We start from the raw sequence: 143,593 nt of genomic DNA, 5'->3' as shown, positions 1-143,593 counted from the left end.
ATCACTCCCACTAGGTGGGTGTTAGATAAATAGCAGTGGTTTAGAGGCCAACAACTGCTGCCTTTTCTGCATCTAGCCCAGGTCTAGCAATGTGGGCTGCTGTTAGTGAAAGACAGAGAACAGGAGTAGTGGGACCCAATCATGGAAGCTCCATCTCACAACCCACCACTCCTGCTTAACTCTTGGAGGGGTGGGGGCATTCAAGGGCAGACCTTGCACAGCTGTCATCTCCAGGGCAGAACTGCTCAAAAATAAAGTCATTGCCTGGCACTGGGATTATCTAAAGTAAGGCCCAGCTCACAGCTCACTAGAACTGAAGGGAAAATGAGAGCCTAAGCTTCCAGAGACTTCCAGATAAGATAGACAAGGGTAACATCACAATGCATGGTAGCTTTGCTAGGATTTGGAAAACTTGCTGGTTAGTTTTTATGTTTTATTTTTTTCTTTGAGATAGGGTCTTACTATGTCCAGGGTGACCTCCAACTTACAGTCCTTCTTCCTCAGTCTCCATAGTGTTGGGATTACAGGTATGACCCACCATACCTTGCCCCTAATGAGTAATTCAAGGAATGGGGAATGCTTAAAAGGGAGAGAGGCTTGGGAAGAGAGGAATTTACACATGCAAGGGTGCATTTTTGGAAGAAGAATCTGCCATAATTTAGCCAGTGGGTCTCAGGTACAGAAAGAGTTTCCATCATTCAGAGCAATGGTCTTCCTGCAATACTGTATGGATGCTTTCAGGATGATCTATTTGCAAAGAGGGAGGCCCAAGGGAGAGATGCCAATAGGCATTATATTAACAAGGGTCCCCATGAGCCCTCTTCAGTGAAGTGAGGGAGCCACTCATGCATGTGGATAGATGAATATGAATGTGTGGGCTTCCCAATCACAATGAGCATCACCAATGTTGAACTTTCAGAGCTGTCAGGAGTGGCTGTGGCTCTCAGATTGAAGTGACCTGTTTGTGGTCAATGGCTGACCATCTGAGGCCCTTCATAGGATCTCGTTGAGGAGGAAATAGGCTACTGAATCACAAGGAAAATTATGTCCCAGTGATTTGAGCCCAAGCTGAATCTTCTAGAAGGAAGGAATGGTGGGCCCTTACATCTTGGGAGACATTCTGATGGGGCACCCATTTTTGTGTCAGGTCCTGGATCCAGCTGTTCGTCTACCCCATACCTATCCTGTCTGGATGTACATTATTTATGATGTCTCTTCAAGGAAGGTTTACAGTGGATAAGAAGTAGGAATCTACCACTGCAAATGGCTACTTCTGTCTCTTCCCTATGGCCATCAGTGCCTTTCTTTAGGAGATTATCTTATTCCTTAGAAAACTGAGTCTGATCTCAATCCTCTAGAATTTATATATCTTTCCATTATCATAAACAACAACATCAGAAGCCATGTACAGGTGGTTCATGCCTGTAATCCTAGCTACTCAGGAGGTTGAGATCTGAGGATAGTGGTTCAAAGCCAGTCTCTGAGACTCTTATCTCCAATTAACTCCAAGTGGCCAAGCACTCGCCCTAGGCATAAAAGCTTAGGGACAGCACCCAGTCTCTGAATTAAAGGCCCAGTACACAGACACACAGACACACAGACACACACACACACACACAGAGACACACACAGACACACACACACACACACACACACACACCAGAATGTGTCTTAAGCCAGGTATAGAGACTAGTTCTGTATTAGAAACATAATAACTTCATAAGAAGAACTGAACATTTCTTGCACTAGAAGCTCTACATCCCCATCTTTTGTGTCTTACTACACTGCTTTTCTGAACTACATGGCTGTAACACTTTGGATAAATTTATGACTTGCCTCAATTTGTCACAATTTTTTCCTAGTTGCATTGGATGTTATCATTTAGCTTTCTTCAGGATGAGATAGAACAGCTGATTCCACAAAGAGTAAAGATAGGATAACTGTATTCTCTGAACATAAATTCTCAGTGTCTTCAAAGAAATAGAATTACCTGAGCCTCAGCTTTTAATGGACAGCATTTTGTTTTTATGTTCCCTTTGACTAGCCAGCCTTTTTTTCCTATCTGTAGACACCCATCTCCACTAGGGGTCCACTTGTTCCCAAATGTGTGCAGACCTATATGTAAGCAGCTAGGTATATCTTGACCCCAGCTATAGAAGCCAAAGAGTTCCTGGCACATCCCTTCACCAGATTCTGCCTTTCTTACCCTAGTAGAACCAGGAAGGAGGGCAAGGGACCTCAACCAATCAGAATCTTTCTTGGTATTTTGAATGCTGAGCAGAAAGGCATGAAAAAATAAACACCAAAATGGGAGAAGCAACACTCTGTTAAGTACCTCCTGCCCTGGTTTCTTTCTTATTACTAAACTCTCTTCTACACTTCCCATCATTTTCATGAGCTCCCTGATAACTTCCCAACAAATTACCTATTTTATATTAGGTCATGTTTTAGCATTTGGCTACAACTTAAAATTACTCCTTTTTGTTGCATTATTTTGATTCTTCATGAATAAGCAACAAAATGGGAACATCAAGGCATCAAGGGTCCTAGAAATCAAGAATATTTTCTGCAGTCTCCTTTATTCCCCCCTCAAGAAGTTACTGTTTGGGCTGGAAATATGGCCTAGTGGTAGAATGCTTGCCTCACATACATGAAGCCCTGGGTTCCATTCCTTAGCACCACATATATAGAAAAAGCCAGAAGTAGTGCTGTGGCTCAAGAGGTAGAGTGCTAGCTTTGAGCAAAAAGAAGCCAGGGACAGTGTTCAGGCCCTGAATTCAAGCCCCAGGACTGGCAAAAAAAAAAAAGTTACTGCTTAGTGATGGGCTGAGAGAATAACTGAACTGATGTACCACAGTCAAGTAAGAGCTGAGAACAAGATCAGATAGCTTACACTCCATCCTAATTATTCCCACGAGTGGTGCCATCATATCACCTGCATAAGCCTTAGCCCATCTCCTGTGCAGCCTTGAGAGAAGGGAGATCTTCGTTCCAGTTACCAATAAACCACAGCCTTAGGTTTTGCTGCGACTCATTGCTATGCTCTCATTCAGTCTTCTCTATGGAGGAACTCTCACATAGCACCGAAGACAATGGGAAGATCAGAAAGTGCATGAACCTACATCCAGGCTCAGGCTCATCTGAACCACTGGAGAAGGGCTAAGCCAGTGGGATCATCTGTCCCTGAATCATAGCTTAGTCTACAAATATGGGGAGGGGGAGAGCCTATGGGCCTCATCATATTCAACTGAGAATGATCTGAGATTTTAAATGCCCCAAGAGCCTACGAGGTGATGAGTTCATCCATTCTAAAGGTTTATGCCAATGATGCTTGGAATATTGGAGCCCCATGGTTAGAAGTTTTAGGGCAGCAGATTTGAATCAGAATAAGGAAAAATCTAAATGCAGTATTAAAGCTGGAAAGCTGTGGGGACCTGCCTTAGCAAGAAGCCACCAGAGTCCAGTTCTATTACCTATCACCTGGCTAGTAACTTCAGCAAGTCACTTTATCTCTCTCTCCATTTGAAAGGAAAAAGAAATAATAGACCAACTTCCCTGGGATTGGTATTGGTTAATGAGTTGGTATTTGTAAAGTGTAGTGAAGAAGGCCTGATATATACAGGCTCCTACCATGTAAGTGCTGGATGATAGGTAGGACTGTGCTTAGAAATTAGTGAGCATCTCATTGCTGGAAGGGATGGAAATGGTCTAGGTGACAAGTGTCATCCACTGCCTAGGAGACAGCACTGGACCATGGGACAGACTGAGCATGAGCTTTGGTGGCAGATGCATGGTTCCATACCACAGAATCCTTGGACAGGGCACACAGTCCCCAGAAATGAAGCTAATAATATTTTTTACTTCACAGACCTATCATTTGTGCTTGTTTTTGTGTTTTTTAAATCTCCAAAGATAATCATCAAAAGCATTCATAGTCTGATCATCTATAGATGGTCCCTGGCTCATGCAGGCAGGATGGATGGGTAGGAAGATCATTTCCGGTCCTCCTCCCCAATCCCCACAGCTCCCTGGATACCAGAGCTGGTCCTCGACAGCCTTCTGGCTGGTCTTTGTGTCCTTTCACAGCGGGTGCCAGCTCCTTTTGGGCTGCTTTGTGTGACTCACCCTCCTTTGCAATTAACTGTGATGTTCTGCTGGACACTTCCATTATAAATGATGAGAACAACCTCTTCGGCCTGCCGGGGATCTGGCGAACTGGACTGTTTGACTTTGAGATTCATTGCCAAAGAGACAGAAGATGAGCTCCTGGGAAGGTCATGGATGGCCTACCTCCCTCTGCCTTCTCAGTGTTCCCCCTAGTCTCCATGGCACAGTCAGCCACAAGGTCGAGACCTGGATCTGTGCATTCACACCCACTCACTGGCACCTGGCTGATTGACAGGAGCCAGAACTCTAGCTGGCGAGGAAGGCTGGCAGGGAGACATGCTGTTTCTTCTCTTGGAGTCCATCCTCCATTAATTCAGGATGCTTTAATTGAACACCTACTCTATGCCAGATGCACTAGGGGATCAGCTGTGGGTTTGAAGCAGTTCTTGTTCCTTAGAAGTGACAAATTCAACAGGAAATGAAGGCAAATTTGTGAAGGCTCCTGAGCTCCAATATTGTATCCAACAACTGCCACAGAAGCATAGGGAAGAAAGGGACTTTGCAATCAGACAGGGCCTTAGAAAGGCCTAGAAGAGTAGCTAGATTTGAGTACCCACTATGTTTCCCTGAAACATCCCAGGGATGTTTCCCTGAACTCAATTTACACAACTTTGTGACTATAGGGTGATTTTTCACCCTCTATTTTACAGATGAAGAAATGGAAGTTCTGATCTGGTGCTCATGGTTCACACTCATAATCCTAGCTACTCAGGAGGCTAAGATATGAGGATCAGAGTTTGAAGCCAGCTCATGTAAAAAGTCTATAAGACTCCCATTTCCAGTTAACTAGCAAAAAGCTGTAAGTGTAGATGTGGCTCAAAAGTGCTACTAGCCTTCAGTGAAAAATCTAGGGGCAGAATTCAAGACTCAGTACCTCCATCCCATAAAAAAGAAAAAGAAAAGGAAATGAAGGTTCTGAAAGGTTAATTAAATTGCTAAATGTATATCACCAGAAAGAGGTAGAAACAGGAAAATCTTCCCAGTGTAAAACATGAACATTTTCCAGGTTGCTGATCTACTTACTTCTTACAGAAGATTGAATTTGGCCTGGATTGAAATAAGGCTAATATTTTATCAGGTGCCTCTGGGGTGAAGGGCCTTACTTCTGTTCAGACTTCTGGACAGGTGCAAGCTGCCAACAGCAAGACATAGCTAATCGCCCTCTTCTCGCCCTCATGGGCTAATGAAGCCAGGGAGCAAGCAGGGTGAGAAGAGACCATTCATTCTAGTTCCTCTATCAGCTTACATGGGTGATTCAACCTTACCAAAGGACATCACTGGCAATCCAAATAGTACTGCCTGCCTATAGAAATAAAAAACAAAACGAATTCACTTAGCACCTGTGAAAGACTTTGCTCAGTTCTGCACCATTAATAATCCATTGAGCTCTAACTAGCTGAGCACCAGTGCATCCCATATGTTACTCAAAGCAAGCTTGTCCTCAGTCATAGAGTTTTAGATGATCACTGTGAAAGATGACGAAGAGCTTTGAGATAACGGAGTTTAAGAATCTCCTTTTGCTAGGTGCCAGTGTCTCATGCCTGTAATCCTAGCTACTCAGGAGGCTGAAACAGAGGCTCACAGTTTGAAAGCCAGCCTGGGCAGACATGTCTGAGAGTCTTATTTTCAATGAGCCACTAGAACACCAGAAGTGGAGGTATTGCTCAAGTGATGGAGTGCCAGACTTCAGTGAATAAGCCAAAAGAACAAGAAAAGAAAGAGCAAGAGGCCCTGAGTTTAAGTCACAGCACTGCTGCATATATACAAAAAGAACCTTTTCTTACAGATCCCACACAGGTTCAGCAAAGGGAAGAGGCTGAGTGGGGACCTCCAGAGAAGGAGAGCCGAGGAGACATTGTCTTCTCCATGTTCCTGTGCCTACCTGTGAGGAAAAGCAGAACTGAGATCTGCTGGACACCTCTGCTGCAAGCATTTGTCCTGGAAGACACACTATCTCATTTCATTCTCACCCTGGCTCCAAACCCCCTTTTCAGAGAAGAATACTGATGAGGGCAGGAGTCATGTGATCAAGGTCACATGAGAAAAGCATAGACAAGCGGGAGCACATGCTCACTTGTCTCCAAAATCCCACCATAGCACCGGAGGAGGAAGCTGCTGGTTTCTTCCTGCACCCCCCCCCTTTTCTTTTTTGCTTGGCCAGTCCTGGGGCTTGGACTCAGGGCCTGAGCACTGTCCCGAGCTTCTTTTTGCTCAAAGCTAGCACTCTGCCACTTGAGCCACAGCGCCACTTCTGGCCATTTTCTATGTATGTGGTGCTGGGGAATTGAACCCAGGGCCTCATGTATACGAGACAAGCACTCTTGCCACTAGGCCATATCCCCAGCTTGCTGCCCCTTTTTTGACTCACAAAATGTAGTCAGATTGGGTCCAGATGTAGGAGGTCATGGGGACCCTTCCATTTAGAGGGGCCTAGCATGGGACCTTTCCACGGAGAGCAATTGAGCTGCTTGAAGCAGGCACCAGCCCTAGGCAAGCATAAACTGACATGTAGGGAGCTGGGGAAATTGTACTTCCATCTCCAGCTTTGTTCCTGGATGACTCATGCAGCCCACAGAACAAAATTAATGCCTTCTCCAGGACCTGCGAGTTGTATTTCATCCTTTTTTTAAAAATTCAGTCAGCTTGGAGGGCCTTGGTCTATTCTGGGGGCATGGAGCCATCCTGTGGCCACTTCACTGGAGGAGGTGGAAGCTGTCATGGGTCCCTAAGAACAGACAGCCTCCCAAGTCTCTCTAAGGTGCTCTGCTCTGGCTGCACCTTCTACTCCTGCCAATAACACTTAGTCCCCCTTGTCTCTGTCTCTCTACACTTACAGATGATCAAGAGCTCTGGAAGTGCCATTCCTGCTAGTCTCACAGGCTCATCCTCCCCAAAGATGGTCAAGTTACTCCTCTCTCAGACTTAATATCCAGGGACTGTGTTCCATGTGCTGTCTTTGCCTCCCTCCCACACCCCATGTAACAGTGTCCCTCCTCCATGTGTGCTCCCACTACCTCCATCTATGTCCTCCTCATAGTAATAAACAGCAGCCAGCCTTTATGTAATACTACATACCAAACATTGGTCTAAGAAACACACATGCACATGCACACTTACATACATATCTTCACAATCCTATGAGACAGGCACTGTGATTTGCTCCATTTTCCAGAAAGGGAAAAGAAGACATAGGGAAGGGAAGCAGTCTGACTGAGGCCTCTCAGTTTAGTGGCAGAAGCAGAATGTAAGCTTCTTCATCTGTCATCCCAACCTCTACACTACTCCAACACCAGTCATGTATCATTTTATTTGTCTCTCAGTTTCTTCCACTATTCTACAGGCTACTTGAGAGAATGTATGTCTTACTCTTCTAGATATGGTAGTCTGTGTTTAGACTACCATTGGGGCTCAGGACATACATGCAGAATGAATGACCCCATCCATGTCTGCTTACTCTGTGTGCCTCAGCTGCCTCACACTGCTCCTATGCAGCTTCATGACTCTTGTGCTTACAGTTCACCCCTCACAGGTCCCCAGCTCTTGTCTCAATGATGTTTCCAGTCCTGGCCTCGTCTCTGTTTGGGACTTAGTGCTTCATCCTATGAAGCTCAAGGGATACAGACAAGCATGAATTCCACTTACAGGGCAATTTTCTTTGCCTTCCAAATGTACTATAGGTGTATTCATATAATAGCAAGTAACATGAGCAGCTTCTTCAAATTGGGCACTGTTCTGGGTGTTGAAAACACAAAAGGAGACAAGCATGAGCTCCCAGAAGCATGGCGATTATGTCCAGGAAAGGGAGCAGATGGTAAACAAACAGCAACTGAGTATGAGATGCAGAACCAAGTAATGACTTATAAGTGCCATTTTGAGGAGGAGAGCGAGGAGGAGGTGAGCAGGGAAAGGGTGGTGAGTGAGGGGGTGCTCAGAAAGGGATTCTCTGAGCATATCTTACTGAGGCAGAGACCTGATGAAGAGAGAAAAATGGGCTGGCTTGTAGGAACTGATCTTCAGGCAGAGGGGCTAGCAACACTTAGGCTCTGCAGTGGGCTTGCGTGCAGAGACTAAGAACACACAAGTAGCCTTTGATACAGGAGCAGAATAAGCGAGGACATTGGTTGTAGCAGAATGTGTAGATCCTTGTAAAGCATGATGAGAGTTTGGGGAATTTTCCAAAGTGTTAGGAACCTCCAAAGGGACTTGGATCTAGCATTTAAATTTTTGTATGTGTGAGGCTGAGATCTGAGGACTGTGGTTCGAAGCTAGATGGAGCAGGAAAAGTTTGAGAGATTTTTAACTCCAATTAACCAGCAAAATGCCAGAAGTGGAGCTTTGGCTCAAGTGGTAGAGTGCTAGCCCTGAGCAAAAATTGCTCAGGGACAGTGCCTAGGTCCTGAGTTCAAGCCCAAGTACTGGCACACAAAATATTTTTGAAGGCATGAATTTATAGGTGTGATGTCTCTCTCAGCTTCTAAGATCAGTAAGGATGTTTTTGGTGATGTTTTACTGTAGTTCTTATTGTTATTATTGTTTTTATGTAGTTGTACAAAGGCATTTAACTTCAACATATTAGTTTATAAGTACAATGCATCTTGATCAATGTCACCTCTTCCATCATTTTCCATCTCCCCCAACCCCACCTATCCCCTCAAGTTGCTTGGTTCCATTTTCACATATGTACGTTGGCTATTATGACTGTATTCATCCATCCTCCCTCCCTCTATTCATCTTCTCTCCCTCCCTTAGAGACCTCCACTTCTCACTTACATATGTTTCAGTTTCCTGGTATTCATTTTGTTAAACTATAAGTGATTTGTTCAAAGGAGTTACACCATTAGAATCATTTCTCCCCTGACTACACTACACTTGAGTCAATTTGTTTGTGTATATATGCAAATGACCCTGTGTATGTTTTCATATAAATTTACAATTTAGGTCTAATTTCTACATATGCCTTTTGTCTCCCTGAACCTGACTGGCTTTACTTAACATAATTTTCCCAGGTTTATCCACCTCGCTGCCATATCTTAGTAACCACCATCTTCAAAGTCCACATTCTGTCTCCCAAGAACTTGAACTGGCTTCAGTCTGAACCTGTAGTCTAATAAATGACACAACTAAATACTGCTCTGATGACAGGAGCTTGTGGTGGGATAGGAGCTTGTAGGGGGCTCTGCGTACACAGGAGGTGCTCATCTAGGTGTGAAGAGTCAGGGGACTCCTAGAGGACATGGCACCTGATGTGAGATGTGATTGGGGCTGGAAATAAGAGTGTTGTAGGCAGAGAAGTCAGGTATCTTCTCAGCACCCATGGTCTTGCCTGTATCTTTGAGCTCCATATCCGCTTGTCCTTCAAGCCTCACATGGCTAGCCCCAATGCCAGCCAGTCTGGGTAAATCCTCTTCTGCTGTTGAACATTGCTGTAGAAATTTGCCACCCTTCGCTCTAAGACAGAGTCACACTTTAATCCCAGCTAGACCTTTAACCAATCAGCACTCCTTTCCTTAATCATAAACTGCTTGCCACATTTCCTAAAGCACATTCTCCAGACTTTTATTTGCTTCCTGCCTACCTTACTAAGGGTGACCTGACCACATATTAAAATGGGAGCTCCCATTCCCTCCTTCCTTCCACTTCACTCTAGTGTTTCTAACCATCTCCACAGTGATCTCAGAAAAAGATGTGACCATTCTTCTTAAGATAATCCCTTACCTACAATCCTAGCTACTCAGGTGAGAGTTGAGGACTGTGTTTTGAAGGCAGCCTGAGCACGAAATTCCATGAGATTCTTAACTCCAATTAACTACCAAAAAGCTAGAAGTAGAGCTGGACTCTAGTGTTAGAGCTCAAGGCCCTGAGTTCAAGTCCCAGCAACACACACACACACACACACACACACACACACACACACACACACACGGTGCTCTTCATATTCTGACCACCTACTTTCTAGTCTTATTTCCCATTTAGATCTGAAAGCTTAAAATGAAAACTGCTTTTTATTCTGTACATATACCTATGCTTTGCCCATGAAGTCTCTCCATAGCCTTTTATCTTGGATGTGAAAATCCTATTTATTCACCTGTAGCAGCTTGGCCCCAAAGAGCTGACCCAGGGGCCAGTGTTTCCTGATCATCACATCCTCAAATAAACCCCTCCTCTTTGAGTCTGAATTGAACAATAGAATACAAAGGAAGGGATATTAAATAACTCATCAGGACAAGTCAGAAAAATGTTCATAGCTTCACCCTTGGCCTTCAAAACTCATGCTTTGAGAGAAGTCAGCTATCACACAAAAGGGCATTTGACTATCCTGAATATTCAATACCATAAGGAAGCCCAGCTCTTCCTGGAGTTCTAAGTAGAGAGGAGAGGAAGAGAGGAGAGAGGAGAGAGGAGAGAAGAGAGAGGAAGAGAGGAGGAGAGAGAGAGAGAGAGAAAGCAAGAAAGAGAGAGAGAGATCAAACTGTCACAGCCATACCAGATGAGGTGCCACCCCAGGAAGTGGCCTTCAAATGCATCCAGCCCCACCAGTAACCTGGGTGGTTGTGGGAAACCCCAAGTGAGAGCTATCAGTCCACCCAGAGAACTTTGAGAGAGTTTAATAAGTAGTTATGTTAAGGCACTAAGTTTTGGAAATACCAATCATGGATTTCTGGAGCACTTTTTTTTTCTCAGTACAGGTCAAAACTACTTCTACAGGGAAGTCATTGTCCCTGAGCACTGGGTGGATGGAATGTATTTGCTCTCTCCTAGTGCTCCATAGCCCAGCTACAGAACTCCATCACTGTTCATGGCACAGAGCACATGTTCAGACAATATTTGCTAAGCTGAACTGATTTCCTTTCCCCTCTTTAGTCCCTCACAGCACATATACAATCACAAAAGGGTCAGAGAACCAAGAAACACCATAGGACACAATACTTACAGGGAAGATGAGTAGCTAATTCTGTGTTAAGAAAACTTTCCCAAACAGGGTGAAGGAGAACTTGAGACAATGTGAAAAAGTGAACTGGTAAACTTGAGAATGATGCTTAGTATATTGGACAATGCCAGTCCTGGTCTCTTCCTCGTTGTTGTTGTTATCATTATTTTGTGACAGTACTGGGGTTTGAACTCAGAGCCCAGGTGCTCTCTCTTCGATTCTTTCCTTAAGGCTAGCACTCTGCCACTTGAGCCACATCTCCACTTCAGGATTTTTACTGGTTAATTGGAGATAAGAGTCTCACTTTTCTGTCCTGGCTGGCTTTGAACCTTGATTCTCAGATCTCAGCCTCTTGAGTAGCTAGGTTATAGATGAGAGCCACCCGTGCCCATCCCTTTATTATTATTAAGACTCAGAATTAGCCAGCCACCACAATGCCTTCTTGTAGGCCAGGAATACATTTCTGATATTACTTCTTTCAACACATTCTCCTCCTCCAGCCCTCCCTCTGATCACCTCAATTCTCTTCCTATTAAATAACTCTCCCATTATTCTGCTACGCATTTTTATATTTTATATAAATTGAAGTTGTCATACTACACAAATGACCAAAGTTTCCATTCTGATATAGGACAAGATTCTAATTAATTTGCATATATTTTCTGTATAATGTGTGGTGAGAATCTTTCCAGGAAGATGGCCTGTGTGACCAGTAGTTCTCCATTCTGAATGTATATTAGTATTCTGAATAGCTTTGAAAAAAAGGAAAAACAAAACAAAACACAGCCTTACTGGAGTCTGCTTCCAGCACGTTTCAGCCCAAATCTCTGCAGGGAGGATGTGAACACAAGTGCTGTTTTAAATCCCCTCCCACAATTCTAGGGAGCTCTGCTGAAAGTCATGTCCTGTGGCATCTGGGCAAACCCAGTTTCTAATTTAGTGTTTTGCCTACAAATTATCCTTCGTAAACTGTGGTCTGCCTGATAGAAGGAGGACGCCAGACAGACATGATGCTGTTGCCTAGGAAGCCTTGACTAAATTCAGACTTGGGTGGATTTCATGCATTCAGTTGTTGCATTACACATTGATTTACTGTCTAACAACGGCTGGACCTGTGACAACTTGTAACAACCATGAAGCCAGAGGCATGAGAAACTATTTCACTATTAAACAAGAAGGCAGAAGTTTCTCTCTATTATTCCACATATTCACATATACATATATTCATGCATATTCGCACACACATATATGTATTTATGTCTGAAAATGGAAGTAGTGACATGGCTTGGGTGGTAGAGCACCATCCTTGAGTGGAGAAAACCAAGTGGCAGCAAGCAGCCCTGAGTTAAAGCCCCAGTACCAGAACACACACACACACACACACACACACACATGTGGCACTAGTTCGTAATCTCAGCACTTGGAAAGAAGGGTCAGGAGTTGAAGGCTAATTTAGGCTGTATAGCAAGACTGGGAGTTGGGGGGTCAGGGGGAGACCTGAATCCTCAGTGCTTGGGAGTGCATTGCACTAGCAGGAGACAGACAGGTAATTACCTGGGTCTTCCTTGCCCCACTCTGGGCCTGCGTTTGCAGCCTAAAGGGGGACACCGAAGGGCCCCACGGTCTGCCCATTCCTATCTCCACTTTGGGTTTCCCGGTTCCTGAGACGCAGTTTCCAGGACCCAAGTTCAACCCACCCGGTGCGCGGCTGGAGCCCCGTTGGCCCAGCCTCACAGCTCCGCCCTCGCCTCGCCTTCCTCGCGCTTCCCCGCGTGCCAGCTTCCCTCGGGGTCCCCTTCGCCCACTCACGACTGAGGCCCTCCTTCCCACCGCCCTACGGGACGAGCAGGGTGCCAGTGCGTGGGCATCAAGCCGGAAAGCCCCATCTGTTCCCACGAGCACCGCCGGCTCGCCCTGCCCCGCTCAGCTCGCGACCCTGCTGGGGAGCGCGAGTCCGGGCGCGCTCCCAGGGCCGCGTCCGCGGGCACCCGGGTTTCACAGTCGGAGTACTTGTGGGTACAGGCCCATTGTGAGCCAGCATGCCCCGGAGAGATCCCAGTGCTGCGAGCACAGAGCCCTGCACCCCAGCCCAGGGTTCCAAAAACCTCCATTGCGTGTGGGTCTCTTGCAAAATATCGCATAATGGCTCCCTCCCTTGGGCACTTGGTTCTGCGAGCAGTTACATCTCACTTTTTGTTCCCAACCATCCAGAATGGTAGGTAGTGTTATTACGATAAGATAATACTGTTATTCCAGATATGAGAATTGACTCGTGGGCAAGTGCGGTTATTTCTTTGAAATATTCTGAATTCGAACCACTTCAATTCCAATTTTGGCTCTGCCACATACAAAATGTGTCTTTGGATTAATCTCAATGTTACTATCATTCTTCTAAACGAGGAGGATAATTCCCATTTATCAGGATGGATGTGTCAGGATTTATTTATTTATTTAGCCAGTCCTGGGCCTTGGACTCAGGGCCTGAGCACTGTCCCTGGTTTCTTTTTGCTCAAGGCTAGCACTCTGCCACTTGAGCCACAGCGCCACTTCTGGCCGTTTTCTATATATGTGGTGCTGGGGAATCGAACCCAGGGCTTCATGTATATAAGGCAGGCGCTCTTGCCACTAGGCCATATTCCCAGCCCATGTGTCAGGATTAAAATGACAAAGTCCATGCAAAATGCAAAGCCCAATATTTGGTACGGAATGTATGCTCTTGTAAATGCAAAGCATCTTTTTATTGTTTATTTTGTTTTTGGTCAGTTGCAGGGCTTACACTCTTAGTGTAGGTGCTCTCCTGACCTCTTTGTGCTCAAGGCTAATATGTGTTTTACCACTTTGAGCCACAGTGCCACTTCCAGGTTTTCAGTGGTTAATTGAAGATAAGGGACTTTTCTGTTCAGACTGGTTTCGAGCCCCAATCCTCAGATCTCAGCCTCCTGAGTAGCTAGGACTACAGATGTGAGCCACGGGCACCCAGCGCTAAGTATCATTTTAACTATATCTGAAGTCAGGTCCTTCTGCCAGCTGCTCCAAACAGCTCTTGTGGGATTACAGGCTCCAGACACCACCTTGGGTCTTCACCAGGCAAGTTAAAGAAAGAGATTAACCAGGATTGGGGGTGTGGCACAAGTGATAGAATGTCAAGAGGCCTGCCTTCCAAGTACTACCACACACAAGACAAAAGGCAAAAAGGTGTGGGGTGGGGGTGGAGGGAGGACTAATAAACACAGGCCACTGCAGATACGGAAAGCATCTTATTTTCCAGTCTACCAGCTTCCAGAGTCATTGTCTCCTTTTATATAATCAGAAACCTGGCTGCCCCATATCAAAGGGATAAAATGACATGTGGAAAATTAATGGAATATTGAAGAGAAATGAGCTCACCTAACCAAAAGCACAAAGGAAAGTGGGATTATATGAGAGCTTTTAAAACAATATCCCGCCTCCTGCCCCATGTCACCCCTCTTTCACTCCAGTGCAGTAGGGATGAAAGTGTGTTTGCACAGCAAATACAAAGCCACTTGACAACAAATAAAATCCGTTCTGACTACCCTGTTGACCCCTCTGCTTTTAAGATTGCAATCATATAGTGGTTTTTCTCTATACCACCATTCGATTCCTATTGAATGGAACTGGGGGCAGCAATAGACACTAGGAGCACTCCTAACTTTGTGGTCACTAAATTTGCTTAGCCTACTCACCCAGGAAGGGCAGTTGTGTGTGTGTGTGTGTGTGTGTGTGTGTGTGTGTGTGTGTGTGTGTTGATGTAATTGAGATGGATGTCACCCTCGTGGAAGGCCCCCTAGAGGTTATGTTCTGTCATTTCACCCTTCTCCAGGTCACAGATGGTTGATTCAGAAAAAATAGTGTCACACAGCATGGATATGCCCTCCCCCACCCCTTTACAGTCCTCCAGGAGAATGGGACAATGACCATAGTGTGTCCCTCTGGTTTGTGCTCTTAAGGGCCACTGAAGTGACCAGTATGAGAGACAGTTGCTGTTCTGAGACTTAGCATGGACCCACTCCCTTATCCCCAAGGACTGAGACCCATCCTTCCCTTTATGTAGCACCCTACAGGCTAGTCTGCTCTGCTGCTGGTTTTAAAGATGGCAAACCTGGAAAATTTCCCTTACATAACTAAATAAGGCTTCCTTAAACAATGCAACCCATTTGCTTTGATCCTGGAGCCATAAGCCTTTCATTTTGACAGCCCTTGACATCATGTCAGCCTCCTGGGAAGCCATTTCTGCCTGTTCAATATGCTGCCCCCTTTGGAAATGATAAGCCATCTTAGAAAAGGAAAGACCTATTGAATTCAACTTGAGTGAATTCCTATTACAAAAACATTCTATTTCTAGCACTATTCTCAAATGTCTAATTTCCGGGCTCCCTTCAAAACATGGGGAGCCAGGAATTTTTATAGTGAAATGTCTCATTCAAGTCCCATAACAATTTTATTCAGGGGACAAACCATACTGTTTTAAAGAACTAGTCCAAGACAGCTGCGGTGGTATAGACCCATAATCCCAGCACTAGGGAGGCAGAAACAAGAGGATATTGAGCTTGAGGCCTTGCATAATAAGAACATAAGGAGTTCTTGCCTCAAAAAAGAAAGAAAGAAACAGGCTCAAATAAGCAGATGGGAAGCAAGGACTCCAGTCAGAGTTGTCTACAAAATATGTTTTTTCTATGTTACTATTCTACCTTCTTTTTTTTTTTTTTTTTTTTTTTGGCCAGTCTTGGGGCTTGGACTCAGGGCCTGAGCACTGTCCCTGGCTTCTTCCGGCTCAAGGCTAGCACTCTGCCACTTGAGCCACAGTGCCACTTCCGGCCGTTTTCTGTATATGTGGTGCTGGGGAATTGAACCCAGGGCCTCATGTATATGAGGCAAGCACTCTTGCCACTAGGCCATATATTTGTATTTAGCAAGCAAATCTTACAAAACATCTCAAGAACACTGGTTTAGGAGTAGAGAGTCATGGGTCCTACTCCTAGTTTTTCCTGGATGAACTTGCAACCAGTCTTATAGTCTCATTAGCCTTGTTTCCTCATCTGCAAGGTAAAGTGATAAAACTAGATCATCTCTCAAATCATCTATATTCCTAGCGAACCGCCCTGCTCCCCACGAGGAGATTAGAATTTTAGTCACAGGGGGAAAGCCAATTGAAACTGTGTCCACAGCAGGCTCTGATGGAAGATTTGCATTTGTTCCTGTGTGGAATTTCACACTTCTCCGTTTCCACAGTTACAATTTCTTAATCATAACCACAGTGATTCTGGAGTACCACTAACATTCCCACTGGGAATAGAAATGCCAAATTGCTAATAGCACCCCTAGGGGGGTCACACCTTACGGGTATTATCTGCCTCTGATGATATGAGTTTTTTTAATCATATTTAAGTTCATTAAAATATCAATATTTTTGTTGTTGTTGTTAAAATAACAACAGTGAGAGCCAGATCATGCCTGTAATGCTAGCTACTTAGCCCAGATAGGAAAGTCTGCAAGATTCTTATCTCTAAACAACAGTGAAGCTGTGGCTTTTGGGTAGGGTGCCATCCTTAGGCAGAAAAAGCTAAGAGAAAGCACCTAAGCCCTGAGTTCAAGCCCCAATACCGTACCCACACATGCATGTGTGCACAAACATACACAGACCACACACACACACACACACACACACACACACACACACACACGGGAACTCTAGGCTAATGTCTATGCAAAGGTAGAAAATTGACTGTACACTAGAAATAAGCCTGCCCACTGGAGTACCAACTTCAGAGAGCTAGTGGGTATGTATGACGAATTTAGATCTTCCTTCTGTCTCTGGAGGGCTTCCCTTTACTCTTGGGAGCCACAATCAAGATTAATCACCTAAGCTGGTAAATTATAATTATGCTAGGAACTGGGGACCTTGAGATTTTAGAAACAGCTATGGCCATGCTATTTAGAAGCAGATGGACCTAAAAAAGAAGAAAAGAAAAGAAATAACTGAGCCTTGGGGTTGGAGGCATGACTTAGTTGTTAGAGTACCAGCCAATAAGCAAAGCAGCAGTTACTAAGTTCCAGTTCTAGTTTGGCAACAAAGAAAGAAAAAAGCAAAGCAAAGTAACAGAGGCAGGAGCAGAAAAGCATGGACTCAGAAAAGGGGTTAGAAGAGTCATGCCTCTTGGGGGTGCTTACTCCTGAAACCCAAAGAAGCCAAGGCTTCTCCCAGTGCAGGGAGATGGGACTTTATTCTACGAACTCTAAGAATAAGCACTGAAGCCAAGAAGGTAGCACAATCACGGCGTGTACAAGAAGGTAGCACAATCACGGCGTGTTTTAGGAAAAGTACTCTGCTATGGTGAGACTGGTGATTGGTGGTGAGGAGGGAGGGAAGACGCTGCGTGGCTTCATGAAGATATAGTCAAGACTCAGTCAGAGGCACAAGGCAGGGAGGCAGGCGGAGGACAGAGGATGCCTGTGAGAAATCCTCAGAGGGTGGAAGGACAGAGGTTTTTAACTGACTGGGTATAGGAGAGGCAAGGATGAGCACAGGATGATAGAGAGTGCTCTGAGGATAGAGATCTGGGAGTAATATATATGGGGGGGGGGGGGAGGAAGGGCAAGAGATGGGGAAGATTGAATCCAGGGAGGGTGAAATGTGAAGAAACTAAGACCCCTGCTACCTCAGAGTAGGGAAGAAAGGGGTGAGGAGGAATCAGGTCAAACACTGGCCCTACTGCCCCCGCCCCCCCCCCCGCGTCTTTTTTTCTGCTAAGTAGGAGGTGATGGTATTTGGGGAGACCAAGCCATGTGGTGGGGATTGGAGGGGGAGTTGAGGAGAAAACAGCTGCTTGGGGGAGTGGGTGAGGGAGTTGACTCGGGACACAGAGAAGGACTGCCAAGCTCAGTTTATGTTCTCCTGCCTTGATGGCTGCCATCAGTTGAGGACCAGATGGAAAAATGAGGTAAGATTCTCCCAGCACAGAAACTATACTCTGGGAGCAAAGCAGGTACTTTTAGATATAGAATTTGTTCCTCGGCCCCAGCACTAGGACGGGATGGAGTGATTTGCCCATGGATAATGAGAAGACCTTCTAATGCCATTCCTATTACACACAGCGAAAGCCCCTTTGATCTGCAGACTTGAGGAAAGACTACAGGTGGAGACCCCTAACTTGAGACCCTAAATATTTAAATTATTTTTATTGCCAGCCTGTATTCCCGGTCTTACATCCCTTCTTGGGCTCCCCTTAGCTGACCATCGGTTGCTTAGAACACAATGTGGGGAGGGAAGAGAAGATGAGTCCTTCACAACTGCTCAGACCCCTGGCCTTTAGAGGCATCCCCGAAAGCTTGCCAATGGCTTTGGTTTATCATCGACCAGCAGGCAGCTAGCTCTCTACTCCATACTTTTCTTCCTTCCCTTATTTCCTGGTCACAGAAAAGCAGTGTGGAGGTTTATCTCTCTGTCCTGTGACATGGGTTGTGAAGCACTACCCTGGCCAGGGTCACCAGGCTTACTGTGAGCTGGGACAATCCATCTGAGAAACTGTGAAGGTCAGCACCACAGCCAGAACCCAGCATTTGTTCTGGCCCATGGTTCAGTGCACAGGCTAATGCGGCCCATCCAGGGACTGGGGTGGGAACAATAGAAACAGATCTTTGTTTTTTCTGTGCACTTTGCTCCCTAGAGACAAAGTGCTGGCAGGCCTTCTCCTGAAAGCTAATCAATTCCAGAACCACTCAGCCGGGATGCTGAGTCCTTACAGTTGCTGACTCGCAAAGGGGGCACATTGAGGCTGGGGGAAAAATGGGATCAAAGTAGAAAAGAACTGAAATTGTGTAGCTGAGATCAGAGATCAAGGGAGCCACACAGGGCCTGGCAGAATAGAGGGAGATGAATTTTGCTCTCTATGCAAGCAGCTACAGCCCTCAATGCCTGGAGCTTTCCAGCCTCTCTCCCTTTCTTGAACTTTGTCTCTCTCATCTGTTCTCCAGAAAGTAATTCATAAAGTCATTCGCAGATATCTAAGTCATTGATGATGAAAGCAGAGAGGGGGCTGGGGAGGAAGCCTGTCCACAGCTGCCTAACATTTTACCACCAAGGAGTCCCTTTAGGCCTTTTCCTGTAGGAATCCCTATTCTGAAGATTTTTAAATAGCTGCCTTTATTTGATACCCATTCCTTTGAGTCATTCAGTTGGCTAAAATGTTTTCCCATTGTTTGATCTGTTATCAACAACACTGCTTGAAAGTAGATACAGTTATCTCAACTTCGCACAGAAAACTAAGACTAAACAGGTGTGTTTGCCTCAGACCCTACCATCAGAAAGAGAGCTACAATTGGACCTAGACCTGTGCTGCTGAAGTGCCACTTGCTGCCAGGATTAAAAAGTAATAGCTAGCTGGGTGCTGGTGGCTCAAGCCTGTAACCCTAGCTAATCAGGAAGCTGAGATCAGAGGGTCACAGTTCAAAGCCAGCCTGGGCAGAAAAGTCCCTGTAAGACTCTTATTTCCAATTAACCACTCAAAAACTGGAAGAGACGTTGTGGCTCAAAGAGGTAGTCTCAAAGTGATAGTGAAAGAGCTCAGGGACAGTGCTCAGGCCCTGAGTTCAAGTCCCATGACTGACCAAAAAAAAAAAAAAAAAAAGAAAGTAATAGCTCACATGTTAGAAATTGGTCTTAGCAAAATCGAGAGACACAGGGTAAAAAAGACAAACAATTACAAAAGCAATACTTGCAAAACTGTTTAGTGTAAATCTACTGAACAGTTCATGGGGGGAAAGGGAAAGGGAGAGTGGGGAGGGGGGAATGAGGGAGGAGGTAACAAACAGTACAAGAAATGTATCCAATGCCTAAAGTATGAAACTGTAACTGCTCTGTATATCAGTTTAACAATAAAAAAAAAGAAATTGGTCTTAGGTATATACCTAAGAGAAAAGAAAATGTATGTCTATATAAAAACTTATGCATGAATATTTATGACTGCACAAGTAACTAATAAGCCCAAATGTTCATCAAATGACCGGAAGGATATATCCTGGCCATCCCAGAGGACCATTCGGAGATAATCACAGAAAGGAGAAGGAGGTTCATAAGGAGGTTTATTAGTGGGGCCATAGTTCCCACTGGAGAGGGAGCTACATGGCGTCCGCACCTTATTCAGGTAGCAGCTTCTCTCTCTGGGGATAAAGGGGAAGTAGGTAGGTCTTAATAGTGAGTAGGAGTGGCTTATTAGGTATGGGTGGATCTGGGGGCTAGTGGGAGGAGCTGAGGACCTGAGGCTAGGGAAATGCTAACAATGATGAATGGAAATTTCCTTCCACTGGAATATTATTTGGCCCTACAAAGGAATAAAGTAATGCTACAACATGGATCTTGAAAACATTTTGAAGAGAAACTTGTTAGTAACAAAAGACTGCATTTTATATGTTCTTATTTACATGGAATGCTCAGAGCAGGCAAATACAGACATACAGGAAATCAAATTTGTACTTGTTTAGGGTTGGGGGAAGGGAAATGAGGAGATAGATAAGAGTGTGATCTTTGGAGGGTGCACAGTTGCTATTAGAGGTGATGAAAATGTTCTAAAATTGCTTGTGGTGATTGCTGCACATAAGTGTGAATGTACTAAAAATAACCCACTGAATGGAACACTTTAAACAAGTACACTGTGTGACATGTGAATTAGAGGCCTATGAAGCTATTAAAAAGAAATATTTGACACAGTGACTGACAGGGCACTGTGGTTCTGTCTCTTGAAGACTGAAAAGCAAGAACTACATGGTACAATGTAAAGAACCAGAGTTTTGAAACCAGCCACCTTGGACAAGTTATTCAGCTTTTTTAAACTTCACTTCTTCATCTGTAAAACTGAGGTAAAGTCCTATCTCCCCAAGTTATTGTTCTATATGGGGGAGACCCCAGCCCCTCCCATTCTGGAGCTACCTGATTTGGTTTTGAGGCTAAAATGAAGAGGTAGTGGACAGATTCTTTCACGCTGAAGTTGTACCCAAGAGCAGCTCTCTTCTGTGGGTGCCAGATGCTACTCAGCCACAAAGAGAACTTGGGAGTTAGCTGTGAGACCCCAAAGAAGAAGGGCTTAGAATACAAGGCTGATGGGCTGGGAATATGGCCTAGTGGCAAGAGTGCTTGCCTCCTACACATGAAGCTCTTGGTTCGATTCCCCAGCACCACATATATGCAAAACAGGGTGCTGTGGCTCAAGTGGCAGAGTGAGCAAAAAGAAGCCAGGGACAGTGCTCAGGCCCTGAGTCCAAGGCCCAGGACTGGCCAAAAAAAAAAAAAAAAAAGAATACAAGGCTGATTTGTTACTTCTAGAGACAACCTGGCTGGATTTGGGAATGGGTGGGAGCTTGGACCAGAGGGGAGACTCAGCAGAGAGTGAAGGGAAGGCCAGAATCCTGTGATAATTAAGAACATGGCCTTTTTGGAAGGGAGTGGGGTGGTTATATAATTCTGATGTATTTTTTCCCAAATACCTACCATTTGCCAAAAAAATGAAGATGCATTTCTGAAAACAACTGGCAGACAGAAAGAGATAGAAGAAAAGCTAACTAAGTTTTAAAAAAATGCAACAAGAATAAACTTGAACTCTTCTATTTTTTTTGCCAGTCCTGGGGCTTGAACTCATAGCCTGGGCACTGTCCCTGAGTTTCTTTTGCTCAAGGCTAGCACTCTACCATTTGAACCACAGCACTACTTCCAGCCTTTTCTGTTTATGTGATAGTGAGGAATCGAACCCAGGGCTTCATGCATGCTAGGCATGCACTTTATCACCAAGCCACATTACCAACCCACAAACTTGAACTCTTGGTACTGAGAAATAATTTAACATAGGAACCGTGGCAGTAAAGCCGGGTTGATTTGTGTTGTGCTGGGCCCTGCATTGGTGAATTCCACCACTCATTAAGGTTGATTTGTAGTCCTGAAGTCACTACTACCACACTGTACACAATCATGTTGTGTTCTTGCTCTCTGACACTATAGAAATAAATGTCAGGAGAAAAAGAGTTTAACAAAGAGAAAATAAAGGCCACTCAGAAGAATGAGCAGCAGGACCCAGAAGCTAGTTGCCCTGCCTAGTGGTCCTGAGCTTTCGTTTTGTGTTGCCACTCTCCACCCCCACACTCTTGTTGCCTCCCTTCAGGCAATCTGTCAGATCGTGATTGGTGTGTTTGAAACTGGGTGGTGGCCTGAGAATGGTGGGTTTGGACTGAGCCAGCAGGACCCAAGGCCCTCCCCTGCATGGTGGCCACCAGGCAGGAAAGGGACAGAGCTGGCCTAACCGGTTCCCTGACAGTTACCTTCAGTGCTCCCATGGCCATTCATATCATCCAAAAAGCATGTTCCCAGCAGGGATGGAACCAATCTCTGCCTTCCTTTCAACTCTCCCACTAAATTACTTTTGGTTTTTTTCTTTGTATTGAATGGCCCTGAAGCATAATGTTGACAGGCTGTGTAATGTTCCTAAGCATAAGGATGCTGCACTGTGCCTTAACATAGAAAGTATGTGTGCTAACCTTCCCTCAGGCATGAGTTACAGTGCTGTTGGCTGAGTTCCGTGTTAATAAACCAACAATATACTGTAAGTGTCTTTAAACAGAAGCATGCAGCAATGACTACAACAACAAAGGCCGTATGTATTGCCTAGTTGATGAAAATGCTTGACCAGTTCAGTGCTGGTGGTTATCTTTGTAGCTCCTGAAAATAAAGAGGAACTGAGAAGCGGCCACTGTATGCTATGTCCTTTGACACGTCATCTCACTTTAATGCCCACAGCATAGGCACTATCTTTTACAGACAAGGAAATGGAGGTTATTTGTGTTAGATGATGTGACTCAGAACTGACATGTAGAAGTAGCAGGACTCAACTGATGGGGAAGGTGTCGTAGTGGGGTTGGTAGAAGTGAATGGGGAGAAATAGATTAACTTAAGAACAGTGTATGTCTGAGAAAGAAGGGAGAAAGAACTGAATACTGCTCTCCAGATGACATGGCCATTGGTCAGGTGACAGCTAACACACAGGGACAGGGATAAATTACAGTGGGAACAGGAGCCAGTCATCAGGATGAAGAGGAGACTGGAAGTTAGTACATCAAGAGAACTATGAACTAGGAATTGTTTAACCTGGAGGAAAAAAGAAGGAATTTTTTTTTTCAGTCCTGGGCTTGAACTTAGGGCCTTGAACTGTCACTGGGCTTTTTTGCTCAAGGTTAGTGCTCTACACTTGAGCCACAGTTTTACTTCTGGCTCTTTTTTCCCCCCTGTGCCTGGGCTTTCCTGCTGGGGCTGGCTTTGAACCTCCATCCTCAGATTTCAGCTTCCTGAGTAGCTAGGATTACAAAAAATATTTAAGTCTTTAAAATCTTTAAGAACTTTCTTGTGGATGAAAAGCTCAGGTAGAAAGTAGATCTCAAGCCGTAGATTTAAAATTACAGAGGCATATGCTCATTCGATATAAGGCATAGTTCTTCTACAGGCAAAGACTAGAAACTGTGATTCACAGGCCATATTCAGCTTCAGACACATTTCAATGGCTGTGTTGCTTTTGTTTTTAAATACATTTAAATGTCCTTCTGTGGGGCATGTGGTCATTTCCATGGCCTGCACTGCTCCCTGCATGTGCTGATGGCCCATGTAAGTCATGTATAACTTGCCTTGTTTTGTGGTAGGTTGGGCAGATTTAGCAAATACAAATGCAGGTTATAATTACATTTGAGTCCCAGGCAAGCAATAATTCCTAAGTATGTGCCATGCAAATTTTAGGAGAAGCTTAAATAAAATTTAGATGTATGCCCTGGATATTGCATTTTGAGAAAGTGGGCTCCATTTTAGGGAACTATTGAGAGGAGTGCTTAGTGAGAACAGGCTAAAATGGTTTAAAGATGCCTTGACCTTCTTTTCTTGAGATCCTACATTTCAGAGCAGCAAAACTGTAACAGTAGAGAAATTTAACTCAGAACACTAACCTAGGTGCTGAGTGGGGTTGATGGATGGACACCAGCTTTTTGCTCTAACAGGAAAGCTGAGAGGAATGGACAAGGGCATACATGTGTTTTGTGATATTATTTGCTCGTAAAATGTCCTGCAAGTGAAAGCTCATTGGTATGTCAATAGCTGGAGCAGGAAATGAACTAAGAGGCACATAACACCCTAAAATGAGCACTGTTTTTTGTCAAAAGCTAGCTTCTGTTTCTTGGTGAGTGTAGTTTGTCATGCTGACGCTTGGTTTCCGGTCCTGCTGTTTTTTTTCCCCCCCTGGTTGTTTTGAGCAGACTGTGACAGACTTCCAAGGAACATGGCAATGTAGAGAACAGAGGAGATGCTAATTCCTCCCTTCCTCTCTGATGAAACACACTTCTAAAAACATGTTAGTATGTTGCAGCTAGTCCTTCAGGGTCATTTCCAGTCCTGGAGTATTAGAAGGTGTTCAATGGGCTTTTGTTTTGAAGAGAGGAATGGTAGCCTCACAATAAGGGGTGTCTAGAGAGGACAGCTGCAGGTTAGCTCACTAGCAGATGAGCCAGGGTTCTTTGCAGCTCAGCAAACAGCTCCTCATGCTTTCTCCTCAGCTCATCCAAAATCCCCACCTTACTTTTCTCAGCACCCCTTACTGGAAGCCGAAAAAGAGCAGGGGAAGCTGAAACAAAGAACAGAAGGGTTTGGGGGAGGTATGAAGTTTGTCTTGGGGTTTCTATGTAGGGAGTTTAGCAATTCTCCTTTGTCTTGCTGGAGAAAAGATCCTACAAGACATGGGATTCACCAACTCTTTTAAAGACAAATGCAATCAGCAAATTCCTCGGTTTATCCAAAATGCTAGTGATGCTGATTTCTTTCCATTCACCTCTTTATTGGGAGTAAATAGATATGGCTTCAGGGCTTACTTAAAAGAAGCAAAGTCCATCTCAGCGATTACAGAGCAGGAACAAATTGTTGAATATGCCCTTTCTTCTCACAGAAAACCTGAAATTACAGTTGGGAAGTGACTGGCACAGGACTCAGAATCTCACATGAGGGCTTTCAGGCGACTGTGGCCATTATTTTTGGTTATAACCCCGTGTCCCGGATTGCTCTCACTAGACAGTTTCTTCTGTGGGACCTTGGGGAAGATCTGTTCTTTTGACCTTTTAAACATTCATGCTTATACTTACACTTTCCACACAGATACCCAGCTAGGAGGTGTTGAAAGAATGCACTGGGACTCCAAACAAAAGAACAGTGGTCCTGGAAGCATAACTCTCCAGAAAAAAGTACCCTAGCATGTCCATCCCTAGCTGGTGAATTGGGGCAAGTGTTTGACTTCTGTAAGTTTCAGTCTCATGTTAAAAGTCAGTTAGCCACCTGTCTTACAGGGTGGGTTTTAAAGGGAGAGGGGATAATGACCCCTATTATTTTGTGCTCTTCTTTGCGGGGGGTGGGGGTTGGGGGTGGGGGTGGAGAGTAATACATAATAAAAACAAGCAGTACCACTGGATAGCAGAATGGATTCCTAATCTTTTAATGCAGTCATATTTCGCTTGACACAAAGCTCTAGATGGGTAATCTGATGGGTGCATTGGTGTGATGGGCCCTACATTGCTAGTTTCTAAAAAGCATTCAAGGCGACACATGATAAGTCAGCAGTGGGATGCATGCCAATTGCTTTATTTATGATGCCTACTTGAACCACAAGGCCAGCCAGCATGGAGCCCTCAGGAGGAAATCTACAGCTCCGTTCATGTCATTACTCAATGAGGCGCCGGAAGGACTGGACAGCGGGGGAGGTTGCACCCCAATCCATGGGCTTCCGGTACTCCTTCTTGTCCAGGAGGTACTGTCGGCCGCGGTAATTGGGTAGCTCGTAGAAAATCCAGACACCCTCCAGCACTTTAGAGGAGTGGATCTCACGCATGTGAAACTGCTCCATGATAGATGGACAGTCTTCCGTGGTTTCAAACATTTGACCATTAAAATCCCCTTTCTCAAAGATCTGAATCTTATACTGGCCTCCACTAGACTGAAAAAAAAAACACAAAACAACAAAACACAACACAGCCACCATTATGGAAGTCACTGACTGGTTTTGCTGCAGAAACTAGCAGCGAAAAGCAACTTACTGGAACTCCCATCCCCAGTAAGACATGACTGATGGAACAGCTGCCTTTTAAAAAGAAAAACAAAAGTTTTCTCTGACTCATGTCTCTACCTCAAGAAAGCAACATGGACCTCGTGTTTTCAGCCTTATGATGAATTGACCTAAGCTTTTATTCCAACTTCATCATTCAACACAAGACAGCTGTCTATGATGAGACAGGAAAGCTTAAAAGAAAAGGGAGACCAGTGTGTCCCAGGACTCACCAGGTGAATAGCTCTACAGGAGCCCAGGCGGTCGTTGAGGCCCATCCAGCGCTGATATTCAGGGTACTCTCCCTGCGGTAAGATGTACAAGTGCCCAGCAAAGTTGGGCCTTTCGTACACAGCCCAGGTGCCTCCTTCTACTCTAATGGAGTTGCAGCGACTCAGGTACGAGTGGAAATCTGAACAGTCGCAATCACAGTCATAGCGGCGGCCTTGAAAATTTTTATCTTCATAAAAAGTAATCTGAGGCACAGAGAAAAATAGAAGAACTTAGGCATTGCGTGGCTTTATTTAGAGATACAAGAGCTCATGTCCACGTTAGAAATTCATTTTCTCTTCAGTTTTGAAGACAAAGTAAATAGTTCTCCCTCACCTCACAGCACTTGGTTCCTGGCAGGCAACTTCAGTTGCTAACAATAGAAAGGGTACTTTGAGAAGGTTTAAAATGAAGCAAAACAAGAGTGCTTGAACATATGCCAGTGGTTTCAGGCTCAAGCTCATAGCTTTCTCCTTTAATTCCCACAGCTCTCTATGCTTACATTAAATTATAATTTACGTCTGTTCCTCCCACTAGACTCCTATCCAGATTTCTTCCAAGGTTAAGCCGGTTTAAGCTATTGGATCATCTGTGCCTGTTTGATGTACATGAGTAAGTTCCATATGCAAGATTCCGTGGAATATGTTCAAAGAAAAATAAAACTAGCTTCAGAGATTTAGTTTTACACAGATATAGAACATACACACAGAAAAACACATTATGGTCAGGTGCCCGTGGCTCATGGCTGTAATCATAACTACTCAGGAAGTTAAGATCTGAGGACTGGGGTTCAAACCCAGCACTGGCAGAAAATTCTGAGGATTCTTACCTCCAATTAAACAGCAAAAAGCCGAGTAAAGGTGTTACTCAAGTGGTAGAGCACTAGCCCTGAGTGAAAAAGCTAAGTATGAGTACAATGCCCTGAGTTTGAACCCAAGTAGTGGCACATGCATAAATGCATGTGTGTGTGTGCACAGGCACACACACACGTTCCCCATTAGTTTATTATAAAGAGGGTCGCTGTAAAACAAAATGACAAGGCAGGTTATTTGCTTAAAATTCCTATGCATCTACTATAATACCCGAGGTAAGCCTCTGGTAGCACTGAAAAGCTCAGAGCCTGAGCTGCAGTTTCCTGTTTACCAAACAAAATGACTCCAGTAAACTGGAAGCTCTGCCTACAAAAGTTTTTCAGGTTGAGATAGCAAAGAGTTCCTAGCAACTCCTAGGGAGCCATGCAATAGTTTCTGAAAACTACTATTAAAAAAAAAATGGACTATAGTTGTTTTCCTTTGGGCTCAACAACTCCACCATCTATGATAACTGCTAGGTGAACCAACTGAAACCACAGGTGTGGTGCTTGGTGTGGCTAATTCCCTGGTGATATGCTGCCACTTGGTGGCTAGTTTCTGTACTGACTTAAAAGGGGAAAGCCCAAGAGTCAGGGAAGAACTGGGGCAGGTAGTCTTTCTTGTCTTAAACTAAGGACTAGTAAAGGGTAGGCAAATGTTTTCCAGAGACAAAGGAAAAGGGACAAGCCCAAAAGAATAAAGGAGGAAAAAAACACAGCCCAATCCTGCAAATGATTATAACTTAGACTATTGATATAAAATAAATAATATATGCATTAAAAAACAGCCCATTTTATTAACAAGAGGTAGTTCATTAAGTTTACTGCATACTGAGTATGTGTCAAGGGGAAAAGTCACAGAAATGGGATTCAAAACCCCTAGTGGGAGCTGAGTTCGTGAGTTGTTTATGCCTGGTAAGAGATGGTTGTTATGAACCAGATGAGAGATTCAACCAGAAACAACTTCAGTGAGAAAACAGGCAAAAGAATTGGGAATGTGGCTTAGTGATAAAGTGCTTGCCTAGCATGCATGAAGCCCTGGGTTTGATTCCTCAGTACCACATACACAGAAAAGGCTGGAAGTGGTGCTATGGTTCAGATGGTAGAGTGCTATTCCTGAGCAAAAGAATCTGAGACAGTGCCCAGGCCCTGAGTTCAAGCCCCAGGACCAGCAAAAAAAAAGTCAAAAGAAATTTAGGATGCAATAACTAATTAGGTGAAGAGAATTGTTTGTTAAAGGGAAGTAAAAAGTGACTCACAAATGGCACATCTGACATTTTTTTTCTTTTTCTTTCTTTCTTTTTTTTTTTTTTTTTTTTTTGCCAGTCCAGGGGCTTGGACTCAAGCCTGAGCACTGTCCCTGGCTTCTCAAGGCTAGCACTCTGCCACTTGAGCCACAGCACCACCTGTGGCCGTTTTCTGTATATGTGGTGCTGGGGAATTGAACCCACGGCTTCATGTATAAGAGGCAAGCAATGTTGCCACTAGGCCATATTCCCAGTCCACTATCTGACATTTTCTTTTATCCTGGGTATCCCTTCCCAGTTAACATACTAATAACTATTTCCTTTGTCTTAATCTCCCACTCCCTCCCCAGTTCTTACAATTCTATTTCCTGTACCCTAAAACCTTTCCTTTTACATTCTCATCTACTAAGAAAATTTATCTATTTCATCTCATTTTCCTCCTCCTTGAAATTTTTTTTGCTTCTTTTTCCATTTTAGAATTGCTGATTTAGATATACAGTACCTGCTAAACTAAACAAAAATTCCAGCTTCACTTACCAGCTTTGTGATAATTTTCAGGACAAGTTAGCCGTGTTTTGAAGTTTTGAGGGTTGGACCCTTAAGTGAGCTTAATCCTCTTTGAAGTTTGCTTCTTAGCTTTTTTTTTCCCCCTCTAGAGCTGAGGTCTGAACTCATGGCTTTGCACTCCTTCCACTGAGATAAATGCAGGCCCAACATTTGGGTTTTTCTTAGTGGTACTGGGGTTTGAAGTCAGGGCCCCCTGCTTACATGCTTGACCACTTGAGCCACATTCCCAGCCCTCTAATGTTTTTCTCAAGAGTCTTGTGCTTTGCTAAGGCTACAGCCTCCTCCTTTTGCCTCAGGAGGCTTAGATAACAAGCATGCATGACCATGCTTGGCTAGTTTTACATTTGATCCAACTTGTAAGGAGCTTTGGCTACAGCTGTTAACAGATGAAGTGACTTGCCTAGAATCGCTAGGATTACAAGTTGGTTGCAGCGAGCTAATGGACACACAAAACTCCTACTTAGTAATATGGCTTACTTTATTTTTGTTTATAGTCTTCCTACCTGCAAAGCTAATTCTATTTCATATGGCAGCATTTACTCTTTTAGATTCTGAACAAGACTGTTCCTGGGCCTGTGAAGCTTTCCTGTGACCTGTAAAGAGATCTTTAGGAAAATCAAGTAAATTTCTAAGAATAGAAATGTTCTAAATTCCATGATTTGTCCACTCAATTTGCCTCTGGCTTTTTGACAAGGAGGAGGGGAGGGAAGGAAGGGGAAGGCAAGGGGAGGATAAGGAGGGGAGGAGAGAAGGGGGGAGGAAAGAAAGGGAAGGGAAGGGAAGGTGCTGGTGGCTCACACCTGTGATCCTAGCAACTCATGGTTCAAAGTCCCTGAGACTCTCATCTCCAATTAACCACCAGAAAACGGAAAGTGGAGCTGTAGTTCAAAGTGGTAGAGCACTAGAGCAAAAGAGCTCAGGGACAGAACCCACACCCTGAGTTTAAGCTTCATAAGCCACAAGGATTTACAAGGAAATGAAGTTTTACAAGGAAATGAAGATTTACAAGGAAATGAAGTTAATATGTATTTTTCCTTTACTGTTTCTCACACTTATTGCCTTCTACACATTTGCCTGACTTCTACCAGTACCTGAGAAGAAATACACACAGTTACCATGCTGTTTATCTTCCCAGCAGACCAGCCAAGGTCAATTATTTGTTGTTTTGCTATGGAGTCATTACTGAGCTCCAGGTCCAAGCTCCTCTTTCAGTCTCAGTCATAGAATGCTACTTGGGTACTCAACTTCTATGTGTAAAAGAAACATGAAATCTACCTACTCTATTGCAACTTGGGGAGATTTTGACCTTTGTTCAAAAAGAAAATTTACTTTAAAAAGGGGGAGGGTTAAAATGTGTAGGTTTTTCTTTAAGTTACTACACAGTTCCTATTATTTTTCAGGTTTAGTTTTTGAAAAATAGCTCTACAATCCAATATAGCAGGAGAAAAATGTCTTGTGTATCTCAGAGGGAAGAATGACATGCTTAATAAAATCCATTTCTTCTGCCAAGCCCATAAATTCCTGATTGCATTGCTTCCAGACAGTAGGAAAGGAAGAAGCAATGTTAAAGTGTACAAAATAATTTATTATCTCCTTTGGTCTAGCAAACAAGTTATTTAATAAATGAACCCAGCTATGAGCTAGAGCACAGCATAACTGCTCTGGAAATCTGTGATGCCGAGGTGTGTGTGTGTGTGTGTGTGTGTGTGTGTGTGTGTGTGTGTGTGTATGTGTTTCATCTACATGAGGCTATTATGGGACAGCCTCTCCTCAGGGAACATGGAAATGGAAATCCCTCTAAGGACTTTAAATTGTTAGTGGGGTTAGCAGGAACTTTAGGACATTAAAAGACATTGCCTTCCCCACACCCTAAACTTCCGGACTAATTCCGTAAGTGGCAGTTAACAGGCACCCCCTGACATAATGCACTTACAAGTACACAATGTGGCCTACATAGTTCTCTTGCCAAAGATGTTTAATAGGAATCTAAACATGAGGAAATAATCAAATCTAGATGCTGGGCTTTCTATAAGACATCTGGCCTGATCTTCGGAGAAAAAACATACCATAAATTGCTCAAAATAGAGAAGCCCTTCCTTCCTACAGCCTGCGTGAACACACTAATGTCCAGCCCAGGAAATAGAAGTCAAATGTCTTACAGGTGATTTTTGAGAAAGGCTAGTGAGAAATCACTGGCAGAGTGAAGGAGGCGGATGATTCCATTCCACCCCTGCTGGAAGGCAGAAATCATCCTATTTATGTATTTTATTTACCTGTATGATATTCAACATGGCACACAGTAGGAAATAATATTTCATAACCTTTTCTCATCCTCATCCTCTTGCCCCTTTCATACTCACCTCTAGACAAGAAGCAAAAGCTTTTCTCCATGCTCCTTTCAATGTCTCACTCATTAGGTAAAAAGTGGGCAGGCTAAAATTCAGTATGACCACTGACTTACCTTGGTTCCAGTTTTAGACATTTTTAGTGCATGGGTTGATATCCCCAGTGCTGAAAGAAATCCAGGAATAGCTACAGAGTTAGAAGCACACAGACATTTATACTGGGCTGGTTTCAAATCAAACATTTGCTTGGTCATGAGAATAGGATCCAAAAATTGAGTCAGTCATTTAGAATCTATTGATGGTTTCTAGAAAAACAATTGGGATTATAAAATAAAGGAGAGCTTCAGTACCCCCTTTAATGCTTACCAAGCTCTGCTGTATTATAAACTTTGCTGAGTCAAGACACCAAAACCCAGCCAAAGTTTTAAAAATTAAAAACGAAAATTCTCTTTTCCTTGTGCCATTTTTTGTGTTTTGCTTTCAGCAAGCAACTTCTTTGAAATCCCAAGTCTTTTTATTTTTTTTTTAGTTTCTCTCTTTAACAAAGATGGAGAAAATCAAAAGACGAATTTCTAGACAAAAATGACATTTCTGGTAACAAATTACAGACAACTAAAGGTAATGAATGGTCTTGTGTTTGGGTGGAAAATGTCACTACAAAAATCATTCATGGGATAATTAAAATTTTTAATATGGACAGTGTTATAGATACGATTGTACAAACATTTAACTTTTTGGGTTTTTTTGTCAGTCCTGGGACCTAAACTCTGGGCCTAACCACTGTCCCTGAGCTCCTTTTGCTCAAGGCCAGCACTCTCCCACTTGAGCCACACAGTTCTACTTTTTTCCCCTTGTAATTTATGAGAGATAAGAGTCTCATAGACTTTTCTGACCATGCTGGCTTTGAATCATGATCCTCAGATCTCAGCTTCCCGAGTAGCTAGGATTAAAGGTGTTAGCCACTGGCGCCCGGCTGTTTTCACTTTGATCATCATGGCATAACTATGTAAATGAATGTCTTTTAGTGGGCAAACACATTTATGTATTTAGAATAACCAAGATGTTTGCAACCTATTCTCCAACTGTTCAGTAAAAAATAAAACAGTACTATATAGAAAGTAATAAAGTAGGTGGAGCAAAATGTTTCCAACTGGTGATAGACACAAAGGGCATGTGTGGATTCTCCTTAAGTTTGAACTACTTTCAAAACCTAAGTTAGAAAGAGTTGTAACCCACAAGAAGCATGCCACTGTACACAGAGACCAACAGCTACCACGATACCCCAAAAGTTGCCCCATTTTTCTCTGTCCAGGAGATCATATTGGGACCTGTTTAGAGAACAATTTTTGGCCCTTAATATACCTCTTATTGTAAACTCAGACACAATAAATCAACTCTTCTTTTAATTTCCAATGTACATTTCCAAAGTACATTCTTCTTCAACGTCCAACTTCCTCATCTGTCTGCTAAGAAAGCTACCCAACAAATATTTCTATAAATGAGACTCCAAAGGGTCAGTTTAGAATGGCCACCATGCCTCAATATGAAGATTACTGAGAAGTAAATGTTAAATGCTTATTTTCTTTTCCTTTCTTTTTTTTTTGCCAGTCCTGGGCCTTGGACTCAGGGCCTGAGCACTGTCCCTGGCTTTTTGCTCAAGGCTAGCACTCTGCCACTTGAGCCACAGCGCCACTTCCGGCCATTTTCTATATATGTGGTGCTGGGGAATCGAACCAGGGCCTCATGTATATGAGGCAAGCACTCTTGCCACTAGGCCATACTCCCAGCCCCTAAATGCTTATTTTCTGAGTTTTAAAGGAGGTATTTGATTAATACCATGAATTCCATTAACACTATCTAATACTCATTTCTCTTATTCCAGTGGTTTTGGTTGTTCTTTTTGCCAGTCCTGGGACTTGAACTCATGGCCTGAGTGCTGTCCCTGAGCTTCATTTGCTTGAGGCTAGCACTCTACCACTTGAGCCATAGCACCACTTCCGGCCTTTTCTGTTTATGTGGTACTAAGGAATTCAATCCAGAGCTTCTTGCATGCTAGGCAAGCACTCTACCACTAAGCCACTTTCCCAGCTCCAATTCCAGTGTTTGTATTTTTTTTTTTTTTGCCAGTCTTGGGGCTTGGACTCAGGGCCTGAGCACTGTCCCTGGCTTCTTTTTGCTAAAGGCTAGCACTATACCACTTGAGCCACACTGCTACTTCTGGCTTTTTCTATATATGTGGTGCTGAGGAATCAAACCCAGGGCTTCATGTATATAAGGAAAGCACTCTACCACTAGGCCATATTCCCAGCCCCTCCAGTGTTTTTTTATTGGGTAATTTTCTGCTTGCTTGAATTTCATCTTAAAGTAAAAACTATGAAACTTCAAATAGAATTAGCAAATATTCAGATTTTTCCCTTAGAAATATATAAATAGCCCCCTTTCAAATGGTCAGATTCATTAAAAAAATTTTGAAATTATTTTCTTTTATCTTGAAGAATGTTTCTCCCAACCATATGTCAACTTTACTTTGATATGTCACAGAATGACATTGGAAATCTTTTATTTTATTAATTAAAAGTAGTAAAACTTTATCTTTTTAATAAAAGGAGAAAATACTTTTTAGAGTTTGTTTATTGGAAATCTGAGGCAAAAAAAAAGAAAAATAAAGATTTTTACATAATTTCATTAAGTTTCATACTTTACAGTCTAAAATATCTTTGTATAAAAACTATCTGTTTCATTTATACATCAACAAACTATACTTTCCTTCCAATTACTTTTAAAAAGGAGTAGTAATTTCCTTTTAAATAGTTACAAAGAATTACAGAACTCTTTTTAACTCTGAAAGGATAAAATCCTTTCATCATAAAAATTAAAATATGAAATAAACTTAAAATCTATATTTAATCACTTAAATATTAACATAGACATAGCAGGAATGCCTTCATCAACTTTTCCTTTTGACATCACAATCAGGAGTCTTCTAATGTTCTATAAAAGTCAGAAGCTTCAGTAAAATTTAACCTCAACAGTGACAAATGAGCATTGGATAGAAATGAAGTCAAGGTCTTAAATAGAAAGAAGGGCCTAAGTCTCTTAGCAGCAAGTGTACAGGACAGTTTTCAGAGGGGCAGCTCTGTCCTCCACTCAGTGTCATGTTCAGAGCCCTGAAGAAAACAAAAGAAAACAAATATTAATAACTTAATTTTCTATTGGTTTCATGAAAGTAAAAAACAAATCCATTTACAAAATCACATAAATTATGGTCAGCTGACAGTTTAGGAGAACAAATGTGAATAATATTTCTTTTTGTATCACACTAATTTATAACTGAGAAGTTCCCATATGGAAACAAAAACTGGCACACTGAAGAGATCAGTTTAAACTAAAATTTTTACCTTTAGAGTTCTTGTTTCTTTTGTGTAATCGCCATCAAATTTTCCTTTATTTCAGATCTATTTGCTATTATAAAATTCACTAAAAATTATATACACTTCAAAAATACACAAAACATCTTTTTGTTACTTTGAAAAACTGTAATTCCTTCAAAAGTTAAGCAGTTCCACTCTTTGAAAAACATACATCTACATGAAAACTTGTGCACAAATGCTGAAAACAGTCAGGATGTGATGATGGTTCATGCCGTGATCCTAGCTAGCTACTCAGCAGGTGGAAATCTGAGGGTTGAGGTTTGAAGCCAGCCTTGACAGGAATGTCTGTGAGACTTTAGAAAGTCAGAGGCGGTGCTCATGTGCTAGAGTGCCAGACATGAGCCGAAATGCATGAGGCTGAGTTTAAGCTCCAGTATTGGCACAAAACAAAATCAAATGCTAAAAACTTATACATAGTAGCTGAAATGTAGAAACAACCTTTATCCTGCCATAAAAAGGAACAAAGTATTGATTCATGTGACATGGATATAGCTTGAAAACATGTCACAAGAAACTGGATTGATGCTGTTTATATGCAGCGTCCAGAACAGACCACAATAAACTAACAGTAGTGAGTGTCTGGGATAAGAGGAGACACAGGATGGTGGAGACAGGTATCTGTGTGACCACCAGATACATGGGCTAAATTTTACTAGTTTTTTCTAAATTTACTAGTGAGGACAATATTCTAGATTTGAAAATTATAATGGCTGCACAAACGTGGGAATGTGTATTAAAAGCCGCTGAATTCTTCACTGTAGCAAGATGAATTTTATGTTGTGTTAACTGTATCTCACTAAAAATAAACAGTAAGTTTTCCTGGATGCCCATCTTGTCTATTTCTCAAAGACATACACTGTTTATAATTTTTTATATCTTTTCAGAAATTTTCTATGCAATTAATTAGCTTGTGTGCAAAAATCCCACCCCTCACCTTTTTTTCCCCCAAAATACAACATTTAAGTTTCTCCCAAGTTCAAGAGCAATCCATTTCTGTATGTTTAGACTAACTTCATTCTTTTAAAGATAAATTCCATGCACCAGTCCTTTTCTAAGCAGCATTTGAGATGTTTCCAGCTCACAGTTATTTCAAACATGCTGCAGCAAACAGCTTTTTAATGGAGCTTTTTACAGGCTACAAAATTTCAATGAGGGATAAGTTCAGAGCAGTAGATGAGGGCCATGATTAACAACTTTTTTTTTTTTTGGCCAGTCCTGGGGCTTGAACTCAGGGCCTGAGCACTGTCCCTGACTTTCTTTTGCTCAGGATAGCACTCTACCTCTTGAGCCACAGTGCCACTTCCAGCCTTTTCTGTTTATGTGGGGCTGAGGAATCAAACCGAGGGCTTTGTGCATGCTAGGCAAGCACTGTACCACTAAGCCACATTCCCAGCCTTATTGACAACTTTTTGTTTTGTTTTTGTTTTTTTGGTCGTGGTGGTACTGGGATCTGAATTCAAGGTTGTGTGCTTGCTAGGCAAGTAAGTGCTCTACCACTTGGGCCACTCCACCAGCCCACACATTACATTCTTGAAAAATGCTAGGGATTTTAAGTGTTCTCACCATAAAAATGACAACTCTGTGAGATAATAATTATATTAATTATAATATATAATGTGTATAATATATATTACATAAACTATATTAGTTAGCTTTAGTCATTCCACAATGTGTATGTGTTTTTTAAAATCATGTACAACCTGATAAACCAATTAACAGGACAAACATTTAAATAAATTTTAATATAGGTGAGGTTAGCTCTAAGAAATTTCAAGCAGTAAAACTGCTAAACAGGCAATGTTTATATTTTTAATTTTGATGTTGTCAAACTGCCTCCAAAAATGCCAAAAATTAAAAGTTCTGGACTTGGGAGCATGTGGGGTTCAGATTTTCAGATTAGGACAGTCAACTGGTAAAATTTATGCAAAATCTAAAACACTTCTTGTTTCAAGTATTTTAGTCAAGAGTTACTCCTCCTATAAGTTATATTTATTTATTTTTAAGTGAAAATCCTTTCTCTATAATACTTTTCTGCAAACTACCTAATTGTGTCCTTCATTTTTCCATTGCTAGCCTTTTAAAATGCTTTACTGAGTTTCACAAACAGTAACACTATAGACTTATTTATGTTTTTAAAATGCTACAGATTTAGATTAAATAACTTCCTGTAAATTTGTCTAAATTCATGTTCTTATAGGACATATGTTTGTTATAAATCTGTGGCTGTATTCTAGGGTTCAGTTGTCACATCTTCATTTGGATTCATTTGACATACCTCTCACATGTGTGACCAACAAAGATAGGCTAGTTTTATTAATTCGGTTGGAGGAGGTTGGGAGAAAGGAAAGGTATCTTGAAGAGAGAATAAAACTCAAAACTATGAGAAAAGTAGTAGCTGTATATAGCTGTGCCAAGCAAAAAATAAAAAAGTTAAAATTTGATTGTTACATTTGCTCAAAATTCTGTAGATACCATCTGAATATTTTGGTTGGTTTTTCCACTATAAAATGTGGTAAACATGGATAAGTATGTTGATATGAGTGGTGGAAAAAATTTGGAAAAGGTTTACCATAATGCACTGTGCTTTTGGGGGGTATGCTTGGAAGATTTTATTCCAAAGAGTTCCTTTTAAAAGCTTAAGTACTGTATTGTAAATGCCTACCAAAGACATGGTGTCTGAGTTCTATCCTGTTGATTGTTTGGAGCCTGCTGCAGGGGGTACAAGGCTGTCCAGCTGTTGGCGATGTCCTGTATTAACCAACCATTCATAAAACTTGTTTTCCACAAGTATCTGGAACTGCTTCCTTTGATCCCTAAAGTTACAATTAAGAGCAAAAAGAATGTTAGAATACTAATAAAGATTTTTTTAAAGGGAGGTTCAGGTACTATCTCCCTTTGTAATCAAGTGCTGTCAATTATTTATTGAGGATGAAATGCATGTTGGGTAATGTGCTGACAGAGGGCATCCATATGAAGGAAAGAGACAGGGCACTGTCTGGCCAAGTCAAGCTACCTGACTCTAGAGGGCGCCATTCACATATTTAGTCTATGTCCCTGTGGGTTGCAGGCAAAATATGTAAAAAGGAAAATAAATAAGTAGTCTTAAGTAGTTACAAAGAAACTACTTGTGGGGGTGGGGGGGGACAGAGCATGGACAGAGAATGGACTGTACTAGGGATGCTCTCTAAGAAAAAGAATGGACAGAAAAGGCCTACAATGACACCTGTATACAGGTCTGTCTGGAGCGATTGAAGAAACATCAGGCAGAAGAAACAGAAATGATAAAGGCCCTAATATAGTAATATGCTTATTATATTCAAGACAATAAAGAGAAAAGTAGCTCCTGATAGCCAGCAGCCAGCTTCGCACTATCAGCTAGGCCTTGGTATAACTTAGGTTCTTCCCTGCTGTGATGTTGAACACAAACATGTCCAAAGAGCATCAACATTAGACAGGCCACCTTGCAATCAGACCTTAGTCTAGAAGAAAAATAAATATGGCTTAAGCCACAAGAATGACCAAACATCACCTTTTCCTGACTGACTGCTGCTTCTTTACAATTATAATTTTAGTTCCACTTCATCTCCCCATACCTGCCTTACAAACAAAAAAATATTAAGCTACCAATCATAAAATTATTCTGTCTCAAATAGCATCTAATCCACAATAAAGCATGCTTATTAGAATTCTTCCCCAAATCATATAACGCGAGCAGAATTGAATTGCAAGTTCTTCTAAACCCCTTTTCCGAGACAAAGCGCAGTTCTCTTTCTCCTTTTCCTTTTATCACATGGTATCTCTGATATAGTCCCAGGATGGCTTTGAATTCTTCTCCTGCACTCACCTCCCAAGTGCTGGGATTCCAGGTGAGTCACCTCACTGGGCCCTCACTCTTTATACAACCAGAGAGGTAACGTGACACCTCCAGTGACATGGTAATCCAAAGAATAACACCTTAAAATCTAATCAAACTAAGAGATCTAATAAAAATGAGCATTTCATTCATTATGAAATATCTGCTCAGAAAACGGAGTACTTTTGAAATGGCTGCTACATTCTAAGCAAATGACAACCAGAAAGAAAAAAAATACAGAAAAGGAGCCTAATTGTTAAGTTTTCTCAAAGCTATGTTAGAAACTGAATAAAGAAATCATAAGGACATTTATGTATATTTCTAAAACAAACTTCAACTCTTAAACTAGGTCACTTTCAAATGGACAAGACTTAAAAGAAGCTACCACACTGTCATCTTTTAGCAATTAAATGTTTATTTCCTCTTGGAATAACACTAATGAATAAAAATCTGTATACCTACATATTTGTACAAACATCATCCTATTTATTTTATACAGCACTGGTATATGAGCTGAGTCTGTCACACTTGCTAGGCATGGACTGTATCACATGAGCCACAGTCCAGTCCTCCAACATTATTTATTCTGAGAAGCTTCTAAGTGTAAGCTGTAAACAGTAGTTTGTCTGGATGAAAGGGATTCACAAATATTTTCTGACAGGTATTGTTGCACATGCATGTAACCCCAGCATTCAGGAAGCAGAGAAAATGATCATAGTGTAGGCTGGGCTACACAACAAGATGCTGTCTCAAACATCCAAAAATAACAGCAACATTTCTAAGCTGGACTTCAATTTTTACGATTTTTTTTTGGTCTTCTTCACAAACTTTTGCACTGAGCTCTCTAACTAAAGTAAAAAGCATCTCCATCTCTTCTTTCCACTCTAGCACAGTTCACGGAGACTCCAGACATTAAATTATCACTTAATTTGCCCTTCCAAATCTCTTCATTGTTCATGTGCCAACCACATTGCTTTATACATTTTTACTCTGCCACAGCATCTAAAAGTGGTTTGCATCTTGCAGGCATTCTATAAATATTTTTGAATAAATGAAACAAATATCTGTCTCTACTGTTTTAAACACCTTTCCATGACTTTTCTTGCTGAATTCTATTTAAGTCTAATTTTCACTGCCTGGTGTTCAAGATGTGACACAGCTGGTTCAATGTCCCCATTAAGTTTAAATGACCAGTATTTCATACCTAAAATCCTGCCTGAACTACTGATTTCCAGAAAACACAAGCTTCTGCTCCCACATCTGTTCCTTGACAGCTGCTTGAAGAAGCATTTAATCTAGTCTTCACCTCCTGTGCAAACTTCTCATTCTTCAAGGCCCATTACAAATCCTATTTCATCCACAAGCTTCCTTGGCTACCTACACCTATATCTTCTGAGAAAATCTCTACAAGCCATGATGTGTCCTTGGCCTCTGGAGGTCAAAGACAAATACCCTTAAAATAAAATCTGGATATAATAATGGCCATAGTCATCTACTATCCTAAGCATGTAACTAAAACCAAGGTATTTTAGCACTCCCCATGTAGAATGAGATCAGTAACTAAGTACTCTGAGTAAATTTAGCTTTATTTAAAACCACTGTATGTTTTACATTTTCATCAATGATTATGAAGAATTTTGTCAAAAACTGGCATTACTCCCTGGACTGACTAGGAAGAAAACTTGGGAGAATGCAACTTAGTAAGCTTGTGGTTTGGTAAAACCAGGGAAATCTGTATTTTTAATGAGCCCCCAGGAAGATTCTGATGTATAACCACACTTGAGAACTACTAATATAGCACATAAGAATATTTAAGATTTTATTATGTGGCATATATTTTTTTCTTTTTGATGACACTAGAGTTTGAACTCAGGGCCTTGCATCTACCACGTAAGCTATGCCCCAAATTCTTTCTGCTTTAGTTATATTTGACTAGGTCCTTGCATTTATGCCCAGGCCAGCCTGGATCAGAATCCACCTTTGTTTGTTTCCCATGAAGCTGGGATGACAGGCACACCACCAGCTTTTACAGGTAGATACAAGGTCTCAAGAACTTTCTGCCTAAGCTAGCCTCAAAATGAAGACCCTCCCAATCTGCGTCTCCCAAGTAGTTGGGTATACAGGTATGAGCCACTGCACCTGGGCTTATGTGGCATATTCTATATATGCTTCAATTCGTGTAAGTCTCCTATCTGCCAACTAAACTCAGGCTTTCATTTTTTTGTTTTCGTTTTAATACAGGATCTTGCTATGTAGCCCAAGGTGGCCGCAAATTTTCCATGTAACCCAAAAAGGCCTTGAACTCATGATCCTCCTGCTTAACTTCTCCACTGCTAGAATGATAGGCATATACTACCACGCCCAGACAAACTTAAAATACTTTTCTTAAAAGAATACTCAAATACCTCCCAAATTCTCATTCTCCAAACATAGTACCTAAAATACTGCCTGAAACCAAAGTTAGAACACAAGATATACTGTATTGTATTAGTTACTTTGGCATAGATACAAAAATGTTGGTTAGTCTTCTCATGAAGTTTCACATAAGTACAAGTATCATGTCTAGAAAACACTCACTTTGTCAAACGAGCCTCCTTCACAGTTTTCTGCCAGATCTGTATCATTTGTTCTCTTTGAGCCAGTGCTTTCTGATATGCAGGTGGAAGACCCCCAGGTATCTCTGTTGTATCCCCTTCCATTTCAAAGGGGATAATAAATACATAGAATTCACATGGCGGTAAGAGTCGGAAGATACTGCTGCTGTTCTCTCTGCATACAATCATTGGATTATCCCAATAGTTGGGCACTGTAGCAAGACCAGTCCTGGCCATGTGGTCCTCCAGCATTGGGTAATGAGCATGAAAGGGTGCGAAAGTTACTCTCTGATTCCCAGAGAGAATAAGTGGGCATGAAGGTGTCAGAAGGTGCAAGACACAATCTGTTGTAGAAGAGATGGACAAGCGATGGCAAACCGCAATGACTTTAACGTTGTCACAGCCATGGAGGTGAAGAGAGGTCTCCACAGGGCCCAAGACAAAGGTGCTATTCCTGCACTTCTCAATTGTCACAGATCTAAAAAAATTTTTTTAAATGATGTTAATGTCTCTGAATGAGGAACAATAAAAAAAAATGTCCTGATGAAAAGGATTAATTCTAGTTCAAAGGAAATACCAAAATGTGAAGAGGACTGTGCTTACCGTAAGGGAGAGAGCAGATATATAAAAGATTCATTGCAACGATGAATTCTCACATGTGCCCCAACCAGAGTATCAGAGCTCTTGGCCAATGTCTGCTTGCAAACCTGGCTCATCACCACCATGCGGTGCCATTTAGGGGCTGTGTGAGAATTGCAGGCAATCTTAGCTCTTTTGGTTGTACCTTCAACTATGAAAAACAAACAAACAAACAAACATAAATATGACAGTTTTGAATTGAAGATGTAAACTACCACATGAGGTTACACAAGTCTACATTCAGTTAACATGTGAGAAAAAATATTATAACTGAGTACTGGGTAAAATGGTGTTTACTACTTTCAATTCTTTTATGTGTATTTGTAATTATTCATAATCTGCTATAATTTTTTAAATCTATATTCCATTTACAGAGAGATCTAAGCTTTTATCATGCTCCTTTTAAGTAATATTCCTACAGTCACATGGCTAAGTGGCATGATTAGCCTAACACAAATACTTTCTCCTTTTTATTATTATTTTACCTGTAGGCAACCTCTCTAAGTTTCCATAACAGTTATAATAACATAATGATACTTACGGTGTTATTCTATGAAGTGAAGCTAAGGCTATGTCTTTACTTCCAAGATTATTACTACCAGATAGTGTCATACCTGCTGTGCATAACCATTATACACAATGTCTTACCCAAACTGACACCAAAAGCATGTTTCTGTTGTTCTCCCAATATGGTCCCAATATTAGGAGACTTGCTTCTCAGCCTGTACTTCTCTGTAAGCTATGGGACATCCTTAGTATATAAGTGAAAATGAAATCAGGTAAATTAAGGAGATGGTGAAATTAGAAGACATAGGGAATGATAAAAGGGGTGACATTGATCAAGATGCACTGTAGGCATAAAGTGACATGTCGAATTGAAACTTTTGTACAAACTACCTCAAGATAATTTTTAAAAGTTCAGTTATAATTCACAAAGAATTACTGTTTTTTAAATGATACATGTATCATATAATGGTTACTGTAGAAAAATAATTGTAAAAGAAGAGAAAAATAATTGCAAAAGAAAAATACATTTGCAATCCTTCCATCTCTGCAAACACTTCAGTATAATCACGAGTTTGAATATTCTTTTTGTTCCCCTTCAGTGCCTATTCAAACATATCTAAGCCTATATTCTTTCATGAACACTAAGAATTATATACCTCTAGAGCCCTTATATATCCAAGAGGCTGAGTGTGTATAGAATAGTTTGGCTAGATATAGAATTCTTGGGTTACAATTTGTTTTTAGTACTACAGTTTGAGCTCAGGCCATTGTGTTCCTGGACAGGCCTTCTAGGCCTTCGTGCTCCAGGTATTTTTCCCATAGAATCTTATTCATTCCCCAAGCTGGCCCAGAGGTGATTTGCACAAACAGACCTAGCTTTTCTTGTTGAGATGGGGAGGCGGGGGGAGGTAATCTCGTAATCTTTTCTTTTGGCCCTGAGTTAGCATGGAAATGAAAGCCTTCCAATCAAAGCTTCATCAAAAAGTTGAGACAGCAGGGACATGTCACCAAACACAAGGATTTAAGGTGGTGTTTCATAAACATTTTGCCTAGGTGGGCCTCAAAAAACCATCCTCCTGATCTCAGCCTCAGGAGTAGCTAGGATTACAAGTATGAATCTGGCTGAACTATATCTTTTTGCTCTAGATTCGTTGGTGGTATTCAACTGTTTTCTATTTTAAGTGTTATAAAAATTTTACATTTTTTGGGGGGTGGTATAGTTCAGTAGTACTAAAATGTTAACCACAATAGATTATAAAATGAGATTTTTTTTATCTGTTACAGTTATTTTCTATGATAACCACATATCCATTATAGTCTTGGCATGCCTGAAGTCCTGAATTCAATCCCACATCCTCTTCAAAACAAATTATCACAAAACTCATATTTAAAATATACATGTTTGTATAGAAGCTATTTTTTCTTTGTCTTTGAAATTCAGAGATAGTAATACAGTATAGTGTAAGCTTTTATTCTCCATGGATTTTGTCGGGTACTTGCCTCAGTAGAACAAACACATGTGCCCAGTTCTTCTCTTAAAATGTGTATGTGAGCCCAGGAGTCATACAACACCTGAACCTAGCCACTTAGTCATAGCTAGACTACCAGGAACAGACACCTGATCTAATTAATGTCATATGCTCTGGTTACTAACATACTTTTCAATTTACAGATATCTCCTTGCTGTGTTTGTGGAGCTAAAAAATATTTTTTCTCTACACTAACTCTCTGAGGCTGTTGCTGTTAAGATGGCCAAATTCCATTGTATAGAAAACATCAAAAGGCCTCAAGCAACTGAACATGAGAGAGAGACAGAGAGGCACAGAGACAAACAGATAGAGAAAAGCAAAGAGAGAACTATCTGTAGCTAGAATTGTGTTAACTGTGAAAAAAGGGCCCTAATATATTAGTTCTTTGAGATTACTATTGTTGAAGACACTGAATTTTTCTTTCTTATAGTAACATTAAAAAAAAAAAAAGAATTTTAGCTAGGCACTGGTGGCTCATGCCTTTAATCCAGGCTACTCAGGAGGCTGAGATCTGAAGATGAGTTCAAGGAAAGACTCAGACAGGAAAGTCTGTGAGACTCTTATCTCCAATTAACCACTAAAAAAAACAGAAGAGCTAACCTTGAGAGAAAGAGCTAAAGAACAATGTGTAGGCCCAGTTCAAGCCCCAGGACTGACAAAAATAGAGAAGCATTTTAGATCCTCTACAGAAGATATGTAACATTAATATACTATGAAACACTGGACTATCATTCAATTCAATATTGGATAAAATATAAAAAATACCTTGGTAAGCCCAAGTCAATTTTTTTCCAGACTTGAGGCAAGCAGATGGACCAAATGGATTCCCAGTCAAACAGGCTCTCAACCACGACTGCAGCTTGTAGAAAGAAAAAGTCTTAGAGATCTTTGAGAAGCCACTTTCTGCATGTAGTGGTTGCCACAGGGCAAGTTCATGTAGAGGATAAACCTTCTTGGCTCTACTGACAGTGCCTTCAATAAGAAAGCTAAGGGCTACAACAGCTTCTGGAGAGACTAGACTAGTATGGGTCGAATGAAAAGATGCTGTGAGTTGTTCTGGATCTAAGAGCAGTTCAAGGAGATCTGACAGATGATCGTAGATAAAAGCCTGGTGACTGTAATCATTCCAATTCTGAAAAAAAAATAGAAAGCAAGCATTACTAACAGAACAAAGAGATTCTGTAAGATATAGTTTTTACATTTAATTATCTTGCATTTATATGCTACCTCATTCCCCAAGACTCAAGTAAGTGGCTATACAGAAAACCCTTTGTGTGTGTACAATGAGTACAGATTCTACTTCCATGTTAACTAATTCAAAAGCAATACAGGTTGAATATTCTTTTTCTGAAAGGCCCCGGAATGAGAAGTGTTATAGATTTTGGAATTTCTCGTATTTGAGGAATTTTGCATTCATACCAGAGGCATCTTGAAGATAGGACCAAACCCACACATGAAATTTATTTATGTTTCATACACATAACCTGATGGGAATCTTACTTTTAAAAAATTACTTATTTATTGTCAAAGTGATGTACAGAGGAGTTAAGTTTCATACGTAAGGCAGTGGGTACATTTCTTGTACAATTTGTTACCTCCTCCCTCATTTCTCCCCCTTCACCCTCCCCCTTTCCTTCTCCCCCGATGAGTTGTTCAGTTGGTTTACACCAAATGGTTTTGTAAGTATTACTTTTGGAGTCATTTGTCTTTTTAGCCTTTATCTCTTGATTTTGATATTCTCTTTCCCTTCCCTAGTTCTAATACAAGTATATACAGTATACAGGGTACTCAGATGAGATACAGTGATAGTGCAGGGCCAACCACAGAAGGGAATACAAGAGGATTATCAACAACAACAACAACAACAAAGCTACCATTTCACATGGCATGTTGAGAGTAATTACAACAGTGATATAACACTCGTTTCCATAACATGAAGTTCATTTCACTTAGCATCATGTTATGTATTCATAAGGGCATAGCTATTGGGCACTTGTGATCCTCTGCTGTGACTAGCCTAAACCTGTGCTAATTATTCCCTATGAGGGAAACCATAGAGTCCATGTTTCTTTGGCTGGCTCACTTCACTTAGTATAATTTTTTCCAAGTCCTTCCATTTCCTTATGAATGAGGCAATGTCATTCTTTCTGATAGAGGAATAAAGTTCCATTGTGTATATGTACCACATTTTCCTGATCCATTCGTCTACTGAGGGGCATCTAGGTTGATTATATATTTTGCGATGACAAATTGTGCTGCGATGAACACTGCTGTACTGGTAGCTTTAGTGTGTTCTTGTTTGTAATCTTTTGGGTAGATGCCCAAGAGTGGGACTGCTAGGTCACAGGGGAGCTCTATGTTTAGCCTTCTGAGGAATCTCCATACCACTTTCCAGAGTGGTTGAACAAGTTTACATTCCTACCAACAATAAAGTAGGGTTCCCTTTTGGCCACATCCCCTCCAGCATTTGTTACTGCTAGTTTTCCTGATAATGGACATTCTTACTGGGGTGAGGTAGAAGGAATCTTACTTTTAACACTCTTATATTCTAACTACTGTTATCCGAAGTTAGCTATGATATTTTCTATTTATGACATCTTATTAGTAGTATTCAAAAAGTTTCCAATTATGGAGCATTTCAGTTTCTAATGTTTGGATTAGGGATATGAAATTTTATGATTAATTAACTACTACTGTGTGCTAAGCATTGTTATACAAACTTTTAAATTCCAACAACCCTAAAGAAGATGCCACTATCACATCCATCTTAGAAATGAAGACACAGATAGGTTAAGATATTTGTTCAAGGTCACATAGTTGGTAAGTTTCGGAATAACCACAAAATAGGCAAAATCGGCATTCAATGAAGCACTGTGTTTCCATCTCAAATTACAGAAAGAATTTCAAATTCTATTGCATGAAATGGTGCTACTAAAGTGACTAGATTTAAGAGAAACTATAACCCTAGGAATAGCCTTCAAGTTGGCAGATGTCCAAGTGATCTGGGCTCATTTATTTGCAAGATACTTTGTGAACGTCTCTTAACATGCATAATATTAAAAGATGAAAACTAAGTAAGACATAGCTCCAGGCTTCAAGGATCTCAAGAGTCTATACTTGTGAGGATAATATAGATACATAGCACAGCACACTGAGATAGGACCTACCTGCTGAGAGATCTGTAAATACATTCTTTGAGCATGAGAGAAACAACTCCCCCTGGGAGAAAGAATTCATGACAATGTTGTTTGAATATTTTTGACTGACGGTGACAGTTAACAGCAAACAGATAAGGAGGAGAAAGTCATTCAAGACACAGGGAAAAGCACATGCCAAGGTCTACCGAAGTAAAAGTACTGCTTTGTTCAAAGAACCAGAAGTTCTGGGTGGGGTAGGTGGCAGGCTTGCAGATGTCAGATGAAATGATAGGCAGAGACCAATCAGAAAAGGCCTGCATAAATACGCAATACCTGGGCTCTGTTTGGTGTGCCAGGTACTTCCAAATTATTTTCTATATAGTTATATTTTCTCTTCTTTTATTCTCTTTTTGTAGTATTGCATCATATACTTGTTAGGCAGGTGCTCTAGGGCTTGAGGCACCTTTCTAGCCCTATACTATTTTTTAAATAATAAATTCTCATTTGAATACCAAAGAAAATAGATAAAAGCTATCTTCTGTTTAATCTGCTCCTCTTCCTCTTTACTGGATTGCCTCTGGGCCCCTCAAAGCATTCTTTCATGTGGCTCCATGACAGCAACAATGGTAATGATGATTCATTCATCTACAGAGTTGAGGCAGAAGATGAATATAATGTGTCTGCACTTTAAAGTCCAGTGTGGTTGGAACCAATTATGACCTCATGAAATCAAAGGCAGAGTGTGTGTGTGTGTGTGTGTGTGTGTGTGTGTGTGTGTGTGCATAGAAGTCTGATTTTTAAAAAAGCCTAGATATAAGAAAAGGGACAGATTAGAGAGTTTGTCTAAAGCAGAAATGGAAAGATTTGACAATTACAGAGAGATAGTAGTAACTTTCTCTGGTATAGGCAGTACATGATGTTAACTCAATAAAGGAAGAGTTTACTGTACGGATATAGTCTTCTGCCAAACTAAAGAGGCAGGCCTCATTAGAATTGGAAGTAGAAAGTCATCTGTAATCTTCTCTTTCAAAATGTCTTTCTGGGGGGCTGGGGATATGGCCTAGTGGCAAGAGAGTTTGCCTCGTATACATGAGGCCCTGGGTTCGATTCCCCAGCACCACATATACAGAAAACGGCCAGAAGTGGCGCTGTGGCTCAAGTGGCAGAGTGCTAGCCTTGAGCAAAAGGAAGCCAGGGACAGTGCTCAGGCCCTGAGTCCAAGGCCCAGGACTGGCCAAAAAAAAAAAAAAAAAAAATGTCTTTCTGGATATGTCTTTCTTTTTTCTGATGAGCAGCATTCTGTACTTCACTAGTTATTTCAGTGTTTCTCATCTCTCATAACTGTAGGTCACTCATTAGGATGGTGGCTATTCTTATAGATCCCAATGCCACCAGAATTTTTAATCTCAAGTACATATTACCAACTGCTAATTTCTTCAGTCCCTAAGAGAACTGATGGTCTCAGGTCATCATTTTAAGCCAGACCAATTTCAAATACACAGCAATAAGACTTAGGTATATTAAATTCTCTGAAACTAGAGGACTGCTTGGAGTTTGAGACAAGCTTAGGCAACACATTGAGACCCCATCTCAAAAGCAAACAGAGGAAGTAGAATATAAAGCAATGGATAAATTCAAATGCCCATCCCCAGCCTAATCAATTACTTGAATAGGTAATGCCATAGCATGAAGCAGAACTACCTTTTGTTGGTGCTTATTATGCAACAGATTCTGTGCCAATGTAACACTGAATTCAGAAAGAATTCAAAAGAGACATTTTTTCCTATATGGAGAAGAGAAACCAAGGCCTAGAAAAGTTAACATACCTAAAATCATGTAATCGTTAAGCAGTAGAGCCAGATGTGAATGCAGTCTACCTTGGCTAAAAACATTATCTCCTAATGTACTCATTTAGCAGGAACTTCATCTGGAGAGAGCATACCATGACTGTATGTCTAATACATTTAGACTGAAGCATCCTAAACTATTAAGCACAGCTTTAAAGTGAAGAGGTAAATATGAAGCAAGAGCTCTAGTGTGGATCCAAACCTCAGACTCATCAAACTATACGAAGTCCTGAGGGCAGAGGCGGATAAGAAGAGAAAACACAGTCTCTAGGAAGACATGTAAGGGACAGGAGGAGAGGAACTCGTTTAAAAAGTGAGAAGAAACTATCAATAGCAGAACCAAGAGGATAAAGCATCCTGGAATATACCAGAAACTTTTAAAATATTACAGAAAGATGAAAATCATGTACATTTTTCTTTATACAAAAAATAGAAAGGAAAAAGCAGCAAGACATTTTCTAAGAAAATTTACATTTGACAGTTAAAATCTAGGTTGTTAGAGCACATACAGTTATTTACGTATGACTAAGCAACATATGAAGATACTTTTATAGAAATCTTTTCAACAGATTTTGTAGCCTGACATCTCATTCACCCTATTCAAATTCATGAGCATTTGCAAAAAGGGAAAACCATGAGAATATAATAAATAATTTGTCCAAATATCATCATGTAAGTGACTTTTATACCATTTAAGGAACTGAATCCCTACTCTATTTTGATTAAGAGTGCACACATTGATTTTTTTTTTTTTTTTTTTGGCCAGTCCTGGGCCTTGGACTCAGGGCCTGAGCACTGTCCCTGGCTTCTTCCCGCTCAAGGCTAGCGCTCTGCCACTTGAGCCACAGCGCCGCTTCTGGCCGTTTTCTGCATATGTGGTGCTGGGGAATCGAACCTAGGGCCTCGTGTATCCGAGGCAGGCACTCTTGCCACTAGGCTATATCCCCAGCCCGATTTTGTTTTATTATAAGGAAAAAGTTAAAAGCAAAAACCATTAATTAACTGGCCTACATAAGAAAAATTTTTTGAAAGAGGGTCTTGCTTTATAGAGTCTAGCTTGATGATGAATTCTCAATCCTTCTCCCTTTGCCTCCCAAGTGCTGAGATGACAGGTATGTACCACCATGTCCAGCTTCATTCTAACATTATTATTTCTTGGATGCCAGTTCTTGGGCTTGAACTCACTCAGAGCTTGGGTGCTGTCTCTGAGCTTTTTTGCTCAAGGCTAGATTTCTACCACTTAAGCCACAGTTCCACTTCCAGCTTTTTGGTGGTAAATTGGAGTTCACAGTCTTATGGACTTTCCTGCCTAGGAAGCTTCAAACCATCATTCTCAGATCTCACCCTACAAGTAGTTAAGATTACAGGTGTGAGCCACTGGTATCTAGCCATTCTAAAATAATTTTTTTTTTTTTTTTTTTTTTTTGGCCAGTCCTGGGCCTTGGACTCAGGGCCTGAGCACTGTCCCTGGCTTCCTTTTGCTCAAGGCTAGCACTCTGCCACTTGAGCCACAGCGCCGCTTCTGGCCGTTTTCTGTATATGTGGTGCTGGGGAATTGAACCTAGGGCCTCGTGTATCCGAGGCAGGCACTCTTGCCACTAGGCTATATCCCCAGCCCTCTAAAATAATTTTTAACTAAGGTGAATCACTTTTAAAATGGTCTCTTTCTCAAAAATATAAATAGTACCTTATTATGACAACTGGATTTTTCAGTCAGCTCGGGAGACTGAGATCTGTTTCTGGGACTAGGCCATTCTTCTCCAATCAAAGATGTTCGCAGAGAAACCTTGTTTAATTGTTGTATGTATAAGAAGAGCAGAAACTGTAGGGTGTCCACTGAAAGCTATTCAAGAAGAAAACAAGAAAAATATATCTTCAAACACCATCAATTATGAGTTTACAACTAACGTAGCATACTAAATGGAATTCACAGTTTGCTGAGCCTAAATAAACAAATTCAAAAATAATGCTAATGTCTCTGATGCTCTGAAGTAGGAATTTCTAAAGCTAAATAACTTACTTACCTTCATTGAAAGCCAGAAAATTCTTTCCCAGGGTTAATGAAGAGGGATGGATGAAATATATACTTTTAAAAAGTACACTATTTCAGAAGTGTAGAGGTGTTTTTTTTTTAAAGAAAATAAAAATCTTAGCAATCTCAATAAATGACTAGATGGAAGCAAAAAAGAAGTAAATTTGGTCAACACAATAAAGTTTAGCTTAAGGTTGACATATTAACCAAGAAAATTTAGTAGATTAGTATAGCATATGAAACTGTATGTAATTTCTTGGTGTAGGTGAATAGGCCTCAGGCTTTCATAAAATTCCTAGAAAGTCATTTAAGGAAAGGGAAGAAGTAGCTAGGCATGGGGATGTTTGTAATCCCAGCATTTGGGAGGCTGAAGCAGGAGCATTGTGAGTTCTATGGTTACAAAGTGAGACTCTACCTTTACTACTACAACAACAAAAAAACCCCAAAACACTACTGGTTTGATAGATATGTAAACTCATTTCTTATATGAGGAAGCTTATGATTATCCTCATATGCTCTGTCCCCCAACACACAAAAGAAAAGTAAAACAGTGAAGTGATGTATCTGGTATACAGTTATATTCCCCCTGATTCCAAACTACCACTATCATTTGAAGAACTGAAAAATACAGAGTCAATGGCTCACCCACATCTATTCAGTCAACTGTCAATGTGGAACCTCACAAATACTTGTATATATAATTTTTACTTTCTTAAACTTTTTGAGATAACCATAAATTTAGATGCAGGTGTACAAAGATGCCATGTACTCTTTATCTAGTACAATATCATAAGGAGGATGCAGACATTTAAAGTCAAGATACGAAACATTTACAACAATACAGATATCTCTTACATTGTCCTTCACAGCTATACACTTACTTCCTTGCCAATCTTACCCCATAAGCTCTGGCAATCATTTCTCTTCTCTTACATCTGTAATTTGTCATTTTGAAACCATTATATGCATGGACTCATATAGCCTGCGACCTTTGGAGACTGTTTTGTTTTTTTTTTTCACTCTATGCAACTCCTTGATTTTCTGCATATTCCCATTTTAATAATTATTTGTTAAAGTATTATTTCTTCGGTATCCTCATGAGATTCTATTATTCTATTTTTGTAGATAATCTAATTAGTAAAATATATGGCATACAAGCACTCATTTCCACAGTCCAAGTGATCCCTACTTTACCTAACATATAACAGGTACTCAATAAATATTTGATTAATGAATACCACAGTGACCTTTCCTTCTTGGTTGTATGATAAGTCTCCAATTTCTAAAACCTTGTTTGGATACTATCCTATGTAAGAGAAATTAGGTAGATGTTAACCACCTTTTCTCCTTTTCAGTGTAATTTGATGGCATTTCCAAGCCTCCTTTACAATTAGATATGGTATAACTGAATTATAGTCAACTGAATATAGGTGAATTTATACTTACCACTTTCAAGCTTGACCCATAAAATTCTCTCAAAAGAAATGAAAGTAAAATTAAGATAGAATACACTGAATCAGCAAACTATAGTTTTAAAAAGTGTTTTTAGGTAAATGGTGGAGAGGGGAACAAAAAGACTTTTCCCTTAAAGTACCATGAATAAACCCATAACATCCTGATCTCTTCCTACCCTCAACTGTATGAATAACCTTAAGATCACCTCTTAGAACTGGTTTTAATGTTTAGCTGCAGCAGCTGCACTGATACTTGTATATATACATATATACATATATACATACATACACATATGTGTATATACCCATTGATCCTTGGAGTTTCGTTCCTCTATAGTAATAATAAATAAGTGGGTGATCTACACAAAGCAAGACACAATTTCTTAATCTCTTGACAGACATTACCTCTCTTGCTGTGATACCATATAGTTCTCTGAAAACTCCTTCCGTGACCAATCAATGTATAGTTTATTTTTTTTTGCCAGTCCTGGGGTTTGAACTCAAGGCCTAGGTACTGTCCCTCAGTTTCTTTTGCTCAAGGCTAACACTCTACCACTTGAGCCACAGTGCAACTTCTGGCCTTTTCTGTTTATGTGGTACTGGGGAATCAAACCCAGGGCTTCACATGCTAGGCAAGCACTCTACCACTGAGCCATGTTCCCAGCCCTATTCTTTTCTTTTTTTAGACCAAGAATGTACATTTACTCTCAACACGGTACAAAGATTTCATACTGAATAAGTGATATCCATGAAGCCAAAAAAAAAAAAGAAAAAGGAAGAATTTATATCAACTTTTATATTGTTGAGATACAAAAATATGCAGATTTTATCACTGAAAAAAATCTTCATTGTGTTTCTTCATCAGGAACTTCACCTGAACCTAGAGTGCTTTCACACCTCAATTAAAGAGTGCTTGTCTTGCTACATGAAGCCCTGGCTCATGCCTATGATCCTAGCTACTCAGAAGACTAAGATTGGGACAGCAATTCCAGGCCAGTCAGAGTTGGGAACTTACAAGACCCTATCTTAACTGAAAAAGCTAAGCACGATGGGATATGTCACTCAACACAGTTATAGAAGGAAACATAAACAGTAGAACCACATTCTAGGCTGGCCAGGGGAAAGAAAAAGCAAGACCCTATCTCAAAAAGAACTTGAGCAAAAAAGCCTGAAGCCATGGCTCAAGTGGTAGATTACTTGCCTAGGCAAGTGTGAGGTGCAGAGGTCAAACGTCTGTACAAAAACAAAAATAACCCCACAGTATATTACTTCATATATTAGGATGGCGATCATTAACAAGCGAAAATAATCATTGGCAAAGATGTAGAGAACTGTGGTATACAGTTGGGGGAAATGCAAATTGGTATAGCCAATGACAGAACAGTATGAAGCTTCCTCAAAAATTAAAAATTTGAGTTTATCCTATGATCTAACAATCCCACCTTAGGACCTTAGATAGGACTGTACTCTCATGTTCACTGTAACATTACTGAGAATAGTCAAGATATAGTACAAAACATCCATCAACAGATATATGGATGAAGAAAAGTGATATATACATAGATAATTATTCAGCCATTAAAAAGAAGGAAGCTCTGCCATTTTCAACTACACAGCTGGACCAGAAGGACATTTTACTAAGTGAAATAGACCAGAAGGACAAATATTGTATGACCTCATTTGTAAGTTTGACCAGTCCACTTTTTGTTACTATAGTGAATTATCTGAGGCAGGCTGAGAGTTTATTTTGGCTCACAGTTCTAGAGGTGCAAAGAAGAAAGCCTATATCTGGAGATAGCCTTCTTTTTTTTTTTTTTTTGGCCAGTCCTGGGCCTTGGACTCAGGGCCTGAGCACTGTCCCTGGCTTCTTCCCGCTCAAGGCTAGCACTCCGCCACTTGAGCCACAGCACCGCTTCTGGCCGCTTTCTGTATATGTGGTGCTGGGGAATCGAACCTAGGGCCTCGTGTATCCGAGGCAGGCACTCTTGCCACTAGGCTATATCCCCAGCCCTGGAGATAGCCTTCTTAATGGCAGAGTCCTAAGATGATAAAGAGTATTCGATGGCAAGAGACATATGAGTATTTTCTTTTTCTTTCTCCTCATAAAGCCACTGGTATTCAATTATGGGGTTGGGGGAGAGACTATACTAATAACCTCTTCACTTTCCAAAGGCTCCACTTTTAAACACCATAATCACCCTCTTAATTTTTCATAATGAGGATTAAAATTTCACCACGTGAAGCCTCTGGGACACTGACACCATATCCAAATCACAGCATAACTGAAATCTAAAATAGTCAAGCCCACAGAAGCAATTAGAATGGTCACTATTAAGTGCTGGAAGAAGGGAAGTAGAGAGATAGTAGTCAATGGCTATAGTTAAGCAAGATAATTTAGTCCTGCAGATCTATAATATAGTATAGTGCCTTCAGATAATAAATGGTAATGTATTACATTTTCTAAAAGAATAGACCCATGCTGACTATGCTTACCACATACCAACTAATATATAATGTGGGTTGGAGAGATCTAGGGATGTGATGGATGTCTCTGTGGCCTTGACAGTAGTAATGATTTCACAGTGCATAGTCATGTTTAATGCCATCAAATTATATACATTAGAAATAAGACAAAAAAAATAGACATCATTAATTTCCTCCCACTTGGTTGCTCTTCCCATTTGTTACAAGAATAGGTATGGCCTACAGAGAAGTTCTTTCTTCAGCCTATACTCTCAAGTGAAGATGCATAATGCCAACTACAGCCTGTAAAAGAACCACAGCTTAAGTGCAAACCTACATGTTAAAATGAACAAGAAATAAGCTTTTCTAACCTACGCCACTGAATACTCACTATTTTCCTTTTCCCATAGCAGAGCTTAGTTAACACTAATAGTGATTCAAAAAAAAAAAAATAGAAGCATGGATCCTTGCATCGCTGCTTGGACAAAAAAACCAGAAATTCACCCTACCAGGTTTACCTGTGCAGGACTGCTGGATGAATGAGAACAGTTACTGTCCTAAGCCACTGAGATGCTAATACTATTACACTTGGTCTTGTCATGCTACTGCACTGAACTAGGGCCATACCTGAGAGTTTTATGGAAGGGTGAACTTTAAAGTGATGAACTGGGATGCCAGGCAGAGGAAATATCTGAACAACAAAGCAAGCTGTTGCTAGATTATTTTTTAACTGCAGAACTCAGAAGCAATAGCATAACCTAAAAATGGAATGTATAATTTAAGGGGAACAAGAGTAAAGGATCTGAAAACTTCACAGCTTGGTCAGGGAAAGTACAAAGAAAAATCATGTAGGGGTTGGGGCCAAGCAACCTATAGCTAAAATCATCAGCATGAAAAAATGAGGTCAGATCCATCAGGATAATGAGAAAGAGGCCTGGAGAGTATCTCAGAAATCTAAGGCTGCCTCTACCTACCATTACAGAAGCCTAGAATGATAGAAATGTTTCAAGAAATACACCCAGGATACTTTCCAAAGGCTTACTTGCCTAGGGGTACCTTGGCTTTCTGCTAGACTTTCCAGAGAAGTATTTTGTGGCCACTGCCCATGATGTTAAAGCAGGACCAGATATAGCTCTTAACACAGCTCCAAAGGTGCTAAGCGTTGGAGCTTGGTATACATGTACTAATTCTGTAGACATGCAGAATGCAAGATTTACAGGTTTATGGCAGTTAACACCAAAACTTCAAAGCAAAACCTGGAAGTTGAGGCAGAGAGGCTTCAGAGGCAGAGCTGCTACAGAGAAGGGCCACTGGCACAGTACCTGGTGAAGCTGAAGGAGGAGGCCACCACCAAGATTTCAGATCTATAAAGCTGCCACTGTGCAATGCCAGATGAGAGCCACAGTGATCAGACCCTAAACCGAGAGCTGAAATGGGGGCTGAGCCCAGCAAAGCTGAAAAGGCAGGGCTGCTTGAAGCCTAATTCCATTTGTACAGGACGTAGAATTTAGAGCTTTTAAAATTTCATGTCTGCGCTGCTGGGTTTTGGACTTATTTGGACTTTCTACTTGCCTACTCCTTTTGAAATAAGAATGTATAGCACCCTGTGCCTGCCCAAAATTGTATACGGAAGTAGACAACTTGTTTAGATTTTATAGGCTCACAGCTGAAAAGTTTACTTTGAATCTCAAGTCTTGGGACTTTTGAAGTGATGTTGGATCAAATTAAGACTTTGAGACTATTTGGATGGTATGATCATTCTGTATGTGAGAAATATATGCTGCGCAGAAGAATGAGCAGAGACAGAATCCTATGGTTGGAATATTGTTTGTCTACTCTGAGAACTCATGTTCAAATTTAATTTCCATTGTGAGGCATTGAAAGAAACTTGATCTGACTACGGCATTTAAGGGTGGTGCCCCTAGGACATTCCTTGTGTCTTAGCTTGAGATATCCTGGCTCATAGAGTTTTAGAGCTCTGTAAGCTCTGTGCCTTGAAATTTCAGAATCATTAGCCAAAATGAATCTCTTTAAAATTGAGCCAGTCTGTGGTATAGTCTTATTAGCAACAGAAAATGTATGAATACATACTCCTAATCATCTGTGAATCCCAGCATATAGCAAATATTTGTTTAAAAAGTCAGCTGCTGCCAGATGCCAATGGCTCATGCCTATAATCCTAGCTATATAGGAGGCTGAGATCTGAGGACCATGGTTCAAAGCCAACCCAGGCAGACAAAGTCCATGAGACTTTTAGTCAATAAACTACTCACAAAAAGCCAGAAGTGGTGCTGTAGCTCAAGTGGTAGAGCACGCTAGCCTTGAGCACAAAGAGGTCAGCACCCAGGCCCCAGGATGAGCAAAAAAAAACACCAAAAAAGTCAGCTGCATCTGAACCATATCAGTGATTCACTACCCTAAAATATTTTTAAAGTGAATGAAAGTATTTCATACTCTCACAGTTTGTACAGTATTACCACTCTACAAGTGAGAAAATTATTGGTATTTGATGAAAAGCATCAAATACTGCCAAATTAGAACTGCTAAAACTTACATGGTACTTTGGGATCACAATAGCCATTAAGCTAAACCCTCAGACTATACTGACAGTACAATAGTACAAATACTTAGAATGGCTTATTTCCCAAACAATTATACACACATTAATCCATACCTGACTCCTCTGCTTTTCAACTTCATCTTCAGACGCGCAGTTAGACAAAATCTCAGACCATTCCAGACTCTCCTCAGGTGTCCTCACGGAAAGACTATCGAATATTTCGAAGTAAAGCCATGCTACATCCTTAGCCAATTGCAGCTTCCCGCATGCAATGTGTCTCCACGTAGACCAATATAGGCGTGGGTAAGCTCCCTCTGTAGCCCGTGTTCGCACATAGGTGGATATCTTCTTGAGATAGTGAAGACTGAACTTGGATGGAGGTGGGATTTGCAAGGCACCCACTATAAAGGGCTCTGCTTTTACCCAGAGGAGAACTCCAGACTGATCCATATTATCACTAAGGACATCTGGATGAAAAGGCTTCTTTGCATACCTACGAAACAGAGCTTCTTCAGACTTGAAACAAATCTGTTATGCATATTTTTGGGAAATAGATTCTCCCTTAACTGGTAGATTCTCCCTTAACTGTTTGTTTGTTTTTTCCTTTTTTCCCCTTGTCAGTCCTAGGGCCTGAACTAAGGGTCAGCTGAGCTTTTTTTTTTTTGCTAGTGCACTATCACTTGAACCACAGCTCTCTACTTCTGGCTCTTTGATGGTTAATTCTCCAATTAAAGCGTCTCAAGTACTTTCTTGCCTGGCTAACTTCAAAAAAGATCCTCAGAGCTCAGCTTCTTTTTTTTTTTTTTTTTTTTTGCCAGTCCTGGGTTGTGGACTCAGGGCCTGAGCACTGTCCTTGGCTTCTTTTTGCTCAAGGCTAGCACTCTGCCACTGGGCCACAGTGCCACTTCTGGCCATTTTCTATATATGTGGTGCTGGGGAATTGAACCCAGAGCTTCATGTATACGAGGCAAGCACTCTTGCCACTAGGCCATATTGCCAGCCCCAGATCTCAGCTTCTTAAGTATCCAGGATTACAGGCTTGAACCACTGGTGCCAGGCTGTCCTTAACTGTTCTTTAAATGTACTAGATCCTCAATTTGAAAGCAGCTCTGGTTTAACAACTTAAAATAGATTTTGGACCAGATTCTGTTTGAGGAAAAAAATATCATTTAGAAATGATTGTTTTAGAAGAATGTAAAAACTGCATAAAATCTAGGTTGGATCCTCCCTCAGGGCAGAAAGAAAAGGAATGGTGTGAAGAGAAGGCTTTACCTTTCGGGGAACACTTTGGTAAAAATAAGTGTGATAAAATTTCAGAGTTAAATAACTTACACAAAGAGGGCAGTAGCTAAAAACTTGGTATTGTAGGCTGCCCATACAGGCCCAATATGAAACACTTATAAGTAGTAGAAGACAAAAATGTTAATGTAAACACAGTCTGAAAATATAGATCAAGGAAAATAAAAGCATCTTTGCTCTTTGTAACAGTATGTTCTATTCTTGGTTCAGGTAAAAATATTTTCATGCTTGTTTCCTGTTTCTTTATTATACATAACATATATGACTTATGAAATACTTATAAAACTTATAATACTTATAAAAAGTCCAAGTGGGGGCTGGGAATATGGCCTAGTGGCAAGAGTGCTTGCCTAGCATAGAAACCCTGGGTTCAATTCCTCAGCACCACATCAATAGAAAATGGCCAGAAGTGGGCGCTGTGGCTCAAGTGGTAGAGTGCCATAAGCAAAAAGAAGCCAGGGACAGTGCTCAAGCCCTGAGTCCAAGACCCAAGACTGGAAAAAAAAAAAAAAAAAAAGTCCACGTGTTTTCACTTTTATATGTAGTGGCTTGATTACCATCTTTGCGGATATTTTATTCATCATGGATTGTTTTCCCAGGCATTTTCAGATGTGCATTGGTGAAATGAAGCAACTAACACTTCTGAAGCTCCTAAAACACATTCCCATTGCTTTGCAAAATAAATGTCAAATAGCACCCTCAGTTGATCCAGACACCCACTTCATGAGCACTTAACTTCAGCTTACCATCACTTGTAAAATCTTTCCTTATGACTGATGAAGAAATGCTTTGGGATATTTTACATTTGTTTGAAAAAGCTGTGCTTTTAAAAACTATATAGATAATTGTTCACTATGTGCCAGGCAGCATGCCAAATACTTTGTGCATTTTACCTCCTATCCTCACAACCACCTGCATTATTTCCCCTATTTTCAGATAAGAAAAAAAAAAAAAAGAGGTTTAGAGAAGTTAAGGGACTCACCTAAAGTCAAATACTTAGCTAGCACACCTCTATCTTAAGATTCTGATCTGACCTGTGAACTGTATGGGGAGGATTTCTGAAAAAGGAGCGGGTCCACACCAGGTTGAAAAACTTTGGGCACGTGAGGCCATTCAAGGGCCAGGTGAAGGGCTACAGGAAGGTGAACAGGTGAACAGGACGGATAAATGACAACTGTTTTCCAGTTGGTGGCTGGGCGATCTGAGTACAGCTAAGACAACAAAAGCATGTCGGGAAGACCTTACTTCTTAAAATCAATGAAAACAATCTGTCAGGTCCTGAGCTCTTGCCCTTGAAATGTGAATCAAAGCCAGATCCTGAGGGTGAACCCTGGGTTCGAACCGACACCCAACAGGAACCGAAGGGTAAAATGAAGTGGGCTCTGGCTCCCGAAGGCGCTGGGGTGGTGGGGTTTTCTGGTAATGGGGGGCGTGGACCCGGGGGGCGGTGCCACCCACCCGATGCCATCTCCACAGGGGTCCCGGACTTCTGGAACCCCACGTCCCAGGGTCGATGGCGGGACGACGGTGGACCTGACCGTGACCTAGCCAGCTCCAAGGCAGCCCCCCTCCCCCCAGCCCTCACACGAAGCCTGACCAGCCCACTCCGTCCCCTAGAGTATCCGCCCCGCGCGGTTACCTGAGAAAGCGGACGCCGCCCTACAGCCCTGAAAGCCGCGCGTGCCGCTGGCCCGGCCCGCCCTCTGCCACCGCCGCGCTCACTGCGCAGGCGCAAACCTCACACACCATAGAGGGCTGGCGGACCGTGCTGCTAGAGCGGCAGGTGGCTGCTCCAACGTCTCTGATCAACTTGGGTGAGGACCAGAGTCCTGAATGCTGAGAACCCCAGCCAGACCCGCCGTTCCTGGTGTCCTGCCTTTCTACAGTGGAGTAGGCCTTTTTTTTTTTTTTTTTAGTTGCTCCACAGAACTGTGCAGCCCTTAGCTGCTGGTAAGATTAGCATGCTTCGATCAGCAATAATAATGATGTCAAGTTTTCATTTCTGGAACGCTAACTTCAATCTGGGGACCTTATAAAAACCTTGATTCTTGTATTACCTTGGCCTTCTCAAGAGCTTTTTAAAGTTGAATACATTTAGGGGCTGGGATTATGGCCTAGTGGCAAAAGTGCTTGCCCCGTATACATGAAGCCCTGAGTTCGATTCCCCAGCACCACATATATATAGAAAACGGCCAGAAGGGGCGCTGTGGCTCAAGTGGCAGAGTGCTAGCCTTGAGCAAAAAGAAGACAGGGACAGTGCTCAGGCCCTGAGTCCAAGGCCCACGACTGGCAAAAAAATAATAATAAATAAATAATAAAGTTGAATACATTTAATGTTTTACTAAAAACATTTAACGTTTTTAATGAGGAAACTAAGCATGGAAAAGTGAATTTAACACCATCCCTAAGGTTCATTACCCAGCAAGAAAGGGAAGCAAAATTCAGACAGGGAGGATGGACTGACATCAGGCAGGCCTTGGTCCCCCTCAGCATTAGTTCTTTAACTGTTAGCTTTTTAACCATGGTTACAGTCTTCAGGTAGCTTTTTAAATTTTATTATTCTATCCAAAACACACCAGTCCTGCCTTTAAACTTCCATTTCTTGATCGCAAACATTTCTGCTTGCTTAGTTTCTTTACAACCTCTCTAGGTACAGAAAAGTAAAGTAGATCCTAGGCAACAGTTCCTTTGAGAGAGGTAGCCTCTCTCTACTAACATGTTTCTGACAATGGGAACTTCATGTGTGCACACACAGACCTGCATCTCGTACTAGCTCAGTAACCTATTTGTCTGTCCATGAACTGATAGGAATTGATCCCAGGGGCATATTAAGCAAATGTGAGTCACCACACACACACACACACACACAGAGCCTATGTCTCAGTTTCCAACAACAGCAATTACTACTAGAGTACCATGGCCTGTCTAGTACAGTGCTAGGCATTAAAGTTTGCAGGAGGGAACAAAAGAGATAAGGTCCTTGCTTTCTCAGAGTGTAGAATTTAATAGCAGAAACAGACAATACATATTAAGAAATACTTCAGACAGTAATATTATTGGAGGAGGAGAAGAAGAAGAAGAAGAAGAAGAAGAAGAAGAAGAAGAAGAAGAAGAAGAAGAAGAAGAAGTAGTAAAGGCATTTTAAACATTGAATTTGAGCTGATGCCTGAAGAATGAAGATCACTTTCAAAGCAGCCTCTGCTCAACAATATTTGAGCATGATTCCAGGCACTATCTAAGGTGCTGTTCTATACAGCTACTAAGTAAACAATCCATACACACATTTTCATGAAACTAGCATTTCCTCGAAGTGTGTGAGGAAGGGAAACAATAAAATGAAGCCATGTGAGAATAAGGATTCCAACGGGATTGTTGACTGGTTGGTCAGAAAAGTCTTTTCCCCGGTTAGTGACATTTACACTGATGTCCAAGTTAAAAGAGTCACCCAGGTTCTGGAGCAAAGACTATTTCAGGCAGGAGAAACAAGCAGGAAGAAGCTTGAAGTATACAAAAAAAGGGGGGGGGGAGAAAGAATTTTCTGAAACATGATAAGAGGTATAATAGAAAAGGGCACATAGATCAGTATAAGGCTTTGTAATTATAACAGCATAGTCTTGGCATTTTAGTTTAAGAGCAATGAAAATTTATTTGAGACTTAAAGCAGGAAATTAGATGATTTGACATATTCTTTTTTAAAAAAACATGTAAGGGGGCATATTAAAATGTATTAAGATATTAAAAATGGAGCCGGACACCAGTGGCTCAAACCAGTAATCCTAGCTACTCGAGTAGATGAGATTTGAGTGCCTCGGTTCAAAGCCAGCGGGGCAGGAAAGTCCGTGAGACTCTTATCTCCAACTAACCAGCAAAAGGCCGGCCGAAAGTGATATAGCTAAAGTGGTAGAGTGCTCGCCTTGGGCGAAAAGCTCAGAAGGAAGAAGGGGTTGGGGGGGATAGAGTCAAAGAGATCAGTTATACCTTTGCCAATTAAGAGCTAACATGACTTGGCCTAGAGACCAAGATATAGTGGACAGATTTAAGTTGTAATGCATAGGTAGAGATTTGGATAGGTTGTGAAGGAATGCAATTCAGGAAGAGTAGGGTTTTGGCCTAAGTAACTAGGTGAGCGTAAACTACGGTGAGCAAAACTGGGGAAAGAGGGAGTTCTGTTCGTAGCTGTAGCAACAATTTTTATTCACTATGAGATTACTATGTGCCACTGTGACGGGCAATTTCCAGAACTTCCCCCATTAAAAATCCACGGCACTGTCAGTAGATGCTATACCTACGTTTTGTTAAGAGAAAAGACTCAAGCTTGGGGGTCGGGGTGTCTCACCGCTACGAGCTGGAAGCCGAATCTGAACTTAAGTCGGTCTGTCCCACGATTGCGTGTAAGGCACCAGGCTTCTTGTCTACGAAACCGCGACAATTTTTCGTGTAGGAATATTAAGGTACAAGATCTCCTAAGCAATGCGCCCCAGATTCTATTAGTGCCGAGTTAAGGGCCACTCCCACCCCGTGGAGACCACGAATCCCCACGAAGGCGCATTCCGCGAGCGTATCACCGAATTTCCAAGCTTGTAACTAACCTTTCCCTCCTGTAATTGGTTGGTGCTGGTAGAGGCGTATTTTTATTGGTTAAAAATTCCAAGGGGGCGGGAAAGAGGTGGGGCTTGGTGCGTTTTTCCCGCGCTCGGCGCGCCCCGGCACGTTTTACGTAGTTTTCTGGGATTCGGCTGGAGCCGCGGTTGAGGGGCTTCCAGCGGCGGCGCTATTTTATGACGTCTCCTCTTCTCATTGGCCAGAAGCTGCGGCTGCAGTTCTGCAGCCTAACTGGCTGCCTGCGAGGTGAAGTGTACCGCGCTGATTGGCTCCCAGGTGCCGGCCGCGTGTGATGTCCGGAGCAGCGATTGGCCCTCGCTCGCTCGGGGCTTCTCTCACGGGGACCGGGGACTCCCGGGAAGTGGACCGGCTGAGGAGTGGGCAGTCAAGGTTTCTGTGCGGACCGAGAAGAAGAGCCCCGGCGTGAGGTGGCCTCTTTGGGCCGGGTGGGCTGGCGAGCCGACGCGGCGGCGGAGGAAAGTGTGAGGAGTGTACAGGACCCGGTCCAGCCGAGGAACCATGGCCCCGCAGAATCTGAGCACCTTCTGCCTGTTGCTGCTGTACCTCATCGGGACCGTGATCGCCGGGTGAGGAGGAGGCACCGGCGGGCACGGGGCCTGAGGTTCAGCCTTTTCTAGGAAGGAGGTGGGCGGTCATGGTGGAGGGAGGTGGAGGTTGGGGGAGCGGCTTGGCCGGACTGAGGGGCGTGGAAAGGAAGGGTGTAGTGGGCTGACGGGGTTTGACACTTCCGACCCAGAAGAGTGCTAAACACGACATTTGAGGGTTGGAGGGAGTTTGGAAGCAAGAAGGTAGCTGTGAGCGGAAGGAGTGTCACGTAATTCTGGGGAAGGAACATGGGGGCACCTCATTGCCAGGCCAAGGATGAGGCCACGGTCACATCTTTGATTGTAGAGATGGATCTCTGTCCTGAGGAGCTTGAAGAAGGGGACAGTGCATCACCGAACCCGTAATGAACCATCGTGGGGCTCACATTAAAAGTGGGTGGGTTATATGGTCAAACCAAACGAGGAGAGCCGGTAAGGAAGCCAGGCTGGGACTAAAAGAAATGGAGACTGAGGGAACAACTTGACCCGTTAGAAAACCCATGTGCTTCCCAGTTCCTTGTTTTGTTGATCCTAACTGTAGTCCTGCCTCACTGTCTCTCTCCATGGTACCTTCTGGAAAAAAGCTTAATGGTAGGAGTGAGAAGAGCAGTACACCAACAGGAAGTGAACTAAGATTCCACCTTTCACCTTCCCATTCCCATTTTATGAGCCATGGAACCTTGAAGGACCCATGTAAATTCTCATCTTTAATATGGGCTTAATAACAATATTATTACCCACTTTTATTCGGTGAGTGGAAACTGATCAACCCTTGAGGATTCTACCGGACTATAAATTCATGATCTTATACTCTTCACCTAGGATGTGGTATACCAGGCTTGTGTTTTGGGATACAAAGAAATAGTAGTTCTCAGTTTCTGAGAATTCATGGGTGTAAATAGGCAAGGCACTTCCTGGTACAATTTTAAAATGTTATGTACCTGAAAGTGGTGTGTGTGGGTGGTGTGTGTGTGTGTGAGCTTTTTGCAGATAGCTTAAAGTTGTCCTTTTTTCCTCATAAATTTCTAAATCGTTAACATCTTCTAGATACTTTGTTTTTCCTACTATGTTTTGTATTTACACTTTCAGCCACAAGTACTCTATGGTATTTAATAAAACATCAACATAAATATTTTAATATTGCTGCTTTAGACTGCAGCTATTCATAAAGGAGTATCTTGGGGACAGTAACAGTAATGCTGAGCTATGTCAGCCGTCTTTTTCCTATATTTTTTTCTGAGCTGTTGCTTAGCCATTTTTGTGACTTAAGCCTCACTCTATATAGTTGGCCAGTATTGTTACTACCTAGTTTCTATCTAAAAAATATCCAGACTTCACAGAGTTTTAAAAATAATTTTCAAGCCTTATATATGAAATAATTGAATGATTTTCTTCCTAAAAGCTCATAAAATAAAGTTTCAAATATTCTGTCAGTATAACACTTCAGTGTTGGTACCTCAGTGTTTATTTCCCAATCCATTTTTTAAAAGTATAATTTCATTATGAAGGTGTTGTACAGAAGGGTCACCATTTTATAAGTCAGGTAATGAGTACATTTCTTTTTGGACTATGTCACTTCGTCCTTTGTTTTTCTCCAGTTTCCCATTCCTGTCCCTGCTCACAAGTTACATAGTTTATGTTCCACTGTATATACTGAGCAGTATAACATTTATTTATTCACTCTTTCTCCTTTCTTTCTGCACCTTCCCTTTGCTGCCCCTCAAAAAAAGAACCAAAAACAAACACCACCCAATATATTTTTAAATTACCATTGCTACTAAGTTAGTGCCTCTATTGTGTAACTTTCCATTCCCCTTCCCCAGTACTGAAAGTATACATTTTCAGAATAAATTCAGACAGCTAAAATTACTCTGGAAAAAGGAATAGTTCCCCCTCCCTTGGGTGGGTGGGGGGTGCTAATACTGGAGCTTGAACACAGAACTGGTTTTTGGGTTTTTTGTTTATGTTTAAAAATTATTATAAAGGTAATGTACAAAGGGGTTACAGTAACTCAGGTAAAGATGTCCTCAGTTTTTTTTTTCTAGAGGCTATCACCCTGCTACTTGATCCACAGTTCTACTATGGCTTTTTGTTGGTTAATTGGAGATAAGATTATTACATAGACTTTCCTGCTCAAGCTGGCTTTGAACTGAGATCCTCATATTGTAGCTTTCTGAGTAGCTTACAGGTATGAACCACCACCTCCCAGCAAAGAATTTTTTTAAATGAATGTTCTTACTTGTGAATTTCATTTAGTGCGTATTTGTTCTCTTCAATGACTACATATGGTCTCTGTCCTGAAATTTTATTATAGTCTTATTCTATTTTCTCACTACCACTTCTTGCAGAGACTTTAAGATTAGTTTTATTCCAGCATTGTCTCTGGCAAAGGAGGTCATTGGGCCTCTATTTGTCTCCTGGTTCATTCCTGTGCCTATGCACAGCTACTGAGACATTATCAGTTCCTACAAGTGGGTTTTCCACACTATCTATAGTAAAAACTTGATCTAAATAAACTACTATATTTACTGGAAATGAATGCAAGGTTGATACTTTCCCTTCTTCTTTCAGAAGCAAACAAAACCCACCACAATCCATTCATTCATGTACATATTTCTCTCACTTACTGCTTGAATTTTGCTTCACTATTCATTTTTAACCTCTGAAGTTAACTTCAGTCACTCCATCTTTAATATTCCAAAAGTTCTACTGTTAGGACATTTATGTGATACACTCCTTTTGTATAAAGAAAACTATCATTTGAGATTGTTATTTGACTTTTAGAAACAAAGAGGGAGTGTGAGTGGATTATATGATTATTGCTTGAAAATAACATGTAACCATAAAGTAAGCATTTTTTAAAACAGTACTTGGGATTTAAACCCAAGGTTTTGAGTTTGTTAGGCAAGCACTGTACCTCTTGAGTCATGCTCCTGGTCTAAGAATGATTTTTTTCCTTCCTTTTTTTTTTTTTTTTTTTGTTGTTGTTGTTGTTGGTTGTGGGTCTGAAACTCTGGTCCTGGGTGCTGTCCCTCAGCTCTTCATCTCAAGGCTAGCACTCTACCATTAGAGCCACAGTGCCACTTTCGATTTTCTAAGAATCTCACGGACTTTCCTGCCCAGACTAGTTTTGAACCGAGATCCTTAGACTCAGCCTCCTGAGTAGCTAGGAGTACAGGCGTGAGCCACCTGCACCTGGCAAGAATAGTTTCTTGAGTGGAAGGTATTCTAGAAGGATGCCACACTATTTTGAATAAGCTCTCAATGCAAAGAATATATATTCTCTTATTGTGATTTTTTTCAATGTAAAACAAAATGTGTTTTCCTTTTTTAGTAATTTTTTGATATGTTCATGGATATGTTACATGCACCTTCATTTTTGTATTTCTTTGCTCAGGCATAGACTGAAATATAAAAGGGGAAGAATCCCTTTCACTTTTGAAACTATGAAGTTCAACTCTAATGAAGGCTTTTTCCCATTCTCAGGCGAGATTTCTATAAGATCTTGGGGGTGCCTCGCAGTGCCTCCATTAAGGATATCAAAAAGGCCTACAGAAAACTAGCCCTGCAGCTTCACCCTGACCGAAACCCTGATGACCCACAAGCCCAAGAGAAATTCCAGGATCTGGGTGCTGCTTATGAGGTGAGTCGAGGAAAGTACAGACAAGACGTGGATACAGAACAAAAGCATACAGTGTACACACTCCCTTCAGATCACTTTTATTTAAAGAAGATAATTGATAAAAGTAACAATAATTCTTGTTGCTACATTGTACTAGATACTACATGCATATCATTTTTCATATTTACATTATTTTAATAAAGGAACTAATGTTGAAAGCTGATGAATGGAATTAATATTACTAGATTACTAGTAGGTAAATTAGTGAGTATTACTTCAAGAATTTGGTATAAATAGCCAAAAACATGATGAAAACTTAAATGAGCATTGCAGACTTACATGTCCATATGATCCTGTTGCCCAATTACTTATTTTTTTCAAGAGAGGTTTGAAGTATAGGTAAGAGTGTCATGGATTTTCCGGCCTAGGCTAACTTGGAACCATGATCTTCAGATCTCAGCCTCCTGAGTAGCTAGGATTACTGGCATGAGCCACCAACATCTGGCTACAAGAATAGATTTTTATGTAGATTCTCAGATTGTAAACTAATTAAAATCTCAGGTTGGAAACTAGGAACCATGATCTTCAGATCTCAGCCTCCTGAGTAGCTAGAATTACTGGCATGAGCCACCAACATCTGGCTACAAGAATAGATTTTTATGTAGATTCTCAGATATTGTAAACTAATTCAATTAAATGTCTTCCTTATGCAAATCAAACAACAACTATAATTTGAATTTACAATTTCTATAGGTCAAAGCACTTGCACATGTGATCCCATTTAATTCTTACAATCCTATTTATTTTATTATTTATTTTAATAATAGTAATTCTTCATAATTATACATCATGAAATATGCTAGAGCTAGGCATGTTTTTCTAGAAGACAAAAAGATTAAATTTCATAGAACTAAACTCTTACATTTTAAGCTTAAATCCTTGTATTTTGAGGAGGCTAGAAACAAAGCTGGTAAAATAGTTTAGTAGTACAAAGAACAAAAGGAAAGGATGCCAAGACCTAGGTTAACTACTGGTGTGAAACGGTGTCATACCCAGAATCCTGAAGTTACCATTCTGTCCATACCTTCAGGTATACTATATATTGGACAGAAATTCTGAACCTGGATTCTTAAGTAAACTAGAAAAAAGTGATGACCCCCCCTGCTTTTTTTTCTTTTCATGTTTTTTATTAGCAAATGTCCATATATACATAGTGTATACTGATGAGACTCACCCCCTCCGTCACTCTCCCTCAGCCTCCCTCACAGATGTTCTTTGGGGGGGGGGGCGGGTAAGGGAATGGTACTGGGGTTTGCACTCAGATCCTTTCACTTGATCAGAAGGTGTTCCACCACTTGAGCCACTCGACTAGCCCTATGCCCCTCTTAAATTAGAGGTAACAGTTTCTTTCTTGTTGATTGTATGGGTTTTATATTTTACGCTGTGCTTCCTATGGTTAGTGTCATTGTTTGCTAGGAATCTGTATGTTCTTTCACGTTTGCAGGCTATGTATCTCACTTGTGAAATTGACTTTTCTGGTCACCAGTTCAGATCTTTTTTTTTCCCCTTTATATCAATATAGACTTGATTGCCTTAAGTAAATGAAAGTTCACAAATCAGATCCCACTGCAGTCCAAAGAGGCTTTTTACAAGTACAGATGTGTTTTCTCTACTGAACTGCTAGCTTGTTTTATTAAATAATAAACTTCTCTCTGTCTTTATAGCCAGAACTTGTCAGGATTTGCCTGTCATCCTTATACAGGGGTCATGCTAACCTCTGTATGATTCCAGTTTTAATATATGTACTGCTGAGGCAAGCACTGCTGGCATTTTAATTAGCTAAAAATTTACATGTTAGTTGACCAGTCAACTAAGTATTTTTTTTCTTTTAAAAATGAAACAGGTAAGCCAGGTACTGGTGGCTTATACCTGTAATCCTAGCTAATCAGGAGGCTGAGATCCGAGGATCATGGTTGGAAGCCATCAGGAAAGTCCGTGAGACTCTTATATCTCCAATTAACCACCAGAAAATGGGAAGTGGTGCTGTGGGTTAAAGTGGTAGAGCACTAGCCTTGAGTTTTTGCAAAAGATCAGGAATAGCCCCCAGGTCCTGAGCCTGTTGGTACCATGACCAACTAACTAAGTAAACAGGTGGGTACGGTAGCATGTGTCTGTAGTCCCAGCTACTTGGGAGATTGTATGTGGCAGAAGGGTCACTTGAGGCCAGACTGCGAAAGACCTGTCTCAAAAGCAAAAATAAGGAGTTAAATAAAATAAAATAGCCAGGTGCTAGTGGCTCAGGCCGGTAATCGTAGCTGCTCATGAGGCTGAGATCTGAGGATTGTGGTTCAAAGCCAGCTTGGGCAGGAAAGTCTGAGCTTTTATCTCCAGTTAACCACCAAAAAGCCAGAAGTGGAGCTGTAGCTCAGGTGGTAGAGCGCTAGCCTTGAGCTCTGAGTTCAAGCCCCAGGACCAGCACACATACACACAACAAAAAAGAATACTCATGAATACTCAAAGAATACTCAAAGACTCAGCAAATGATTGCTGTGACCCTTCCCTTACACATCAACAGGCCCTGACACAAAAGTGTGTTCTGTTTAAATATGTCGATGAGGGTCATTTGCCTCTCCCATCCCCACTTTCTTTTCCTAAGTTAATAAGCCTCTTCTGCTTTTAGCCTGAAATGACTTTTTCCTTCCATCTTGCCTAATTAGGAATGTGTATACATCAAAGGAAGACTTTAAAGTCATTTATTTCTCAAAAATATAGGTATGCATATACTTCACATGGCTGTAAATAAAGGGGAAGCTTTTGGCTGGTTGTTTCTGCATGTGGAAGGGAAATTTTAAGAAGCACAGAAGCCAGTTTTGTCTTTATAGTCTTTGGTGTCAGACAGAGTGGCTTTAATAAGCTATGGCATGTGGCCATTATTATGTTTTATAAAACTATTAAAACTAAAAAAAAAACTATTAAAACTTCAAAAAATGTTTTTCATCAATGAAATTGACCTTGAGCAATTGTCATAGTCTTGGTCCCTTGTGCTGGCTTATCTATCTATAATTTGAACTCAGGACATTATACACTTTATAAAAACAAATACTAAGACAGGCAGCAATCTTCCACAAATGAATTTCTCCATATACCAAAATGTGAATAAAAGGAGTAGGAAAAGTATAACAGTACAGATCTTATTGGAGGTCCTGTCATCCTATCCCCTTTACTTGCCAGTCTCCTAATATATGTATGCGGGGCAGGATATGAGATGAACATGTGTGATTGTTTTTAAGCTATCCTAATCTAATTCTTCTATCACTAATGACAGTCGGTCATATTGCTTTTGTTTTTGTTTTTTGCCAGTCCTGGGGCTTGAACTCAGGGCCTGGGTGCTGTTCCTAAGCCTCTTTGTGCTCAAGGCAAGCACTCTATCACTTGAGCCACAGTGCCACTGCCACACAATCGGTCATATTAATAACCTAATTTATAGTGTAGAGACACCAGATGGCCTAATCACTGGATTAAAGGCCCAGAAAGTAAACCTGAGCAATCCATCTCACTTCTTTGTTGGGACTTTCCAAGTATGATACTTGGATACTTAATACTTTTCAAGTATGATTTTTAAATTACTAGGTGAAATTGGATCATTTAAGTTAGAATCAAGTGCTGTGGAATAGGCACTACACCAGAGAATTTTTAAGTCTGTTAACTAAAACCTGATAAACATTCCTTAGCACCACACATAATTGAAACTATATTCTCCTGAAATTTTAGACACAGAATGGGGGAAACAAAACAAAAACCTCTCAATACACGTAAATATAAATAAGCCTTAACTAAATGCTATCAAGAATGATCTTCATCCACTTGCTTATTTCCCCAGGTTCTATCAGATAGTGAAAAACGAAAACAATATGATACCTACGGTGAAGAAGGACTAAAAGATGGTCATCAGAGCTCCCATGGAGACATTTTTTCACAGTAAGTAATTTACATGTCTGTAAAGTAGTATTGTCTGCAGATGGCTGCTTAGTGACTTTAATGAGCAAAATTATTCTTGTAAGCAGAGAAATTCCTACTCCTTCAATACTCTTTCTTTGATAACTACCACTGGGGAAAGGAGTTAGGGTAGATGCTCTCTATCTCCTGTTGCCTGTAGCTTTCCTGGAGTGCTAGCTAGTGGAATAATAAACACTTTTCACCCCTCTTTGTTGACATCTGAATATTATTTTACTAGAAAATCTTATCTGGGACTCAGATCTGAGGCTATGAAAACAAAAAAAGTTTAAACTTGCATTTTTATGGGGACAGAATTTATTTCTTTTCTCAGATCCTAAAAGGATTTTGTGAACTTGCACTTCCAAAAGAAGAATCATTGTTGCGTACACTTGCTTTCCCACTTAGTGCTAGAGGGTCACTTTCAGTGAGTGGACTTTCAGGATTTTTAAAGATGTGAGAGTAACATGTGTAGGCTATTTCCCTTTGTCCCAGGATGGACTTGACTCTTTTCACCTATGGGAGAAGAGTGTTTCTTGACTGTTGGGAGTGATTTGTAGGGATATCAGGAAAGTTCACCATTCTATAGATCCTGTCTTCCTCCTTGCTTCTAAGGGTAAGCAATACATTTGCTAGGGTTGGTTGGTGAAAAGGAAGTATATGGTTGTTATCATTATTGTGCTGTTACCTGCACTTCTCATTTACACCAAAAATTAGGATACCTGTACAATTGAAAGTTACTGTTTTTTATCATTCTCAAAGTGATTCTTTTGTTACTTTGGTAACAAAAGTTCTAAGTAAGCTAGACCTTACTTTTCCATAAGGAATACAGTTTGACTAAGGCTGATGCTTTTTCAGTTTATTAAAATAAAGACTTTTGTGCAGAATGAGCCAAGCATAGTGAGGCACACCTGTAATCCCAGCAATCAGGAGGCTGCATTAGGAAGATCATGAAGTTTAAGGTCAGCCATGGCTGTATCATAAAAACCTAAAAAATTTTTTTTAAATTGTACAGAATAGTAGCTTCCTTCCTAAGGTTAACTTGTTAAGAGTACATTAAATGAACTCACATAGTGTGACCAAAATTAATCCTTAAAATTGCTGTAGCCATTAAGTTCAGTGTTGTACAGGCTTATATACACTGTACTCTTTAACTCTGTCTGATCTGCATTTTGTCAGTATTGAGCAAGTTTTGAGTCCATTATTGACATACTGTGTGTATGTACTGTACAATATACGTGGGCCATATTCTACTAAAAAGGAAATTTTTGTGGTTTATGGCAAAGCAGTTTCAATATACTTGAAATATTGTATATGACAAGGGGATGAATGAATAGTGAGAGAAATGGTAAGCAAACAGTTATAATACTCAATGTTCATATGTGAAAATGGAACCGGGTAACATGGGGGGAGGGAGGTGGATGGGGTTGGAGAGAGAGGTTCAAGAGATAACCCAAGTCCATCATACACATAAATTGACATTTATTTATTTGAAATCCTCCTTTACAATTATTTAAAGGTGGGCTGGGAATGTGGCCTAGCGGTAGAGTGCTTGTCTCGTATACATGAAGCCCTAGGTTCAGCGCCACATATATAGAAAAAGCCAGAAGTAGCACTGTGGCTCAAGTGGCAGAGTGCTAGCCTTGGGCAAAAAGAAGCCAGGGACAGTGCTCAGGCCCTGAATTCAAGCCTCAGGACTGGCAAAACAAACAAACTTGAAAATGGTAAAAATTTAAATTGTATATGATATTTGACTCCAATTTATTAAAAATATCTTTCAAGCTGGGCACTAGTGGCTCACACCTATAATCCTAGCTATTCCACGCTGAGATCTGAGGATTGTGGTTTAAAGCCAGCCAGGGCAGGAAAGTCTCTTATCTCTAAACAATCACAGAAAAAAGCCAGAAGTGGTGCTGTTGCTCAAGTGATAGAGTGCTAGCCCCGGCACAGTGCCCAGGCCCAGAGGTCAGGCTCCAGGACTGGCAAAAATAAATAAATAAATAAATAAATAAGTGTCTTTCAGTTTTGCACAATCTGTTGGTAGGAAGCAATGTTTTATTAATGAAGCAACATTAGAACTAAATAACTATGAGGAATAAACTCAGTTATTTTCCTGATGAATCTACACTTTTCTATAGCTTCTTTGGAGATTTTGGTTTCATGTTTGGAGGAACTCCGCGCCAGCAAGACAGAAATATTCCAAGAGGAAGTGATATTATTGTAGATCTAGAAGTTACTTTGGAAGAAGTGTATGCAGGAAACTTTGTGGAAGTAAGTTCATATTGATTTTCAGAACTTATATTTTTGACTAAATATTAAAGTTTGTAGTATTTCTTCTTTGTCTTTCAGAGGAAGAGCAGGAGTGGCTGCTGTATAGAATTTAATTAATTAATTGATTCATTGATTAATTAATTGCCTCCCTTCAGACATGACTCAATTCTGTCTTCATTATTCTTTTTTGTCATTTTGTTACATATATGTAAATACCTGAATGATATGTTATTTACTTGTAGTGTGAGTTTGTGAAAATGGTCTGTTATTTATTATCTCTTGGGACTTACTTTTGTCATTCACTGTTGGTAATAATTCTGCCAAATAAAATTTAATCATTACTGTTAATCATCAGAGAGCATTCAGGTTTAGCCAAGATTTTTATAAAAAATTCCAGTCTTGTCCATGAACATTCTTGTACCTATTGTCTGTATATGTGAATGTCTCTTGGATGAATATACTTAAGAGTAGAATTGTTTGGAATAAGAACTAGAGTTTGTGTTTTATAAGGGAATACTATATTTTTTTCATATTGAGTGTACTTCCAATCATTTATTAGACTAGATTTGATACTGACAGGGTATTTGGAATACTTCTCAATGTTTGCCCATCAGATAGGTGTAAAATATTATTTTCTTGTAGTCTGTGTTTTTTACCAGTTAGGATAAGCATCTTTTCATTTTTATTGGCCATATTTGAAATATCCATTCATGTCCTTTGTACTTATTGAATTTCTAAGAATGCGTCTAATTCTTCTTGGAAATAATACAAACATATCCACTAGTTTTTATCTTGTCTTTTTACTATATGTAAAATTTATTTCAATGAACAAAAATATTCACTCTTTTTTAATACTGGAGTTTAAACTCAGTGGCTTGTATTTGCTGGGTAGGCATCCCACCACTTGAGCCACACCCCATACCCCTACCCTTTTGCCCTTATTTTTCAGAGACCCTACATCTGTGCTTGGGCTGGCCTGGCCTGGATAACAGTCCTCCTATTTATATGTTTCCTGCTGCAGGGCTGGAATGACAGATGATTGACACCTTTCCCAGCTTTTACTGGAGAAATAGGATCTCACAAACATTTTACTTGGGCTGTAATCTTTCTGAACTAGTAGTTAGGATTATAGGTATGTGTAAGCCACTGTAGCCAGCTAAAAGTATGTTTTAATGTCACCAAATCTATGTATCTAGTTTTTGTGTCTATTTAGTAAATTCTGCTCTAAAATGAGAAAAATAGTTGATATTTTGAAATAAAAATTTGAACTATTTTAAGGTGAGGTTAGTTGTTCTTTAATGGACTTTATAGCTAGACTGCCTACTTTTCAATCTTGGCTCTGCTAGGCCTGTCTGTCATTTTATTATTATCCTCAGCATAAACCACTCCTCATTTTACCTAACCTTTATGTACTGCTGCTACTTCATCTGTAAATAGATACAAGACCTACCTCATAAGGTTAGATGGATTACATGAATATGTAAATATATGTAAATGTATAATAGTGTTCAGAGCACTGCTTGGCAGGTAGTAAGTGGTAGAAAGTATTTGCTGTGATTGTAGTGTTATTATTGCTGCAATTTATTCTGTTGGCCTGGGCTTTCATTTATTGGAAGGCTGTAAGGAGCTTTTCCCCAAAGAGTTTTTCTCCAAGCATTTGTGTCATTGTGATACATGAGCTTGTTTTTCTATAACAAGACAAAAACAGGAATGTATTTCTTCATACATACTGATTTCACTTACTTACAAGGAACAATTATTAGATTGTAATCAGCTACAAAGAGAAGTTCATTGTGTCTCCTGCATATAAAAGTGTTGAATGGCAGTATTCCTGGAAAACATTCCCAGACCAAGTTGCCTAAAACAAGGAGGTATTTTCCTTAGATTAATCACGGGTTTAGATGGCAACCACACAGCAGATTTTGAACACCAATTTTTGAACACACATTTGTTAAGGGATAGTATTTACACAAACTGTTTGAACTCAGTAGCACTTATTTGTAGCTTGGAAATGCTGATATCACACGCTTGATTTTCTCATTTCTCATCCTCTCTTTTCACTTTACCATCCTTGGAATTGGACTCACTGAAGTATGATTGCTTTGTTTCTGATTGGGGAATGATTTGTATTCTTCAGAGTATCATGTCAGCTTCAGGTTTTCCTGAGAAACAGCTTTCCAGAGAAGGGGGAAGTTCCAGACTAGGCACGTATACAAAACCCTAATTGGTGGAGGAAACTAAAGGCTGTGCTATGTGCTTCTTAGGTAGTTAGAAACAAGCCTGTGGCCAGGCAGGCTCCTGGAAAACGGAAATGCAACTGTCGGCAGGAGATGCGGACCACACAGCTGGGCCCAGGACGCTTCCAAATGACCCAGGAAGTGGTCTGCGATGAGTGCCCTAATGTTAAGTAAGTAAACCAGCCCATTGAGGGTCTACCAAGAAACACTGAATGTCTCATTTGTCTAGCAGAATTATAGTCCTTCCCACCACCCACCAAACTCTTCTTTCCCACTATGATCTTGAGAATAGAGCATAAAAGCATGTGCATTTTTATGTTTTTTTCCTAAAGTAGTTCTTATAAAATTCCTCTTTTATGTTTATAAACTGACAACCAGTACCTTTTATCTCTGAATGAAACTGACAAATGTTAATGTTTTTTTCTTCCCCCTTAGACTATTTCAGCAATCTTACATGTTTTTTTCCTAGTCCTGAGGCTTGAACTCTGGGCCTGGGTGTTGTTCCTGAGCTCCTTTTGTTCAAGGCTATCTCTCTACCACTTGAGCCACAGAGCCATTTCCATTTTTTCTGTGATCCAATTGGAGATAAGAGTCTCACAAGCATTCCTGCCTGGGCTGGCTTCGAACAATTATCTTCAGATCTCAGCCTCCTGAGTAGCTAGGATTATAGTCATGAGCCACCAGCCCCTGACTGATGTTACATGTTTTTATAACTCTTTTGATATATAGATGTAAACATCTCAAATTGCTTTGTCAAATGAAAGCGTTCCATAGTCTTCTAAGAAAAAAAGAATTGACAAAATAAAACTGTAGAGTTTAATTTAGTTTTCCGTTTGTTTTCTTAAACTGAGCTTGAACTCAGGGCCTCAAACTCAGTTTTCTTGCTCACAGCTGGTGCTCTACCACTTGGGCCACACTTTTAGCCCAGCTTTTCAGTGGTTAATTGGTGGAGTCTCACAGACTTTTCTGCACAGTCTGGCTTCAAACCTTAATCCTCCAGATCTCAGCCTCTTATGCAACTAAGATTATAGGTGCCTTGCTTCATTTTTATTAATTTTTTTCTTTCATTCTCCTTGTTTTAGACTGGTGAATGAAGAACGAACACTGGAAGTAGAAATAGAACCTGGAGTGCGAGATGGCATGGAGTACCCCTTTATTGGAGAAGGTGAAATACTGATGTTTTTATTATCATAGCTCTGTTTACTGCTTACTTATAAATACTTTTGTATCTCCTCTCATATCTTAAAGACCATATAATAAACCCTTTAGCCAGTTTTAAAGTACAGAAATTGTTTATGATCAATATGGTTGATCACCTAATTCATTAGCATTGCTGTTCATCTTTTTAATATCATGGCCCAAAATATCAAGTAGCATAAGTTTAACCAAAAGTTAGAATTTAGGGGCCTCTCACTAAGCAATGAAGATATTTAACTCTACTTAGGGCACTATAAAAATGTTCTCAGGCCTCATCTTTTGACTTAAATCTAAAACTCTAAAAGAAAATAAACATTAAGACTTGAGATTTGGGAAATCAGTGAAACATTCTTTGTCTAAGAAATAGGTCACATTTTTTATTATTATGCCTGAAGGATAGGTTGTCTTCACTTAACTGATGTGACTTCTCATATTCTTTAACCTGATCCGATCAGGTGAGCCTCATGTGGACGGAGAGCCCGGAGACTTACGGTTTCGAATCAAGGTGGTCAAGTAAGTAAGCAAATTTTAGAGGGAATCTCTTCAGCCCTGGTTTTCAGATGAGTCAGAGTATAGAGATAATGCATCCCACATGGACCCTTTTCCTCTCTTTTCATGTCATAAGCTATTATTTTTAACTTGGCAACGATACTGAGAGTTTGAGTTTCTGGAATTGAGCCTCAGTTATTTATTTACTTAGGACTTGTGAATTCAAAAGATGTTAGACAGGAAGAGTCAGTAAATGAAAGGAGCTGGAAAAGAGGGGCAAACTGGAATAGAAAATCAAGAAGAACAGCAATTTTAGCTAACTGGCAGTATTCAGGTGCATTGTTTCCATTTATAGGCTTCCCATCAGCTGCAAGTACTGCTTAGAGAGTAGCTTTGCCCTGAAATCAGGCTGTCTTGTTATTTCTCTCCTGTTCCCAGTTAGAAACCAGTGACACTTCTGCATTTAAAGAATCACTGAAACAGAGTTCTTACTGGATTATGGAGAAGTAGAGGGTTGGAGGCATGGCTCGGGTGGTAGGGCTTCAGACAGTGAGCAAAAGCATCAGATACCAAGTTTGAGAAGTAGGCTTTGCCTAGGACTTGCCCCTCATTATACTCTTTATGTCCTGTGATCATTTCCCTATCATAGAGATAGATAGATAGATAGATAGATAGATGATAGATAGATAGATAGATAGATAGATAGATAGATAGATATAGCTATCTGTATCCAGATGTATCTATATATATGTATCTATACCAGGGAAAAGGCACGGGCACGTGTGTGTATATATATATGTACACGCACACACACACACACACACACAGAGGAAGATTTTATCATTGCATTTCTGCATATGTTTACAATGTATTCCTGGTAATTTCACCACCTCTTTCATTCCCCCCGCCTCTTTTTTCCCTCCTCAAAACAGTTTCAAAGTTCTGTTTTCATCATTGTAAACAATTTATTTAGACAGTATTCAACTTCCTTTATACTCCTTGTTAACCCACCTTGCTTTCCAGCTTTTTTTATGGACCATATCTTCCTCATCACTTCCCTGAGAAACTGGAACATGTTCTGGTCCCCAAATAAGCCTAGTGTCTTCCTAAGGCCTTGTCTGCCAAGATTTTCTCTCATAGGGCTGGGAATGTGACTTAGTGGTAGAGTGCTTGCTTAGCTTGCATGAAGCCCTGGATTTGATTCCTCAATACCACATAAACAGAAAAGGACAGACGTGGCTCAAGTGGTAGAGTGCCTTGAGCAAAAGAAGCTCAGGGACAGTGCCTAGGCCCTGAGTTCAAGGCCCAGGACTGAAAAACAAAGAAAAAAAATTCTCTCACCTCTGTCCTTTTCCTTTCACTCACTTACCTTTAGTCTCCTGAGCACATCTGGCCTTAGGGACTCAGGAAACCTCCATAGACCTGGTCCTAATGCCCACTTCCCAGCCTCCTGCCAGATGTCTTTCTTTTCATAATTCATTGACGATCACTTTCCTTACATTCATTGTTTCGGCTGGTAGTAAGTTCATTAAGAAAACGATTTAGTAAGACATAAACAAGTTTATAGTACTATACACAAAATTTTGTCTTATAAATGCTTACTGTATAAGCAAATGGTGTGTGTGTGTGTGTGTGTGTGTGTGTGTGTGTGTGTGTGTATGTGTGTGTGTATCTTAGCTTTTTTGTTTAAGGCTTACACTCTACCACTTGAGCCATGCCTCCACTTCCAGCTTTTTGCTGGTTCGTTAGAGATAAAAATTCCACAGGCTTTTCTGCTTGGGCTGGCTTTAAACCTCCGTCCTCAGATCTCAGCCTCCTGAGTTGTTAGGATTACATAGATGAGCCACCAGTGCCTCCAGTTGGTATTTGTAGATTTCCAAGATTTTAACAACTTTTTGAGCCATTCCTGAAGAAAGATGGAAGTTACTAATTTATACTTTGTTCTGTTTTTAGGCACCGAATATTTGAAAGGAGAGGAGATGATTTGTACACAAATGTGACAATCTCACTAGTTGAGTCTCTGGTTGGCTTTGAGATGGATATTACGCATTTGGATGGTCACAAGGTAAATGAACCAATTTTCCTCCTTTGAAAAGCTTTCATATGAGTGGTTTTAGATGATTTCCACCTCTTGAATCACTTAGAACCAGAAGGACGCCTTTCTTCTCTCCTCCTGCCTTCTCTCCTCAGCAGTCGCACCCCACTGTTTCTGTTCTGCAGTTGATCACACTGCCCTTTACAGTCTTGCTCTGTTTCCATTGGCAAAGATCACTTTTGAGAAATTTGGTTGTGTTTGTTTTTATTAGTGTTTTCTAAAATCTCTTTCTTTCTTTGATTCTGGTAGTAAAGCTGCTTCCCTGGCCCTTGATCTTCTCTGCGTTAGTGAGCTCTGGCCTTGGCGCCATGTACTGGTGATCACCAGAGGCGGAGGTGGACTTCGAGCATGTCAGCTCTTCTCTGGCACTTTTCTCTTTTACTTTTCAGGTTCATATTTCCCGGGATAAGATTACCAGGCCAGGGGCCAAGCTATGGAAGAAAGGGGAAGGCCTCCCCAATTTTGACAACAACAATATCAAGGGCTCTTTAATAATCACTTTTGATGTGGATTTTCCAAAAGAACAGTTGACAGAGGAGGCAAGAGAAGGTATGGAGTGTTGTGACAGAGTGTGCATGTGTCTGTATTTGTATTGTGTGCAAGTGCAAAATGGCAATAAAAACATCCGCTTCAGTGACACCGAAACACCAAGCACTAGTGGAACCCAGCCATAGGAACAGATTGGTCTTTCTCTGTAAGGGCAGGAATAAAAAAAAAAAAAAGAAAGAAATCCTGCTGTCCTGTGTTCACAGAAGGCTAGGTGAGTGGGTCTTTGAAACCTAGGGAGTATGGAGTAAAGTAAATGAGCTGGACTATACAATAAAGGGAAAATAAAATATTTAATGGATTAGAGGCTTAGGGGTAGATGACTATGGTGACTGGTTGAGAAGAGTTAACCCTTGGGGATTTTACATAAAAGCAAGAAAGTGGTAAAACTCGTACACAACTGAAAAGAGACCAAAGAAAGAATCAAAAAGATATAGCTGAAAGTTTTTCTTTCCCTTTTGATTTTCTTCTTATTCCCCAGGGCTCTGGGGGTCGGGAATGTGAGGCCTGATAGCAAGAGACAAGAGATCATGTGGATACACTTGTGTGTGTGTGGAGATAGCACGCATGTGATGATGTGGAGAGCTCTACAGTGAAGGTGTTTAAGTTGGACCTGTGGTAGTCAGAAAGCCTTCTGTGAGCCTCCCAGTGAAACATGCTCCTTACCATGTCCAGGGAATTCACCATTTGGTTAATGTAGTCATTTATTCTTTCAGGTATCAGACAGCTACTGAAGCAAGGACCCGTGCAGAAGGTGTACAATGGACTGCAAGGATACTGAGTGAATAAAATTGGACTTTGTTGAAAATAAGTGAATCAGCGATATTTATTATCTGCAGAGGTTTTTGTGTGTTTCTGTTTTTATTTTCAATATGCAAGTTTGGCTTAAATTCTTTTTTCCTGTTGATTGTCATGACATGAGTAAGAAGACTTAAGCGTGTGTCCATTTGCATTCAGACAAGAATGAACAACCGAAGGTTACTTAATACCTCTCCCCTTGGGGATTAATGTCTGGTGCTGCCGCCTGACTTTCAAGGATGAAAGCTGCAAGAAGACTTGAGGAGCAAAAGAAATGATTTAAATGGTTGGAGTTTATTGTTAGCTATTTCATTCAAAATCCCAACTGGAGAAATCTGTTTTAAAATACATCTTGGTTTGTTTTTTCTTATTCTTGACTCCTGTTTCTTTCCTCCTGTTAATTAGTTGGGCTATTCTCATCCCATCCAGCAAGGTAGACAGCATGCAAAATAATGATGCGACCCAGTGTCCAGAGCCCACTATACACAGGTGATGTTTCCTCACAAAGCACTGGAAGACACTGAATAGATTAGAGATCAGGGTACGTGCATGAAACTTGCACAGAGATCTAATTGTCCTTGAGAAAGAAAACCTTTCTCTCATTTTCCTTGGAACAATAAAGTCTGATATGGAAACCTAACTGTTTAGAAAGCACTTTTAGTGTAATCTCAGTTGACCTCATAGTTAGAAAGTCTGGGGTTTATTTTAGGAACTAGGATTACCACTGGGTCTAGGCAATGAATTTTAAAAGAACTGCAAGTTATATTCCTGCCGAGCCAGCCAGCAGTGAACGGGAATCCTAACTGAGGGTGGCGAGGATTAAGGAAAGGAAAAACACAAGACGAGAAAAAAGACAAGAGGCAAAGATGGGGTACGGGAGGTTTGCATCTCGAGATTGAAACTCAGTACTGCAGCCAAGTTTATTCTAACTCCCAGTTTATATGCAGTTTTGGAACCACGGAATAGCATAGGGTTGTTAAAATTCCAGAACACAAAGAGGCTTAGAAGTTTGCAACATTTGATTACAGTAAACACAAGGTAACAAAGCAATTCTGGATAGTGGCTGTGGACAAATATCTTTGCATTTAGCACGTCCTGGTGATAATAGCACAGCCAGAGGTGATAATGAACCTAGCTGCAAGTTTGGCTCCTGACATCTTGGTGACATCGGCACAGCCAAAGGTCAGGATGAGCTTAGCTGCTAGCTCGGCTCCCAACAATATTTGCTGCTTCTAATGGCATCCAATTCAGATGGTATGTGACTAAAATATATTTGCTTTTTGACATTTTCTTTCTATAATATATAGTCACGTCACAGAATTCATGCTTTTCAAGTACATTGGACTTCTTGCCTTGGCTAGTGGGTAATTATTGTTGGGATGTATATGGAGCTGGGGAGGTCCATAGCATCCATTGCTGCCCTTTTCTACACAGCAGCCATAGGAATGAAGTGAAACTGGTTCAATTCATATGCATACTTAGTGGGCCTTCTATACATTTTTCATTACATATCGAATTGCCTGTTGCTGCACATTCTTTAGAAAGGATCACCAACATATCTCTTCCATATCTTAGTCCAGCAGAACGCCTGATCATGATTTATACTTGATTTTTTTTGTGAGGGTCTATGCAATTATCAACACCAAGGGCTAGAGTGACTAGTCTTAGAGAGAAAGATCGCTCTAGTTAATACTTTTCCTGCTAATAACAATGTTGATGGAGCTATGTCTTTCCTTTTAACCCATGGTTTAGAGTGTCATGATTTAAGTAGTTTAGACTACCCTTTCATCATTGAACTCTGGGCTTCCATTTCTTTTAAGTGCTTTTTACTTGAGACACATTGTACTTGGAAAGATTTGTATCATGGTTCCATAGACCTTCTTACAAATAAGAACTTAAAAAGTTCTAAGAAGTTTCTGGCTTTAAGTAGAACTTGCACTATAGATTGCAAGTAAAGACCAGTGAAACCTTGTTCTCTGTTGTGTTAAAAGGCCTTTTTGAGTGGCTTTTATGAGTGAGGTTGGGTTCTGAGTGCTTCATATATATATAAGCTCTTACTTGGATGAGGGATTTTTTTTGTTTTTAATCCCAATGTGTGGGTGAGGGTACCCTTCCAGAGCTGGGCACTAGGCAAGTGCCTTTCCCATATGGCAGCCACATGGGGCCATTTGAGTTCTGAATCAAGAGGTGCTATGAAGTATAAAATATGAAAAGTTTGAAGATTTACTGTAAAAATATCTTAATTTGGGGGCTAGAGGTGGCTCAAGTGGTAGAGTGCCTAGCAAGTGGCAGAGACCCTGAATTCAATCCCCAGTATCAGACATACACACTCAAAATCTTAATTTTTAAAGTAATGTAAATTTTATTGACCTCTTAATTCTTAATATTGGTTACATGTTAAATAATAGTATCTGGGTCATTATTGGTAAAATTAAAATTGCATTGACTATTAAAATTCACTCAATGATTTGTTTTATTTTGCTTTTAATTAATATGCCTACTAAAAACATTAGGTTAGTTCCCATGTTTTTGTTGATAGTGGTGATCTAGAATCCCATGCAGGTTACCCAGGTAAGTCCTCAATGCAGGAAACTGCTGGCACTTGGTGATGAAAGGCTTCATCAACACCCTTCCACACTTGGGATTCTCCAAGTCAGTTTTCCAATGCGTGTCTGTCCTATCCACTTAGAATCTCAGCATTGTATTGGCTGTGACATAGATTTCCAACTCACACTTAATACATTGCTGACAAAGGATTGGAACCACTAAAATTCTCCACACCAGTGTTCACATGAAGTCATATGTTCCTTCATGAAAATAACAAGTAGCCAGGATTATATGTGTGTGCTACCAGTGCCTGGCAGAACCATTATTTATTTGTGTGCAAGGTAATGCCAAGAAATCTTGTTGAAATCCAGTTAGACAACAATCTGTTAGGAAATGAAGCCTGACTGATACTACTTCTTAGGGAACATATGGTTTTATGGACCAGCACATTCACAAGTAGGTGATTAAACGATACTTTCTGGACAAACTGCCCATCTCTTCTATCCTCCAAACCTTAAAAACAGACATTTTTTAAAAATCCATGAACTCTTCCATTTTACATTTCTATTTCCTATTGCTGATATCCATTCTATCTTAGATATTTCAAATGACATTCCTTTTAACAAATTATGGAAGCAAAATAGGAAGGTTTAAATAGTACAGTACCAGAATTCAACTCATTCAACTTTCAGTTCTGTCACGTACTGTGCCTCAATTTCTTCATCTGAAATAGTGATGTTAATAGTGAAGAATCTGTCCCAGCCATCCCAGGGGACCATGAGGGTGGCTGGGACAGATTCTTTCAAATAGTAACTATTTCATCTGGGCTCTAATAGCTAACTCCTATAATCCTAACTACTCAAGAGGCAGAGATCTTATGGCAAAAGGCCAGAAGAGGGGGGTAGCTCAAGTGGTGAAGCGCCAGCCTTGAGCAACAAAGCTAAGGAAGAGTGCCCTGCTCTGGATTACAAGTTCAAGCCCCAGTATCAGCACATGAACAAAAAAAAATTTTTGTAGGATTGTTGAACAAATGTTTACGACTGGACTACCTTCCTTGGGATGGACAGACAAATGTAGCATCTGTATGTTTGCTGTGGCAAATCTGTGGTTCCCCCCTCTTCCCTGCCTCCTGCAATAGTTGTCACCTGATGATGCTAAAACAATGGTGAGACTTGTAAAATCAGTCCTGAGACTCCAGATGTTTAAAAGTCTATATTTTGGTATTGCCACTAACAAAAACAAAGTATTGAATAAAACAAACAAGGAGGGGTTGGGAATGTGGCTTAGTGGTAGAGTGTTTGCCTAGCATGCATGAAGCCCTGGGTTCGATTCCTCAGCACAACATAAACAGAAAAACTAGGAAGTGGTGCTGCTCAAGTGGTAGAGTGCTAGCCTAGAGCAAAAAGAAGCCAGGGACAGTACCCAGGCCTTGAGTTCAAGCCCCAGGACTGACAAAAAACAAAAAGAAAAGATAGCTTTCACTGCAAACTCAAATAACTGCACTTTTGAGGGTTTTTGCCTTCTTCCCTCAGCCTCCTTAAGCTGTACATAGGCACATGGGCTAGACTTTGGTTTGGAACTTAATTCTGCCAAAAATTAAAAAAAAGAAATGTTAAAAAAAAAGAAAACAACTATGTAACGTGGGGAGGGACCGGAGGGTAAAATGGGGACGAACAAAGGAAAGGGTGACATTGTCAAATCATTGAACTCATAACCTGACTTATGAATTATAACCTGTTTATACAACTACTTTACAATAATAAAAAATGAAAACAAGATAGCTCTTGAGAACTAATGGTGAAAACTGCTGTGAGAATTGAGACTAGGTAATTAGAAACATATCATTAATTAAGCTTCTGCCTTATCTGTAAGTTAGATAATTAAACTGGGAGGACAGGAAATAGGGTAGACAGAGTTTTCAGCCAAGTATTTGAAGATTGGTCTTACGATATCCCTAGGAACAAAAAAAAGGCATGTGGTTAGACTCACATTTTTATAATTATGGTTGTACATGATGTTGAGGCACCAGTGTCAACCGGGAAGGAAAATAGCTTCTGCTGGCAGGTGACAAGTTATAGCCTGTTCCATACTTTTACTGGTGGAGGTAACTCAGGAAGAGGCCTGAAATGCAAGGTGTCTTTATGTGTGTAAGTCCTAGAGCTTTTGCAACTTATATGCTTGTTGGTCCAGAGGCAGGACACATTCAAGTGAGCCAGAAAACCTTTTGACTCATTCATATTTCAAGTGGAAGAATTGTGATTCCATAATTTAGCTATGGGAATAGTGCTGTGATAAACATGGCTACACAGGTATCTCTATAGTATGTTGACTTTGATTCTTTTGTGGGGGGGGGAGGGGGAGCTGGATCACATGGAGGTTCTGTTTAATGTGAAACCTCCACGCTGATTTCCATAGCGGCTGATCTGATGATTTACATCCTTCCCTGTGCCTCCATCTCGTCATCAATTGTTGTTTGTTTTCAATGATACCCAGTTCACTGAGTTACCTTGATGGACTTTTGATTTGCATTTCTCTGATGGTTAAGAATGTTGACCTCTTTTTTTCATCTATTTATTGGCCATTTTGTATTTGACCTCTTGGCAAAAGAATCTTCAAGGTTCTGAGAATATGAGGATCTACAAACAATTGTGGAGCAATTTTAGGAAAATGCAATTCACCCCTCAGTCGACCATACAAACATCATCTGAGACTGCAGACTATCAGCAATGGAGGAGTCATGGTGCATACAGAATGAAAAAACACGCAAAGTCAGGAATAACTAAATATCTCCAGGTCCATGAGCACAAACCGTCCACAAGAGGGCACTGTCTGTCACTACAGGGGTGAGGGAGTAATTTACAGTTGGCCAAACCTAATCATATAGTGAAGTTTTCTGACTTAAAAGTGTGTGTGTGTGTGTGTGTGTGTGTGTGTGTGTGTGTGATTTACATCCCCCCCCACACACACATTTTTTTGTGGGGGTACCAGGGCTTGAACTGAGGATCTGGCATTCTCATTAGCTCTATCACTTAAGCCACATCTCCAATCTGGCATTTTCCACTGGTTTATTGGAGATGGTGTCTTGTGGCGATTCCCACCCTGGTGGCTTCAAATCGCCATCCTGAGTTGCTAGAATTGCAGGTATGAGCCTGTAATGGTTCCCAGCTTCAGATCTCCTTTGTGATTGGTACCCTCGACCACACGTGCCTGGCCTTCCTCCTCACCCAGGCAGGGGCTCTTTGCTCTGCCAGCTGCTGAAATGTCCATGATATCAGCTATGTAGGGAAATGGCCAAAATTACACCAAGCAACTGCATAGAGGCTTTCAAACTTTAATTTAGGAGCACCTGTGGATTTTCTCAATGGGAAATATACAATGAAAGCAAAATGCAAATGAAATGCAATGAAAGCAAAATTAAGCACTTTCTGAGCAGCTGCTATGTAAATGAACTTCAGAAGGTGCTGGGGAACCAAGGACGCTCAGCGCCCTGCCAGTGCAGAGAAGGGTGAGAACTTATGCTCTACCTTGTCCTCCACAACTGGTCCCTGAGCTCAGATCCCTTCCCAGCACCCAGCTCTAAAGAGATTCCCAGCCAAGAGGCATCCTGCGCAGGCTTGCTGATGAGGTCCCTGTCCCTAACTGTTGACTGGTATGTCCTGTGTTGATTCATTTTTTTAAAGTCCTGGAGCCTGGTCGCCATTACCTTCTCCTTCCTTCTTCTCCCACAGAGCTTCTTTGACAATGTCATTGTCTCAGCCCCCTGAATATGGCACAAAGCCAGATCTTGGCTATCACCATTGACAACACCTAAAAGCAGGCCTCATGCCAGTAAGCATCAGGCTAATTGCGGTTGAGCTCTCAATAATGATGCTTCCCCTGCTTATGAATTTATCTAAAAGTGTTACAATGGCATGTGCTTCAAATCATATGTAATTAAAGTTTACAAAATGCCTTTTTAAAAACAACATGCCTTTACTTCAGAAAAAAATAAAATCAATGGAAAGGGGGCTGGGGATATAGCCTAGTGGCAAGAGTGCCTGCCTCGGATACACGAGGCCCTAGGATTGATTCCCCAGCACCACATATACAGAAAACGGCCAGAAGTGGCGCTGTGGCTCAAGTGGCAGAGTGCTAGCCTTGAGCGGGAAGAAGCCAGGGACAGTGTTCAGGCCCTGAGTCCAAGGCCCAGGACTGGCCAAAAAAAAAAAAAAAAATCAATGGAAAGAACTAGAAAAAAATCCAAGGCCCAAGGTAACAAACAGTACAAGAAATGTATCCAGTGCCTAATGTATGAAACTGTAACCTCTCTGTAATTCAGTTTGATAATAAAAATATATTTTTAAAAAATCCAAGGCCACAGCCATGGTGGTGATGACCCCATTTTCAGAGTAGCAGGCTTTCTGATGACACTCTTCTTCATCCCAAACCATGTGGCCCAGACTGGAAAGTACATGGAAGAGTGTGCTAAAGCACCAAGGGCCCAGCTACAGAGGATTTCACTAGGGAGGAACAGGAGGGCAGCCGACATCATGAAGCTGTGCTCAGATGCTATTTCATGTTCATGGATCAAGCCTCAATCAGTCATAGTAAAGGAAGGGAGTGCTGACAGAAATCAGGGGGCCACCCTACCCACTCTTGGTCACTTTGTTCCCTCTCACTTTCTACTGAAGTTCTCTGGTCAATCAATATGGCTTTTCTCTGGACTTATCTTTGGATTCCCAGGCTGAAAAAAGAAAACACACCTGAATAACAACTGACTTTGGGTTTACCTTTCATTATATCACAAAGTAAATCAACTCTGACCTGTCAGTTTTAGATTTTCTCCCAAGAGATAATGCTGCCACCTACTCTACAGTTCCTCATTACATGCAGTTTCTGTTGGTTTCAATGTTCCTCAGTATGAGATAGTCCCAAATTTCTTCTGCTTCAGCGCCATCTTATCTGTTCACTTCTCAAAACATCCTGTATAGTAGCTATTTGTATGACTAGACATTGTTTACTAAGATGAAGTAACATAGAGACTCTGAGAGTACACCTTCGTCAGGGCATTGCTGCTTACCCTTGGACATAGCTGTCTGTCCCTGCAAACCGCATCACTCCCTCCTCCAAGCTTAGATATTGCCATGGCCCCTGGTCACCACTGCTTCCTCAGGATACTTCTGAGACCCGCTGGATATCACGACTATTTTCTGGGTACCACTTCCTTGTTTAGAGCACTGCTGCCCACCCCTGGCAAGGCTGCTGTTCCCAGATGCCACGCCTTTCTTCAGGAAACTACTTCCTGCATCTGCACACCTCATGTCTATGCCTGGGCACTGCTGCCTGATGTTGGGACCAGTCCCTGGGACTGGTGCTAAAGCCTGTCCCTGAGTACAACTATCTGATTCTGAACACTCTTGATTATCTCTGAGTAGTGTTGTCTGCCCTGAGCATCCTTGCCTGTTCCAGGGACCCACTTTCTTCTTTAGAAAAAGGTATTACATTGTTGAGCTTTTTTTTTTTTTTGGCCAGTCCTGGGCCTTGGACTCAGGGCCTGAGCACTGTCCCTGGCTTCTTCTCGCTCAAGGCTAGCACTCTGCCACGTGAGCCACAGCACTGCTTCTGGCCGTTTTTTCTGTATATGTGGTGCTGGGGAATCGAACCTAGGGCCTCGTGTATCCGAGGCAGGCACTCTTGCCACTAGGCTATATCCCCAGCCCCGCGAGCTTTTTAATTGTTGTTATAAAGGTGATGTACAGAAGGGTTACAGTTACATAAGTCAGGTAAAGAGTACATTTCTTTTTGGACAGTGTTACTCCTTCCCTCACTCTCTCCCAGTTTAAAAAATTATTTTTAAAATTATCTTTTGTTGGGCTGGGGATATAGCCTAGTGGCAAGAGTGCCTGCCTCGGATACACGAGGCCCTAGGTTCGATTCCCCAACACCACATATACAGAAAACGGCCAGAAGCGGCGCTGTGGCTCAAGTGGCGGAGTGCTAGCCTTGAGCGGGAAGAAGCCAGGGACAGTGCTCAGGCCCTGAGTCCCAGGCCCAGGACTGGCCCAAAAAAAAAAAAAATTATCTTTTGTTGGGCTGGGAATGTGGCTTAGTGGTAGAGTGCTTGCCTAGCATTCATGAAGCCCTGGGGTTGATTCCTCAGTACCACATAAATGGAAAAAGCCAGAAGTGCTGCTATGGCTCAAGAGGCAGAGTGCTAGCCTTGAGCAAAAAAGAACAGAAGCCAGGGACAGTGCTCAGGCCCTGAGTTCAAGCCCCAGGCAGGACTGGCAAAAAAAAAAATCTTTAGTTGTACAAAGGGGGTTTCAATTTCTCTATATTCTTTAAGGTACTGCTACCTGTCTCTGGAAATTGACATTGACCATCTTCAAAGGATTGCCCCTCCTTTCCTTTCCTTTCCTTCCTTCCTTCCTTCCTTCCTTCCTTCCTTCCTTCCTTCCTTCCTTCCTTCCTTCCTTCCTTCCTTCCTTCCTTCTTTCCTTCCTTCCTTCCTTCCTTCCTTCCTTCCTTCCTTCCTTCCTTCCTTCCTTCCTTCCTTCCTTCCTCCCCTCCTCTCCTCCTTGCTTCCTTTCTTTTTCTTTCTATGAGTATCCTGGGTCTTGAACCCAGGGCCTAGGTACTGTCTCTTACCTTTTTCCATTCAAGGCTGGCACTCACCACTCAGGTCACAACTCCACTTCCAGCTTTTTGATGGTTAACTGGAGATAAGAGGCTCACAGATAGCTGCCTAGGCTGGCTTCAAATTGTGATCCTCGGATCTTAGCCTCATGAGTAGCTAGGACCACAGGCATGAGCCTCCAGTGTCCAGTACCCCTTCTTTCTTAGAGGGACACTGCCTGCCTCTGTATGCTGCTGTAGGCCTCTAGACACTCCTTTTGTTTTTCAGGGAGTGGCTTCCTACCCCTGGGCACTACTGCCTGAATGGGGGACTTGTTGATCTTCTCTGGGTACCACTGGATGATGCTGGACACCACGCCCTGCCCCGGAGTATTGCTGCCACCCTGGGCACTGCCCTTATCACTAGATGGTGCTCCTGTCATAGCTGAGGTCATGAGTACTAGGCCCATGCAACATTCGATGCAGAATATAAGAGGCTGCTGCTTCCTTCCTAGATGTTAATTAGCATCAACACACTGGTGCTTGAGCATCCAAGACCCCCTGGGATAGCCCTTCTTTGGTTCTTTTATGTAATAAGACCCAGAGGCAAATCCAAGTGACAGACACCATTTAGTTCTTCCCAATTGGCCATGGAGGCTCTAGTACTACCCCAAGCATGTTGATTTGGGCTCTGTTCCAAGGAGATGGATGCCCCAGAAGGCTGTCCACCCCTGCTGCTGGTAGTCTGTGCAACTAGGCCCCAGATTAATATTCAATCATACAGCCTAGGAGGGGGCCCGAGGCCCTGGTATCACACAAAACATGTACCTGTTTATGTCCCCATGTTGTACTAAATTAGGAGACTGAACTCAAATGTTTACAAGCCATGGGACAATAGTAACCAAAAGCTTGTTAATCAAATGATAAAGTTCAATATCTATAAATGCCAAATCGAATCACAATAAAATGTGTATTACTATGTTACTTATAGCAAGTGAAATAGTGAACAAATGTAGTCATTATAGTCCATATGCATTATACTCAATACACATTAAAACTGTAGAAAATGATATTTCTCGAAATGATGACATTCATATCAAGTTGCTCTAAATGAGAAATTTAGGATAATGGGTTGGAATGGAAATTGTGTGATTCATGTGTGTGTGTATGTGTGTTGGTTCTGAGATTTCTGGGGCTTGAACTCAGGCCCTGGGCCCTATCACTGAGGTTTTTTGCTTAAGGCTAGTGTTCTACTGCTTGAGCCACAGCTCCACTTCCAGCTTTTTGGTGGTTTATTGAAGATACATTTCTCACAGACTTTCTTGCCTAAACTGTCTTTGAACTGTAATCCTTAGATCTCAGCCTCCTGAGTAGCTAGGATTACAGACATGAACCATGGGCACCCGGCTTGAGATTGTGAGGTTATTAAAAGACAAATGTATCCCCCCCTCTTTTTTGTACCAGTATTGGAGCTTGAACTCAGGGCCTTATTATTTCCCTTGGGTTTTTCACTCAAGGCTGGCAATCTACCACTTGAGCCACAGATTTATTTCTGGCTTTTTGCTAGTGAACTGGAGATCAAAGTCTTACCAAGTTTTCTGTCCAGGCTGGGTTAGAATGATGATCCTCAGGTTTCAGCATGCTGAGAAGCTAGGATTATAGGTATGAGCCATTGGCACCCAGCTATATTTTTTTCCTTTTATATCATCTCTCATCTGTGTCATTTGGCATGACTTTAAGTAGTTAGTGCCAACACTTGTATTATTTTCTGAGCCACCCCTCCCTTCTGTTGAAGGAAATCTACCACCTTAGAGGACAGCAGGCATACAGTAGCATGAGACAGAGAATATAAACCTTGGTCATAATTCTACCTCTACCACTTGCACGCTGTGCAAATTCCTAACAGAAGTTGTGATACAGAAGACAAAGGGGGATTATTTTCTCCCAGTCTGTACCTGTTCTACTGTTTGACCTTTGTTCTTATTTTTCTTTAACGACATATTCAATTAAAGATATTAAGTTTTGGTTCTTTTTCAGATTTTTCTCCAACTCAACACTTGCTTTGTAATGTCTGCGAATGCTCAATTTAATTTGTTAGTCAAGCAGATAACTAAGAGATGGCACTTGGCAGAAAGGACTAAGGGATATCTTGAGAAAAGCCCCTCTATCCAGGGACAATGTTCTGGAAGAGGCCAAATATGAGCAGGCCAAAAGAAGAGACTTCAAAGTCCAGGATTTTTTAATCATTCTCTAACCCTAGTCTGCATTTCACCTCTTGATCTTCCCAACATAGTCTTTCCAACTCGATAGCCATACTCTCATTTCTTCCTGCTCAAATCCTGGCCATCCTTCAGTGTCAAGGTCAAAATGCAGCCTTATCCTTCTTTCCTCTCCCCCCTGCTTGCCCTGAAATGACTCTCCCCATCCCCTGTGAATGGTGATAGCACTCGATTGCCCTCATGAGCTACTTAGGATTAACAGGACCAGCTGTGTGAGTTGCATGACCCAAACAAAGTGAAAATTCAGTCCCTTGTTAAAATGAACTGTTAAAAAAATTTCAGGACAGGGCTGGGAATATGGCCTAGTGGTAGAGTGCTTGCCTTGCATACATGAAGCCCTGGGTTCAATTCCTCAGCACCACATAAACAGAAAAGGCCAGAAGTGGCATTGTGGCTCAAGTGGTAGAGTGCTAGCCTTGAGCAAAAAAGAAAAGAAGCCAGGGACAGTGCTCAGGCCCTGAATTCAAGCCCTAAGACTGGCAAAAAAGATTTTTTTTTCAAGACAACTACAATCCACAATTGCACGAGGCACAGAAAGCTTCTAGGTTTGGGGCCCAAGGCCTGGGCACAGGATGCATCCCAGGGAAGCCATCCCAGATTGCACTTGTAGACTCCAAGGGGAAACAGAGTCCAGGAAAAGATAGGCTTCTTAGTGTGCATTGGAATCTCCTCCATGGAGGCTTCTGAGATGCTCTCCTCTCTGAATGAGCCTTGCTTGAGAACTCCTGCATCCATGTACTTGGTTCTCTACCTTAAATGGGAACTTGGCTAAGCACTCCGCATCTTAAGTCCCCCACCAATCACTCTGACCTTCTGCCTATGCCCACTGCTCTCATTTTTGAGGCCCTGGACTTGTGAATTTCCCAGTAATCTATCACTTATTTTCCTATACTGCTACAATCTCCCCTTTTTCTGAGTCCTCTGATTGTCTAAAGTGGCTGACAAGGCCCTGTCTTTGACAGTATATTTATGAAAGAAGTGGTACCTAGCCCTCCACACCTGTCATATTTCTCCTGAATAAAATAACTATAACATCATATTTAATTCTCTCAATAATCCTTTGGAGTAAGCACTGCTATGGTTACTCCTATTACAAATGAATAAAATGAGATCCAGAGAAGTTATATAACTTGTCCTGGTTGATAGTCAAGGTGTCCTTGCTCTTAGCCATTGGGCAATTTCTCTTATGTATAGGCTACTTGAGGCCAAGGCCATGTCTTAGTCTTTAATATTCTCCATGTTACCCCTTAGTGCTCCCAAAATGAATGTAGTTTTAGGGACCCACCACATATTAACAGTTCACATTGTACACAGCCCTACAGCAAGCATTTTGCAAATGATATCTTGTTAAATGTCATCTTTCAGTATGTCTCTACTAGCCAGATTTTATTGCCCATATTTAATAGATGAAAAAATGGAGCTTACCAAAACTTTATCTCTAGTTATGCGACATAGTTGTCAAAGAGTGCACTGGGGTTTGGACTTGCTTCTGTCCTGACTCCAAATGTAAGCTCCTAACCAAGCTAAGATGTTCTTAAACCCCTAGCTAGACCCCCACAGACCCCCTTCTCCATCTCATTCACCCTTACCTTTCTGCTCATAACTCTCCTCCATTGCCTCAGTCTCCACCAGAATCTGAGTGATAGAGACTCAACATATTGCTTAACCTACCAAATGATTTTGGCTTCCTGTTGCACAATCCCTGCACAGACAGACAATTGCCCTGACCCTATGATCTAAATCTCTTGATTTCAAATGACCATCTTTGAATCTCCTATTGCTTTCCAGTTTTCTAACAAGAGCACTTGAAGCAAAGACTTCTCACATGGCTCAGTATATCCAAGAGATCTATTCAACAAATAGTGATGAAATGCTACCAGCTGAGAGCATTGCTTGGTTCAAAGCAAGTATGAGGCTCGCTGTCTCTCCATAGATCTTCCATTTGTGCCTACACATTTCCCTTTATACACTCACGAATATGAGTCAGAGAAACTCTTAGGGAAGAAGGGTTTCTGTTCCTGTTTTATTGTTAACAGTCCATTTTGTTGTTGTTGCTGACAGTCATGGGACTTGAACTCAGGGTCTGGGTGCTGTCCCTGAGCCTTTTCTTCAAGGCTAGTGCTCTACCACTTTGAGCTACAGCTCTACTTCCAGTTTTCAGGTGGTTAATTAGAGATAAGAGCTTCATGGACTTTCCTGCCCAGGATGGCTTCAAACTGTGATCCTCAGATCTCAGCCTCCTGAGTAGGATTACAGGTTTGAGCCACCAGCACACAGCTAATACTCTTTTTGAAGGTCCGCATAAGTCTTGGAAACCAGAAGAAATCCTTCTTGTTATGACAAAAGGCCAACCTTCAGTCTTTAAATGTCATTTAAATCTCTTCCCAGAAGATCATCCACTTGTGCACACATGGATACACAAAAGCCATACTCATTCAGCTATCTGGATAACTAATTGTACCCTTAATCCCCATTTTTATCCGATTTTTAGGCACTGATGTCTCTCTTGCCCATCCAGTAGGATGATAAGGTCATCCCAAAGCAAATTCACTTGAGCAATAACTTGCAAAATAAGAGGTGAGAGAAGGGGATCAGGATATAGTATTGACATCTCTGTAGACCTAGAGGCCAATGTATGGAGCAGGAATTTAGTCTGCATACTTCCTGAGAGCCAAACTGCGCCCACTGGCAAAGCTACTAGGCAAGCAGGAAGGGACTAGACAGATCTAACCATTGAATGGGACTGCTAGAATGCAAGAATTTCCTGTATCTGAACATTCTCAACAGGTATATACCCTGAAAAGAAACTGCACTGCCCTGGCTGGTTTAGAGCCCCTGTTGTTGGAGATTCCCTGTGGTACTTAGTCTGTGCAGGGTCAGAGACAGGTGCTGGGGAAAGGATCTTGACCTAGACACTGCTGCTCTCAGAAAACTCTGCCCACTCATAGTTTGTGTTCCTCTGATTTCATACAGGCTGGAGGCAAGAATCCAGCCTGTTCTTCTCCTGTGTCTCAGAGTACTGTTGAATCAGAATGAGCAGGGAGTGTGTGGAAGACAGCCTGGGTTGTCTTCCACACTGAAAGGCAAGAATTAGGCCTTTCATTCGTGTTTCCTTAGCACTTGCAAATGTCTAAGAAATAGTTCTGAAATCATTGACTATGTATCCAGAAAATACTCTATGCATATCAATAAATAGATGCACAAAAACTTAAATAGTACCTCATTGTCCAAATGACTCATTCCAACCTTCCTAACCCACAAGATGGACAAAGAACATGAAATGTCCCTCACAGGCTCATGTATTGGAAGTGTGACTCCCAGGTGATGGGTTTGGGGGGAGGTGATTAGATATGGATTAATCAAAGGATTCATCTCCTGATGAATTCCTAATACGGTGGAATTCTTGGGAGGTTGTAAAAAATAGTAGAGGAAGTGTGTTCTTGGGGGGCTGTAACTTGACATAGCCTCTTGCTGTATTTTTCTCTTTGCTTCCTTTTTTGTCAGTTGTGGGTTTGAACTCTGGACCTGGGTGTTGTCTCTGAGCTCTTCAGCTTAAGGCTAGTGCTTTTCCACTTTGAGCTACAGCACCCCACTTCCTCTCTCTGCTTCTTGACTGCAATGAAGTGAATAAGCTCCTTTGTCATGTGTCCTGGCCTCCATGATGTTCTGGCCAAGTAACCATGGACTGAAACCTCATAAACTGTGAGCCAGAATAATTATTCCTCCCTTAAGTTGTTTCTATCAGAGAGATGAAAAAATAACTAATACAGTGCCTATACTCAATGAGTTGCCATGAGCTACTTCACTCCAGTGGCTACAGCACAACCACAGATAAAGTATGCCCAGTAAAACTCAAGGTAAGGCCATGGTTCTTTTAGAAATCTTAATGCCCAAGGTCCATCACTGGGGTACTTATTAAAATATCTCTCATTTTCTCTCTGCCTGAAGAGTTACTCGCTTTGCTTTGAAGATATCAAAGGATGATTACCGAAACTACCAGGTAGGGTAGACGTGATTCTCAGCATTGATTAGTATTTCCCAGAAAAACATCTAACTAGAGATAATGTAATCATTTACTTTTTATTTACCTTCTAAACCTGCAGTTGAGATAACTTCAATTTCATATGAATCATCACTGAGGTCAACAACCTTTTCTTCTGAAAAAAATTGACTTCTACAATTTTTTTCTGGCTGAAATCATGTGGGAAAATTTATTTTTTTAATTATTTGTACAGTTAACCAATCTTGATGTATTTTTATTCCTTTGGATTTAATCCCCTTCAACAACTATGTTTTCTACTATGAAGAATAATGATTTGCTGGCATGTCAGAAGCTAACCTCTACAGCTTTCTTTGGGCCCTGTAATCTATTGATTTGGTACTAATAGAGAAATAAAATGTTGAACTAAGTCATCTGAGGCATATTTCCTTGGTATGTGGAGTGGTCAGCTTCCAGAACATTTCTGATCCTCTGCTTCCCATTCTGTAAAAGAAGCAAGATGAAAATGGTGTGGCTGTCATGCTACTTACAACAAGGAGCCAATAACATAAGCTATGATGGTGCTGTTAGCTTTTGGGTGAAATTCTAGCCTTTGAAAGCCCAAATTCTATGAAAGTCCATTTCTATGGCCTTACAGTGCTTCTTTCTTTGGTGAGATAGAACATACAAGTGGGTATCAAAGCTATGCTTAACATAGAAAGAAATCCTTCCTTCCTTCCTTCCTTCCTTCCTTCCTTCCTTCCTTCCTTCCTTCCTTCCTTCCTTCCTTCCTCTCTGTTTCTTTTTTCCTTCCTTCGTCACTTCCTCCCTCCCTCCTTCCCTCCCTTCCTTTCTTTATTTTTTCATTCTTCTTCTTCTTTCTTTTTTCTTTTGGTCACAGGGCCTGAACTCAAGGCCTGGGCTCTGTTTCTGAGCATTTTTGATCAAGGTTAGTGCTGTACCACTTTGAACCACAGCACCACTTTCAGTTTTCTGGTGGTTAATTGGAGCTAAGAGTCTCAAACTTTCTTGCCCATGCTGTCTTTGAACCATGATCCTCAATCTCAGTCTCCTGAGTAGCTAGGATTACAGGCATGAGCCACCAGTGCCTGGCTTTTAAAAAGTCTTCTTCTTCTTCTTCTTCTTCTTCTTCTTCTTCTTCTTCTTCTTCTTCTTCTTCTTCTTCTTCTTCTTCTTCTTCTTCTTCTTCTTCTCTCCTCTCCTCTCCTCTCCTCCTCCTCCTCTTCTTCCTCTTCATCTTCCTCTTCTTCCTCCTCCTCCTCTTCTTCTTCCTCTTCTTCCTCCCCCTTCCCCCTCCCCCTCCCCTCCCCCTCCTCTCCTCCTCCTCCTTCTTCTTCTTCTTCTTCTTCTTCTTCTTCTTCTTCTTCTTCTTCTTCTTCTTCTTCTTCTTCTTCTTCTTCTTCTTCTTCTTCTTCTTCTTCTTCTTCTTCTAATACAAGGTCTTCTTCCAAACAACTGAGCCTGGACAATTTCCTCTCAACTCTAATGGGATAATGTAATGCCATCTACAAAGATCACTATGCTCTTGGGGCCCATTTCATCCCCAAGATCAGAAGCCCAAATGGTAATAACAACAAAAGCAACAGAAACTTTCCTTGAAAGAAGAGAAAGATTTGATGAAGTACAACCTTGCTGTGTTCTGGACTTCCATCCTCCTTCTTCCCCAAGGCTAGAACTAGAGTGTAGCTAGGAGACCCAGGACACAAAACTGAAGGAGGAAAACCCCAAGAGAAAATACCTCCTTTAGTTGGAGGCCCTCCTCCTCCCATGCCTCACCCTTCTCTGGCACTCTTCTTCCATTTGTATGTCCTCAAATGCAGCTTCCTAAATGGGAAGCAATCGCCCCAGCTCATTGTGATAAAACATTTTCGCCTTGCTGTGGCCAGGGCCATGCCATCCAACTGTGGTGCATTGGCACTAAAAACAAAGGGCTCTTCCAAGTGATCTGGGGGATTACTTGTGGAGCAATTGGTGCTACTAACCTTCCTAAAATCCCGATGAGCTCTGGGGCAAAGGGTAATTTTCACTCACTTGATTCATATTTGTTATCAGAGAAATAAACCTTGGTCTGTCTCCACAGTACATTATGATAATTCATGCAATAACCTTATGATAATTTCATACAACAATGTATAACTTCATTGAGCATATATTGATGGGCCCAATAAGTTGTGATGAGCTCTTTGAGGGTACATAGTATCATTTCCTGTGTCCAGGCACTTAGCTTCACAGATAGTAAGTGCTCAATAAATGTTTGTTCCTTGAACATATAAATGGAGAAAGAGCAGGCTTGTCAGAATTTAAATGCCTAGCTTTCTTGGGGCTTAGGCCCTTTAAGAACGAGAAAGGGCAGGGCCAGGAATCTGTCCAATGACTTACACCACCCACTGCGGCTTTCACTCTTCATCAACCCATCATTTTTCAAGCATTAGCTGCCATGCCATATTTAGGTTCTGGTGCGTGAGAGGCTGGGTATGTAGCTGTCAGCTATTGTGCTGCCAGACATGAAATTTTACTTTTTCTAGAGACTCATTGGTTAGAACAGAAGAGGATCGACAGTCTCCAGGAGGCGGTAGCAAGGTGCTAGGTGGTGTTGTTGATGGCAGAAATCTCAAGATGGCAGCTGAAGATGGCACCAGTGCGTCTGAATTTGTCAAAAAGGCTCTCTACCAGTGAGTCTCTAGGGTACGTGACGTATTTGAACTAATCCAAGGTAGAAGTCGGTGACTATAGCTGCCAGTCTGAAGTCAGGACAAGAAGGATGACCATCAGGTCAGAGCTAATGTTTTCAAAGGCTGATTCAGTCAATGATCCTGACAGTGAACTTGGTTCTAGGAAGAACAGGATCAAGTGAGAAGGGGTGAAAGCCTGCAAAGACAACTTCCTAAAGTGAGCACAGTAGCTCAGTTTTTCCAGGTTTAAAAGAAGAAAAGTGGTGGCACTTTGCCGAGAGAAGACCTGTTATCTGGAATAGAGAACTCCTGATCTGGAGGTGCAGGGAGCACTGTTCTACTACAGATTAAAGTAAAATCAAGATGTTTATAGTAGAACTGCCAGGTAGCTGGGCCTGAGGACAGTATGAGATGAGTTTCCTGGCATAAGATACCAGCCTGGGCCCTTGCAGCTCAAGTAAAAGTGGACAGCCCTTTCCACACTCTACTATAGATGCATTTGCACAAGTTTTACTTCAGACTTTTCTTTTTCCTTCCTTCCTTCCTTCCTTCCTTCCTTCCTTCCTTCCTTCCTTCCTTCCTTCCTTCCTTCCTTCTTCCCTCCCTCCATTTCTTTCCTCCCTTCCTTCCTTCTTCCCTCCCTCTTTCTTTCCTCCCTTCCTTCCTTCTTTCCTCTCTCCCTCCCTTCCTCCCTTCCTTTTCTTTTTTCTTTCTCAGTTTTGGGTCTTGGCACATCCCTTAGCTTTTCCATTCAAGTTCTGGCACTCTATCACCTGAGCCACACCTCCACTTCCAGCTTATGTCTGGTTAATTAGAAATAAAGAGTCTCATGGACTTTCCTGCCCAGGCTGGCTTTGAAACATGATCCTATGATCTCAGCCTCATAAGTAGCTAGGACTACATGTGTGAGCCATTAGTGCCTGACACCTCAGGCTTTCCCCCCCTAGTCTCATGGCTTTAACTCAAGCCCTGGTTGCTCTCCCAGAGCTTCTTCTGCTTACGGCTAGCTCTCTGTCATTTGAGCTATAAGTTGTAAGCTTCACTTACAGCTTTTCTTTTTGGTAGTTTATTGGAGATAAGAATCTCACAGACTTTCCTGGCTGGGCTGGCTTTGAACTGTGCTCCTCAGATATCAGCCTCCTGAGTATTTAGGATTACAGGTGTGAGCCAAGGCACCTGGCTCTCAAGCTATTCTTAACCTGAATATTGAACCTGGAGGATGAAGTAGGAAAAGCAGCCCAAATGCATAGGAAATCACACATTTGAAATGACTAGATTCAATTGTCATGAAAGAGGACTCAGTCAGGATTCGATTGAACTAATGAAAATAACCCATGTTAATACACCTGAGCTTATGATTGATAAAAGGTGAGCTCAATAAACATTTATATAGTTTCACAGTATTTAGTAATGCCTTAAAAAAAAAAAGCATGGCTGGAACTGGTGGGTCACAACTGTGATCCTAGCTACTCAAGAGGTTGAGATTTGAGGATTGTGATTCACAGCCAGTATGGGTAGAAAATTCCATGATACTCTTATCTCCAATTAATAGCAAAAAGCTGGAACTGGAGGTATGGCTGAAATAGTGGAAAGCTACTTTGTGTGAACAATAAACCCCGGTACCAGTTCATAGAGATATAGCCCTCCACACACAGAACTGGAGCTTGTTTTCTGTATCCATGTGCCACAGCCCTCTCTTTGAGAGAATTGGGAGACTGACCACATGGGCTTCTGCCATTTGGTTGTGTACAAGTCTATATGTAGCTGGAAGTAGATGAGGAAAAGTCCCTAAGCCAGTGTCTCTACTTAGTCATCATCACTCACCATCCCCAACAGAATCCTAGCCCCTGCAAATCAATATTGTTAAGTTTCTCTTTAAAGGGCCTTTCTTTGTTTTAAAAAAAATGAACATTTTTTTTTCCTCTGAAGCAATAGCAAACCAAACAAATCCACCCCTACAGTGATGACCTCTAAATATTTGAAGTACACGTTAGTCTCCATGTTAGGGCTTCTTTGTTCCAGACTAAAGCAAATCCTAGCATGATATTTCCCAAACATGTCATATTCAAGCCCACCCTCTGTAGAGGTCACTCCTGAGATTGTCAAAGGCCCCTTAAAAGGCGGTGCCCAGAGTAAAAAGCGTCATCCTGTGTCAGGGGCTGGTGGCTCATGCCTGAAATTCTAGCCACTCAGGATGCTGAGGTCTGAGGATCATAGTTTGTAGCCAGCTAAGACAGGAAAACTTGTGAGACTTTTATTTAAAATTAACCATCAAAAACCCAGACATAGAGGAATGGCTCAAGTGGTGGCGCACTAGCTTTGAGAGAAAACATCAACTGAGAGCGCGTGCCCACACTTGCACACACACACACACACACACACACACACACACACACACACACACACACCACACAGGAGGCCTGTGTTCTGACTGCCAAGATACCCTATCATTCTGCTAAGGCTGCATAAAAATATTCATGTATGTCTGCAGTACTGGACTCAAAAATAGAGCTTTGACAAATGAGTAGCTGTTTGATCACAACTTCCCCCTCTGTACTCAGGCACTGGCAGGGCCCACGGGCCCACTGGTGTCGATCACAGTCAGCACTCAGAAGACCCAGATCAGTCCTTGTCCCTGCTGTCATGTGCAGGGTTTTGCCAGTGAAGTTTGCAGAAAATATAGCTTTTCTAGCCATATCCTCCCTGACATAGGAACCCCCTACTTTCATCTCTATTCTCCACATGAGACAATTAGCTTTCTTTCTTTTATGCTCCAAGGATCTTACATAAGGTCTAAGTTGTCTTATAGCTTTGATGTGTCTTGGTTCCATCTGTGGACCTTGGCCTGTAGGGCCTCTCCTGGAGATGATAGTTCTCTAACATTAGAGGGCTAACACATTTCTAAATATCCCTCACCCCATAAGGGACCCAGGCATGCTCAGAGGATGCTCCCTCTGTGGCGAACCCACTACACTCCAGGCTGGCTGAATCCACCCCATGCCCTCAGCTGCCTCTTGCTCTCTCTGCTGCTGTTTCTGTCATCCAAGCAGACTTTGGAGCATCTCCCACGCAATGGCATTGACTTTGGTAGATTTCTTGGGAACCAGTGATGTCCTAACCTGTTTGCTTTTCCAGGGTGGATGTTTGCAGGGGTTATTTGGAAGCAAATTGAAATCTCCCTGGTTCTTATGCAATTCCTTCAGCCATCTCCAACAGATAAATAAAGGCCCTCTGCCCCTCCATTGGCCTAGCTTTCCAAGCAGAGTACCTGCCTTGGTTCTGAAACCTCCAGACATCTGCCCATCAGCCAGGGACTCAGTGTGGGCAGCCATGAAGTCTTTTGTCTTGCTCCTTTGCCTTGCCCAGCTCTGGGGCTGCTATGCAGCCCCACCTGCTATAGGGGTGGCCTATAGGGAACCACCTTGTGATGATCCCGAAATAGAGCAAGTAGCTGTGCTGGCCGTGGACTACCTCAATAAAAACCTTCTCCAGGGATTCAAGCATGCCTTGAACCAGATTGACAAGGTGAAGGTGTGGCCTCGGGTAAGTGAACCTGCTATGAACAATCACAAAAAATCTGTAAGTGGAGCTTCAAAGTTCAGCATCTCCCATCACAAAGAAAATGGCAGTGGGGAACTCTGATTTCCTCCTAGGAGCAGGGAAGAGGAAGGCAGAAGGCAAGAGCTGAGGCCTGTGATGTTGCAGACATGAATCTCTCAAAGAGGGGACAGGGTGGAGGTGGGGCTGTATGAAGGACAAGAAAAGCCTTCAAAGATATTTTGCAGGCATGAGCACATGGTTTGCATGGATTACTGGAAATACTATGGGCCAAGAGAGCAGCTTCTATTTGCCATGTTCTTATTGTCTGAAAAAAATCACTTGCTTTTCTTCACTCCCATCTATTGCTGATAAAAACTGAGAATAACATTTGACAGGTGGCTATCATATGCCAGATCCTTAGCCTCTTCCTTCCCTCTTCCAGATTTTTGAGGTAGATGATAGACTATTCTTTTTTAATGTAAGAAAGACTCTCTCTCTCACTCTCTTGCTCTCTCACTCGCTCGCTCGCCCAAGGTCATACATTTTGTAAACATTCAGTCTGGGATTTGATTCCAGCCCTCTATGGGATTTACCTCCCTAAAGGAGTCACATCCCAAAGAAAAGTCTTGTCCTAAATAGGATTCACATCTCCACATGCTAGACAAGAAATGAATGCAACCAGTAGCCAGTGATGATAAAGAACAAACCAAGATACATGCCTTGGAGAGTCAGTTGAGAAGTTTGGAAGGTGGGAAAAGAGAGTAACTGACCATATTGATGTAAGATTTTTAAACTGTATTAAGGATATTTCTTTTCAGCAAAAATTCAGTGGTATATTAGATATAGAAAGAATTACACACTAGACCATTACAATTGCCAATAGTTGGTTGCTTTGGGCATACAAGAAACCCTATATGGCCCCACATAATACAAAGGTGAGAAAGACTGTGTTCACCAGAGACTTACAACATTGGAAGTAAATGAGGTACACAGCAGGCTGCCTGGATTCTGAGCATCTGATCTCACAAAGAGATGACATCTCTGAAATCAGGATTTCCTTGGAAGGATTTAAGAGTGATGAAGCCATAGAAAAATATAACAGTGGATCAGCAGGAACACTGATTAATTCAGGGGAAATAAGCACACCACATGCATTCTTGAAAGAAAAGGCAGTGGATAGGTGCTGCGATTTTCACGAAAGGCAAAGTTGAAAGCTTACTTTCCTTGTGAAACCCAAGTGTATACCCAGATCTCAGTTGCTGAAGCTCTGAATCTCTTCAGGAAGTCATTTTGGACATATTAGCACATCATAATATGCTTCTGCCAGGATGGGAGATCTTGAGGCTTCATATACTAGTGGGTTGGGCAGAACTGAAATGAGAGATGCAGATGGATAGAAATTTTCCAGGATTTCTGGATATTCCAGGCTCTGAAGGTAAGATATATAACCAGGCGAACTGACAAGAAGTACTTTAAAGAGTTAAGCAAACTTCCCAAATTGCATCTATACTAGTAATAGGTGTTAGCCAGTTATGAGTAAATGTAATGTTCCTCTCATGACCAGCAGGTGGCAGTAGACAGCAGGCTCTGTTTATCCTGGTATTTAAAAGCCAAATGACAAAGGAAAAGTCCAGGCTAACAGCAATAAAAACACTTAAGAAGAAAAGACAATCAGAAAAAAGGAAGGAAGAATTATAAGGCATGAAGAATGAAGTAGAGGGAGGAATAGAGAAGATAAGAAAAAGTGAGTAAGCTATTATCCTATACCATCTGACTACAGCGTGGGTAAGGAAATCCTAAGCCAACTTTTTCAAAGCAGAGCTTTGAACATTACATTCATGTCTGCATGCTGCAGGAGCCAATAACTCATTCCTGTCTTCCTAGGTACTCAAGAGGTGAGGTCTGAGGAGTATAGTTTGAAGCCAGCCTCAGCAGCAAAGTCTCTGAGATTTCATTTCCAATTTACCACCACAAGCTGGAAACAGAAATGGGTCTCAAGTGTTAAAGTGCCAGCCCTGAGTGAGAAAAGCTAAGGAACAGTGCTCAGTGGTCTGGTGCTCTGAGCACCAGCACCAGCACACACACTCACAAAGTGTCAATATTCATTTGTAGTTTTAAAATTTTACTTAGAATGAAGACCACGTGGCTTCAGCCCTTGTCTAAGCCAATGTCCCTTCTTGGCTTGCAGCATCATTCAGCACTTTCTCAGATAAAAAAGCCATTGGTTATGGTTTTGATCCCAGACCAGTGCAGAGCTAGATAGAGCAGAGAGTAGGAAAGACTTCTCCTCTCCCAAAGGGGAGTGGCTTTAAACACAACAGGGACTTGAAGTGTGGCTGAGACAACATGGCAGACCTGAGGGTGGGTAGCTCAACTCTTCATTCTGTCCTTACAGCGGCCCTTTGGAGAAGTATATGAGATTGAAATCGACACTCTGGAGACCACCTGCCATGCTCTGGACCCCACACCCTTGGCAAACTGCCCTGTGAGGCAGGTGGCTGAGCATGTGAGTGCCCTTCTTATGTGGCTACAGTTGTGCCTCAGCCAGTTCTACCTCCTATTCAAGGAAAAGTAGATCCATTCTTTCCAGCTTCTAGGTTGCCTTTTTGACTAACCAAAAACCAATTTCTAAAATTGTCTTCTAGCCAGGTGATGGTGGCTTACACATAGAATCCTAGCTGTTCAGGAGGCTGAGATCCAAGGGTCATGGTTTAGAGCCAGCCCAGGACATAAAGTCCATAAGACTCTTATATCTCATTAATCACAAAAAAGCCAGACGTAGAACTGTGGTTTAAATGGTAGTGCACCAACCTTGAGTAAAACAGTTCAAGGACAGTACCCAGGCCCTGAGTTCAAATCCTAGTACTGGCACAAAAAATAAATTGTCATCAGATGCCACCTGCCCTGGGGCTGGTATTTATATCAGTTTACTGTCTTGCTGCAACCCTCCTTGAAAGCAGAGTATAATGCTTCAAGGTAACTTTGTGAGGGTCACCTCTGACAACCATGCATGGGGAGCAGTGAAGAGCAGAGCATGCCCTCACCACGGGGTTTCTTCTCCAGGCTGTGGAAGGAGACTGTGACTTCCATGTGCTGAAACAGGATGGCCAGCTCTCTGTGATGTTCGCAAAATGCCATTCCACTCCAGGTACAGGTTATTCTTGATCTTACTGTTGTTGTCTTGTAGAGAGAGGAAGGATGGAATATGAATAATCTTGAGCCCAAATAGTTCTAGTTACTTTATCAGTGAAGAAAAGGAAAAGCCACACTTCTTGGAGAGTAGGCTTTTTAAAGTCACTTTTTAAAGAGTTGTTCTCATTGTAGTTAACAATTATCCCCTTATGATAAGGACTCTCCTAGAAACTAACATGACAAGGCCACTTGAAGGTATGAGGTAGACAAAAATCCTGACATAGATGGGTCCTGTCTTAGTGTTTTATTATGAAGAGAAGCTAGGTGTGGAATGCCAGTGGCTTATACCGGTAATCCTAACTATTCAGGAGGCTGAGATATGAGGATCATGGTTCAATGCCAGCCCCTGCAGGAAAGTTTGAGACTCTTATCTCCAATTAGCCAACAAAAATCCAGAAATGAAACTGTAGGTCAAGTGGCAGAGTGCTAGCACCATATGAAAAAACTAAGGAACAGTACCCAGGCTCTGAGTTCATGCTCTAAGACTCGCATCAAAAAGGAAAAAGGAGTGTGGGAGGCTAGGAATATGACCTAGTGGTAGAGTGCTTGCCTTGTATACACGAAGCCCTGGGTTTGATTCCTCAGCACCACATATATAGCCGGAAAAAGTCGGAATCGGTGCTGTAGCTGAAGTGGTACAGTGGTACCACTGGCACCTCAGTGGTACCACTGAAGTGGTACAGTGCTAGCCTTGAGCAAAAAGAAGCCAGAGACAGTGAGACAGTGCTCAGGACGAGAGAGAGAGAGAGAGAGAGAGAGGGGGGGGGGGAGAGAGAGAGAGAGAGAGAGAAAAACTGGGGTGAATACCAGTGAAGGTGACCTGTTCCCCCTTTCTGTCTAGACTCTGCAGAGGATGTGCACAAGGCGTGTCCAAAGTGCCCTCTGCTGGCTCAGCTCAATGACAGCAGAGTGGTGCACGCTGTCGAGGCCGCCCTGGCTGCCTTCAACTCGAAGAATAATGGATCCTACTTAAAGCTGGTGGAAATTTCCCGGGCTCAACTTGTGGTAAAGACTGAGATGCTCTTGGTACAATGGGCGGCTGGTGGCACATGGAGGATACATATTATGAAACAGGAGTAAAGGGGAAAATAGGTACAGGGGCAACAAGCAGAAGGCAAAGGAGGGTGTTGGATGGAAAGGGGAAAAATGGCACCCAAGGGTGTGAGAATGCTGTGTGTCAGGAGCATCGCCAAACCCTCAGTGCCTCTCCTGAGCTACTTGGACATAAAATAGCCACATGCTACAGGTAGGCACAACCTAACTTCTCTGGTTCTAGTGATAGGCAGGGCTTAGTAATCAGCGCTAGAGTTTGACATCCAGAACTTATACCCACTGACTTACCCACACTGACCAACCATGGCCACCATCACCATGGGCTCACACTGACAGGCATAGAATGGCAGGATCCTATGCTGCCTTTTAAATCAATGAGAAAGTAAACAACTATTTGTGCATGTTGGAATTTAATAGAATTGGAATATCTAAGAAATCTGGCAATTTGGACAACATCCATAATGTACTTGGGAAATGCATTAGTATAGATGTGTTATATTTCTGCTAACCCAAATATGCAATTCTAGGAACACCACTATTTCAGACTATACCAAATAACAGATATTTCATTATTGTAAGGTCCGGAGTCTCCAAGGAAAAAAAGAAATAAAGCGCACAAACACAAGCGCGCACACATGCACACACACACACATACACTATGTTTTTCATACTGTCATTAAACTTTACACTTGATCCTTCCATTTGCAATAGGTAATGGAGGGGTCATCTCTTCACTTTCCCACCTCATCTTGGAGTAACCCAAACTTCGGGTTTTCAATTAAAGCCCCTAGCAAGGGGCTGTGGCTCATGCTTATAACCCTAGCTACCTAGGAAGCTGAGATCTGAGGATCATAGTACAAAGCCAGCTCCCAGAGAAAGGTCCTTGAAGCTCCTAACTCTGGCCAGAAAAAGGCTAGAAATAGATGTGTGGTTTAAGTGATATAGTGCCAACCTTGAGCAAAGCCAACCAAGAGCACAAGGCCTTGAGTTCAAGTCTCAGAAATGGCATGTGTGTGCGCGGATGCAAATGCTTCAGAACACAATCCCCAACAGCTGCCTTAGGCCAGCCATTCAGACCAGTTTCCAGTCACACACTATTTCCCATGTGAATGATTCTACCTGAAGTTTTGCCATGCCACAATCCCTGCCACTTCCCTCCAGCTTCTTCATCCTGCCCTCATCACTGCAAGTCCTCTTGCCTCAAGTGCATTTTCAATTGTTCTCACCAGCCTCTCCCAGTTTCCACCTTTGTGGAGTTTGCAGTGGCTTCCACCGACTGTGTTGCGAAAGAAGTCACCGATCCAGCCAGTTGCAATCTGCTGGCAGAAAAGGTGAGTGGGCCGGGCCCTGAGGTGTTTCCCAGGCTCCGCTGGTGGCAATGCAAAGCATCTTTATGTAGTTTGTATCTTGGGGCTGCAGAAAGACAATAACTGTGAAGTCTCTGCTCCCTGTGGGAATCACGGCAGACCATTCTCCAGGGGCACACATCCTCCTTGAAGACCTGTAAACCTATCATGGAGATGCATGCAATTGGAGAAAAACTGTTTCCTGATGAAGCCCAGTCATACCTGGCTACTTCTCTAATACAAAATAATTCAACCGGGCTGGGAATATGGCCTAGTGGCAAGAGCGCTTGCCTCGTATACATGAAGCCCTGGGTTCGATTCCCCAGCACCACATATATGGAAAACGGCCAGAAGGGGCGCTGTGGCTCAGGTGGCAGAGTGCTAGCCTTGAGCGGGAAGAAGCCAGGGATGGTGCTCAGGCCCTGAGTCCAAGGCCCAGGACTGGCAAAAAAAAAAAAAAAAAAATTCAACCTCTCAGCAGTGTTGTCCACTTGAGGGAATTTAGTCTAAAGAATGAGTAAGAAGCCAGGTCCTGGTGACTCATAACTGTAATTCTAGCTACTCACCAGACTGAGATCTGAGGATCATGGTTCGAAGCCAGTTCAGGAAGACAAATCGGAGACTCTCATCACCAATTAACCAGCCATATCCGGAAGTGGAGGTGTGATTCAAATGACAGAGCACCAGCTCTGAGTGAAAAAGCCAGCTTACCACAGATATCAAATGATAAAAAAAGAGGAAAAAAATCTCAGTGACCAACAGAAGGTGTTATTGATAATAAATAGAATTGATAAGTAAATAGAATGCATCAGTGAATAGAAAATGATGCAGGATTGATGACTGATAGGAGAAAATGCTATTCTGAAAACCCTGGATATAACATAGTATAGTTTTTAGTACATATAATATAAGAAAGAAATACATTAATGTTAATATCAGCTCTCTCTAGGTCATCACCATGTCTGAAATTGATCTTTTGTTCTCACAGCAGTTCTGTATTTTCTGTTATATGTAGAATCACATTGTGCATATATATATATATATATATATATATATAATCACATTGTATATATCTGTCTCTTTATCTGTCTGTCCCAATGATACAAACACCCCAGTCATAGCTAACTATAACTATCATAGATAGATCCTTTAAAAGCAGAAACTATAAACTTTAAGGCCTTTTAAAGTAGAAATGAGTTTCAGCCAGGCACAGGTGGTTCAAGCCTGCAATCTTAGCTACCTGAGAGGCTGAGATCTGAGAATCACAGTGTGAGCCCCCCGCAGTCCAGGCAGGAAAGTCCATAAGACTTATCTCCATACAACTACCCCCAAAAGCTAGAAGTGGAACTGTGGCTCAAATGATAGAGTGCTAGCCTTGAGCAAAAAAAGCTCAGGGACAGTGTTCAGGCCCTGGATGGACTGGCAGAAACACAAAACAATAAAACAAGTTAAGTTGATTTGCCTTGATCTATGATTGTACCAATGAAACTAGAGAGAAATTGACTTTCTAGGCAAGCACTTTACCACTAGGCCACATTCCTAGCCCTGAAATCGACTTTCTAGATGAGTTAAAATAACTCCCTCTTCTTCCTCTGGGAATAGCAATATGGATTCTGCAAGGCATCCCTCCATGAGAAGCTTGGTGGAGAAGAGGTTGCAGTGACCTGCACCATGTTCCCAACACAGGTAACAATGTTATGGTATCCTATGGTATCTGCACTCACATCTTCAATACAACAACCCATCAACACTTAGGTGTTAGTATTAGTAACAACAGGGTATCTGCTGTCAAACATCACAATGTAATACACCATGGGGTCCATAGACTCATCCACACATGGAGATTTCCACCAGGCCTTTGCTTCCTAGGCACTGATTGCTGTGGGGCAAAACCACCCTTGTGTGAGTGGACAGCCACCCTTGTGTGGTTTTCTTAGTTTCAGAGACCAGGTCTGCCAGCAGTCCTTGGGGACTGTAGGTGTAGGTGATGAAGCATGGAGGTGATGTGTGACTGGGGTGCTTCTGTCAATGGACAGGTCTATGATATCAAACAAAATCTTAGGAGACTGAGCCCCATAGCTAGCCCTCCTGTGACCCTGCAGAGAATCCATTGTGCTTACGTAGTTTGTTTCCCTCCAGATTCCTTGCAAATAAAAACCATTACAAACTAGAAGAGTGTATACCCCAGAACTCTAGGGAACCTTGTCTGATTTATATTCTCTCTCTCTCTTTTTCTCTCTCTTTCTCCCTCACTCCCTCCTTCTAGCCTGTGGTCCCACAGCCTCAGCCAGATGGTGCCAGCACAGCAAATGCTCCCTCCGTGGACCAAACTCAACCTGCACCAACTCCAGCTGGGCCACCACCAGCTTCACTAGTGGTGGGCCCGATGGTGATGTCAGTTCCTCAGAGTTCCCCAGTGGACCACCGGACGCACTATGACCTACGTGATGCCTTCTCAAGTGTGGCTTCGGTGGAGTCAGCCTCAGGGGAAGCTTTCAACTCAGGGAAAGCCCCTAAGGTGACCCAGCCTGGTGCTGCTGTTGTTTCTGGCCCAGTGGTTCGCCCATGCCCAGGGAGGGTCAGACACTTCAAGATCTAGGCTAGACACAACACACTAAGATGTAGCCACCACTTTTTCCAAATGTGGGCATGGGTGGAAGAGGGTCTTGTCTTCGGTAAAACCAAGTGTCACAGGTGTCTAGACAAATATTGAGTCATCAGTCCCAACTTGTCTTCATTCCTCATTGGAATGAAGCAGACAGGTGATGGTTATGTTTGATGGAAGACACAAGGCTGGCAACATCACTGCCATTGTTTTGATACAAACTACTGTCTTTGTGTTCACTGCTTTCTGGTTGACCTCATGAAATCAGTTGGAACTGTGACTTTGAAAGGTGCTCTTGCCTGATACCTGTGTATCTGCTTGGTAATAAAAGTGCCTGAAGGACTAGAAGGTTCTAAGAAGAAATGTGGTCATGATCATTGCCTCCCTTGTCCTAGATCTGCTTATGCATGTGCTCCGTTGTTCCAACCATCACACAAATGTCCCCACCAGAGTCTACATGAAAACACAAGTGAACAAACAAAAAAATCATCAGTGGGGCCATGTTCAGGGAATAAAACTAGGATCTGCTCATAATCCATAACCATTTCTTTATAAGAAACAATTTTGTTTTCATTTGTAAAGGGTAAAAAACATTGCTAAAGAAGGGCCTGAACTTTGTGTAGATAAATCAATCACTTGTTTCCCCCATTCTTGGGTAAAGAAGCATCAAGTAATTAGCATGGGAATCTCACCTTAATTACATTTGTTCATTATTTATGTTCAAAATACCTGGACACTGTTGGCTTAAGCCTGCAATCCTAGCTACTCAAGAGACTAAGATCTGAGGATCGTGGTTCAAAGCCAGCCAGGCAGGAAAGTATATGGGGCTCTTATCTCCAATTAACTACCAAAAAAGCTGGAAGTGGAGCTATGGCTCAAGTGGTAGAGCACTAGCTTTGAGCAAAAAAAGCTCAGAGACAGCACCTAGGCCCTGTGTTCAAGCCCTAGGACTGGCACCAAAAAAAAAAATTTAAAAATACCCATTGAATGTACTAGATAGCACACTTTATTTTATTTTTAATGATAATTATTATTTATGTACCTTATTTTATTATGCAGGGTCTTTCTAGTTGGTGTATTTTAAGGAATGAATTTTAAGCTCTAGTTTACAGCACAGGTAGAGAAAGGCTGTCTGGGAAGGTGAACTCAATAGAGATTTGTGAATATTATGTGCTCAGACAGTATGAGGAAATAAACATCTTCATTCTAGAATGATCCTAAGGCAGTGTCAGCACTAAGTTGTTCTGGCCCACCTTGGGGATGGGTCCTTTCATACAGAATTTTATAGGGTAAGAGTAACAGTCAAGTGACTACACTGAACTAAGGAGGAGGAATCAGGCATTGCCACTCCCCTTGTCATCCTTGCCCAGAGGTTTTCCAACATTGGAGTAACTAGAAGGAATAGCCAGGAAGGTAAGAAAACTATTGGGTGTTTGTTCCAGCAACCAGAGAAGAGGGAGGGATGGGCAGCTGTGTGGAGCACTACAGGAAGAGCAATGAGGATGAGACTAAGGAAAACTGGCTTGGAGATCCTGGGGACTACTGGCAAGCATAATTGCACTTAGAGAGGCAACATGACAAATGGAGCATCATGAGGAAATGAAAGGCAGATATGTTCCTTTTTGTGTGTGTGTGTGTGCTGGTCCTGGGCCTTGAACTCAAGCCCTGAGCACTGTCCCTAGATCAAGGTTAGCACTCTACCACTTGAGCCACAGTACTGCTTCCAGATTTTTTTATGTTTAAATGGAGATTAGAATCCCATGAACTTTCCTGCCCTAGCTGGCTTCAAACCATGATCTGATATCTCAGCCACTTGAGTAGCTAGGATTACAGGCATGAGCCACTGCACCTGGCTATTTCCCCTTCTTCCAAACAGGAAGTAGAGATGAGATGATCTGGGAGGACAAGCACATGGAAGAAATATTTAGGAAAAAGAGGGTTCTGAGCATACTTTGTGCAAAAGACAGGAAGAACAGAAGAGAGAAAGACAATAGATGATGGAACTGGACCAGAAGCTCATGTTTATAATCCTAGTGACTCAGAAGGCTTATATCTGAGGATCTTAGTTCAAAGCCTGTCCTGGGTAGATGAATCTGCAAGACCCTTATCTCCAATTAACTAGCAAAAAGCCAGAACTGGAAGTAGGGGTCAAGTGATAGAGCATCAGAAAAGAGCAAAACTGACTGAGAATGAAAAACTCTAAGTCTCAGCCCCAGTATCAGTATAAAGAAAAAGAAAAGACAAGAGAGAAAAAAAATGAGAAGAAAAGAAAAGAAGTTTGCTGTTGGTGGCTCATGCCTATAATCATTACTAGTCAGGAGGCTGAGATCTGAGAAACATAGTTCAAAGCCAGAAAGTTCATTAGACTCTTATTTCCAATTAACTACCAAAAAGCCAGAAGTGAAGCTGTGGCTCAAGGGTAGAGCAGTAACCTTGAGCAAAATAGCTCAGGGACAGTGCCGAAGCCCTGAGTTCAAGCCCCAGTACCAGCAACCCCCCCCCCCACACACACACAAAGAATGAATGAATAAATGAATGAAAGAGAAAGAAAGAAAGAGAGGTGCTGGGGATTCATCTTGGCCTTAAGGGGAGAAGGGCGATGAGAGCACTCCCAAGACGCCGCCCTTCCTCCAGCTCTGGGGCAGTGTGGAAGTGAGCCACACCTATCTCCTTCTGGGTCCGGAACCAGAAGGGATAGCTTTGAGACCATCTCCCACCTTGCACCAGCCAGCACATGTGCTCCCTTTTCACGGACTTTGCCCAGAGGGCGGTACTATGGGAAGTGATGTTAGCCCAGGAGGGAGGTCCTTGGGAACTGCTCTTGGATGGACAAGCTCACCAGCCTATTGCCAGCTCCTGCTCAATCCTAGTCATCACTACTATATTACTGTGAGCCCCTCACGATTAAACCGGATTGTTCTCCGAAGCGTCTCCGAGATCCGTCTGCGCCTGGCTTCCTTGGTGGGTAAGGAGGGAGGAAAAGGGGATCTCATTAGGCCGCATGCACTTTAGGCTTGCCTGTGTTCCTTCGCTCCACCTTGGCCACCCGCGGGTCGGGCGCCCAGGAGAGAGGGTGAAAAGGGGAGCACTGATAAGGGAGTAAGCTTAGCATCCCCGCACCAGGGGAGGTAAATCTAGCCTGGCAGAGAGGGAGGCAGGATGAAGGAAGAAAGGAAAGGAGGAAGAGAACGAGCGAGAGAGAAAGAAATAAAAGAAGAAAGAGAGCCAAGGAGCTCTTTATTTATGGAGATCCCAGTCCTTCCTTGAAGAAACTTGCTGGAGGATCCTAAAGTACACTTTCCATCTGGAGCTACAAAAGATTTGTCTTCCTTCCAAGTTTGCTAAACAGAGGCATGGCTATAAAGGAGCACCTGAAGCATTAGAGTATGTCTCAAGCAAGGCACAAACCCACATCAAAATGAGTTTAAATAAAGGGAAATGTTATGTATTGCCTAATGTACTTGAAATTCAAATGGACACCGCTTAGCAATGTCTGCTTCTGCTTGCCTTCATCCCTACCCAGGATGTCCACTGTGCAGTCTCATACCTACATCAGTAAAATACCCAGACAAAAGAGCCAAAAAAGGCACATTCTGGGCTAGAAAAATAGCAGCCAGAAGCTCTTTGTGGCAGGAAATAAGTCCCCGTGGCCAAGGACAAGGAAGGAAGCCAAATTGAAATGAGTAAGAGAAGGGTGAGGAGGGAGCTGCAAAAAAGATGAGACACAGGAGCTGAGAGGGAGGGGCAGTAAATAATCAGCTTCCACCCCCTTTACCTTTACCATGAGATGGCATTCCTTTAGGGCAATTACAACCATATAAGGCAACAAGATCCCCTTAGAGTGACCATCAGGCCTGGGCAGTTGCAGGACCCTTTATTTACTATTTGGGCAGCAGCCATAAATCCCAGACAGACGTGATGAAACCCCTGGTCTGCATGTCCACATAGAGGTCTCTGCCTCTAAGACCTTCTGGGGTGACATATATGTCACCCCAGACAATAGATAGCACTTCTTCTCACTTCCCCCTGGTAAGAAGGGGTCTTGCTGGTCCCTTTGCTGGCAATAAACCTTTCTTTTGTTCTTTTGTACCTGGATGTCTGTGTGGTTGCTGGCAATGTCTAATTATATTCTAACAGTACCTCCTCAGGTTGTTCCAGGGGTTTGTCTGTTTCTCCTGTGTCCCCTGGAAGGCTTGAATAGTTTCCAGGCATGTCCAGCTAGCATGTCCTTGTCTTCATTGGGGAGCAGTGTTGCAGAGTTCAGGGCTCCTGTGTGAATGAATCTGAGCAGGGATTGGTCTAATAGTTGCACTTGATACTGTGTGATATGTACATTGGACAGCCATTTTTCTGGGGACCCTTTTAGTAATTTCCACGGAGTGGGGAGCCACTACCTGAAGTTTTTGGCCTAGGGTTAATTTGCCTGCTTCTGTAACTAATAGGGATGTAGCTACGATAGCTCTTTTTTTTTTTTTTTTGCCAGTCCTGGGCCTTGGGCCTGAGCACTGTCCTTGGCTTCTTCTTCTTTTTTTTTTTTTTGCCAGTCCTGGGGCTTGAACTCAGGGCCTGAGCACTGGCTTCTTTTTGCTCAAGGCTAGCACTCTGCCACTTGAGCCACAGCGCCACTTCTGGCCTTTTCTATATATGGTGCTGAGGAATCGAACCTAGAGCTTCATGTATACGAGGTAACCACTCTTGCCACTAGGCCATATTCCCAGCCCCTGCAATAGCTCTTAAACATGAGAGTCACCCTGATGCCACTGGATTCAGTCTCTTAGATAAATATGCCACATGTCTTTTCCATGACCCTAGAGTTTGAGCTAATACTCCCTTGGCTATACCCTGTTGCTTGGCCATGAAAAGGTAGAATGGCTTGTGAAGGGCAGGGAGCGCTAGAGCCGGAGCTGATGTTAGGACCTGTCTCACCATACGTGGTCCGGCTAAGCTTAATCTTTGCTAGATCACCCTTCATCCCCAAAGGCCTATCCTAGGTTTTTCTGTGCTTTCTTTTTGATCTCTGAGAAACCCAAGCAGTTTTTGTTTTGTTTTATTTTTGCCAGTCCTGGGGCTTGAACTCAGAAATGAGCACTTCCCTGACTTCTTTTTGCTCAAGGATAGCACTCTACCTCTTGAGCCACAGTGCCACTTCTGGCCTTTTTTGTTTGCTTGTTTATATGGTGCTGAGGAATCGAACCCAGGGTTTTGCTGAGCCAGATAACTTGATTACAGTACAAACAGCCTAATGCAGTAAGACACCAAACTTTTCAACTACAAATCTTTTAAACTATAGTTCCTCTTTTTAAAATGCAATAATCCTCTGAGACTTTTTTTTTTTTTTTTTTGGCCAGTCCTGGGGCTTGGACTCAGGGCCTGAGCACTATCCCTGGCTTCCTTTTGCTCAAGGCTAGCACTCTGCCACTTGAGCCACAGCGCCACTTCTGGCCATTTTCTGTATATGTGGTGCTGGGGAATCAAACCTAGGGCCTCATGTATATGAGGCAAGCACTCTAGCCACTAGGCCATATCCCCAGCCCCTTTTGAGACTTTTTGTAACGCCCAAACTTGATGACCTTTTTGGAGTTTAAACTTAAACTCACCCATTTTTACATCATGCTGACAGTTTTAATCTTGAATATATTCACACTCACACTCACATACATTCATGCAAAAGATCTTAAGGTGTGCAAAATAAATATGGGCCATACATTTTCCAGTGGCAAGAGGTATTTTTGCCAATCTTATTCTTGCTGACCAAGATTTAAGACAAAACTTTTTTAACAAATTACTTTAGCATTCTCTGGCCTCATTTACCAGGGCTTGCTTGTGTTAGCAAGGCACTTTAGCACACCAAATACTTTTCAGTTGAAGAAAGCTGGGTGGGGGGTCCCCTGTAGCTAAACTGAGCCCACTCAGTACTTGACTGTAGTTTTTAGCCCAATTTTGACGGAGTATTTTAAATTCTCACTTTCCCTTTTGAATACTTTCAGTTGGGGAAAGGTTATTATTTGAAGCTGATCTCTTAGCCCACCAGGTGGCCTGGGTTTCTTTTGCCAATTTAAGCCAGGAGAAGTTTACAATTTCAATTTACTCTGAGACAGAGATTAGCCAATAGTTTGAACCAGGCCCTCGGCTACCTATACCCTTCCAAATGCCTCCTTCCAGAAGGGTCTTCCTGGTCCACTGACATGAATAAAAACATCTTTATCCACTTCATTTGGACTAATGAGGCTTCTCTATCTAATGTTCTTCTATTATTTTAAAATAATGTATTTTCATTTAGCTTGCAAAATTTAGGAGGTTAGAAGTCAACTATGGTACAAGTGTACTTTGAATTGAATTGAAAAAATAAATCAGGTTGCGGAGAAGCTGTGTTGGCTGCGAGTGTAAATTAGTGGTAGAATGAGTGCCTGTTAATCCCAAAGCCATGGATTCTTCAATACTGAAGAGAGGGAGCAGCTGGAGGAAAGGGAGAAGGGATGGAGAAGGAAAGTGGTGATGGCATAGAGAGAGAAGGAAAAGTAGGATCAGAGACAAATGGAAAGTCAGGGCTAGGAATGTAGCTCAGTGGTAGAGTGCTTGCCTAGTATTTCTGAAGCCCAGGGTTCGATTCCTGAGATAGGGCTAGGCTAGGGCAAGGCAAGAGGAGAAGGGAGGCAAAGAAGGGAGGCAGGAGGAAGAACTGGTCTCTATGTGGGACCAAGAGAGGTGGCTTGACAGTCTATGTCTTTTAAATGGAGAATTAAGACCATTAACATTCAGAGTCCTAATTGAAAGATAGGTAATAATTTCTGTCACTTCGCTTTTTGTGTAGTAAGCTGGATTTGGCCTTTTGGGTTGTAGTTCTTCAAAGTGGCATATAAAGAAACTGAATTAGGAGAAACATGATGATCAGAGACTAAGACGGATTCATGTGAGAATGGTCGCTGGTCCTTGGACTCAAGATAGTCAAGCAGGACAGAAGCTAGAGTATGGCCAATGGAGATGGTGAATTCATCTGAATAATGGCACCGTGGGTGGAGATGGGAAGAGCAGCAAAGAGCTAAGGACTAACAATGAAGAGGGAGAGGTCAGGGAATGGCAATGACAAGAAGCAGGAAGCTGATTCAGCCAGGGATAAAATGTTCCCTTCAAAGGTACACCCCCAGTGACCCACTTCTTCCAATGGGGCCCCACCTCAAGAAGGTTTCACCACCCCTCCATGGGCCCACACAGCGACCAGAACAAGACCCAACCTCTTTCTGCCTGAAAAAAAAAAAAATGTACTCACTGCATAAGAAAATATGGGCTTAAAGTGAAAGGATAGACAAAGATATTCTAAGCAAACTTAAGCCCCAAACAAGGAGAATTTGCTATTCATTAGTCAACAAAGCAGACTTCAAAACAAAGGCAAAAAGAGACAGTCATTTATATTGACAAAAAGTATCATCCAGGCTGGATGCTGGTGCTTATGCCTGTAATCCTAGCTATTCAGGAGGCTGAGATCTGAGGGTTGCTGTTCAAAGCCAGCCTCTGCCAGGAAAGCCCATGAGACACTTATCTCCAATGAATCACCAGAAAAACTGGAAGCAGAACTGTGCTCAAAGTGGTAGAGTGCTAGCCTTGAGCAAAAGAGCTTAGGGATGGTGCCCAAGCCCTGAGACCAAGCCCATGACTGGAAACAAACAAACAAAACACACTACCCACCAAGTGTATATAACAACTATAAGCATACATATACCAAATGTCAGTTCATCATTAGACATAAAGGCAGAGATAAGTCCCCAAACATGTATAATTTTGCTTTAATAGCCAAGATCAGCAATGGATATGATATATACACAACAAATTCGCAAAGAAGCACCAGAATTAAATTATATTATATAGCAAATGGACTTCTTAGACATCTTTAAAATATTTCAACAAACATTTACAAAATGCACATTCTTCTCAGCAGCCTATAGAGCTTTCTCTAAAACAAATACTATTTTAGGACATAAAGCAAGTTTAACAATTATAAGAACATTGAAATAACTTCTTGCATTTATCACATCATAATGGAATAAAATTAGAAATCAACTGAACTAGTAATGAAGTGCCAGACTTTGAAGTCAGGCCCCATTTTACCACGTGAACCCCATTTTAGAATCAAACCCTGAGCCAATCAGATTTGTACCTGTGTCCTAATCTTGCTTGCTTGAACAGCTGATTGTTGTAACCTTGTTCTTTGCCTTTATAAGCCCTGTGTAATCACAGCTCGGGGCTCCCTCCTAACCTCCGCTGTGTCGGTGGGTAGGACGAGGCCCGAGTTGCAGCTCGCTTAAATAAAGCCTTGCCTTGCTTTTGCATTTCGGAGTGTCTGAGTCTCGGTGGCCTTCTTGGTGGTGGTCTTGTGACTTGGCATAACATTTGGGGTTTCGTCCAGGATAGCCCCAGAGACCCCGAGACCCCAGACTCCGAAGGTAAGAAAACGGCCCTGTTCATTTGTCTTGTCCTGTAATGTGCCTGTTTGTCTTGCTTTTGCTTATTTCTTGAAGGGGTTGTTGAAGCAGATGCACTTACTTGACAATCCTGGGGAGACTGGGGGATGTCCCAGACTCCTCACCCTTAAAGGGGGATCTCTGGAGCCCCACTTTCAACTTGAATTCACTCTTTCTGCATCCTTGCAGGAGGATGTGTGGGCCAACTTGGGAAATCTCCAGTTTTTCTTGTTCTTGATCTTGCCTATGTTTTTTTCCTTCTGTATTAATTGTTTTTGTTTCTTTTCTTTTGTAGCCTTTTGGACTAAACATCTGATTAGAGCTATGGGTAACGTTCTATCTTAGGGACCTCCATCTAGCCCCCTAGATTTGACTCTAGCTCACTGGAAGGAGATCAAAGAGATAGCTCAACACCGAGGTGTGGCCCTTAAGGAGGAAAAATGGAGTGGAGGAGGGAGTTGGTAAGAAAGGCCGAACCCAAGCTGGAGTGTCCCTGTCAACTAGTGGCACTAACAAAAGCTTTTCAGATGGGAAAAGGAATGAGACTAAATATCTATACGGACAGCCGGTACGCTTTTGCCACCATACACATCCATGGAGCCATTTACCAAGAAAGGGGGCTACTGACAGCCGAAGGAAAGGCCATTAGAAACAGGCAGGAGATTTTAAGCCTCATCCAGGCCCTATGGAAACCAGCAAAGTTGCCATTATGCATTGCCCGAGTCATCAAAAGGGAGTTGATTCGGTGACTAGAGGGAATAATCTGGCCGACCAGGCAGCTAAGGAAGCAGCCCTCCAGCCCAGAGCAGAAGTATTGACTCTAGTAGACCCAGGACCATGAGCTTTGCCTCCTGTGCTCCAGTATTCCCGAGAAGACTTGGAGTGGATAAAAAAAAATCCCATGACCCACAAAACCCCGGACAGAGAAGGAAATGATGACTGGTGGAAAACTGGTGAAGGGAAACTTATCTTGCCACAAAGGCTGGGTAAGGGGATCCTTAAAAGAATCCACCGAGCTTCTCACATGGGAACCCGAAGAATGCAGGACTTGCTCCAACACTCCAAAGTGAAAATTAGACAAGGAGATCAACTTATTGAAGATATTGTTAAAAATTGCAAGGCCTCTCAGCTCACCAATGCCCCCAATCAACAAGTTACTAAAGGAGCTCGCCTCCATGGGGATAGGCCAGGCGTGTATTGGGAAGTAGATTTCACAGGAATCAAACCTGGAAAATTTGGATACAAATATTTGCTAGTTTTTGTAGACACCGTGGAAGCCTATCCAACAAAGCATGAGACTGCGAATATAGTGGCTAAGAAGATCCTGGAAGAAATCCTACCCAGGTATGGCTTCCCATCCACCATTAGGTCGGACATCGGACCGGCTTTCATCTCAAAAGTAAGTCAGGGAATAGCCGCTGCACTAGGGACGGATTGAAAATTGCATTGTGCTTATAGACCCCAGAGTTCAGGACAGGTAGAGAGAATGAATCGGACTCTAAAAGAGACCTTAACAAAATTGGCCTTAGAGACTGGCGCAGACTGGGTGTCACTCCTTCCTTTTGCTCTGCTTAGAGTAAGAAATTCTCCCTATCAACTTGGCTTTACTCCTTTTGAAATAATGTATGGGTACCCTCCGCCCATTATCCCTAGCCTTCAGACTGAATTGCTTGCTGATTTGGATGATACTGAATTTTTGTGTAAACTTGATTATTTGCAGCTCGTGCACAAGAAAATGTGGCCCCAACTTAAGGCATTATATGATTCCGCTTCTGTCCCTACCCCCCATTTATTCAGGCCAGTAGATTGGGTGTTCGTCTGGAGGCATAACCCCAAATCCTTAGAACCACGATGGAAGGGACCCTACGTGGTGCTACTGGCTACTCCCACTGCCCTTAAGGTAGATGGCATCACCACTTGGGTCCATTGTTCCCACACCAGGCCAGCTGAACCTTTTGCCCTGGACGACGACTACTGTAGTGGATGGGAGGTCTCCAAGCACCCAACTCAGCCACTTCGCCTTCGCCTCAAGAAAAGAAAGTTAGACTGAATATTGTTATAATTTTCTTTTTGCCTTCTTTCCTTACTACCCTGGCTAGTGTTGATGTTATTTTGGCAGCTCACTCCAAAGTGAGGTGACCCCCTTATCTTAGGTAGTTTTGGGCTTGCTCAGGAATACAGGTATGGCCACCCGACCCTTAGAGCATAGCTGAGAAGTTAATGTATTTTGTTGCTTACATTTGTATACTAAACACTATACAGCTAATGGTAAGTCTGTATAGCTGAAAGTTAATTTTCAGTTTGCAGTAATCCTGCAGTCCCTTGGTAGACTAAGGCTATAGGTTCCTGGCTAGGTAAGGTCAACGCCCCTGAGTCAGCCTGAAGAAGTTACAGAAGATGGATGATCTTCACCCATCAGCCCCCCTTTAAAACCGAGGGACCAGAGTTGTTTTGGGGAAGATGAGGCAGGATAAACGAGAGGCATGCAAAACAGAGGTACAGAGACTATACTTGTAAGAAATGGTGACAGGCCCTTTGGTTACTACATTGGGCCCTACTGGCCCATGCCTTACCTCTATATCATCCCCTAGACATGCAAGCCATTGAAATGGATAGAATGGAGCCATGATTGGCTCCCAAGGTACCAAAAAGAAAAAGGGGAAAATGAAGTGCCAGACTTTGAAGTCAGGCCCCATTTTACCACGTGAACCCCATTTTAGAATCAAACCCTGAGCCAATCAGATTTGTACCTGTGTCCTAATCTTGCTTGCTTGAACAGCTGATTGTTGTAACCTTGTTCTTTGCCTTTATAAGCCCTGTGTAATCACAGCTCGGGGCTCCCTCCTAACCTCCGCTGTGCCGGTGGGTAGGACGAGGCCCGAGTTGCAGCTCGCTTAAATAAAGCCTTGCCTTGCTTTTGCATTTCGGAGTGTCTGAGTCTCGGTGGCCTTCTTGGTGGTGGTCTTGAGACTTGGCATAACAGTAAGTGTAGCAAATGTACAAGCATATGGAAGTTAAACACACCTTTGATTATGAGTAGGTCATCAAAGAAAACAGGAAGGAAATTTTAAAATTCCTAGACTCAAATAAAAATGAAACCTCAACATACCAGAATCTGTGGAATGTAGTCCATAAATTTCCAAGCAAAAAGCACAGCTATAAAATTAAAAATTAGAGAGAGCCAAAATAATTTAATGACATACTTCAAGGTCTTAGAAAATATGAACAAACTAATCCCCAAATTACCTTGGAAATAAGTATGACAGCTGAAAGTAAAACAAAAACTAAAAGAACAATTAAAAGGATAAGAAACAGAAGCTTCACAACCTCTCCCTGATCTTTGAAGAAAAAAGGTTTTCTGTTTACTCTGCTTGAGATGTTCAAATGAAGATCATTTCTTGATAGTTGATCTACTGCTTGTGTGAATTCTATTATAATTATTTTATAGAGAGCAGCATAGCAACTTAGATCAAAAGCTTTAACATTAGAAGTTGCTGTAGACCCAGTGATTCCATTGTGAGTCATTTGTACTTAGAAAATAATAAATCAACAGTGATAATTAACCAAAGATTCACCCATAAGAATGTTAATTGAAGCATTGCCTATAACAGAAAATTGAAGGTGGCTTAAGCCTGTAATCCCAGCTACACAGGAGGCTGACATCTGAGGATCCCAGTACTAAGTCAGCTCCTGTAGGAAAACCTGTAAGACTTTTATCTCTAATTAACCACCAAAATGCTGGAAGTGGAGCTGTGGCTCAGTGGCAGAATACCAAATTAAGTGTAAAAGCTATGGGACAGTGCCCAGTCCCTGAGTCAAGCCCCAGTACACACACATACACACAAGCTATGGGACAGTGCCCAGTCCCTGAGTCAAGCCCCAGTACACACACATACACACAATCAGAAACAATCTAAATGTCCTACGAAGAGAATAGGTATGAACCATTGAATCAACAATCAATGGATCACTATGTAGTGATTAAAATTAAATTGTAAAAGCAGGTTTATTTATATGTTAGGGGTTTATAATTCGTTGTTAACTTTTAAAAGCAAGCTACAACATAGTATGTATAACTGTTAGCACTTCCCCCACCTTAGGTCCTTGGCCCCTCCCACTAGCCCCCCAGCTCCACCCAGACCCAAATTCTCTGCCTTAGAGCTATAGTTGGCCACTCCCACTCACCACCCAGACCTACCTGCCTCCCCACTAGTCCCAAGGAGTTTCAACAAACCGCCTGGATTAGGCACAGACGCCATACTGCTCCCTCTCCCGTGGGAGATATGGCCCCACTAATAAACCTCCTTATAAGCCTTCTCCTGTCTGTGACTATCTCCGAGTGGTCCCCTGGGATGGCTGGGATGGATTCTTTCAATGACATTGTGCTTTTTTTTAATAAAAATAAGTGAGATATATACATAGAAGAAATCTAGAAGGATCTCCATTAGCAATTAACAGTGAAATAAAATAGGCTCATCTTCCTACTTGCTTTCTTTTTTCCTATAATATACATAATCACCTTAGTGATATAATTGTCTTTTCTTTTTTCTTTTCTTGGTCTGACTGGAACTTGAACTCCGTCCTTAACGTTGCCACTCATTGGCTGGCGTTCTACCAATTGAGCCATGCCTTCAGCTCCTAGTGATATCTATTCTTTTTTAGTTTTGAAAATTAGTTTTATTTCCAAAGAAGGATAATTTTATGCAAACATTCTTAAAAGAAACAGGTAGTTCATGGGCTGGGAATATGGCCTAGTGGCAACAGAACTTGCCTTGAATACATGAAGCCCTGGGTTTGATTCCCCAGCACCACATACATAGAAAACGGCCAGAAGTGGCGCTGTGGCTCAAGTGGCAGAGTGCTAGCCTTGAGCAAAAGGAAACCAGGGACAGTGCTCAGGCCCTGAGTCCAAGGCCCAGGACTGGCAAAAAATTAAAAAAAAAAAAAAAAAGTGGGGACAGGAACCATCATTTCTGGTATGTGAAAAGCCCGAGGATCACCAACCTTCCAAACTTTTTCTTATTCTTATTTTTACGATAAGGAAACGTTCTTAGAAACGTTTCAAAAGTAAATTTTCAACTTTTTGAGCAGCTTCTTAGAACTTCACATTCTCTTCTACCACCCTGCTATTTTATTTATTCATTGTTTTTTTGCTAGTCCTGGGGCTTGAACTGGGGCCTGGGTGCTGCCCCTAATCTTTATTTGTTCAAGGCAAGCACTCTACCTGTGCCACAACTCCACTTCCAGCTTTGTGGTGTGTGATTAATTGGAGATAAGATTCACATAGTCTTTTCTCCTTGAGCTGGCTTCAAACCATGATCCTCAGCTAACCTGAGTAGCTAGTGTTATAGGTGTTAGCCAGCATCACCAGGGCCATTATGTTATTTTGAAGGATCTCTAACTGTAACCTCTCTGTTTCTAGGGAACTGTTAAAGGACAACTATTGGCTGGATTTGCTTTCTCATACAGGGTGGCAAAGATTGGCATATTGTTGTTTTCTGATGGAGTCAAAAGTCTCTGCTCCGCTCAGTTGTGAGTCTTGTAGTCTGACTCAAGGCATATAAAACCAAATCCTTTCTAAAGGAACACTCATTGATACTTATTTTTCACTTATTCCCTAGAAGTAAACTGTGAGTTTACAGATCATTCCCTCTAACCAGGAATTTTGACATGCCTCTATTTTCTTTTTTTAAATACTTGTGGGTCTGGGAATGTAGCTGAGTGGTACAGTGCTTGCCTAGCATGTATGAAACCCTGGGTTCAATTCCTCAGCACCACATAAACAGAAAAGGCCGGAAGTGGGCACTGTATTTCAAGAGGTAGAGTGCTAGCCTTGAGCAAAAAGAAGCCAGGGACAGTGCTCAGGCCCTGAGTTCAAGCCTCAGGACTGGCTAAACAAACAAATAAATAAATGACTTTTTTATATTAGTTATACAGAGATTTCATTGTTATGTCTCCCTACACGTTTATGCTGTATTCTAGTTAAGTTTATTCCCTCTATTAACTCTATTATTCCTCATGTCTTTCCTCCTTCGCACACACAAAAAAACCCCACACATTTCATTGTTCTATTTTTATAGTTGCAAGTAATATATTTCCAAAGTATTCAACCTCCATTATCCTGCTTGTCAACCAAATCCCCTCCTACTTACACAGAATATATTTTTCTTTCCCAACTCCCCAATCAGGCTACTGATCAACAGCTTTCATTGAATTTCTCTGCGCTGCCCTCATATGTTTGCATTGTATTACAAAGTTATTCACTCTTTCTTTTGTTCTCTCCATTTCTCCTTCTCCTAAGTAGTTCCTCAGGTTGATTCATATTATATTTTTAGCCATATAAATAATTATTTATATGGGGATAGACAGATATCTATAGATAGATGTATATACATTCATGAATATGTCTTTTGGGTCTAGCTTCCACATATGAATGAAAATGTACAATTTTTTTTCAATGGGCATGGCTGTTTCACTCAACAGAAATAATGCTTTGTCTTGCTGCATATGTCACATTAGGAAGCTTGTGAAATCTATTTGTCTAAAAATTGTTGATGTTAATTTTGATTAATTTGGCTAAGATAGTATCTTCTAGGTTTATTTGCTATATAAGTTCCTTCTTTATAATTAAGAAATAATTTGTGGCTCATGTCTGTTGTCCTCAGGAGGCTGAGATCTGAGGACTGTAGTTCAAAACCAGCCAGGGCAGAAAAAGGCCATAAGACTCTATCTCCAATTAATAAGCAAAAAGCTAGAAGTGGAGGTGTGGCTAAATGGTACGGTGTCAACCTTGACACAAGAGCCAAGGGAGAACATGAGGCTCTGACTTCAAGCCTCAATACCAATACACACACACACACACACACACACACACACACACACACACACAGAGCAAGTAAGTTTCTGGAAGACATGGTTGGTTCCAGGGAAACAGAGAATGCATGTCTTTGAACCACAATCCTCATATCTCAGCCTGCTGAGTAGTCAAGATTATAAGCATGAGCTACCAGCACCTCTTACTTTAGTTGCTCTTAATGAAGGCTAGAATTTAAAAAATAGTTCTTGGTAATTTATTCTTCTTGTTTTTAGGCCTTATCAGTGGATACATTTGGAAAGTATAGTAATTTCATATCTTTCTGTGTTGAATTATGAATCATCTGCTACCTCTGTGCCAATCTAAGGCTCCATCCAGGGTTTCCTTGTCTTTCCTCATTCTTACATTCTCCCATAGTAAGAATCCTGGGTCCCAAAGAGTGATGTAATTTTTTCAATATTACAATCTGCAGAAAATGATTCTGAGAATGTTACACCCATTCCATTATGGACAAATACAGGAATTTGCATTTCTTCTTTTATTTTCAGGCTGATTCTATGTTATCAAAGGAGAGTATTCATAAAGTTGAGTTGAGTTCTCTTTCCTTTTTTTCATGTATGGTATTCATTTGAAACAGAAGTTCATTTGTTTCTGTTCATACTTAATATCAGACCCTTACCCACTCAACTTTGTTTAATTGGTGTTATTGTTTGAATAGGCAAACCTTTAGTTTGATTCCAGAAAACAAAACTATACAAAAAGGAATACTCTGAAAATAATATTGGTATGTTTGAGTAATTTTTGTCTTTTACTTACATTTAGAATTTTTTGTTATTGCTGTATACATTTCCCTCCAATATGATTTGGTGAAGTCTCCACTGAATATACCTCTCCATTGCTTTATTCAACTGTAGCTGTAACTCTTTCATTTCTTTATTCAAATATTCTTGTGTGTGTGTGTGCGCGCGCACACGCACGTGAGCATATGTGTGCGTGTACCAGTTCTGGGACTTGAACTTATGCCCTTGTGCTTTCATCTGGCTTTTTCACTCAAGTCTGGAGCTCTATCATTTGATCCATACCTCCACTTTCAACTTTCAGCTGGTTAATTGGAAGTAAGGGTATCACAGACTTTCTTGCTCACACTGGCTCCAAACACCTACCTCAAACCTTAGCCTCTTGAATAGCTAGGATTACAGTCATGAGCCACCAACACCTGGCTATCCAAATATTCCTAACCCCTAACATTTAAACCAAATTTACCCAAGAAGTAAGTGGTGTAGAGTCCATCTCCCATTGAAAAGAGGTGGGCTCTTCATGATAGCATGGGATCTGAGTTCTGTTGACTTCACAGATGCTGCCACATGTGGGGTGTTTGAAAGGATACATGGAAAGTGTCCTTTTGGAATGGCTGCTGTCAGGTGGAGTTAAGATGCTCTGGGAAAGCCTGGCTCGTGGGGATTCTGTGTGGGCACCTGTTGGGGACAGCTGTGCCTTTAAGAGGCCACAGCTGGCTTTAGCCCGTCCCCTCTTCTTCCGCCTTCCACAGGAAGAGAAGCCCCTGCCTCCAGGGGAAAGCAGGTGTCTGATGGCCGGGACCCCAGAAACCCAATCCTTGGGGGGGCTGGGCCTCCGCCCACAAAGGAAGTCCCCTGACATCACTTGAGGGACAGCTCTTGTAGCCAATCAGGTGGGGCCCTCTCCTGGCCCGCCTTTGGGGTATATCTCTTGGGGCCCCTCATTTGAATAAATCAGAACGCTCCTGAGGCTTCTCCAGGGACTCACACATCCGTATCTTCCTTGGCGGGTTTGGGGCACCCTGCGACCACATGCCACCGAGGGCTACCTGTGGCCATCGCTCTTACATGAGAGCGATAAAGGACCACCCAGGAAGGGGTGGACAAGCCCCTTCCCCCCCAAGCGGAGGGGCAGTAGAGAGAGCCCAACAGGCACCTTGATTACACATGGGTCAGCAAGTGAGCAGTACTGATCATGGTAGAATTCAGCAATAAAGAAACTGTGAGGGGCTGGGAATATGGCCTAGTGGCAAGAGTGCTTGCCTCCTATACATGCCTCCTATACATGAAGCCCTGGGTTCAATTCCCCTTCACCACATATATACAAAATGGCCAGAAGTGGCGCTATGGCTCAAGTGACAGAGTGCTAGCCTTGAGCAAAAAGAAACCAGGGACAGTGCTCAGGCCCTGAGTTTAAGGCCCAGGACTGGCAAAAAAAAAAAAAAGAAAGAAGGAGGAGGAGGAGGGAGGAGGAAGGAGGGAGGAGGGAGGAGGGAGGAGGGAGGAGGGAGGAGGGAAGAAGGAAGAAGGAAGAAGAAGAAAAAGAAAAGAAACTGTGAGAATGCAACCCTGGAGAGCCAACACTGTGGATGAAGGAAATCATCCTCAGGGTGGCCACACCCTTGGGGCTGGCACGTAAAGGTGTAGGTGAGGTAACCTGGGGAAGGCCAAGCTCTGAGCAAAGGTGCCGGGCGGTTCCTCAGAAAGTCAGTGCACATAATTTAACTTTATCCTTCTTCCTAAGTCCCCACCCCTAGTTCAGATTCAGGGTGTATGCCTAGATTGGCCTAACATGTATTGTTTCCTAGAGATCTGAAATGATAGCAGGATATAAAAGGCTGACCAGAGGGTAACATCTGGTCAGCATCAGCCTAGTCCTGCTGGAGAGACACAGGAGTGCCATCTCTCTCCATTGTAAATTAAACAGGTCCATAGAAGATAGTGTGGGGCAGCCTCCAGGCCTGCGAGTGGTGCTGGGTCCTCAGAAAGTGTGAATGTGAGATCTGGAAAGCTGAGGCCTGGAATCCTGACACCCTTTTCTTTCACCAGAAGGACTGTGAGTAAAAGATGTGGGTGGGAATTTTCTTTGCCAATGTCTTGGCTTTTAAACTCTCTCTGGTGAGGTACTAAGGGTGAACAGTGTGCCACACATCTTGTGTGTAGGCTACACTTGATGCTCTTATTCCCATCCTGTGTGACCCGTGGCCTCTAGGAGGGTAGGAAATGCATTTTTGCTTTCAGCTGAACTGGAACTTAAACTCAGGCTTGTTTACAGGTTGTTTTGTTGCCAGTCCTGGAGCTTGAACTCAGAGCCTGGGTGCTGTCCCTAAGCTTCTTTGTGCTCAAGGCTAGCTCTACTACTTGAACCACAGCACCACTTCCAGAGTTTTCTGGGTAGGTTATTAGAGATAAGAGTCTCACAGACTTTCCTGGCTGAGCTGGCTCTGAATCATGATCCACCCATCTCAGCCTTCTGAGTAACTAGGATTACAGCCATTGGTGTCCAACATTTTTTAAAAAAAATCTTATTTACTTATTTATTTTTTGGTGATAGTGTCTTGCCTAGGCTGGCTTCAAACTCATGATCGCCTTGCTTCACCATCCTCAGTGCTCTACTATAAGTGTGTACTATCACACTCAAGTGGAAGATTATTTTTAATACTAGAAAATATGCTTCTTGGCAGGTACTAGTGGCTCATGCCTATAATCCTGGTTACTCAGAAGGCTGAGATCTGAGGAATGTAGCTCAAAGCCAGCCTGGATAGGAAAGGCTCTAAAACTCTTATCTCCAATTAACCACCAAAAATCCAGAAGTGGAGGTGTGACTCAAGTGGTTGAGCACCAGCCAACATTGAGCCAAAAAGCTAAGGGACAGCACTAAAGGCCTGAGTTCAAGCCCCAGTATCAGCATGTACACACAGGAAAAAAAAGTGCTTCAAACATTCCTAATCTTTTTTTTACATTGCCTAAATAAGATTGACCAGCGTAATTGAGAGGGAGGTCCTAAACTTAGGGTAGCAGGAAAAGACTTGTGAAAAGGCAGACTGAAGCTACTGGTTAGGTAGCAGCAATAAATGCCATTTTGTTTATAGAAGGGACATCTGGAAGGGTAGGATGGACATGGGAAGCTAACTGTGTAGTTCACATTTCTTTCCTAGATTGCCCTGCTCATCTCTCTCATACCCTCCCTATTTTGTTCATCAGACTCCTATTTATCTTTCAAGCTCTTCCTCTTCTTTGTTTTCTGAGTGTCCCTTCTTGAAGGAAAGAGCTATTCTTGCCCCCATGGATGCCATGTAAGTCAGATAGAAACCCTGGCCATAAGCCTTGGGCATGTTACCTAACCTATCTCTCAGTTTTCTCACTAGTACAATGGGATAACAGTAGAATCTATAGCCCTGACTTGATGATCATAGGCTTAAAGGAGAGAAGAAACACAGTGTTTAATACAGGGTTGGGCATGTACTCTAAGCTCAACTCATCTGCATTACTTACAAATGATGCTGGGCCTTGGTAGTATATGGAGTAGAGATTCATTCAGTGTTTGAGGAAGAAAGGGGAAAGGAAGGAGATGTAGATCAACTAGCTGTAGAGACCATTTATTAGCAAGGCAAACATCAAAGGCTGGTTTTTCCCCTCCTGCCATCTTTCTCAGGGCTCCCATGCTCTTCAACCTAAAAAGAGATTGAAACCAAATCCTGTGGGTAGTTGAACAAGCTCCATCTTAAGGTTTCTGAGGAGTAGCATCTCCTAGAAGTGGAATGACAGCATGTACAAGGAAAGGCAGAATTCCTTCTATTAGTGCTGAAATTAGCAATAGTGTGTTCTAAACCCTATTGCACAGATGAGGAAACTGGTCCTAAGGTTAGTGAATACAGATAAGGTAAACCAAATTTTGTAGCAAATTCCAATTAATCCTGGGGTAAACCTTTTAACCCACAGGTAAACCCTGTGGTACCCTTTTAACCTGTTTGTGCTCTGCCATTCATTGCTGTTGAACTAGTGGCCTTCATATGCATGGGGCTGGCACATTTCTTCAGGTTCAGGCCTATTTTCAGGAAGTAGCTCAATAAATGTGTGCCCATTTATTGCATGAAGCCAAATCTTTCCACTTCTCCAGATGACAATGACTACAATGGTTCCCAAACAATTTTGATTGGCTGAAATAGAAATTTTCTAGCTAGAGGTTAGTTGGTGGTTTCTAGTTTCAATGTCCTTGTAACATTTGGGCTTTGATTTGTTTGTATAGGAATTTAAAGTGCTAGAGCACCCCCCCACACACACACACACTGCCCAGTACAATGGCCTCTCAATTTGATTATTAAAAAACGTTTAGCAGTAATAGTCATTCCTGGTCTCCATAGCCAATACTCATATTTTTCTCATTCAGAGCCAACACCTACAGCCAACTTCAAGAACTGAAGTCTTTAGATTTGGATTTATAATCAATCCTCACAAACTCCTTATTAATTTCTAGAAATAAGGAGAGTATGTGTCTGTGTGTGTGTGTGTGTGTGTGTGTGTAGGGATATGGTTGTGCTGGTACTGGGGCTCAATCTCAATGTCTTGGAATTTCTGCTCACTATTCATTCTCTACCACTTGAGCCACACCTTTACTTCCTCTTATTAATCTTAATAGTCTTTTGGCTATGTTGTGCTTCTCTAATAGAACAACTGGTGATTTATAAAGAACTTTTCTTTCATGAAGTGGAGGTTGGGAAGCAAGGGCTTTCTTGCTATGCCATTCAGTGGCCTAAGGCAGTGGGAGGCAAGAGAAATGGAGCAAGAGGAAGCCAAATTACACTTTTATAACAAAACTACTCTTGTGATAATAACTTTAATCCATTTGTGAGGTCAGAGCCCCTGTCGCCTAATTACCTATTAAAGCTTCCACCTCTCAACACTATTTCTGACACGTGAACATTGGGGAACATATCCAAACCACATCAATCTTATTAGCCTTTGATTCTGGAGACTCTCAGTTAGTTCCTGGCATTGTGGAGCTCCATAAATGACAGCTGTCTATCATGATCACACAAAAGTTAACACTGTGTGCCAAGTACTGTGTTAGCCTTCTACATGGATAATTTCTGAGGTAGGTGTTACAATTAGTCCATGTGACAGATTTGGCTACTGAGGTTTAGAGCAGTTTAAGGGGCTTCCCAAGTTCATTCAATTGACTCATGTTTGGTCCAAGAAAAGAATTCTAAATGAGAAGTTGCCTGTGGAGTCTACCATTAGTTCATTTAGGATTATCCATCAAGTACTCAACCTTGTGGGACCTTACTCAGTCCTCCTAACATTTCCTCACCTGGAAAATATGCTGATTGAGTTTACTCACATATCTTAATGAGTAGTTTTCAGCTGGGATCCAGTAGCTCACTTCTGTAATCCTAGCTAGCAGGATGCTGAGATCTGAAGTTCCTGGTTCAAGGCCAACACAGACAAACAAATCTAACAGTATATTATCTCCATTTGAACAGCAAAAAGCCTGAACTGGAGGTGTAGCTCAAGTAGTAAAGTGCTAGCCTTGAGTGAAAAAGCTGCACGGAGCTTGAGGTTCTTAGCTCAAGCTCCAATAAGGGCACAGAAATAAAAGAGTAGTTTTCAATAGATCTATGTGGTATCACCTAGTTAGTGACTCAAATACTCTGACTTAATTGTCTATGAGGATGGCTATCAGATGAAAAATAGTCCTAGCAGAAGATCACAATAGCTCAATGGTTATGTCCATATGAACACATAAGATGATGCTAAGCAAAATGAACTCCAAGTTATGGAAACAAGTGGTTTATCATTGTTGTTGTTATTTTCAACATACTATGTGAAATTGGGCCCTTTTTCTTTTGTCTTTCTTTCCCAAGGTTTTACCCCTGGTATTACTCTAACTGATTTTAGTACCCTGGATATTGTATATACTTGTATTGAAACTAGGCAAGGGAAAGGCAATATCAAATGGAGAGACAAAGGATAAAAAGACAAACCAAATGCAACAGCAATACACAAAACTATATGGTGTAAACCAACTGTACAACTCATGGGGGGGGATGGTTAGGGGGAGGCGGGGGAAAAATGAGGGAGGAGGTGACAAGTTGGATTAAAAAATGTACTCACTGCCTTATGTATGAAACTGTAACCCCTCTGTACATCACTTTAACAATAAAGAAATGAAAAAAATAAAAAAATAATAATTATAATAAAAATTAAATTCTATCACAATAGCTAATCATAGTAATATTAGCCAACAACACAAATCATTATATTTAAATTTAATATGAAATAAAAGTTTTAAGTAAACATAGATACTTTAGAAATAGTAAATGTCTTGCTTAAGTTTAGCTATCAACTATGGCTTGCCACACCCTGGATTTGTGCCTAGGCCAGCGAGGACATTTTGTTCAATCCATTTGGAATAGCTCCATTCCTATTCAAAGTCTTCAGTCCCTATGACCAGTTGCTCATCTTTATGTACTAGTACAGATTTCCCAAAGACGTATTTGTGGATTAACAAAAATATTAGCACAAAAAGTTCTCTGACAGTCTGTCTAGCAAGTTAGAGAAATGTGGCTTAGATACTTTTCTTCATCCCAAAGCTTCAGTGAGCCTTTAACATGCTCTGTGTGTGAAGGCTTTACAAGACTGAGAATATGTGGATGAGGCTGGTCCTAAATTTATTTGAACACAGAATTGGGGATGGGTCTGTTGACCAGGGATGGAGTGAAAGTGGGGGCCTGTATCTCAGAGACCAGGGTTCCAGGAAATGTCTTCTGAGATCATGTAATCTAAAGGCTTCCTTTCTATTTTGGATCTTTTCTTTTATGACCAACTACTGCTGGTGTGTGTGTGTGTGTGTGTGTGTGTGTGTGTGTGTGTGTGTGTGTATGTGTGTGTGTGTGTGTGTGTGTGTGTGTAAAATAGAAAAAAAAATTAAGACAATTGTCTTTCAGGCAGGCATGGTGGTTCATGCCCATAATCCCAGCACTTAGAAGACTGAAGCAGAAGGATCTCAAGTTCAAGGCCAACCTGGCTATGGCTACATGGCCAGACTCTGTCTCAAAAAACAAATGAATAGCCAGGTGGATCGTGCCTGTAATCCTAGTTACTCAGGAGGCTGAGATCTCAGGATCACAGTTCAAAGCCAGCCCAGGAAAGAAAGTCCATGAGACTCTTATCTCCAATTAACCACCAGAAAACTGGAAGGGGTGCTGTGGCTGAAAATGGTAGAGCACTGTCCTTGAGCAGAAGAGCTCAGGGACAGCACCTAGGCCCTGAGTTCAAGCCCCATGACTGACTAAAACAAAACAAACAAAACCCACAAATAAACAACAACAAAGATGTCTTTTAAATTTTCTCAGTAAGTAGAACCAACTGGAGAAGAAGGTGGTGGAGGACAAATCAGTAATTGCTCCTTGAGAGCAAACCAGTTACTAAGAAAATCTCTTCTAAAGGAGACTGTCAAAATAAGTCATTAGTGAGAGATTAGTGAGAGCTAAATCCTCCACCAGACAGATTTTTCTCAACAGCTCTAAATGGGTTTTAGTATCAGAAAAATCTTAGAAAATATACTTTTACTGCTTCCAATCCTCTCCACCTCCCAGAATGACTCTTTCAATACAGCTCAACTTATGGGAGCACAGAATTCCTTTGGCTAAGAATTCATCTTCAAAAAAATAAAATAAAATAAACTCTATCATTGACAGCAGAAAAAAATAAATAGAACCTTTCTGAACTCCAAACAGGAGCTAGGAGTCCTAACTCTGGTGTTTTGGTCATGTCCCAGGCCACCTGACCCTCATTATCTTTCTCTAACAGTAGTAGGTTTTATTACTTTAATGAATCTACTTCCATACAGATCCATTGAAGAAAAAATCACTTGGGAGTAAAATGTGAGAACATTTGATACCTTCTTAGCTTTTTTCACCCTTAAATACAGTCTTTGGCTTAAAATAACCTGCATGAGGCTAAGTAGAACACTTTCTAGCCAGATTCTCAAAGTAAATTAGCAATCTCAGCTGTGCTTCTGCCAAGTGACTGAGGAATTAAGCTTTTAAATCCTTTAAATTCACTGCTCTTGAGCAGTGAAGAGAGAGGTTAGCTGAGAACTCTGAACTCTGCCTGTGCATTGCTGGGACCTGGGATGGTGTTTACCTGTAGTGTTCACCTGCCTAAGCTAACTGCAAGGAGATCAGCTGTGTGGAAATGAAGAAGAAAAGGGGAGAGTCCCCATCTTCTGATTCAGGTGAATACACAAGCCAGAATCCAGTGATGACCTCATAAGAACCTTGACCAAATGTTTGCTGTGGTTTGGGGGAAAGTGTTAGGAAACAGATTTGTTTATTTCCACACGTGAGTATGGAATGTCTCCAGGGTCTAAGGTTAGAATATTGGCAAATGTTTTCCAAAGTATTGATTCTGAGAAAACTACCTTTCGAATTCAAGGTTATAAGTTAGGACACAGTGTTTCAAATCCTAGTCATTCTGATAACTATTACAAAGCAGCTCAAGTCTGCCCTAAAGAGCCCCATAGGACGGCCTGTCCCTGAAGTTTCATATACTAACCCAACCTGGGTCTTGTTCCACATAGAATGGGACGGCTCCAGTCTTTGGTGCTCTGCATGCTGGCTGCTTGCTGGGCGGCTGGGTCTCCACTCCAGCAGGCCCAGATCCCCTCCCCTTTGGTTTCCCGGGACTGCAATGACTCCAGTGTGCTGAGCTTTGCAGGCTTTGCCCTGCAGGACATCAACAGAGAGCAAAAGGATGGCTATGTGCTGAGCCTCAATCGAGTGCATGATGTTTGGGAACAGGATCAGGTAAGTGATAGGCCCCTTCCCCCACTTCTGTGGCAGGCATTTGAACAGGCTTTAGAGTCTAGTCATGGAGTAGGAACCAAGAAATACAAGTTGGCAGGTGCTTACCAAGTTGGAAACCCTGCTAGACTTGTTCTTTCCACCTCTGCCAGGATATGCCATAGTGGTCTCCTTGTTACTAGGAACAAATATAAACAGTTCTGCTCCTCTGACACCTAGCAAAGATTTAACAACTTATAAAGAACCCATTCATAATGGATTTCTGTCTCATGTGGGGTGGGGTGTGTTTCTCTTTCTCACAGGATGGCCTGGGAACTCTGTTCTACCTCACGTTGGATGTGTTAGAGACTGGCTGCCATGTGCTTAGCAAGAAATCATGGAAGGACTGTGAAGTGAGGACCCTTCATACCTCGGTAAATGCTTGTTGTTAGGGGCTCTATAGGATGAAGAGTTTTCAATGTTGGCCTTTCAAAGTCCTTCTTTATAATCTTCTGGGCAAAGTATCTGTGTGCTTATTCTAATGCTATTGACAGACCCAAGCTTAATCAGAGGAATTTCTGAGAAGAGAAGTCATGTTAGAGTAATGCATTACTCAGTTATTTCAGTTGTCCCCAAATTGTCTTCTACCTCCTGTAGGCTTTGAACCAGTGTTTCAGTTGTGAGAATACCAGAGGTAAGGAATCTGGGTGTGGGACTAAGGTCATCAGGAGAAGGATGGAGGGAGGGAGAGAGGGAGGGGGGGAGATTTTAAACTTGTTTTGTTTAATAAACATTAATAATGAGGTTGGAGAGTAGGAAAGGGGATGGATTACAATGGGAGTGGTCTCTCAGAGGTGCCATGGAAAGCTTTCCTGGGATTATGGAATGCAGAGGGCTCAGAATCGACTCTTTCAGTAATGACATTGAAGGTTCTTAAAATAGTCAGTTTCCATTGGATTTTTAATTACCCTGAGATTCTTTCCATGGATTGACAATGAGTAGCATGAGCACAGGATAGTGTTTAGAAGTAAAAAATTCAGCTATCTTTTCTAAAAAGTACCACCCTGACAAGTCTGAATGGGGGTGTACTGACTCTGATATGAGAGTAGTTGATTTATCACCCACGTAACATTCGAAGCAGAACTGGTTTTATTGTAGGATGATCTGCAATGCCATGGCCTAGACATCGCACCTTTAAGTCATGGCTTTCAGGGTCCCCATGCTCACTGGCATCAAGTCACTGACAAAGAAAGAGCATGAGGCTAGGAATATGGCCTAGTGGAAGAGTGCTTGCCTCTTACACATGAAGCCCTGGGTTCGATTCCTCAGCAACACATATGTAGAAAAAGCCAGAAGGGGTGCTGTGGCTCAAGTGGTAGAGTGCTAGCCTTGAGCATAAAGAAGCCAAGGACAGTGCTCAGGCCCTGAGTCCAAGCCCCAGGACTGGCAAAAAAAAAAAAAAAAAAAAAAAAGAGCATTCGAGGACAGAGAGAATGTGCCAGACACGGAAATGGCAAAACAGTTCCCTTCACAGGTCTGCTCACCTTCTAGTGGTTAGAGTGTTGTGATGAGGAAAAATTGAGGATAAAATGTAGTATTTGATTTAGATTATACATTATGCTCTAGCATGCTAAAAATTAAGAGTCCCTGCTTATTAAAAAATTGGATGGGGCTGGGAATATGGCCTAGTGGCAAAAGTGCTTGCCTCTTATACATGAAGCCCTGGGTTCAATTCCTCAGCACCACACATATAGAAAATGGCCAGAAGTGTCGCTGTGGCTCAAGTGACAGTGTGCTAGCCTTGAGCAAAAAGAAGCCAAGGACAGTGCTCAGGCCCCAGTCCAAGGCCCAGGACTGGCAAAAAAATAAAAATAAAAAAATTGGATGATTTAAAAAATGTGATTACAGCTGTTCTATTCTAATTGTATAATGGAAGTGTGACCCTTACCTGGAACATTCTACCTTTGCTTCTAAAAAAGAAACTTGTTTGATAACTAACAATTGGCACCAGGGCTGTCAGCACCTTCTCACTCAATAAAATCTTTTTTTTTTAATTTTTCTAATCTGAGTGTCTCATTGCCTGTTGATTTCCGGACCCCATAAGAAGAGCTCGGTGGTTCATACCTACTAGAGAGGGACGCTAGACAGCCTGTTGAAGAACTGCTGGAAAATGGTTCAGCAATTCTCTGATCAACATAAACCACAGTGTTTTGGTTTCTTGTTACTTTAAAATGTAATCTCCAAATTCCACTTGGGGTGGGGGGGGGGGAGTGTGTCTTAAAACCTCATGTTTCCATTTACCATATCATAAAATGTACTTGTTTGTTCCAGGTTTATGGCCGATGCAAAGTGATGTTTTATATTAACAAGCCAAGAAGGGTTCTCTATACACCAGCCTATAACTGTACTCTTCGTCCAGGTAAGAGATTGTGATGATTTTTAATTTTAATAAAGAAGAAAAGAGAACTTAACCAAAACTTTTTTGCTAATATATAGGCTTTTTTCCTGCCCTTGCATTTTTTTATATGCCAGTACGGAGGCTTGAACTCAGGGCCTTAAGCTCTTGCTTGGCATTTTCGCTCAGGTCTGGTGCTCTACCACTTGAGCCATACTTCTACTTCTGTTTTTTGCTGGTTAATTGGAGATGAAAGTTGCTTGAATTTTTCTGACGGTGCTGGCTTTGAACTGAGATAATCAGATCTCTTCTTCTTGAGTAGTTAGGATTACAGGTGTGGACCAATGGTACCCAGCCTATGCTTGCTTGTATTTTTTCCCACACCAGTTACTCAGTGCTTCCAGTACTTGCCTCCCTAGTAAAATTCAATGTGTAATACTCCTCTTCCCACAGTGAATCTTCCCAAATCATTTTCAATTGCTCCATATTTATTTCCTGCATAAGATTTTTGACCTTAACATAAATAGCACATCATCTTACAACTTGTCTTCAGGCTCCTTTCTAGCCATCTTTGCCAGTATTTCCCCAACATCCCATTCAATTGGAAACATTATCTGAATATACATTGCATTTTCTAATCTGTGTCTTGCCGTGCCTCTCCCCCAGTTGATTATGTCCTTGATGATTTATGCTGTGGAACTCATCCTCCTCGAGGAACACCATCAGTAGTACTTCCTTTTCCATTTTTCCACAACGTGCTCTAGTCAAGAATGTTTTGGGGCTCTCTTGTTATACATGCCTATAAACCCTTGGCTGAAGCACTAATGGAACATAGATAATATAACATCTTGATTTAAGAGTCTTATAGCCTCTACCATGTAAAATGTTTTATCCCTCTTTGTCCTAGCTACCATTTCTTGGTTCCTCTGAGGTTTAAGGAATCATTAGCATTGTTGAATACATAAATAACTAAGCTAAGAATAAGTTTGAAAGGAATGACATTTGAAATACATACACATTGATTTGGATCTTTTTTTGTAAAGGGAAAGTCCTTGAATGTAAGCTTCCATAGCATGGGGAAATAGAATGCAGCTACTTATAAATGCCTCCTGCGTAGCTAGGATTACAGGTGTAAGATACCTGTGTACAACTCAAAACAATGTATTTTCTTGTGAAAAACTTCAAGGCAAATTCCCTATCCCAATACCCTAGCAAATGATCTTCCATCTCTCTTTCCAGAGACTGTGGTTATTCATCAGTATGATCATTCTTTGTAGTTACAGTGATTCTACCAATTTTGTTCTATCCCACTTGTATTTTCTAACCAAAGGGAAAGGCTTCCACTTTCATTTTTTTACTTTATTGTCAAAGTGAAGTACAGAGGGGATACAGTTTCATATGTAAGGCAATAAGTACATTTTTTATCCAACTTGTTTCCTCCTCCCTCATTCCCCCCCCCACTTGCCCTCTTCCCTCATGAGTTGTACAGTTGTTTACACCAATGGTTTTATAAGTATTGCTTTTGGAATGGTTTGTCTTTTTATCCTTTGTCTCTCGATTTTGGTATTCCCTTTCCCTTCCCTAGTTCTAATGCACGTATATACAGTATCTGGGGTTCTAAGATCAGATATAGTGCTATAGGGGTAAAACCACAGGAAGGGAATACAAGTGGAGGGATAAAAAGGGTACTGTTTCACATGGCATATTGAAAATAATTACAAAATGATATACCACCTTCATTTTTAAAAACCATCTTCCTACTCTATAAGCACGTACTGCACACTTAGTATGTGTTAAGTGTTATAAGTGTTACACACTAATTAACAAATAAGACATGGCAACAATGAAATCCCAGCCTTTCAAAGGCACCCAGTATATAGAAGCAATGATGAGAAATTACACTGAACTGGGAAGGAGATGTGTCATATCAGTGTAATGTATTGTATATCATGAAACAAAATTTCTAGAATATATATATATATACATATATATATATGTTTGTTGTAGGTGGAATCTGTCTTGCTTTGATTTTGTTTATTATGAAAGAAATAATGTTCATTATAGGAAACTCACTGCCAAGAGCTGCTTTTCCAGAAAATATTTTTCTCCTTTTATTATTATTTTGTGTGTGTGTATGCTGATTCTGCAGCTAGAACACAGGGTTTGAATGCTGTCCCTTAGATTTATCACTCAAGGCTGGCACTTGAACTACAGCTCCACTTCTGGATTTTTCATGGTTAAGAGATTAGAGTTTCAGGGACTCTTCACCAGGACTGGCTTTGAATCATAATCCTCAGCTCTCAGCCTCCTGAGTAGCTAGGATTACAAGAATGTGCTGCTGGTCTGTGCTGCTTGTCTTTCTCTCTAAGAAGTTTTACTTTTGGTAGTACTAGATTTTTAACTTAGGCCTTGCACTTCCTAGACAAGTGCCTTACTCTGTGACCCACACCTCCATCCTAGAAACACTGGATAGCATTTGTTTTGTTCAATCTTGGGCTCTGTTATTTTCAAGATTTATAAGAATAAGTTTTTCTCATTGGCATCAACAGTTTCTCGAAGTGAGATTCATAAGATGTGCCCTGATTGTCCAAGCCCCAGCCCCACTGACTTGTCAGACCCCAAAGTTCTGGAAGCTGTGACTGAGACTCTTGCAAAATTCAACAGTGAGAGTCCCTCGAAGCAGTACTCTCTCATCAAAATCACCAGGGCTGCTAGCCAGGTAAGGCTACAATAACCAGGTCAGTTATACTAACAATAGATCTCATCACAGTTGCTATAAGTTTCTAAGGTAAGCAGAGAATATCCAGGTTCTCCATTCCATCAGAGCCTCAGAGCCTTTCTCTACATTCCCTCCTCTGGTAATCTGTTGGACACTCAGTCATGTTTTAGTCTCTGTTATCCCACGGCACTTTAGTGCTCATCCTATGACCTGATTTTACTTCATCAGCCTCAAGGCAAGATGAGAAATGGATTCATTGTCTTTGTTAGGGGTGTCTATGTAGGTTCACTATTTACTGCTATGTGCTCATATCTGACTTAACAAGATGACTTTTATTCCATGTTAGGGCCTGGAGTAGGTACTGTTTTATGGTTAGAGATAATGGAGACACATTCATATTTTGGATTATGATGATATCTCTTATACAATATATATGATCTCTCTTGTATATATAGCATGTGCATACATATAGCAAATGACATTTATGAAAAAAATAAGCTCACTGATTAAGGGAAAATATTTAAGACCCTTCAAATCTTTAAGAAAAGTGTTGTAATCATGTTTTCTAAATATACAAATCATGAGGCATGTGGGATTCTGTGGGGTCTTGTGGGACAGTGGGTTTGTTGACAATGTATCTGGGCATTGGTATCATTTCTGTAAATCCAATGCTGTCCAAAGGCTTGACTTTAATGTCTCAACTCCTGTCTCATGACAGTGGGTGGTTGGCCCTGCTTACTTTGTGGAATATTTAGTCAAAGAGTCACCATGTATTAAGTCCGAGGAGAACAGCTGCTCACTGCCATCCTCAGAATCTGTGGTGAGTACTTTTGAACGTTCCTACGTGTTTTTATAGTGTAGATTATCACTAAATTTGTTGAACGTAAGTTACACAAAGTATGAGGTATTCACTTCCCCTCAAGAAGCAATTGACTAGTTAGAAGTTAGGCAGACTGGCTGGGTGCTAGTGGATCATGCCTATAATCCTAGCTATTCAGGAGACTGAGATCTGAGGATCTCAGTTCAAAGCCAACCCAGGCAGGGAAGTCTATGAGAATCTTATCTCCAATTAAGCACCAGAAAACCAGAAGTGGTGCTGTGGCTCAAGTGGTAGAGTGCTAGCCTTGAGCAGAATTGCTCAGTGACAGCACCCAGGCCCAGAATTAGGCAGAACCAAAAACAGGGGCCAGTGGCTTCATGGATGTGATTCTGGCTAATATGGGATGTGATCATTGACTTTGAAGACAACCCAGGCAGAAAATTCCAGAAGATTCTTCTCTCCAATTAACCAGCAAAAAGTCAGATGTAGAACTCAAGTGGTAGAGCACTAACCTTGCATGAAAAAGTTAAGGAAAAGTGCCCAACTCTGAGTTCAAGCCCTATTACTGGCATAAAGTTTAAAAATGAAAAGAAATTAGGAGGCTGGGGATATGGCCTAGTGGCAAGAGTGCTTGCCTCATATACATGAGGCCCTGGGTTCAATTCCCTAGCACCACATATATAGAAAACGGCCAGAAGTGGCGCTGTGGCTCAGGTGGCAGAGTGCTAGCCTTAAGCACAAAGAAGCCAGGGACAGTGCTCAGGCCCTGAGTCCAAGCCCCAGGACTGGCCAAAAAAAAAAAAAAAAAGAAAAGAAAAGAAATTAGGCAGACCCAGATGCAATGATTAAAACACTTATTCAACTGTAACTGTAGTTTATATTAGCTATGTGATACAACTTCAAAAAAATGTAAAATGTAGATGAATGTCCTCATGATTGATGCTTATCCTACCTGTATTGGGTTACATTTTAAATGCACCATATTAAAAAAAAAAAAAAAGGAGAAGAAGAAGAAGAAAGAAAGAAAGGCACCGTAGTGTCCCATTCCTTGGACTATTTTTTACAAAAGAAATATTTAGTCAAATAGCAACTTCATAATGACATCCATAATGAGAAGTTCACTTTAAGAACACCTGGGGGAATAATGTAAATGGGTACAGTGTACCCATTTTGCACAATAGGCAAAAGGCACCAGAAGTATTTCTTGTTATTTATTAACAGTAACTGCTTTGTTAATATATAATTTATGTGCCATATCATTCATGGACCATAATTCCAACACCCACAAATAAAGAAAAAAAGTCAGATTCAATTTAGTTGTTTAACATAAAACACCTTGTAAAATAATAAGTAGCAAAGCTATGTGTTGGTGGCTCATGCCTGTAATTCTAGATACGCCAGAGGCCGAGATCTGAGGATCATGGTTTCATGCCAGGCTGGGCAGAAAAGCCCAGACTTTTATCTCCAATTACCTACCAAAAAGCCACAAGTGGGGCTGGGGATATGGCCTAGTGGCAAGAGTGCCTGCCTCATATACATGAGGCCCTGGGTTCGATTCCCCAGCACCACACATACAGAAAATGGCCAGAAGTGGCGCTGTGGCTCAAGTGACAGAGTGCTAGCCTTGAGCAAGAAGAAGCCAGGGACAGTGCTCAGGCCCTGAGTCCAAGCCCCAGGACTAG

General features: G+C 41.7%; 5 protein-coding genes and 1 non-coding gene across 8 annotated transcripts in view; 3 read left to right on the top strand and 3 right to left on the bottom strand.

The window, feature by feature from the left end:
• Positions 1–25,836: 25,836 nt before the first annotated feature.
• On the bottom strand, positions 25,837–31,633 carry Crygs (crystallin gamma S). The gene is made up of 3 exons (XM_048346008.1): positions 31,613–31,633; positions 26,451–26,693; positions 25,837–26,109 (listed from the first exon to the last, which is right to left on the bottom strand). Exons 1-3 carry the CDS (start codon positions 31,631–31,633, stop codon positions 25,837–25,839), a joined length of 537 nt encoding a protein of 178 aa, XP_048201965.1.
• A 2,476-nt stretch (positions 31,634–34,109) lies between these two features.
• Tbccd1 (TBCC domain containing 1) lies at positions 34,110–60,542 on the bottom strand. 2 transcript variants are annotated; one of them, XM_048346999.1, is made up of 8 exons: positions 60,481–60,542; positions 57,657–58,035; positions 50,721–50,876; positions 44,815–45,181; positions 41,978–42,164; positions 41,358–41,852; positions 37,590–37,740; positions 34,110–34,663 (listed from the first exon to the last, which is right to left on the bottom strand). In XM_048346999.1, the coding sequence occupies exons 2-7, from the start codon at positions 57,990–57,992 to the stop codon at positions 37,611–37,613; spliced, it is 1,671 nt and encodes a 556-aa protein (XP_048202956.1). In that variant the 5' UTR covers positions 57,993–58,035; positions 60,481–60,542; the 3' UTR covers positions 34,110–34,663; positions 37,590–37,610. The 2 variants fall into 2 exon arrangements, with proteins under 2 accessions (XP_048202956.1, XP_048202955.1); XM_048346998.1 differs by having other exon boundaries at positions 60,427–60,482.
• A 3,150-nt stretch (positions 60,543–63,692) lies between these two features.
• Positions 63,693–81,666, top strand: Dnajb11 (DnaJ heat shock protein family (Hsp40) member B11). The gene is made up of 10 exons (XM_048347001.1): positions 63,693–64,030; positions 67,535–67,691; positions 71,551–71,648; positions 73,802–73,934; positions 76,199–76,341; positions 77,254–77,336; positions 77,824–77,881; positions 79,811–79,922; positions 80,342–80,501; positions 81,215–81,666. Exons 1-10 carry the CDS (start codon positions 63,963–63,965, stop codon positions 81,277–81,279), a joined length of 1,077 nt encoding a protein of 358 aa, XP_048202958.1. The 5' UTR covers positions 63,693–63,962; the 3' UTR covers positions 81,280–81,666.
• LOC125352153 lies at positions 69,387–69,491 on the bottom strand. Its single transcript, XR_007211144.1, has one exon. It is a non-coding gene; the product is annotated as a U6 spliceosomal RNA (small nuclear RNA).
• A 20,602-nt stretch (positions 81,667–102,268) lies between the features above and the next one.
• Ahsg (alpha 2-HS glycoprotein) lies at positions 102,269–111,487 on the top strand. Of its 2 annotated transcripts, none has more exons than XM_048346996.1 (7): positions 102,269–102,931; positions 105,324–105,413; positions 105,992–106,076; positions 106,962–107,125; positions 108,403–108,504; positions 110,122–110,205; positions 110,801–111,487. In XM_048346996.1, exons 1-7 carry the CDS (start codon positions 102,386–102,388, stop codon positions 111,116–111,118), a joined length of 1,389 nt encoding a protein of 462 aa, XP_048202953.1. In that variant the 5' UTR covers positions 102,269–102,385; the 3' UTR covers positions 111,119–111,487. The 2 variants fall into 2 exon arrangements, with proteins under 2 accessions (XP_048202953.1, XP_048202952.1); XM_048346995.1 differs by having other exon boundaries at positions 105,324–105,434.
• Positions 111,488–135,704: 24,217 nt separating this feature from the next.
• Positions 135,705–143,593, top strand: part of Fetub (fetuin B) — an 11,316-nt gene continuing 3,427 nt past the window's right edge. Inside the window, exons 1-5 of the mRNA XM_048346997.1 lie at positions 135,705–136,001; positions 136,301–136,411; positions 138,309–138,396; positions 140,922–141,091; positions 141,810–141,911. Of these exons, the coding sequence (XP_048202954.1) occupies positions 135,777–136,001; positions 136,301–136,411; positions 138,309–138,396; positions 140,922–141,091; positions 141,810–141,911 (696 nt within the window). The 5' untranslated portion in view covers positions 135,705–135,776. The remainder of the gene's footprint in view (positions 136,002–136,300; positions 136,412–138,308; positions 138,397–140,921; positions 141,092–141,809; positions 141,912–143,593) is intronic.

Source organism: Perognathus longimembris, chromosome 5 (assembly GCF_023159225.1).
Source record: "Perognathus longimembris pacificus isolate PPM17 chromosome 5, ASM2315922v1, whole genome shotgun sequence".
NCBI lineage: Eukaryota > Metazoa > Chordata > Mammalia > Rodentia > Heteromyidae > Perognathus > Perognathus longimembris.
The sequence above is the reverse complement of the archived record's forward strand: the minus strand, read 5'-3'. Positions and strand labels throughout refer to the sequence as shown.

What these genes read in the sequence shown, in the direction of transcription:
- Dnajb11 (XM_048347001.1), top strand. Translation starts at nt 63,963, where the DNA reads ATGGCCCCGCAGAATCTGAGCACCTTCTGCCTGTTGCTGCTGTACCTC. An exon ending in ATCGGGACCGTGATCGCCGG is followed by an intron (nt 64,031 to 67,534) that starts GTGAGGAGGAGG and finishes TCCCATTCTCAG; the next exon opens with GCGAGATTTCTATAAGATCT. An exon ending in ATCTGGGTGCTGCTTATGAG is followed by an intron (nt 67,692 to 71,550) that starts GTGAGTCGAGGA and finishes TTATTTCCCCAG; the next exon opens with GTTCTATCAGATAGTGAAAA.
- Crygs (XM_048346008.1), bottom strand. Translation starts at nt 31,633, where the DNA reads ATGTCTAAAACTGGAACCAAG. An exon ending in TGTCTAAAACTGGAACCAAG is followed by an intron (nt 26,694 to 31,612) that starts GTAAGTCAGTGG and finishes TCTGTGCCTCAG; the next exon opens with ATTACTTTTTATGAAGATAA. An exon ending in CCTGTAGAGCTATTCACCTG is followed by an intron (nt 26,110 to 26,450) that starts GTGAGTCCTGGG and finishes TTTTTTTTTCAG; the next exon opens with TCTAGTGGAGGCCAGTATAA.
- Tbccd1 (XM_048346999.1), bottom strand. Translation starts at nt 57,992, where the DNA reads ATGGATCAGTCTGGAGTTCTCCTCTGGGTAAAAGCAGAGCCCTTTATA. An exon ending in AATCCAGTTGTCATAATAAG is followed by an intron (nt 45,182 to 50,720) that starts GTACTATTTATA and finishes TTTTTTTTTCAG; the next exon opens with AATTGGAATGATTACAGTCA. An exon ending in ATTGACTTGGGCTTACCAAG is followed by an intron (nt 42,165 to 44,814) that starts GTATTTTTTATA and finishes TGTTTTTCATAG; the next exon opens with TTGAAGGTACAACCAAAAGA.
- Ahsg (XM_048346995.1), top strand. Translation starts at nt 102,386, where the DNA reads ATGCCCTCAGCTGCCTCTTGCTCTCTCTGCTGCTGTTTCTGTCATCCA. An exon ending in TTTCCCGGGCTCAACTTGTG is followed by an intron (nt 107,126 to 108,402) that starts GTAAAGACTGAG and finishes TGTTCTCACCAG; the next exon opens with CCTCTCCCAGTTTCCACCTT. An exon ending in GCAATCTGCTGGCAGAAAAG is followed by an intron (nt 108,505 to 110,121) that starts GTGAGTGGGCCG and finishes CTCTGGGAATAG; the next exon opens with CAATATGGATTCTGCAAGGC.